This window comes from Thalia democratica, chromosome 8, assembly GCF_965202585.1.
Source record: "Thalia democratica chromosome 8, ktThaDemo2.hap1.1, whole genome shotgun sequence".
Lineage (NCBI taxonomy): Eukaryota > Metazoa > Chordata > Thaliacea > Salpida > Salpidae > Thalia > Thalia democratica.
In genome coordinates this window covers 42,684,131-42,828,309 of record NC_139172.1, presented here as the reverse complement: position 1 = coordinate 42,828,309, position 144,179 = coordinate 42,684,131, and the positions used below count along the sequence as shown (strand labels likewise).

At 25.5% G+C, this 144,179-nt stretch overlaps 3 protein-coding genes across 4 annotated transcripts in view; all 3 read right to left on the bottom strand.

Annotated features, from left to right (window-relative positions):
* Positions 1-15,762, bottom strand: part of LOC145841991 (G-protein coupled receptor-associated protein LMBRD2-like) — a 21,745-nt gene extending 5,983 nt beyond the window's left edge. Inside the window, exons 1-11 of one of the 2 annotated variants that reach the window (XM_082949321.1) lie at positions 15,564-15,762; positions 13,257-13,338; positions 12,550-12,636; positions 8,947-9,061; positions 7,999-8,054; positions 7,697-7,808; positions 7,194-7,404; positions 6,354-6,428; positions 5,734-5,870; positions 4,463-4,579; positions 2,275-2,363 (exon numbers count right to left, since the gene is read on the bottom strand). In XM_082949321.1, the coding sequence (XP_082805447.1) occupies positions 2,275-2,363; positions 4,463-4,579; positions 5,734-5,870; positions 6,354-6,428; positions 7,194-7,404; positions 7,697-7,808; positions 7,999-8,054; positions 8,947-9,061; positions 12,550-12,636; positions 13,257-13,338; positions 15,564-15,734 (1,252 nt within the window). In that variant the 5' untranslated portion in view covers positions 15,735-15,762. The remainder of the gene's footprint in view (positions 1-2,274; positions 2,364-4,462; positions 4,580-5,733; positions 5,871-6,353; positions 6,429-7,193; positions 7,405-7,696; positions 7,809-7,998; positions 8,055-8,946; positions 9,062-12,549; positions 12,637-13,256; positions 13,339-15,563) is intronic. The other variant, XM_082949322.1, reaches the window with a different exon arrangement.
* A 36,539-nt stretch (positions 15,763-52,301) lies between these two features.
* Positions 52,302-71,723, bottom strand: LOC145843247 (kelch-like protein 41a). Its single transcript, XM_082950711.1, has 4 exons — positions 71,701-71,723; positions 69,484-69,613; positions 69,166-69,328; positions 52,302-53,173 (listed from the first exon to the last, which is right to left on the bottom strand). Exons 1-4 carry the CDS (start codon positions 71,721-71,723, stop codon positions 52,302-52,304), a joined length of 1,188 nt encoding a protein of 395 aa, XP_082806837.1.
* Positions 71,724-84,854: 13,131 nt separating this feature from the next.
* Positions 84,855-104,067, bottom strand: LOC145842346 (G-protein coupled receptor-associated protein LMBRD2-like). Its single transcript, XM_082949772.1, has 16 exons — positions 103,897-104,067; positions 102,361-102,442; positions 99,813-99,927; positions 99,012-99,067; positions 98,457-98,568; positions 97,975-98,185; positions 95,821-95,895; positions 95,230-95,366; positions 93,945-94,061; positions 92,285-92,373; positions 89,065-89,246; positions 87,154-87,287; positions 86,646-86,757; positions 86,222-86,429; positions 85,304-85,429; positions 84,855-85,097 (listed from the first exon to the last, which is right to left on the bottom strand). The coding sequence occupies exons 1-16, from the start codon at positions 104,065-104,067 to the stop codon at positions 84,943-84,945; spliced, it is 2,082 nt and encodes a 693-aa protein (XP_082805898.1). The 3' UTR covers positions 84,855-84,942.
* Positions 104,068-144,179: the final 40,112 nt, after the last annotated feature.

The following is a 144,179-nucleotide window of genomic DNA, read 5'->3' as shown; positions in this document are numbered from 1 at the left end:
AATTCCTTTTTATTACGAATAGTTATTTATTCTATTGAACTAAAATTTATTTCCCCTTTAAAACAAGTTTAAAAAATGAGCAGTTAAATATGAGAGTTGAAATTTTATAAATATTTTTTTAACATGTTTTTAATTTGTTTTTGATTTAATACCTTGCTGAATAAATAATGTTTTCAATTAATAAACAATTTCATACTTATTTTTTATCACGTTACAATTATTTATCAAAATTATAAATTTTAATCTTTCTACTGTCAAACAACTAATTCAAATTAATCATACAAACTCTGCATTGCACATGCTAATTAAAAATACATTAGTCTGTGTTGTATAGTCTGGAAGTAGAATAATCCTTTTAACAAGTTGTCAGACTTATATACCGTATACTTTTTTTTTAGATTTACATTTTTTTTTTAAAACATGTAGTCACTTTTCATATTATCAAATTTGTTAGTACTCTCTTCTTTGGAAGATTTATAGTTTGAAAAATATTATACTTTTATAAACACATATAAAACATATACATAGTAACCTTAAAATAGTCTAGTTACTAAATAATGTAAAACTATAAGTTAAAACTAATTAGAACTTAAAAAGCCCAAAAACTCAAATAAATTAAAAACTTCTAAACAATTTTAAATCAAAAAAAATTATTTATTGATTTTACAATATTTTTTTTTTTCTTCATCATTTTTTAAAGTACATTGTTTAAGTTAATTTAAACTTTAAAACGTTTGTATTGTATAACTGAGATTTTCAGCACTCATACAGCTATATTAATTACTTATGTTTTTTCAGTTTACAGACAATAAGTAAATATTTTAAATTATAGCATTTACCGATAGTTTTTACTTTTTGTCTTTCGAAAATATTTCTTTTGTAGTGCTACCATTAAGAAAACTGTATTAAAACATATAAACAAAGTTAACCATATAAAAACATATTATACTATTTATTTTGATTCATAAAAAAACACTTAAAAGGTTTGGTAATGGAAAAAAACTACTTTTACAAAAAATTAGTACAAAAAAAAACATATTTTGATTGATTATAGTGAAGCATGTACCAATAACTTTATGTGACAAAGTAATAATGTTGAAAAACTAGTTGTGACTGCACGTAAAGTTTGGACAAGTTTTGTTTTGTATATATAAAACTTTTAAAGTGATGAAAACATTAGTTACAAATGACCAATTAGACTTTGTTTTTTTTTTACTTTTAGAAATTTAATCAACAAAAATGCTTTCTAACAACTTGATTATCATTTATTAATCATAGCTACAAAGTAGTGCGTTTAGCTGAGTTTAGGTTTTAACCACAAAAAATGTTTAATAAAATTACAAAATCTAAAATATTAATTTCTAATAAAATGCTCGACAAATTTTCAGATAAAAAGTTATAAAAAACACAAAAAAAAGTTGTATAGAATTTTTTTTTTGTTTAAATAATTTGTAAAAAAAAAATAATGTTATCTTGAATATGTTAACTATTAGACATACAGTAAGCGTACTTGAAAAAACTAAATATTTTGAACTTGCCCGAATGTGTTTAAATACAATTACTTATGTACGCCAGCCATTAAAAAATAATTTAAAGCTTCGAGCAACAAAAATATTTTCGCATGAATTATAAATGAGATTTTGTTTTGAGTCAAAAACATGCAAAAAATAAAATATTTGATTTGAAATTTTATCAAAACATTTTTCCTCTGGGTTGCTAAATCTTTAGGCAAATTTTCTCCAAGTTTTCAAACTTTCCTCCAGGTTTTTAAAAGCACATACTTTTGGGTTCATTTTAAGTTTAAAGTTAAGTGTACAAGAAACTGTGTTAAATATTATAAAAACATTGAAAAGATACTGTGAAGCTATTTTAAATTTTGATTAAAAAAAAAATTTAATGCCCAAAAAAATGTATCTAAATGATTTTTTTTGTGTCAAATCGAAATTTTACAACTTAACATCTTAAGCTTGTTAAAAATTCCAGGTTTTTTAGTTTTTTTTTTTAAATTCTCAAACTCCAGGATTTTACAGGTTTTTTGGCAACCCTACAAAGTACGTTGATTTAACATTTTATCAAATTGTTAAAGACCACCTACGTATGTTTTTAGTAGTTGAATTTGATCAACTATTTTAAAGGAATATGAAAATATATGACTATGACAAAAAGTTCTTTAAAACAAAAATAAAAACTTCTGTTTTAGTTATTGATTGAAACGAATCGTCTAAAATAAAATTTTTTTTATACCAAAACTAAAAGTATTAAAAAGCAACTAACTCATTTTGAGTGAAAAGAACTTTCTAATTATGAAAGGCTCTTTAATGTCGGAATTAGAAGCCAATAAGGATGAGTCTGCTTTCCACACTCTGCGGATATAAATATTTTTTAAACATTTTTTGGTATTTGAAACTTTTTTTGGTGATTTAAATTTAAAGCCATACAATTTATGGACTATACAAGTGATATAAAACATGAAAAAACACATACTTATTTTTCAACTGTGAAACTTTGTTTGATAATTTGAAAAACTATTTATTTTGATACTCAGTCAATATTTGTTATTAACTTAAGTTTGTTATATAACTCTATATCTTTACTTTTATGTTAACTTTAAGACATACAATTTAGTGAACTATAAAACTGTTAATTTTAAAAATATTTTGAATAGATAAAAACTGAAAACTTTATTGAACATCTAAAATTTTCCAAATTCTAAATTTTTTTTTGCGTATTAAATAAACTAGTTTTCACAATTAGTTTTAAACATGGTATTCAATACTTTTATTTTATTTCAATTCAGTAGTAACAATCAACACATAATATTTAATAAATATGATTTAAACTAATAATTTTATACATACTCTGCAATCTGTTGATCTATGAGTATAGAAGCCTGTAAATAGACAGTATTTTCAATCACTTTTTTAACATTACTTGTTATATAGCAAACTCTAAACCATTTGTTTACAATAAGTAATAAACTTCAATCTAAAGGTCTTTTGTTTTTGAACAATGTTTAAAATTTATGCTTGATAATTGTAATAGTTGTCTAACAGTATTGTAATAAATTAGTTGAATCTAATTCTGAAATTACTTTTTTTATTTTATAAACTTGTATGAATTACAACTTGTAAGGAATTTTCATGTTTGTTTTCTAGGTTATTAGTATAAAACTTAAAAATAATCCTTTTTTATGTTTACTACAATAAAACAGCAACTTAAACAACAATAAAGTTTTACTGGGACACAAATTAAAATTTTTACTCTAATTTTAAAAAATCAGACTTCAATGTATTTCAAAATAAAGTGTTACATTTAAAAAAGCCTATTTTTTTCAAAACAGTTTAAAATTTCCCTTGTACAAACAAACTTATCTACAATAATTAAATACTCTTTAAATTTTTTACGCTTTTAAATTCTCGAAAACCTATGAAAACAACTATTGTTGAATCTAAAGTCTCACAATTATACTATAAACAGGGTTGCCACTCGTTTTTTCAAAAATTTTTCCAGATTTTCCAAATTTCTACAAGGTTTTTAAAAGTACACATTTTTGGTTATATTTATAGTTTAGAGTAAAGTTAAAGGTAAGAAACTGTGTTAAATAGTATAAAAACATTGAAAAGATACTGTAAAGCTACTTTAAATATGTTTTTTAATAACAAAATTATTGAAAAAAACAATTTTTTTTTATTTATACTATAGATTTTTTAAGTCAAATCGAAATTTTAATACAATAATAAAAACATGTGAAAATTGTTAAAATTCCAGGTTTTTTTAGTGATTTTTGATCGAAATTCCAGGTTTTTCCAGGTTTTTTTCAAAGTTTCTCAAACTCCAGGTTTTTTTGCCTAAATTGTCAAATTCCAGGTTTTTCGGGTTTCCAGGTAAAGTGGCAACCCTGTATAAAATGTTCTTACTAAATAACAAAAATAGCTCTAGCAATTATCAAAAAGCTAAAAATTACTTCATAAAAATATTATAGCTTTTAAGTAAAATAGTTTTTGTAAATCAATTGTTATAAAATACCATCATCTAAAAAGTATTATTATTAATAACATTACAATTTATTTTATTAATAATATCATATTGTATATATGCTTGCAAAGTATAAAATTTCTCTTTTGATAAAATAAGAATACTTTTTGTGTTAAATTATAATCAATATATTAATAAGACATACGTTTATTGCTTGGATCAAGTATTATATCTTGCTTGATATAATATAACACTTTTGAGGTACAAAATAACTTAAAAGTTTAATAGTTAGGTTATTATTTAAACAGCTAATCAAAAAAAAAACAAACACACTTTTTTATAAACTATTATGTTTTATAAAAGTATGTAAATTTAATAGAATTAACAATACAAAATTTTAATCAAATCGCAACCAGCTTAAACAATTTACAAAACAAATAGTCAAAACTAAAGTTTAAACAAATACAAATAAATTTAATAAAAATACCGGTCAGCCTGGTTGTTAATGTTTCTCTGAATATTTTCGAGTTGCAAGCATTTGTCCATGCATATTTTATACTGTACAGTTGTTCTTCTTAGAGTGTCGCTTGATTGCAGCAATTGCCTGGATAAATAAATTAAATTATATTATCAACTATACTTAAAATTAAAACTAAACTGCTAGACCATCAATAGAAGAGTAAATTGAAAGAACTTAAAAAATCATATTTAAAAGTTTTACTTTATTTAAAAAATCACTTTAAAAATCTTGAAATTATAATTTTATTAAAAAAATCATAAGGCGAAAACATAATAAATAAATGAAATGAAACATCTGTAAACTAGATAGTTTTTTTTTCAAGTAAAATGCTTAAAAACTTTCTATACTTGTCAATTTATCATTCGTTGTTAAAAAACTCTTGAAACTAAAATTTTGATTAACAATAAAATTAATTGGTGTTTTGTAAAGAAGATTAAGAGTTAAAAATAAAACAAAAAAACAGTTAAAAATTTTCATTATCTAAATCAGGGTTTCCCAAGTGGGCTAAGTAAACATTACAAAAATTTGGGGGTCATGAGCAGCAAAAGGGCCAAAAGGGGCATGAGTAGTGAAAGGGCCACAAGGACATAATTTGAAACTTAACTAGATATTGTGGAGTTATTGATGAACAGCAAAAAAAATCATTAGTCGTTTTTAATGGTAGTTTTGAAACTTATAATAGATATTGTAGAAGAATATAAGGAAATTTAAGGGGCCATAAGCTGTAAAAGGGGGAGCCACAAGGCCATAATTTGAAACTTACACTAGATATTGTGGAGTTGATGATGAAGAGCAAAAAAAAGGTCTTTGGCGTTTTTATGGTAATTTTTTGAGAAATATTGTTAGAGAGGGCCATAGCTTTTTTATTTTCTATAAGGGGGGCCTTTTGAAAAAAAGGTTAAGAAACCCTGATCTAAATCAATGTATAATTAAATACAAAGAAATTTAAAAAGTTATTTGTTTATCAGATAAATATTCGATTATTAAGTCCTAAAAGCCAGTCTGAGATATAGGAAAAAAAAACTTCTGGTAAAATATTTATACCACATAGATTTTGTTATCATAAATAAAAACAAATGATTTTGAAGTATATAGAATTAGTTTCGAAATTTAAGAAAAAAATTTAGCTGAGCTTTGCAAATAAAAAAGCCTGAGTTGTCTTGAGTGCGTGGCAGCTTTAAAAATATTAATAAGTATCACTTAATAAAAAATACTAAGAAATAAAAAATCCTGCTCACTTGTGCAGTTTGACGAAACCGGCTTCTGAGGGCACCGACCTCTCTATGACGTCACTGTTCCTTCGCGATTGTGACGTAATGTTTGTTACGTCATCACTGTTGTTGTCAATCAGACTCTGCTGGAAATCGTCTGGACACTGGAAATTTATTTTATTTAAAAACTATTACATTTGGTGATATTTGAAAACTAAAATGGTAAAAAACAATTGGTGAATATTTAAAAAAAGAAAACAGTTGGTTGATATTTTCTATAAACTATTCATTCCATATCAATTATTTTTTTGTGATATACTTTTAACGGAAATTGCTTAATATTATACCAGTATTAGTGTTAACGTTGAAAATAATTAAATAAATTAGGGTATTGTTAATTTTTACCAAATGCAAGCTACAGAACATAAACAACGTTAATAGTATTTTTACTTTAATATTAAAAATATTTAAAAAAACTTAAAATATAATAAGCACATTAAAGATTTATTGATGCTTAGATAAGTCAGCATTATTTTTTACACTCTGTGGAAAATGACTCATAACTTTTAAAAATGTTTAATTAAATACAAAAGAATAACATGAAATTCTTTTTATATTATAGTTAAATCAAATAAACAAAGACTCACTTTACTGATAATAATGTTGATGAATTTTCTGTACGGGTGGGAATAATTTACACAACTCGAAATTTGTTTAATTTCCTGTAAAATTAATTCTTAATTTATTAAACATACAAATTCAAAAAATTTATTTAATAGTATGTTATTACAATTAAAAATAAAATTAATTGTATAAAATAGTATACTACTCAGATAATTTAAAAACTTTTAAAAACTAAAATTTAAATGTAATAAATTTAATTTAAGAAGTCCACCTTTAAATCAAAACTTTTGAGTTATTTTTTTAATATTTTAAATTGCACATAAAAAGTAAATGTTATAAGCCCAAAACTTTAAACTAAACTAAAATTAAAGTTGTGAAGTTTTTTAAGAAGTTTAAAAGTACATCTAAAGAATACATAATCAACTTAATTAATTAACTAAACACTGAGTTTTTTTAATTTAATTTCAATAGACTTGCATAATTATTTAACTATATTTTACTATAATCATACATATTTTACAACTGTATTTAATTATAATAAATATATAAGACCATAACTATTTAACTACTAATACAACTAATTTTTAACAAAAATCATCTATTTAGTAAAACATAAACAAATTTTTATAGAATTATAAAGTAACTTACATTAGCTTATTGAATTAAACTTAAAAAAATAAAAAGTATTTACAATAAGTAGTACTCAGATTTAATATTTTATATTTTTCAGTAGATTACTAATTATCAAATGACAGCTTGGGAAGTTTGAAGTAAAAAATAATGAATTTTATATTTACTAATATTACAAAACTACTAAACAATTAAAACAAACATCAATTAAAACATTAACTGAAAAAACAAACATCAAGTAAATCCTCGTAATTCTCAGTAGCTTCCTGCTTTTCTGTGGACAACTTGGAAAGTTTGAAGTAATTCCTGTTCGTTTCCATGGCAACGTGGGAACAGCGCCACCAATTTCTGGGAACCTCCACCAACCCGTAACCTAGCAACAGGATGAGTAGGAACAACCCCCATGTGTTGGAACATGTTATTATGAGGATTTTCAGTTGGGAGCTGTAAAATAAAATATTTCAGTGATAATTAATTTGATTTGGCATTATACTTTGTTACATTTTGATAGCACATTTTGATAGAAAATTTTTTAATTAGTAACTGTTTTAAACTATTGTGTTCTTGTTTTAATCAATTAATTTTATTATTTATTAAGCTGCCAAATCAAGCTAATAAACAGTTTATTTTTGGTACTGTGTAAAAACCACTTAATTTAAATTTTTTCAAGAACATAGAAAGAACGTGTTTTATCTGGACATTTACAAAATTAAATACTAATTATATCAGAACAAACATGTCAAAATGAATGTTGGGAGAAGCAATGATGTAGATTAGCAGACAGCAGAAAAGAACGAAGTAACTGGCATAATAAATTCCGTTTTCAACAACTGCCCGTTTCATTTTGCCTGTTGTAATTTTTGCCTTTTGTATTTCATATAAAGGTTTTATATAAGGTTATTTCTATATAAGCTTTTCGTCTGGAAACCTAAACTGCTAATAATCTAATTAATACTAAAAGTCTTAAATACAAGTATTTACTAATTACTTAAATATTTCTCTATTTTAAATAATTTATTACAAAACAATCAAACTGACCAGGAATGGTGAAGTCCCCAGCACAAACATAAGACTGTATGAAAGGTAACACCAACCTAAAATTAAAATAAAAATTAAAAAGATATATTATGTTTTATTACTAAGGTAATAATCTAAAAAAGACTGTATGAAAGGTAACACCAACCTAAAATTAAAATATAAATTAAAAAGATATATTATGTTTTTAGTACGAAGATAATAATTATGAAAAATTTACTAAAAAGACTGTATGAAAGATAACACCAACCTGTAGTTAAAATATTAATTTTTAAAAAAATACTTTTGTATTAAGAATGATTACTTTTTTAATTCAACAACTTAATTTTAAATTCTTTTACCTAAAAGTAATATAAATATCGAAAAACTGAGTACTTAAACAAAATCTATAATGTAATTATATTTCAATTGCTAACTAAGAGTTTTTTTATTGTCAAACTTATATCTTATATTGTCAATGAAAACGAAGCATTTTAAAAAAGTCTTGAAAACTATTTAAACTGATACTTTAAGAAAAACCATAATCAAATCATAAGAACACGTAACTACTAAGTTATGAAGTGTTTTTTCAACCATATCAATCTAAAAACTTTATGATTGACATGTATTCACATTTTGTAATTTACACCTAAGCTTAAACAAACCTTATACATATCACTCCTAGATGATTATACTAAAACTTATAACAAAAAAAACATACATACTAACAACATGTAACTCTGATTAATTGATGAACAGAAAAGTCCAATTCACATTTAGTAACTTACACTTAAACAAACTTTATACATATCACCTCTAGATGATTACATTAAAACTGGTAACAAAAAAATACATACTAACAACTCATTACAACATGCAACTCTTATCAAATAAGTGACAGAAAAGTTTTAATCGATTAAATGACACTCGATACAAATTCACATCAGTTTACATTGAAAGCATGCAACTGACCAAGTGAGAAACTGTGATGTCCAGTAGACCAGCATCCACATTGTCGGTAGCGTGTTTTCAGGAACGTAGCTCCACGGCTTCACACAACTCGACACGTAGTCAGCAGGTGTTGTTTCTGTTTGTATTGAAAAGATTCAAAAAAATCATCAAAAAAAAAATTAATATGATAGATTCTAGTATCTAATTAAGGTTTAAATTGTTTGCATGTGAAAAATTTCTAAAATTCCAAGGCTTCATACAACTCGACACGTAGTCAGCATGCGTCGTTTCTGTTTGTATTGAAAAGATACAAAAAATTCATCAAAAAGAAATTTATGTGATAGATTCTAATATCTAATTAAGCTTTTAATTGTTTGCATGTGAAAAATTTCTAAAATTCCAAGGCTTCACACAACTCGACACGTAGTCAGCATGCGTCGTTTCTGTTTGTATTGAAAAGGTACTGTAATGCTACTTTTAATGTGGTTTATAAAAAATTACATCAAAAAAGAATTCTAGATAGATTCTAGTATATAACAAATATTTTAATTTTTGCATGTAAAAACTGCCTAAATTTTCAGGTTTTTCCAGAATTCCAGGTTCGTTTCAGACAAGTTGAGACGTAGTCAGCAGGATTTTTTTCTGTTTGTAAATATAAACATTACTATGAATTTAGAACTAAAACAAAGTAACAGTACTGTAAACTTTTGAGAACATTACAACAAGATCTATACAAATGGTGGCCACCGGTTTTCGGAAATTCCTTCTAGGTTTTTAAAACTTCTTCTAAAGTTTTTTTTTTCTTTTCAAAGGCTTAAATCAAGGTTTTTTTTTCAGAAATTTTGAAACTTTTTCACTTTGGATATATATAAAAATCAAACTGCATTTAGTAGTCTAAACTGTACAAACATGATTACATAAAGAATCCATATTACTTTTTCATAACAAGGCTTAAATTTTTTGAAAAGGAAGAAACAATAATTGAAAGTGTTGGCATGTCAACTACTAGAAATAAATTACATAGACAAACTCTTGAAATTAAACAGCTTCAAAATTTAAGCTTTAATCATTGTTTTAGGTTTGACCGTTTTCATAAATCAAACTAATCAACAAAAATCTATAACTAGAAATAAACTTTTAAAAAGCAAAACTGTTGTGTTATAATAAGATAAACTGCAAATATTGTATAAACAACGTACAAGACAAGTAGTAGTCCAAAAATAAAACAAGCTACCCTAAACAGCTTATAGGTGTGTTTTTACTACTAATTATTATTTTTTACTTATCACAAGAATAAGTAGCTTATTAGATCAAATGTAAATTCACAACTTAGACTTCTCAGTACTAACAAATAAAACCCCTTAAAACATAAAAATTAAGCATCTTTGAACTCACTAATAAGAAACTTTTATGAAACATATGAAAGGCTATACAACATTTATTTCAAAATTTTTATTGGCTCTGATTATAAGCTTGAAATATCAGCAAGTTTTTATAGGACATAATTAATTTTGGGACAGCGTCTTTTTTAAAGTTTTTAATACAAACCTATGGACGGATCTTTTTTTCAAATTTCAGTTTAAAATGAAAATTAAAATTTAACTAAAGTTTTTTTTTTGAGACCTCATATTTCCAGGTAAAACCATTAGTAAAAAAAAATTAATAAACTTTTAAATAATTTTCAACAAAAAATTTTTTAATTTATGAAGACCAGGCTAAAAAAACTCAAAAATTATTTCTGAAAAAATGGTAGAGGAAATATGCTTTTAATAAAATAGTTCTTTCATTGCTTCAGTACAAACCTATATAACATTCAAACTTTGATCGTTACATCTCAAGAGTTATATTGTTTTTAAAGAGCAGCAACAAATAACTAATAGATTGTTTATTAACATTAAAACAAGTTAAGGAAAGTATTAGTCCCCTTCCCCTGTAGTTTTAAACACAAGTGATTATGTTAACAAAACTTTAAAAAAACTGATGAAAACTTACTTTTATAAAAAGTTGTTGTACTTATTTTGAAACTGTGTGTGAGATATAAAAAAAAACATTTTGCTAACATAAAAATAGTAAAAAATATTTTATATAGGACCAATATAGATTAAGATCCAGATTTTCATAATGTTATATTAACTATTTGAAGTTTTAAATGTACATGTTAAGTTTAAACAGGTAATGAAACTTGTTTAAAAATCCATCTTTCATTTATTATATTAAGGTTTTCAATTATTTTTCAAATTGAATAAGAATTTAAAATGTTTTTATAATAAACGAAAGTTCTTTGTATCTGTTGTTTTTTGTTTTTGTAAAATAATTGATAAATTTCAATCATATGATTAATAAACCTGTTTCATTACCTGTAGATTACAATTTTCAAAACTATATAATCTCGACTAAAAAAAAGGCAGAAGACATCTAAACAACTCATTTTAAGTTTATTTAAACAAAAATATTAAAAACTTTCTTTTCTTGTCCAGTATACAAAGTAGTCGTTAAAGTGTACAAAAATTGAATGTTATAAAATTAAAATTAAGATCATTATTTTTACTACGAAATTTTTAAATGTATTTTTTATGTGAACATTAAAACAACATGCAAATCCAACATCTAAAGTTTTTCAAACTTTGTGTGAAAATTATTTTATGTTTAAAAATATTACTTGAGAACTTGAAGTCTCTTACACATGCAAAATGCAATACCCTTAAAGTTTAAAAAATTTGTAATTGTTAAATCAAAAATTGAAATAAATTATTTCACACTGATGTTTTATAAATGATACTTAAATAGTTTACGTCTGTTATACATGCTCATACACCTAGAGTTTAGATTTTTTTGAGATAGTTTAAATCAGAAGTATTGAAAACTTTTTACAATTTTCACTTTTATTAACTAAAAATAAGCTTGATTTAAAAAATTTCAATGGTCTTTTCTTAAGTTTTATTTTTTTAAATTACTTATCATAACTTTTGTTTAGATAGACAACTGGTACCATGTTTTAAGTAGCAGAACATTTGCATAATAAACTTCTATTTTTGATTACAAAACTAGTTAAAAATAATTAAAAAGTGTACTTTACTCGTAAAACTAATTTAAAAAATTAGATACATTTAAGTTTTAATAGTGTAGTATAAATTTACAAACATAATTTTCTTGTACTTTCAAAACATTGAAAACAGATGTACTAGTATAAGTTTTAGATATAAATCTTTATACTTTTATTAAACTAAATTATTCATCTAGATCCAAATTACTCAACTATCCTCTTTTTCAAAACAGATTCATTGTACAATAACATCTAAAGTCTAAATTAACAGGAAATTTTAATAAATTTTCACACAAATATTTTTATAACAATAAACTATAACACTTTGAACAAACTTGCACAAACTTTCTGAAACAACTCAACAACAAAATAAAAATTTTATATGACAAAAGTGTAAAATCCACATGACATTAAAAACGGTATTCACTTGTTCAAAATTTATGATACAACATATTTTGATTTATTTTAACGAGCCAGTGTAAAACAACTCAAGCTAGTGTTTACAAAAGTGAAGTGACAAAATCATTCAAAAATTTCAAATTGTCATGACTACCGTGCATGCAAGCGTTATGACGTCATACCGTGTTGAAAGTTTGTTGTTGATGACAAAGTTGAAGGTACAATAGTAGAAGTTGCGTTTACAGTTGTTGCGCTTGTCACTGATTCTACTACAAAATGACGTTGTGTAAGGAAAAGAAGTTGAATAAAAATATAAAAGCATTTTCAACAGTTTCAACTGTTTATATTAGTAATGTATAATAATATGTTTGTTTCAGTTGAGCGGCCTTGATCTGAAGTACTTTTAAAATGATTGATTATGAACTGAATACATAAAAAAAGTATTGTGTACTCCGAATCGATTACTAAAATTATTAAGTTTGAACTAACAATTTGAGAGCATAAAAATAATACTTACAAAAGCATTAATATTTTATAAACATTAGTATCAATTTAGTTTCAAAAGAAAAACCATAAATAAATATGACAAAAACTTAACATTTTACAAAGTACAAACAACTATTCGCTAAAAACATTAAAACAACTATCAGGTTAACTAGTTCAATTAGTTCACTTGTTCAAAGAAGGTTAAATAAACTTTCTAGCACATTATTTTTTTAACTTAAAACTTTAAGTAGCAGTATTAAAAATAACAATAAGTCTTTTAAGCAATTGAAAACAATTAATTCAAAAAATAATTGTATAATAAAAAAACTAAAAAAATAATGCAAAAAAAAAACTTAAGGCAACTTCATACATATCTAGTAGACACACACACATATGTTCTTACCTCTCTTAAGGTCTGAGGAATTTGTGGAAGTGTTTGTCTGGTGATCTAGTTTCTCCTTCTCAATACACTCCCGATAGAAAGTCTGCAAAGTTCGTTATATTTTTAAAACACCTTTGAACGTAAGCTATACAGCACACACTGTATAAATGTGTACATTTCAATTGATATTAAACTACTTAGAAGGTTAGAAAGGTTTTTTCAATAAAGTTGTAACACTTTTATTCGTACACTTAAGATAACTGTTTACAATTGCAGATAGCTAAAGTTAAAAACACCATTGAGTGTATTATTAGAATGAACATAGATTTAATGGATTTAATCTAGTCTAAATTTGTTTATAAATTATACTATGAAAATTTTTGAAAAGATGGAGCATAACAAGTTATTTTTCTTTATTTCTTGTTAATTTATAAGATTATATCTTAACATAAAAAATTTTGATATGAAGTGTTATAATTTGTTGAAATATAATTCCTTAATTTTGCATTAATTAAAAAAAAAATTGTGTTATACATGTGTTGTTAAACAGTATGTATTACAACTTTTTTCTAAAAACTAAAAACTGTGTTTTTTCTGTAAAATACTACCTGAGAAATATTTTTTAAACCAATAGTTTTCTTTAAACTAAACCATGTTGTGAAGTTTTTTTTTAAATATTTAGAACTAGAACTTTTATATTTTTCATTAATAGCTACTTTGTATAAAACGACTAACATTTTTAAAAACTATAGTTATTTTAAAAAAATTTAAAACACTTTTAGTTAGCTGATTTTTTTAAAGCTTAGTAAGTGTTTTTCAAATTGAATTTTTACATTTTTAACAAATTGTTAAAAGATAAAATTCAAAAAAAAAAGTTTTCATACTAGAAGGATTTTAAAGAACTAAAATGTTAAAAGTATTTATTATAGTTACTAAATAGCAAACAAGAAAAGACATAAAACTTATAATTTTTTCATTTTTAATTTAAGTTTGTTACTTTTATAAAACACCTCTGAATGTAAACTATTCACTGTATAAATTTTGTAATTGAATCATTACCAAACAACTTAAAATGGCAGAAAATTATTTCAATACAGTTTTTTATAGTTTAACTAGCATACTTAAAATAACTATTAAAAATTATAGAAGCTGTAATTGAAAACACTTTTGAATGTATTCCTAAATTTCATACATTTCAATGTATTTACTATAGGCTAATTTTGTTTACAATGTTTAATAATTATAAAAGGACCAATCCTGAAAGAATAGATTGTTACAAATTGTTTTTATTTTTACTTTTACAACATTGATAATGTCAAATAAATGCTGAAAGCTTTGTGAGTAAATATTCTGGTTGGTATTTAGGGGAATAGGGGGGTCCGACATTTTTTTTTCACTAAAAATAACATATGATCTTATATGAAAGCTTGACGTACAATATACAAGCCAGTTTTTATAGAATTAAAAAATCTTTTTTAACTTTTGAAAAATTGTAATTTTTATAAAACTTTTTCGATACAAACGTATGGACCGCAAATTTTTCAGGGTCAATTTTCTCAGAAAATTTAAAAATCACTGAAAATTTATCTCCTCCTTCATTTTTTAAGCTAAAGACCTCAAATTTTCAGGAAACCTTCCTTTTATAGTTTAAAAGACTTTGAATGTTGGAATTTCAAAAATATTGAAAAATAAAAATTTTAGATAAAAAAAAAACAAAAAAACAGGTTGTTTTTTTTTTTAATAAAAATTTTATTTTTCAAAATTAAAAAATTCCTGCATTCAATCTTTTCAAAATTTAATAATACACTTTCTGTGAAAAATTGAAGAAGATTGGTTGAAAAATGAAGGAGGAGATAGATTTTTAGTGAAATATTCTTTTTTTGCATTTTTAGTTTGCGCCTTCCATAAGGAACCTATTGAGGTCACCAACTTTGATAATTTCTCATATCTCAAAAATTTTTTTAATTTTTTCAAGCGGTTAAAAATGACTGATAGCTCAGACAAAACTCTATAAAATAAAACCAACTTGTAAAAAACAAGTTGGACCTCCCCCCTATGCCCTTAATTTGACAGCTTATTTCTGAGCTTTTTAGCTTTACTGATTACTTTCTAATAAAATCTCTTGCTTAATCTCTAGAACTTTGGTTATAAGTATCAAAATTTGTTGAAATAATTTATTTATTGTTACTTTTATTATGAGCATTTATTTTTTAAAACAACTTGTGATACACTTTTCTTGATTAACAGCATTATAACGTTTATGTTTTAGGTAATATTTACTTTTTAATGTGTTTAATTAATTTCTAATATATTCTTAATCAAACTAACAGAAGAGACATCTAGTGGCAGGATGAACACAATGATCATGCTGAAGTACCAGGCTACAAGCGTTGCCACGGTGACCATTGCGTGCTGCTTCTTAATCTGACCGTAGGAGTGCAGCAACAACAATGCTGCCAAAAACACCACTAGAAGCTCCAACACCAGCGGTCCAAACATAATTTGTTTATTTGCTTATTTGTTACTAACTGATATTCTGTTTTAATTTAATAAAGCTTTTTTTTGCTACTTATGTATAGAAAAATGCACATTTGGCTAACAAAATACATTAACTCTATCAAGAGTTTCAACAGGAGCAGCCCAAACATATTTTTGTTTATACAAGCTATCAGTTTATGAGCTGATTTAAATAGATATTTTTTATTTATTTTAACTTTGAAATTTACTAATTTAAAAGAAAAAGTTCTTTTTGAGAAAATCACAGATTCCAACAAAATTGTTCAAAACATTTTATTTGATTGTATATTATTATTATTATGAATTTATGAGCTGTTTTGATTTTTAGATTCACTTATTCTTTTTATTAAACTCTAAAAAAAATTGATAAACAAGAAGCTTCACAAGTGGTACAAACATAATTTTGATTTAACTTATTTCCTTATATTATCAACTTGTTCACTATTTTGTATTATCAACTAATTTTTGTACTTAATTTAATTTTCTTATAATCTTTCAAAAAAGTTGCTGTGCAATTTTTTCTTATTTTAGCATTAAAATCTGCAACCTCTGGAAAAGAAAAGTACAAATTTGTTAATAAAAAAGTTAATTCTCTTACCACTATTATAACTTTATTGTTTAAAATAATACAACTACACTAAAGCTAAATATTAAAAAAATGATAAGTTTTAAACAAGTTTAGAATGGAAAAGAAAAGTACATTTTAATATAAGTTTAATTAATCTTATGATTTTTGTGCTCTGTAACATGAGAACAACTTTTGTAGCATTGATTTGTGTAAAAGTGTTGTAAAAAAAGTAATGATTTTAAAGAAGTATATAAAAAATTTTCTAGATTTTTACATAACAGATTTAAACCTTATCATTACATAAATAAGTACCAAATACGGCTTTCAAAAATGAAATTTTGGTTATGACTGACAAACTAAAAAGAACAAATGCAATTCCTAAAGTTATAAAAGTTTAAAATTTTTTTTTCATTGTATATTTTAAAATCAGTGTTACTCTAAGGTTTTATTTGTCAAAAGTTATGATTAACTTGCTAAGAAAAAACTTAATACATCTGTTGAACAAATGTATTTATTCATTTCAGATTATTTTGTTGATATAACACTGTCTATAATGGTATTACGTTAGCTGATTAAAGTCATAGAGCAGTGTTTCCCAAAGTGCACGATATTAGTAAGTTGGGGGCATTAATTTGTAAACGGGAAAAAGAGGGACAGTTTAGAAATTTTGAAACCTAAGCAATACATTCTTGAGTTGCAGATGAAGAGCAAAAAAAAAAGTTCTTAGGTGTTTTTACTAATATCTTGTAACTTGTGTTAGATATTTGATGAAGAGCAAAAAAAGGTCTAAGGAGTGTTTTAAATGTTAGCTTATGCTTTTTGAGTATTTTTGTTGGAGAGGTTAATAGCTTTTTTAATTACTTTATAGGAGGCAATTTGAAAAAAAGTTTTTAAAACCCTACCATAAAGGGTCCACTTTATTTTTAACAAGTCAACTTTATTTTTGCAGAATTTATATATATATATATTATAGTTTATATAGTTAAAGATATATATACATATATATATCTAAGGTATCAGATACTTTTTATTATTTTAAAATATTCAATGTAACTATTAGACATAAGGGATAAAATTCAGTCAGTTCATAAGGCTACTTATGGAAGACCAAAAATTTAATGGCAAAAAATATCTAACTAAAAATATTGTCTTCTAATTAAACTCAAAATCAATCTATTTTGAACTATTATATAAGTAAATTAACAATATTTGAATGTCACTTTTGGAAAAACATACTGTTTCCTTTTTTTTTAATGTTTGCTTTTAACTATTTTATAACTTAAACACTAGAAGGGTTTTTTAACACAAAAATTTTTCAAAAAAATTTGAGGTAGGTGGCTTAAAATTTAAAAACTAATAAAGTTTTAGCTACTTTATATTATATCTGAAATAATTTCTAAATTGCAATTCATGTTTTAAAAAGCTTACTTTCAAAAAACGCATTGAAAAAATATTTTTTCTTAATAATTGACTTGTATTATATATTCTAAGTTACATAAATAAAAAAATATTAATTTTGTTATAATTTTTTTCTAAAATCCCTGTTGAACTAGTAAAGAAAACTTATCAACTCCTAAATCAAATTACTCTACTTGAAAATACTTATTTTAATTTTATATCATTAAAACTATTTTCATGGACTATTCAAACTTTTCAGTTAGCTAAAAACATCAAAAGCATACTTTCTAAACTTTGTACAATTTTTATACAAAATACAAATTTTATTCTGTTTTTACTGGTTATTATGATCCCAGATATATATTCAAAACAAAACGAAATTATAGTCTTAGAGATGTTTTTTTTTTATTCTACATTATGTCTTTCAGTTTAAGTAGCCTAGATTTTGATGCCTGGATCCATTGTATTGACAAAAACTTGCAATATAATAAAAATACATACATTGAATTTTATAGTTTTTAAATCAGGGACTTAGAAGAAACTATCTTTAGTGACTTATTTAAAGGTTTTCACTGTGAAACCCTAAACAGTATTTAGGTTTTCAATTCTATTCTGATTAAAAAAAAGTTTTTTTTTTCAACCCAAGTTTTAGTACTTAGCTTATTTTTGAAGCTTTTTTTTTCTTTATTTAATGTCAACTACAGTATCTTAATTTGAAAAATTTTAACTGTTGTAGTAATTAAGTATCTTAAAAGCCCCAAAATATTCATGTGTAACATTCCTGTTGACAACATAAACGAAACTTGATCAACTTTATGTTGTCAACAGGAATGATACACATAAATATTCTATAGAAAAATTTGATTTTTTTTCTTTTATGTTTTTGAACTTTTTGCCATTGCTGTAGGAACAATTAGTAACTTACTTCTTTTAATAGTAATTAATACTAATAACAAAATAATGCTTAAAGATTGTATCTTTACTTAGAGTTGTAAACTTGATGATAATTGTAATTAGATACACAAAATGTTTCATTGTTTATAATTTATTTATAAAACTTATGATGCATTTGGAGTAATTTCCCTAAAATGTAAATAAAACAAAAGTATGTACACAATGGACTATTTAGTAAAAGTTTTTTGCAGTTTAAATAATTATAAGTCAGAGTTTATAAATAAATTTCAATACATATTTAAAGATCCATCAAAAGTGTTGTTTTAACATACAAGAAAAAAAACTAACTGTAAATATTAAGTAACAGGAGGACATATTTAAAATCAAAACAAAAATAAACTAGTTATTTAATAAAAAGTACATAAGAATGTTTTAAAACAGTTAAACTCAGTTCAAATGTTCAAATCAGTTTTATAAATAAACAGAATGTAAATGTAGTAAACATTTACAAAATTGTTTAGTTCTATGTAGTTTATTAGAAGTAAAGTTTAAACTTGTTTTAATTGTGTAGATTTATATGCTTAATACGTTTTAAAGAGTATTGTTGTGATTTAGCACGGGTATTTACATATATATTTTTTTGTTTTTTATAGAGTAAGATTTTCAATTGGAGAGCTCTACAGAGCGAATCTGTCATTATAAAGTCTCCTTAATAGTGTTTGTTTTCTTTACATTTGGGTATTTAAATTGAGAACTTATATTGTTTAAATTAAAATTAAAAGTAAACCATTACAATAAATTCAGAGTACCAAAAATTATAAACGCTTAGCTGCAAGAAAAAAAAAATTAAGGTAGCAAAACTAAATCTTATTACAATTTAAGAATGAAATAAATTAGTAATTTATAACATTGTTAAAGTTTAGTCTTTTTTTTAAGTTATATAGTCGAACTATAATTTTTTATAAAAGTTTGCTAAGTTTGACTTTTGACTTTATTTTCCAGCTCTAAATTAATTTACTTTTCCTTTATTGCTAAAATACAAAATAAAGCTCAAAGTCTTGATTCTATATATTCTATATTTTTATAATAAATTTTCTGTCTGCCTTTGTGTTTGTATTTTATTTTTTAATCTTTTTATGGATAAAAAACTGTTTAGTAACCAACAGTCAAGTTTTGCGAATCTACGCACAGCAAAAGTGTGTGGCTAAATGAAAGAACGTAATTAAACGAGAGATAGCAAGTATACCTACAATATTGGCTATTTTCTTAAGGTGCAATTGCTTAAATACAGGTCGGGGACTTTCCACTTTTTTTTTTGTTTACAAATAAGTTTTGACTCAAGTTGTACCACGTACATTCTGTGAAAAGTTTTAAAAGAGAAATTATTTATGTATACTAAGTTTTTTTTTTTCTAAATAGCTTCTTTCCCACCAAAGATTAAAAGATCATGTTTTGCAATGTCATGCAGTTAGTTGACAAACAAAGATTAGTTCATAATGATATTAAAATAAACTTGCATTTTTATTATAACTTTACATGCTACTAGAAACTGCCCATGTCAGATGGTAGTATTTAAAACTTAAATAGGAATTTTATAGTTTCATTTAACTGAATTAGAATTTTTTTCTACTTAAAAAGAAAAAAAAAACTATTATGAGTTATTTAGTTACGATGAAAAAATATAAATAGTTAAAGTTTATGAAGACAAATTTATATTAATTTACTAACAATTCACTAAACATTTTTTTATTTAACTACAAATTATTTGACATTTGCAAGTAAATTTATCAAGTTTCGTTTAAAGACAGTGTTTGGATAATGTTTGGTAAAAAATCCGTTTTGTATGAGTTTATTCAAAAAGTATGCCAATAAAGTTGGCAAATAACTTCAAAGTTATAAAAACCTTGCCAGAACACTACAGCGTCGTTTAACATAAACAATAACAAAATAAGTTTTATAATTTATATGGATTACTGTAAATTACTTTCTTAGAGTGGTTTTCAGGTTAAATATATCTATGAAGTAAACAATAAAACAATTAAGAGGTACTTTAAATTGAAAAAAGATTTTAATAAATGGCCAAGAGCATCGCACATCGCGCGCAAAGCGCGCTTTTGTGCTAGCCGAATAAGGCAGATAAATAATAAAATAAGTAAATTAAAATTATTAGTTAGAAATTTTTCAAATTTTTGATAATTTTGAAACACTTTCAAAAACTCTTAAGATTTTAGAAAACTTATGTTTAAACTATGAGTTAGAACAAGTTAGTCTGAAACAGATAATGTAAAAAGAAAAAATATATATATCTATTTACTTAACTATAAAACAAAAAGAACTACATAAGTAAGAAAATAGTTTGTAATAAGTAGCTAAAAGTATCGCACACCGCGCGCAGATCGCGCTTTTGTGCTAGCCAAATAAAGCAAATACTAATAAATAATAATTAATAATAAAGTAAATAAAATTATAACTAAAATATTACAAATATAAAAAAAATTTAATATTTTCTACTATTTTTTAAATACTCTTAAAAATACTTCAAGTTTTTAATAACTGCCGTTTAAACTAAGTATTAAAACAAAATTTCTCCACTAATTTTAACTTTAAACAAATCTAAATTTGTTAACCTAAATTCTGCTTAAAAACTAAAATAAAACTACCGTTTTAACTAAGCATTATGGATAATTGCTCTACTTGAAAGAAAAAATAATATTTTAACTTTAACAAATCTGAATTCGTTAAGCTAAATTCCTGGCTCAGAAAGCTCGCTTTCTTTTGGTTTTGCTTTGCAAAAAAGGCCCGCTTCGCGCTCGATCTTGCTTTAACTTCCAGACCTTGAAAGCTTCGCTTTCTTTTTACGTCCCAACCTCAGAAAGCTCCGCTTTATTTCGGTTTTGCTTCGCAAAATAAGCACAACAGAGCGCTTTGCGCGCGATTGTGCGATCTTCCTTTCAGCCTCTCTTCGAACTGCAGTTTTCGATTTAGTTATTCATCCCACCCACCCCAAAAAATTATATCCAATATATATTCTAAACTATTTTTTAAATTTCAGAAATTTCATGTTACGTCACTAACTCTTCCAGATGTTCATTTTAGTCGACATAAAATCGTTTAAAAATATGTATGAAAAATTTGCATAAAATTAGCATAACTTTTTTTTTTATTTCATGTTACGTCACTAACTCTTCCAGATGTTCGTTTTAGTCGACATAAAATCTTTTGTTAACCTAAATTCCTGTTCTAAAAACTACCGTTTTAACTATGCATTAAGGATAATCACTTTATTTGAAAGAAAAAACAATATTTTAACTTTAAAAATATGTATAAAAAATTTGCATAAAATGAGTATAACTTTTTTTTTGATTTGATTATCAAATTTAATATCTTTGGAACGTTACTTTAAAATTACTGTAATGATGTTAATTCTTGATAAATAAAAGTGTTATACGTTTAAGAAATAAATAAAATATTACACAACTGTAATAACTAATAAATAAAACAAAGAAAGTCAATGTGCTATAATAAAACATCACTTTTGTTTTTTTGAAGTATGATAAATCATTGCAATCTAGTATTGGTTTGAAAAAGAATAAATTTTATTTTTAGCTTAAGTTAGCAGCTTACTTAAAAATCTTAAAGTAAACATTAATGATTTTGTACAATAAACTAAAAAACGATAACGCTTTTAAATCAACTTTGGTTGAATTAAATTTCAAGTTATACTGTAAAAGCACTAATTGCTTTAAGTTAGTTCAGAAGCTTTTTAATGTGTTGAATAGATAAATTGATAGTTTTAAATGTTTCGGAATAAAACAATCGAATGGTCCTGGACAAGATGTTAAAAGGTATCCATGATGTGCGACTCGATAACCGAAAGGTTCTTTGTGGACCAGGTCCTAGAGCCAAATATTTTGAACGTCATTTTTTTTGTCTTTCAATAAACTATAAAGGTGTATAAATAAGTTGATTGTCTAATTAACATACTATCTTATGAGAATATTTTACAAATTGTTGCCAATACTTTACAAATAAGCAAAAGAATATTTTGAACAAAAAGAAGATATATACTGAGTAATACCTTGGTAGTTTTTTGTGTTGTTTAACTATAAGTGTTTTATCCGAGAAACATCAATAGCTATTTTAAGTTTTTTAACTTATTACGATTTTATTTAAACATAATGAAATTTAAAACCATCAAAAAACTTTAGTTTTTTAGTTTAGGAACTTAAAATTCTTTAAATTACCACAGTTTAATGTATAGAATCAAATAATAAAAGCCAATGTTTTTAAAAAAAACCATAGTAATAAACAACAAATGTATGTAGCAATTTTTGTAAAAACTAAGTTTCATAAACAAAAGTTATACGAGTTTTACCTTGTAAAAACAACATTTTAATATCAAAAATAAAAATTTAATCTAAAGTATATAGCATAATTATTAACTTATTAATACTTTATTAATAATATTTAGCTTTTTTAAAATAGAAATTAAATTTTTTGTCCACAAGTAAATGATTCGAATGATTATAGTTTTTTTAAAATAATTAGTTTTTTATTAGTTTCTATAAATAAGAGTTTCTATCAAATGCTTTAATTTTTATTGTTAACTTGCATGTAGTAAAGCTATAAATGACAAATATGTCCATTGAACATCAGTCAAAGGCCTAAATTTAACCTGTCACAAGTCTTTTCACATCTTACAGTTTTGTAGAAATTGAAATAAACAAAATGCACTTTAATTAAAATTAAAAAAAGTAAACTTACCCGGTAACATAATTGTAAATTACTTTCTTAGAGTGGTTTTCAGGTTAAATATATCTACGAAGTAAACAATAAAACAATTAAGAGGTACTTTAAATTGAAAAAAAAATTTAATAAATGGCCAAGAGCATCGCACACCGCGCGCAAAGCGCGCTTTTGTGCTAGCCGAATAAGGCAGATAAATAATAAAATAAGTAAATTAAAATTATTAGTTAGAAATTTTTCAAACTTTTGATAATTTTAAAATATTTTCAAAAACTCTTAAGATTTTAGAAAACTTATGTTTAAACTATGAGTTAGAACAAGTTAGTCTGAAACAGATAATGTAAAAAGAAAAAATATATATATCTATTCACTTAACTATAAAACAAAAAGAACTACATAAGTAAGAAAATAGTTTGTAATAAGTAGCTAAAAGTATCGCACACCGCGCGCAGAGCGCGCTTTTGTGCTAGCCAAATAAAGCAAATACTAATAAATAATAATTAATAATAAAGTAAATAAAATTGTAACTAAAATATTACAAATATAAAAAAAAATTATTTATTAGGATTCATATTATGTACCACAATAACTAGACTTAAGTTATAACTTTAAAGTTTTTCAATGCGGTACGGATTAGTTATTAACGTTGAAGTAATTATTTTTTTTTGTCATGAATAACATTAAACTGTCTCTAAAAGATAATCAAAGACATAAAAAATCATTACAAAGAGACATTAATTAATATCCTTAATTTACCTATCTGTATCACTTGTTATGTTTTAAATTCGATAAAAGGACTGTTAAGCGTTATAAAAATAATAAAATTGCTTAGTATTCGAAGAAATTTTTGAATTTTTAGAATTAAAATTTGTGATCAGAAAAAACTAAAATTAAAGCTATTAAATATATTCAGAAATTGGTTTGCAGATACTCAACAGAACGTAGTTTAAATGAAATAAAAATAAAATTTAGCTGACAAAAAATATTCAAAATTTTAAACTGAGTGATACATGGACTGTGTCGTAAACCCTTAGATACTTTTAATATTGTATAAAGATAACAAATAGAATGAAGTTAGAAATAAATTTCAAGAAATAAATAAGTTAGTAACGAAAAAGGAATATAAAAAATATAAGGTGAAAGTTTAATGTAAAAATAACAAACATAAAGACAAAACAATTGCAAACAGTATAAGCTTCTATTTTTGTCAGCTAGCCATTTTTTAAATTTTGGTACTGGTTCACTTTGTTCTTGTTGTCATTAGTTCAAACTCACGAAGAACAAGCAGTGAAACCACGATCTGAAATTGGAACATTTACACCTTCTTTGATTTCTAATTCATCAAGCTTAAGAACCTTCGTGGAACTCGTTTCTGTGTAACTATTACCATCTCTATCCCGACCTCTGAAGATGAAGACATTGTTGTTCACTTTGGAAGCAGCAAACTCACTCCTAGCATGTTTGAGTTTAACGTTTAATAATTCCACATTCGCGGCTGACAAATCAATTCTGTCAATAGTGTCTGTAATTCCAATATAACCAACAAGCACGTAGATAAACTTTTTGTGGGCAACTGCTTGGTGGTGACTTCTTGCAATATTTAACATCGGGCACGAAGTTTTCCATCCTTCGGTGGTTGCATACAACACTTCAATTCAAACATGTATCAAACGTTACGTTGTACCCGCAAATGCAAAAAAAAAAAATCAACTTTGAAGTTCCAATGTCTCTTATTGCTTTAGTTTTTGAGTTGAAAACAAAACAGTTGTTAGTTGGTTTATTTTTGTCATCTGAGCCACCAGCTATCAACAGTGAATCTCTTTTGTAGACACATACACCAAATGAACTGTGAGATATTGCAGGTAAAAACAAAGACCTCTTCAATGCACTTAACTTTTTCGTGACAGTGTTGTACTCTTCAAAGGTACTGTTTCTATAGCCTCCCACCAAGAAGACGGAGTTTCCAATAACTGCATTGCCATGGTGTTTTAACCTTGTCGAAAGATTTTGTAGTTTTGTCTACCATTGACTTCGAATGGAGAATGAGTAACATGATGTTGAGTTTCTATAACCTCCAAACAACAACACACTGTCTGTTTGCAATTAGTATAATTTTAATTTGTTTTCTTACGTAATCTGATATTGTTTGGAAATTAGATAAAAATACATGAAAATAAAATTATTTGTTTTAAAGTAAGAGTAGCACTAAAATTGTCTGTAACTTTTTTTTTTTTGAAAAAGATTTTGTTTATGAAAGAAGAGCCCAATAGGGTGAAAATTTGTTTTGTTATTAGTTTATGTCACTAGAAAGTCTCAATATCGGTTTTCCTCGTTAGTATTTAAGTTGGAAACTTTTATTGTTTAAATTAGACCTAAAATTAAATATAATAATGTTTTAAGAGATCATACGACAAGCATTTCAAATCTTTAGTGACAAATTAAAAAAAAAAAAGCTAAACCAAGTCTTACTATAATGTAAGAACGATAAATAATATTAATTTACAACAATACTAGTATTGTAGTTTAATTTTTAAGTTATTTAACATAACTTTAATTCATAACTGAGTTGGCTAAGTTTGACTTCAGACTTTATTTTCAAGCTATAAATTTATGTACATAACCTTTACTACTAAAAAATATTAAATAAAGAAGACATTATTAATTCTAGTAAGTTTAAAAAAGAAAGTTTTGTCTGCCATATATTTGTTTCTACTGTTGCAGATTTAATTTGTTTATTGACAAAAAACTGTTTTATTACCTACTTCGTTCATAACAAACTTATTGATTTACTTAAAACCCGATAAAGAATTTTTTAATTGCATCCAGTTTTTATAAAATGTGCTTAAATTGTGTTTTTGATATTTGATACACTTTTTTAATTTACTTTTACTACACAAAAATCAATAAGTTTTTTTTAGATTAACTTAAATTTATATATTTTTATTTTTAGGTTTATTTAACTTTAATTTTAGTCAATTTTATATTTAAAACACTCAACTAAAGTTTTCTTAATATTATTATTAAGCTTTAAATCTATGAAAATTTAAGCCAAATTAACTGTTAGCCTAGAAACAAACGTGATTATAATATTTTTCATTCAATATACAAAAACAGTATATAGTAATGAACAAGTGTATTTTGTGTAAAAAGTCCGTTTGTTACACGAAAACACCACTGTCAAAAAATAAATTATAAATCCTAATTTTTCAATACAAAATATCATCATCAGTATTGTTACAGATCAGAGTTGTCAAAGCGCTTATAATTGTTATACCATTTTAGCATTGAAGCGTATAACTTTTTGTTAGTTTTAAGTTAACGAGTTCAGCATTGCCTTTTCACAAATTTGTTGAAAACGTGTTAGCATCAGTTGGTTGGTTTTAAACGGAGCAGAAACACAGCAATGTGAGGTTATTTTCAGTTAGAAAGGACAAAGTTTGTCACAGTGAGGTTTTATACACAAAGCAGCCAGTAGTGTTAGTCTGTTACCGAATTCTGAGCTGCTCTGTTTGTAGTTCCTGTTTCACAGTGTGGGTGTTAACCAGGGGCATGTTTCAATTGGTTTTATGTATCCTGTGCGACTCCTGGAAAAAACTGGAATAAACATATTATAAAAGCAGCTGAATATTGTTTTCTTTTAACACAGTTTAATAAAGTTATATATTTAACAGTTTACTTTTTAATGTGTAAATCTATCATATATTTTTGCAAAAATGACGTATTTTTATAATATTTTATTATAAAAAATATATAAAATATATAAAATTTTATTTTGTTGAAAAAAAAGCATAGTTTAAAAAGTTTTTTTTGTAGAAAAAAGTACATTCGAGCACATTTAAAAACAAAATATATAAAATTAGCCAATCAAAAGTATTTTTTAAAACAGTTTTTGATTGATTTTATAACTCCAATGGTTTCCTTTTTAGTGAGGAAACCATTGACCAGTTATCGGGTTGTTTTATTTTTACAACATTAGAAGAACCGTAGTTTTATAACTTATTTATATTTCCTTAAATTGTAAAATAGTTGTGCACGTCTGCTACTAATTTTTCTTTAGTAAATATAATTTGTTTTATGAACTAAACTTGGTTTTTATTTAAATTTTTTCAACTATAAAAGTTTAACTAACTAATTTACTTACTTATCGTTAAGTGTTTTTCATTAATATAAAGAAGGTTTAAACAATAGTTTGATTAGTGCTTTGTTCTTAGTTACTTATGTAGAAAAAGTTTTCCTTGTACATATTATATTCACAATTTATTATTTTACATTGTCAATTACAACAGGACTAAAGTTATATATTTCATGTATTTTACTAAAAGTTAAAAAATTGAAATACTTATTAAAATTTTGCACTCTATTTTACTAATTCTTCAAATTCACACATTTTGATATGCATGAAAAAATGTTAGATAGTTATGTAGAAAAAGTTATGAAATCTGTTAAAAACCATTTTTAAAAGCTATCATATAAAATACTCAACTATTTAACAAAATAATTGTGATACCCTACCAAAATAGTTCTACACACGGACACTGGTATACACAAAAAAGCTAGTAGTGTAAATCTATTATTTAAATCAGAAAGTTCACTTAAAGATTACTGAAAAAATCTGAAAAAAAAAGCTGAATTATCTAAACTTTTATATCTTTTTTTTTATTTGTACCGTTAGCCCTAACCTACCGTACACAAACATATCAAAAATCAATCAAAAATTATATAAATAACTAAAATTAAAAAAGTATGAAAAAAAGATTCTTTTTTTTTACTTATTCAGCTTATTGTCAGCTCAGACTGACCGTTAAGTATACAAGCATTTTGAATATATTACTGACTTTTCGTTCGGGCAGAAGTATCAGTGAGTTATATTTCAATGTGGTTCGCTTCTAGTTATATTTGTTTGCAACTTACTGTACACTGTTAGTACTAAGCTGCATATCTAAATAATTTTCATTTTTTAACTAACTTGTTCAGTTACACTGTCTAACTTTTACTCGATGTTTTACTTTTGATTGTACCCGTGTCAATTTGTTGTGCTCTGTTTTACTCGTCTTGTTAAAATTAGTAGATTAATTTATTCAAAGTGATTTTGTATACCTATTTGAATGAGGTACACTTTACTCACTCATAACATATCATAGACAAAGTCGATAAGTCTAAAAGCAGGGATACTCCCAGGCCAAGACGGTCAGTCCAGACTTGGTAAAAGTCAGTTTTTTAGCGCTAAAAATATCCCCGTCAGTAAATAGTTAAAATATTAAACTAAATCCTACTGCCGGGGATTTTATAACGCTAGTCAACTTTTTACCAAGTCTGGGTCAGCCCGTCCGATGGCAGCCTACATTTATAAGTTTATGTAAACTTTCATTGTTTTTATTTAGCAATGAGATTTTTTTTGGTTATAATTTTGACAACTGCATAAAAAAACTGTTTAAGGTTTTAAGTACGGTACATATATGACAATAAACGTTATTTTAATTTATACTTTGACACTTCGCTTTTTGAACTAGTGGTAAAAAACAAGTGAAAATAGTTTCAGTATATTAAAATAATCAAACTGTTTAAACAGACCATTCACTGCAGGTAAATTGCAAGTGACTAAAAATGTGGCGTGCAAAGATTTTGGAAAGTTGAAATTTGGCCCGCGAACACCAACTACCTGCCGATCCATGTAATAACTAACCTGGTGATTCTACAACAACTTTCGCAAGACTGGCATCATGCAGGTAATATTAAACACTTGTGCTGAAATAATTTTCCTCATTATTAAAAAACTATAGCTGTTATGTTCATAGTGGTAATATTGTTGTGAATTTTTTTGATTTTATGTCAACCATTTCTTCTGCTCCTATTTTTTATTTGTTTCTGCTTTGACAATAAGCTTTGTTAAGTTTAAAACGATAAATAAAATGCCACAGAGTATGTAAGAATTAAATCAATTGTATTTATAAAGTACGTATAAAGTTTATAAAACTTTAAAGAAAGCTTTTATTGAATTTTATTATCTCTTGAAGTTGTATCCATACTAGGCGTTGTCATTTGATTCATTGAACAATTTAATTAAAGACAGTGTTTGGATAATGTTTGGTAAAAAATCATTTTGTATGAGTTTATTCAAAAAGTATGCCAATAAAGTTGGCAAATAACTTCAATGTTATAAAAATCTTGCCAGAACACAACAGCGTCGTTTAACATAAACAATAACAAAATAAGTTTTATAATTTATATGGATTACTGTAAATTACTTTCTTAGAGTGGTTTTCAGGTTAAATATATCTATGAAGTAAACAATAAAACAATTAAGAGGTACTTTAAATTGAAAAAAAAAATTAATAAATGGCCAAGAGCATCGCACACCGCGCGCTTTTGTGCTAGCCGAATAAGGCAGATAAATAATAAAATAAGTAAATTAAAATTATTAGTTAGAAATTTTTCAAATTTTTGATAATTTTGAAATACTTTCAAAAACTCTTAAGATTTTAGAAAACTTATGTTTAAACTATGGATTAGAACAAGTTAGTCTGAAACAGATAATGTAAAAAGAAAAAATATGTATATCTAATCACTTAACTATAAAACAAAAAGAACTACATAAGTAAGAAAATAGTTTGTAATAAGTAGCTAAAAGTATCGCACACCGCGCGCAGAGCGCGCTTTTGTGCTAGCCAAATAAAGCAAATACTAATAAATAAAAATTAATAATAAAGTAAATAAAATTATAACTAAAATATTACAAATATAAAAAAAATTTAATATTTTCTACTATTTTTCAAATACTCTTAAAAATACTTCAAGATTTTAATAACTGCCGTTTAAACTAAGTATTAAAACAAAATTACTCCACTAATTTTAACTTTAAACAAATCTAAATTTGTTAACCTAAATTCTGCTTAAAAACTAAAATAAAACTACCGTTTTAACTAAGCATTAAGGATAATTGCTCTACTTGAAAGAAAAAATAATATTTTAACTTTAAACAAATCTGAATTCGTTAAGCTAAATTCCTTGCTCAGAAAGCTCGCTTTCTTTTGGTTTTGCTTTGCAAAAAAGGCCCGCTTCGCGCTCGATCTTGCTTTAACTTCCAGACCTTGAAAGCTTCGCTTTCTTTTTACGTCCCAACCTCAGAAAGCTCCGCTTTCTTTCGGTTTTGCTTTGCAAAAATAAGCACAACAGCGCGCTTCGCGCGATCTTGCTTTTACTTCCATGCCTCCAAGGCTTCGCTTTCATTGTGCGTCCCAACCTCAGAAAGCTCCGCTTTCTTTCGGTTTTGCTTCGCAAAATAAGCGCAACAGCGCGCTTTGCGCGAGATTGTGCGATCTTGCTTTCAGCCTCTCTACGAACTGCGGTTTTCGATTTAGTTATCCATCCCACCCACCCCAAAAAATTATATCCAATATATATTCTAAACTATTTTTTAAATTTCAGAAATTTCATGTTACGTCACTAACTCTTCCAGATGTTCATTTTAGTCGACATAAAATCGTTTAAAAATATGTATGAAAAATTTGCATAAAATTAGCATAACTTTTTTTTTTATTTCATGTTACGTCACTAACTCTTCCAGATGTTCGTTTTAGTCGACATAAAATCTTTTGTTAACCTAAATTCCTGCTCTAAAAACTACCGTTTTAACTATGCATTAAGGATAATTGCTTTATTTGAAAGAAAAAATAATATTTTAACTTTAAAAATATGTATAAAAAAATTGCATAAAATGAGCATAACTTTTTTTTTGATTTGATTATCAAATTTAATATCTTTGAAACGTTACTTTAAAATTACTGTAATGATGTTAATTCTTGATAAATAAAAGTGTTATACGTTTAAGAAATAAATAAAATATTACACAACTGTAATAACTAATAAATAAAACAAAGAAAGTCAATGTGATATAATAAAGCATCACTTTTGTTTTTTTGAAGTTTGATAAATCATTGCAATCTAGTATTGGTTTGAAAAAGAATAAATTTTATTTTTAGCTTAAGTTAGCAGCTTACTTAAAAATCTTAAAGTAAACATTAATGATTTTGTACAATAAACTAAAAAACGATAACGCTTTTAAATCAACTTTGGTTGAATTAAATTTCAAGTTATACTTTAAAACCACTAATTGCTTTAAGTTAGTTCAGTAGCTGGAACAATAATATTTTACTATAGGTTTTACAATAGGAAATTAGATAAAAATACATGACAATAAAATTATTAGTTTTATAGTAAGAGTATCACTAAAATTGTCTGTAATTTTTCTCTTTGAATAAGATTTTATTTATGACAGAAGAGCCCAACAAGGTGAACATTTGTTTTGTTATTAGCTTATGTCACTAGAAAGTCTCAACATTGGTTTTCCTCGTTAGTATTTAAGTTGGAAACTTTTATTGTTTAAACTAGACCTAAAATTAAATAGAATAATGTTTTAAGATATCATACGACAAGGATTTCAAATCTTTAGTTACAAATTAAAAAAAAAAGCTAAACCAAGTCTTACTATAATGTAAGAATGATAAAGAATATTAATTTACAACAATACTAGTATTGTAGTTTAATTTTTAAGTTATTTAACACAACTTTAATTCATAATTAAGTTGGCTAAGTTTGAGTTCAGACTTTATTTTCAAGCTATAAATTTATGTACTTAATCTTTACTACTAAAAAATAATAAATAAAGAAGACATTATTAAATCTAGTAAGTTTTAAAAAAGAAAGTTTTGTCAGCCATATATTTATTTCTACTGTTGGAGATTTAATTTTTTTTTTGACAAAAAACTGTTTTATTACCTACTTCGTTCATAACAAACTTATTGATTTACTTAAAATTCGATAAAGAATTTTTTAATTGCATCCAGTTTTTATAAAGTATGCTTAATGTGTGTATTTATTATTTGATAAACTTTTTAAATTTACTTTTACTACTTGAAAATCAATAAGTTTTTTTTTAGATTAACTTAAATTTATTTATTTTAATTTTAGGTTTATTTAACTTTAATTTTAGTCAATTTCATATTTAAAACACTCAACTAAAGTTTACTTAATATTATAATTAAGGTTTAAATCTATGAAAATTTAAGCCAAATTAACTGTTAGCCTAGAAACAAACATGATTATAAAATGTTTCATTCAGTATACAAAAACAATATATTGTAATGAACAAGTGTATTTCGTGTAAAAAGTCCGTTTGTTACACGAAAACATCACTGTAAAAAAATAAATTATAAATCCTAATTTTCAATACAAAATATCATCATCAGTATTGTTACAGATCAGAGTTGTCAAAGCACTCATAGCTGTTATACCATTTTAGCATTGAAACGTATAATTTTTTGTTAGTTTAAAAATTAATAAATTCAGCATTGCCTTTTCACAAATTTGTTGCAGACGTGTTAGCATCAGTTGGTTGGTTTTAAACGGAGCAGAAACAGAGCAAAGTGAGGTTATTTTCATCTAGAAAGGACAAAGTTTTGCCACATTGAGGTTTTATACACAAATCAGCCAGTAGTGTTAGTCTGTTACCGAATTCTGAGCTGCTCCGTTTGTAGTTCCTGTTTCACAGTGTGGGTATTAACCAGGGGCATGTTTCAATTGGTTTTATGTTTCCTGTGCGACTCCTGGAAAAAACTGGAATAAACATATTATAAAAGCAGCTGAATATTGTTTTCTTTTAACACAGTCTACTAAAGTTATATATTTAACAGTTTACTTTTTAAAGAATAAATCTATCATACATTTTTGCAAAAATGACGTATTTTTATAATATTTTATTAAAATAAAAATAAAAAATATATATAATATTATATTTCGTTGAAAAAAAAGCGTAGTTTAAAAAGTTTTTTTTTTTGTAGAAAAAAGTACACTCGAGCACATTTAAAAACAAAATATATAAAACTAGCCAATCAAAAGTATTTTTTAAAACAGTTTTTGATTGATTTTATAACTCCAATGGTTTCCTTTTTAGTGAGGAAACCATTGACCAGTTACCGGGTTGTTTTTTTACAACATTAGAAGAACCGTAGTTTTATAACTTATTTATATTTTCTTAAATTGTAAAATAATTGTTCACGTCTGCTACTAATTTTTCTTTAGTAAATATAATTTGTTTTATGAACTAAACTTGGTTTTTATTTAAATTTTTTCAACTGGAAAAGTTTGACTAACTAATTTACTTACTTATCGTTAAGTGTTTTTTCATTACTATAAAGATCGATTAAACAATAGTTTGATTAGTGCTTTGTTCTTAGTTACTTATGTACAAAAAGTTTTCGTTGTACATATTATATTCACAACTTATTATTTTACATTGTCAATTACAACACTTTGCTATTACTAAAGTTTATATTTCATGTATTTTACTAAAAGTTAAAGAACTGAAATGCTTATTAAAACTTTGCACTCTATTTTACTAGTTTTTCAAATTCAAACATTTTGATATGCCTGAGAAAGTGTTAGATAGTTAATTAGAAAAAGTTATCAAATCTGTTAAAAGCCATTTTTAAAAGCTATCATATAAAATACTCAACTATTTAACAAAATAATTGTGATACCCTAGTAAAATAGTTCTACACACGGACACTGGTATACACAAAGAAGCTAGTAGTGTAAGTCTATTACTTGAATCAGAAAGTTCACTTAAAAACTACTGAAAAAGTCTGAAAAAAAAGCTGAATTATCAAAATTTTTATAGCTTTTTTTATTTGTACCCTTATCCCTAACCTACCGTACACAAACATAACAAATATCAATCAAAAAATATATAAATAACTAAAAAAGCATGAAAAAAAGCTTCTTTTTTTTTGCTTACTCAGCTTTTTGTCAGCTCAGACTGACCGTTAAGTATACAAGCCTTTTGAATATATTACTGACTTTTCGTTCGGGCAGAAGTATCAGTGAGTTATATTTCAATGTGGTTCGCTTCTAGTTATATTTGTTTGCAACTCACTGTACACTGTTAGTACTAAGCTGCATATCTAAATAATTTTCATTTTTTAACTTGTTCAGTTACACTGTCTAACTTTTACTCGATGTTTTACTTTTGATTGTACCCGTGTCAATTTGTTGTGCTCTGTTTTACTCGCCTCGTTAAAGTTAGTAGATTATTTTATTCAAAGTGATTTTGTATACCTATTTGAAATGAGGTATACTTTACTCACTCATAACATATTACAGACAAAGTCCATAAATCTCCAAGCAGGGAAACTCCCAGACCAAGGCGGTCAGTCCAGACTAGGTAAAAGTCAGTTTTTTAGCGCTAAAAATAAAGCGTCAGTAAATATTTAAAATATTAAATTTAATCCTACTGCCGGGGATTTTATGACGCTAATCTGCTTTTTACCAAGTCTGGGTCAGCCCGTCCGATGGCAGCCTACAATATAAAGGGGAATAACCCTTCGTTTCAACTTTATCATAAATAAAATACCTTTTTTTTGTTTGAATACTCACATTATTTCTATTGGTTATTTATTACCTGAACTAAAACAAGTTGTCATTATAAGAACAGTGGTTAAAAAAATCCTTAAAAGTTTAGTAAATGACATTATAAATGAAAACAACGTTAGAAACACGTTAGAAACACTTATATATTTATCCGCTAGTTGGGAGCAAATATCCGACTTACATTTTAAATCAATGATTTACAACTAAACAATTATAAATTAACAACTAGATATTAACAGTTAAATTGACGGTAAAAGATTTTTTAGTTAATTAGTCTAAAACCTCTAGAAGTTAAAAAGGTAATTAATATTCATAAAACTCAAATAATTTTTATAAAAAACAAACATTATTAAACCTAACACTTAACTACATACACTTAAACAATGTCCATTTACTATTGAAAGTACATAAGCATTATTTTAGTTTTAATTTTTAGTATAATATTGAAACATTAATTTATAGATTAATTTTCACAAAAATAACTTAAACTATAACTGGGGTGATTTCTACTTATGTTAAAGCTTTATTAATGCAAAAGTTAAAGTATTTTTTTACAAGTTAAATAGTATAATTTAGATGTTAGCTTTTAAGTTTAATTTTCTATTTAAAAAGTTTAAGAAACAATCAGGAACATGTTATGCACATCACTTATTGTTTTTTAATTTATTTTAATTAACTTCACTAATAACAAAATAAATGTTTAAGTACTAAAAAAAGTTGTTTTTTTTTTTAAAGTGTTGTTTTAATTTGATTTAAAAAATAAAATAGAGTAACTTCTATTTGAAAGATATCAACACTTGATTTCCAAATGTTCAAAAGAAAAAGTTAATAAATCTACCTTAGACTGTTAATAAATAAAAAAACAACTTTAAGTTATATTAAAAACACGTTTTGTTTATGCTCTAAAATTTTTAAAAATAAAACGAAAAACATGAAAGAATTTAAATTTTGAACACATAAAGTAAACAAAAACATACGAAAATTTTGACTAAATGAGTATACAAACAAAATATGAACAAATGAACTTTGCTGCATGAGCTTAAACTGTTACTTATTTTTTTTAATGATAGGCATAACGTTTTTTCATAAAGTTGAAAGTCTTTATTGTCATTAGTATCTAACTTACAAAGAACAAGCAGTGAACGCATGATTTGAAATTGGAAGTTCTACACCTTCTTTGTTAATAGTACTAAAAAACTCACAAACTAATTAGAAATAACATATATAAATTAAAACTAATTTATTTGTAAGAAACACAATTAGTAAAAACGACAAGTAATTAACAAAATTAAATTTTTCAAACAAAAAAACAATTAAAACAAATTTGATTATTTAAGTATATTAATAGTAACTCTTGAATATTTGTCAGAACCAAGCTGATTATTTAAATTTGAATGATTTTTTTTAAAGTAATTTGTTTGTTATCATCTTTATCTTCTATTAGTTTCGACTCAGAGTTGTTTATCTTTTGTATCTGGTCATCGATAAATCAGCCGGAAAAGAGTTTTTTATTAAAATTTCTTTAATTTTTTGCTACTCGTTATTTTGTAGATCTTCTGAGACGAGATTTTTCTACTCATATTTATTTTAGAAATTTGAGTAATTCAAAAATTTCTCAAGTAAGTAAACCTTACAACGGTCTGTATATAAGTGAGAAACTTTCTTATATCATTGAAAATAAAACATTTAAACTAGAAAATAAATATCTTTCTACTCTTACTTAATTCACAAACATAATAACAATTAAAGTTTATTGCAAACAAAATACAAAATAGAAGTACTTTTCTGGCACGCTCTTCAGTATTTTTTCGTGTCAAAACAAGCTGAAATAATGATTTACTGATAAAAACTAATAAAACTAAGTATTTAAGAAAACAAATTAAATTTAACACAATAGTAATAATTAATAAATTAAGGCAATCGTTTAATCAGAAATAATATAAATGTAACACAACTTTACTAATCAACTAATTTAAGTTCAACGAATTAAACAAAATGGTCGAATAAACAGATTTCTTTTGTTTACAGAGATCTGGCTTTAAGCTTAAAATGTATATAGCTTCTAAAGTTTTTAGGTGAAATTCATTACGAGCAACTGATATTATTTTGAAGTTATCCACTTTATAGTTTTCGATACACTTAGGATTAGTAATCAGGTGTTGGCCAATCGCTGAACTACTATTTAGTTTTTTCAAATCATCAAATTTCTTTTCCTCGTTACATGACTTTATCTTGTTTAAAAGGTACCCACCCTAAACACCAGCAATGTAATTTATAAATTTGTATGTTTATGTAAAAAAACATACGTGGTTAGAACGAGTAACAATTTGATTTCAAGAATTAACCAACACATACCAAAAAACCTTTTAAACAACATAAAGTCATGTAACGAGGAAAAGAAATTTGATGATTATAAAAAAACTAAATAGTAGTTCAGCGATTGGCCAACAACAAACAAAACTTCAACAATATTAGTATTGTAGTTTAATTTTTAAGTTATTTAACACAACTTTAATTCATAACTAAGTTGGCTAAGTTTGACTTCAGACTTTATTTTCAAGCTATAAATTTATGTACTTAACCTTTACTACTAAAAAATATTGAATAAAGAAGACATTATTAGTTCTATTATGTTTTATAAAGAAAGTTTTGTCAGCCATATATTTATTTCTACTGTTGGAGATTTAATTTTTTTATTGACAAAAACTGTTTTATTACCTACTTCGTTCATAACAAACTCATTGATTTACTTAAAATTCAATAAAGATTTTTTTAATTGCGTCCAGTTTTTATAAAGTATGCTTAATGGGTGTTTTTATTATTTGATAAACTTTTTAAATTTACTTTTACTACACAAAACTCAATAAGTTTTTTTTAGATTAACTCAAATTTGTTTATTTTTAATTTTAGTTTTATTTAATTTTAATTTTAGTCAATTTTATATTTAAAACACTCAACTAAAGTTTACTTAATATTATAATTAAGCTTTAAATCTATTAAAATTTAAGCCAAATTAACTGTTAGCCTAGAAACAAACGTGATTATAAAATTTTTCATTCAATATACAAAAACAATATATTGTAATGAACAAGTGTATTTCGTGTAAAAAGTCCGTTTGTTACACGAAAACACCACTGTCAAAAAATAAATTATAAATCCTAACTTTTCAATACAAAATATCATCATCAGTATTGTTACAGATCAGAGTTGTCAAAGCGCTCATAATTATTATACCATTTTAGCATTGAAGCGTATAGTTTTTTGTTAGTTTTAAGTTAACAAATTCAGCATTGCCTTTTCACAAATTTGTTGCAGACGTGTTAGCATCAGTTGGTTGGTTTTAAACGGAGCAGAAACAAAGCAATGTGAGGTTATTTTCATCTAGAAAGCACAAAGTTTGCCACAGTGAGGTTTTATACACAAATCAGCCAGTAGTGTTAGTCTGTTACCGAATTCTGAGCTTCTCCGTTTGTAGTTCCTGTTTCACAGTGTTGGTATTAACCAGGGGCATGTTTCAATTGGTTTTATGTTTCCTGTGCGACTCCTGGAAAAAACTGGAATAAACATATTATAAAAGCAGCTAAATATTGTTAACTTTTAACACAGTTTACTAAAGTTATATATTTAACAGTTTACTTTTTAATGAGTAAATCTATCATATATTTTCATATCATACTTAACCTTTACTACTAAGAAATATTAAATAAAGAAGACAATATTCTAGTAAGTTTTAAAAAAGAAAGTTTTGTCAGCCATATATTTATTTCTACTGTTGTAGATTTAATTTTTTTTATTGACAAAAAACTGTTTTATTACATACTTCGTTAATAACAAACTCATTGATTTACTTAAAATTCGATAAAGAATTTTTTAATTGCATCCAGTTTTCATAAAGTATGCTTAATGTGTGTATTTATTATTTGATAAAATTTTTAAATTTACTTTTACCACACAAAAATCAATAAGTTTTTTTTAAGATTAACTTAAATTTATTTATTTTAATTTTAGGTTTATTTAACTTTAATTTTAGTCAATTTCATATTTAAAACACTCAACTAAAGTTTACTTAATATTATAATTAAGCTTTAAATCTATGAAAATTTAAGCCAAATTAGCTGTTAGCCAAGAAACAAACGTGATTATAAAATGTTTCATACGATATACAAAAACAATATATTGTAATGAACAAGTGTATTTCGTGTAAAAAGTCCGTTTGTTACACGAAAACACCACTATCAAAAAATAAATTATAAATCCTATTTTTTCAATACAAAATATTATCATCAGTATTGTTACAGATCAGAGTTGTCAAAGCGCTCATAATTATTATACCATTTTAGCATTGAAGCGTATAACTTTTTGTTAGTTTTAAGTTAACGAGTTCAGCATTGCCTTTTCACAAATTTGTTGCAGACGTGTTAGCATCAGTTGGTTGGTTTTAAACGGAGCAGAAACAAAGCAATGTGAGGTTATTTTCATCTAGAAAGCACAAGTTTTGTCACTGTGAGGTTTTATACACAAAGCAGCCAGTAGTGTTAGTCTGTTACCGAATTCTGAGCTGCTCCGTTCGTAGTTCCTGTTTCACAGTGTGGGTATTAACCAGGGGCATGTTTCAATTGGTTTTATGTTTCCTGTGCGACACCTGGAAAAAACTGGAATAAACATATTATAAAACCAGCTGAATATTGTTTTCTTTTAACACAGTTTAATAAAGTTATATATTTAACAGTTTACTTTTTAATGAGTAAATCTATAATATATTTGTACAAAAATGACGTATTTTTATAACATTTTATTAAAAAAAAAATATAAAATATATAAAATTTTATTTCGTTGAAAAAAAGCGTAGTTTAAAAAGTTTTATTTTTGTAGAAAAAAGTACATTCGAGCACATTTAAAAACAAAATATATAAAACTAGCCAATCAAAAGTGTTTTTTAAAACAGTTTTTGATTGATTTTATAACTCCAATGGTTTCCTTTTTAGTAAGGAAACCATTGACCAGTTATCGGGTTGTTTTATTTTTACAACATTAGAAGAACCGTAGTTTTATAACTTATTTATACTTCCTTAAATTGTAAAATAATTGTGCACGTCTGCTAATAGTAAATATAGTTTGTTTTATGAACTAAACTTGAATTTTATTTAAATTTTTTCAACTGGAAAAGTTTGACTAACTAATTTACTTACCTATCGTTAAGTGTTTTTTCATTACTATAAAGAAGGATTAAACAATAGTTTGATTAGTGCTTTGTTCTTAGTTACTTATGTATAAAAGTTTTCGTTGTACATATTATATTCGCAACTTATTATTTTACATTGTCAATTACAACAGGACTAAAGTTTATATTTCATGTATTTTACTAAAAGTTAAGGAACTGAAATACTTATTAAAACTTTGCACTCTATTTTACTAATTCTTTAAAATCAAACATTTTGATATGCCTGAGAAAATGTTAGATAGTTATGTTGAAAACGTTATGAAATCTGTTAAAAACCATTTTTAAAAGCTATCATATAAAATACTCAACTATTTAACAAAATAATTGTGATACCCTACTAAAATAGTTCTACACACGGACATTGGTATACACAAAGAAGCTAATAGTGTAAGTCTATTATTTGAATCAGAAAGTTCACTTAAAGATTGCTGAAAAAATCTGAAAAAAAAAGCTGAATTATCAAAATATTTAAAGCTTTTTTTTTATTTGTACCCTTATCCCTAACCTACCGTACACAAACATATCAAAAATCAATCAAAAAAATATATAAATAACTAAAATAACATGAAAAAAGCTTCTTTTTTTTGCTTACTCAGCTTATTGTCAGCTCAGACTGACCGTCAAGCATACAAGCCTTTTGAATCTGTTACTGACTTTTCGTTCGGGCAGAAGTATCAGTAAGTTATATTTCAATGTGGTTCGCTTCTAGTTATATTTGTTTGCAACTTACTGTACACTGTTAGTACTAAGCTGCATATCTAAATAATTTTCATTTTTTAACTTGTTTAGTTACACTGTCTAACTTTTACTCGATGTTTTACTTTTCATTGTACCCGTGTCAATTTGTTGTGCTCTGTTTTACTCGTCTTAACAAAATTAGTAGATTAATTTATTCAAAGTGATTTTGTGTACCTATTTGAATGAGGTACACTTTACTCACTCATAACATACTACAAACAAAGTCGATAAGTCTAAAAGCAGGGAAACTTCCAGGCCAAGGCGGTCAGTCCAGACTTGGTAAAAGTCAGTTTTTTAGCGCTAAAAATATCCCCGTCAGTAAATAGTTAAAATATTAAACTAAATCCTACTGCCGGGGATTTTATAACGCTAGTCAACTTTTTACCAAGTCTGGGTCAGCCCGTCCGATGGCAGCCTACAATATATAGGGGAATAACCCTTTGTTTCAACTTTACCATAAATAAAATACTTTTTTTTTGTTTGAATACTCACATTATTTATATTGGTTATTTATTACCTGAACTAAAACAAGTTGTCATTATAAGAACGTTGGTTAAAAAAAATCCTTAAAAGTTTAGTAAATGACATTATAAATGTCATTAATTTAACCAACGTTAGAAACACTTATATATTTATCCGCTAGTTGAGAGCAAATATCCGACTTATATTTTAAATCAATGATTTACAACTAAACAAACAAAAATTAACAACTAGATATTAACAGTTAAATTGACGGTAAAAAATGCTTTAATTAATTAGTCTAAAACCTCTAGAAGTTAAAAAGGTAATTAATATTCTTAAAACTCAAACAAGTTTTTATAATAAACAAACACTATTAAACCTAACACTTAACTTCATACACTTAAACAATGTACATTTATTATTGAAAGTACATAAGCATAAGCAAATATTTTTAACTTAACTTGTTCAGTTACACTTTGCTTATTCTAGTTTTACTTGACATTTTGTTTTCAATTATACCCGTGTCAATTTGTTGTGCTCTGTTTTACTCGCCTTGTTAAAATTAGTAGATTAATTTGTTTAAAGTGTTTTTTTTTACTCCTATTTAGATAAAATATACTTTGCTCACTCATAACATAATATGTACAAAGTTTATAAGTCTCCAAGCAGGGAAACTCCCAGGCCAAGACGGTCAGTCCAGACTTGGTAAAAGTCAGATTTTTAGTGCTAAAAAATCTCGGCAGTGGGTAATTAATCAGGGTTTCCCAAACTTTTTTACAAATGGTCCCCTTTAGAGAAATAAAAAAAGCCATGGTTCCCTTCAACAAAATTACTCAAAAACTACCATAATACCATAAAACACCTAAAATCTTTTTTTCTATGCTCGTCATCAGCAACTCCAGAATATCTAGTGCATGTTGCAAATTATGACCTCATGCCCCCCCCCCTGTAACTCCCTTGCCGCTCATGGCCCCCAATGGGGCCACTTGGCCCACTTTAGAAAACCCTGATTTGTATCCTACTGCCGGGGATTTTATAACGCTAATCTGCTTTTTACCAAGTCTGGGTCAGCCCGTGTGATGGCGGACAACAGTATAAAGGGGAACAACCCTTCGTTTCAATTTCATTACAAAAATATTACTTTAATTTCTTATTTGAATGTTCATATTGTTTCATTTGGTTATATCTTACCGGAACTAAAACAAGTTGTCATCGTAAGAACAACTAGCTAAAACAATTCTTTAGAAGTTTAATATGTGAAATTATAAATGTGATTAATTTAACCAACGTTAGAAACACTTATTTATTTATCCGCTAGTTGGGAGCAAATATCCGACTCACATTTTAAATCAATGATTTACAACTAAACAAACATAAATTAACAACTAGATATTAACAGTTAAATTGACGATTAAATATGCTTTAATTAATTAGTCTAAAACCTCTAGAAGTTAAAAAGATAATTAATATTCATAAAACTCAAACAAGTTTTTATAATAAACAAACACCATTAAACCTAACACTTAACTACATTCACTTAAACAATGTACATTTATTATTGAAAGTACATAGGCATTATTTAAATTTTTAGTATAATATTAAAACATTAATTTATAGATTAGTTTTCACAAAAATAACTTGGATGATATCTACTTATGCTAAAGCTTTATTAATGCAAAAATTTAAGTATTTTTTTACAAATAAATAGTATATTTAGTTATTAGCTTTTAAGCTTAATTTTGTTAATGAATAATAAACAAGTTTGTTACTACTGAGCGGGAAAAGTATGAAAAAAAAACTTAAGATTTTACAAATGATACTTTATTATGACGTAACAATATATTGTTTGCATACTTATAAAACGTAAATTGAATACTTTTTCGAAGTAAAATGAAATTAAACGCTAAAATAGCTAAAGCAAATAAGTCGACTTCTCGACTAAAACCGACCGGATTAGCGAGGAAGCACTGTACTGGAATAACTCTGTACATACAATGTCAAATATCTTAGAATGTGCTATAAAATAAATAAAGTGTTTTATAGTTTTGTAACAAAAAAATTTTCAAAGTATAAACAATGTTTTTAGATAAAAAACACAAATTTATAAGTTTATGTAAACTTTCATTGTTTTTATTTAGCAATGAGATTTTTTTAGTTATAATTTTGACAACTGCATAAAAAAACTGTTTAAGGTTTAAGTACTGTACATATACGACAATAAACGTTATTTTAATTTATACTTTGACACTTCGCTTTTTGAACTAGTGGTAAAAAACAAGTGAAAATAGTTTCAGTATGTATATTAAAATAATCAAACTGTTTAAACAGACCATTCACTGCAGGTAATTTGCAAATGACTAAAAATGTGGAGTGCAAAGATTTTGGAAAGTTGAAATTTGGCCCGCGAACACCAACTACTTACCGATCGCTGTAATAACTAACCTGGCGATTCTACAACAACTTTCGCAGGACTGGCATCATGCAGGTAATATTAAACACTTGTGCTGAAATAATTTTCCTCATTATTAAAAAACTATAGCTGTTATGTTCATAGTGGTAATATTGTTGTGAATTTTTTTGATTTTATGTGAACCATTTCTTCTACTCCCTCCTCCTATTTTTTATTTGTTTCTGCTTTAACAATAAGCTTTGTTAAGTTTAAAACGATAAATAAAATGCCACAGAGTATGTAAAAATTAAATCAATTGTATTTATAAAGCAAGTATAAAGTTTATAAAAGTTTAGAGAAAGCTTTTATTGAATTTTATTATCTCTTGAAGTTGTATCCATACTAGGCGTTGTCATTTGATTCATTGAACAATTTAATTAAAGACAGTGTTTGGATAATGTTTGGTAAAAATTCGTTTTGTATGAGTTTATTCAAAAAGTATGCCAATAAAGTTGGCAAATAACTTCAAAGTTATAAAAACCTTGCCAGAACACAACAGCGTCGTTTAACATAAACAATAACAAAATAAGTTTTATAATTTATATGGATTACTGTAAATTACTTTCTTAGAGTGGTTTTCAGGTTAAATATATCTATGAAGTAAACAATAAAACAATTAAGAGGTACTTTAAATTGAAAAAAGATTTTAATAAATGGCCAAGAGCATCGCACACCGCGCGCAAAGCGCGCTTTTGTGCTAGCCGAATAAGGCAGATAAATAATAAAATAAGTAAATTAAAATTATTAGTTAGAAATTTTTCAAATTTTTGATAATTTTGAAATACTTTCAAAAACTCTTAAGATTTTAGAAAACTTATGTTTAAACTATGGATTAGAACAAGTTAGTCTGAAACAGATAATGTAAAAAGAAAAAAATATATATATCTAATCACTTAACTATAAAACAAAAAGAACTACATAAGTAAGAAAATAGTTTGTAATAAGTAGCTAAAAGTATCGCACACCGCGCGCAGAGCGCGCTTTTGTGCTAGCCTAATAAAGCAAATACTAATAAATAAAAATTAATAATAAAGTAAATAAAATTATAACTAAAATATTACAAATATAAAAAAATTTAATATTTTCTACTATTTTTCAAATACTCTTAAAAATACTTCAAGTTTTTAATAACTGCCGTTTAAACTAAGTATTAAAACAAAATTACTCCACTAATTTTAACTTTAAATAAATCTAAATTTGTTAACCTAAATTCTGCTTAAAAACTAAAATAAAACTACCGTTTTAACTAAGCATTAAGGATAATTGCTCTACTTGAAAGAAAAAATAATATTTTAACTTTAAACAAATCTGAATTCGTTAAGCTAAATTCCTGGCTCAGAAAGCTCGCTTTCTTTTGGTTTTGCTTTGCAAAAAGGGCCCGCTTCGCGCTCGATCTTGCTTTAACTTCCAGAGCTTGAAAGCTTCGCTTTCTTTTTACGTCCCAACCTCAGAGAGCTCCGCTGTCTTTCGGTTTTGCTTTGCAAAGATAAGCACAACAGCGCGCTTCGCGCGCGATTGTGCGATCTTGCTTTAACTTCCATGCCTCAAAAGCTTCGCTTTCATTGTACGTCCCAACCTCAGAAAGCTCCGCTTTCTTTCGGTTTTGCTTCGCAAGATGGGCACAACAGCGCGCTTTGCGCGCGATTGTGCGATCTTGCTTTCAGCCTCTCTTCGAACTGCGGTTTTCGATTTAGTTATCCATCCCACCCACCCCAAAAATTATATCCAATATATATTCTAAACTATTTTTTAAATTTCAGAAATTTCATGTTACGTCACTAACTCTTCCAGATGTTCATTTTAGTCGACATAAAATCGTTTAAAAATATGTATGAAAAATTTGCATAAAATTAGCATAACTTTTTTTTTTATTTCATGTTACGTCACTAACTCTTCCAGATGTTCGTTTTAGTCGACATAAAATCTTTTGTTAACCTAAATTCCTGCTCTAAAAACTACCGTTTTAACTATGCATTAAGGATAATTGCTTTATTTGAAAGAAAAAATAATATTTTAACTTTAAAAATATGTATAAAAAATTTGCATAAAATGAGCATAACTTTTTTTTTGATTTGATTATCAAATTTAATATCTTTGGAACGTTACTTTAAAATTACTGTAATGATGTTAATTCTTGATAAATAAAAGTGTTATACGTTTAAGAAATAAATAAAATATTACACAACTGTAATAACTAATAAATAAAACAAAGAAAGTCAATGTGCTATAATAAAACATCACTTTTGTTTTTTTGAAGTTTGATAAATCATTGCAATCTAGTACTGGTTTGAAAAAGAATAAATTTTATTTTTAGCTTAAGTTAGCAGCTTACTTAAAAATCTTAAAGTAAACATTAATGATTTTGTACAATAAACTAAAAAACGATAACGCTTTTAAATCAACTTTGGTTGAATTAAATTTCAAGTTATACTTTAAAAGTTCAAAATTTACCCAAAATTAAAAAGCAGTAAAAGTTGTTTAAAGCAAATTAAGTAAAACAAGCTACAATAGTTATACATATAAATTGTAACGCTTTTCTTATGAAATAATTTTAGAAAATAGTCAATTCTAGTTCTGTTGATCATCTCGAACATTTAAACATTATTATCAAAATCTCTTTAATCACAAGTTCAAAAATTATATGAATAAATTGTATATAGCTTGACTTTTATTTTTGACTTTGGTTGGTCTACTTGAATGCCCTTGTTCATGCACTTTTCATGACCAGTATATATATATTAAAGGGAGCATAACTACTTTTTATATTCTGTAGGTTGATATGAAAAATACTACCAATGAAAGTGGTTGGATAGAAACCTCAAATTAGCTTCTTTGTCCGAAATTAAAAAGTTCAATTCAAAAAACAGCAGACCCACATTAGATGCTTCAACTACCCAATAATATAATTCAAGAGGTTTGAAACTTGTTTTTTAGAATATGTTTTAATGCTAAAAGCATTTTTAAATGGTTAAGCTGAAATTTTAAACTCTGTAAAAATTTTTAAATTACCTTTATACATGTCTTGTAATTTACGATAACAGTATGTATTATTATGAACAAGTTGTTGTGTATCCTAGAGGTTTTGCAATCTTTATTAAGATTTAAGTGTAAAATCACAAACTTCAGAGCTAGGTATACTTGATATATTGAAATAGTTTGTTCTTAGTGTTTTATTTCATCTGAGTTTTTAGGAAATGAAAACTTTTTAGAGATGTTTTTTATTTATTAGTTTAGTACATATTTGTAGTTTTATCACTCACAGTTTTTTCTAAAAAGTTAAACTTAATATATTTTTAAACAAAGAACATGTTCCTCTATTGTTTTATCATTTTATTAGAATTATAGTTTTATCAATCACTGATTTGTGTAAAAGTCTTAACAATTAGATAAAGTATTGTTTTTTAACTTAAAATGTGCTTAAAATCTCCTGTTTAATTCTATTTTTTTGTTGTATTAAACTATAAGAGTGTGTTAATCTACTTTAAATTGAACAAAAAGATATATTTTTGCTGTTTTTGTTTTCTACATGTTAATAACAAATCAAACATATAACATTTTAACGAACATTTTTATATAATTTTATGTTGAAAAGGTAAAATTTTCAAAAGAAATTTCCTTCTTGTGTGAATTTTCTTTTAACTTTGATGCTACTTTAAGCTTTTTTAAAGAAGTAGGTGACTCTAAAAAAAAGTAACTGTTTAAAGCAATTTAGTTTTTGATTGCATTAAAAGTTTCTTTACTTTTTAAGTCAACTTAAATATCGACAAAAAGGTTATTATTTAGTGTTTTTTTATACTTATTTTTATTAAACTACATTTAAATAAGTTTATGTTTAAAAATTGATTTCAAAATGTTTTGTTTTAATTGATTTTAATATTTATGTAGAACAAACAAAATTACTCAAGCTTGCAATATAAAATGCATTTTAAAGCTTAGTTATTTAAAACTTATTTGAAAGTTGTATTGTAGTAAGTTATTTGAAACATGTAGTTTAATTTTTTTAATCTCAGAAGAAAAAAAACTTCTAAAACGGAATTCATATATACTATATGATCAAAAATGTTGTGTAGTAAATTTTAAATTAATTAGATTAAAGGAACATAGCTTATTGTTAATTATTGTATATAAGTAAGCTCATGTAATGTTTTAAAACATTTAATATTAAATTTGTTTTTTTTATAAATCTCTGTTTTTTGTTACATCATTGGTAATATATGAATGCTTTAAACTAATTATTTTTTTTACCTTGTACATTGGAGGTTAAGTGTGTAATCTTTCAATTAATGTTGTAGTTTTTGATATTCAATTTTATATGAGTGTAAAAAGTATTTTAAGCCATATCTTCCCATCGATTTTATTTATTTTTAAAATTATGGACAAAAGTTAGTTTTTTATTACACACTGAAAGTTTTTAATTCAATTTTTAAAACTATAATTTTAAGCTCTACATTTTGATTAAAATTTAACTATTATGAATACCAGTGTAGATACTATTCTTAATCAAATTTTTTTCATTTTCACTTAGCTAATGACTTAAAACTATTAGAACAAGAATGTAAATAGCATATATATTTTTTAAATAATTTTAATAAATAACAATGTAAGTAATTTTTAAAATAGCTTTAATCCATATGTTTTCTCATTTTTATGATGAACATAAAGGATTATAAGACCAGCTTTAAATTAAAAATAAAGCTTATATGTATCTTTCATTAATAAATAGATTTTACTGTTTTTAGGGTGTATTCACACTTTTAGTTTTGCTAAGTTACAAATAATAAACTGTTTCTTAACTTTTTCAGTTTGTATATTGGCATTTACTTTTTTTTGATTTTTATTTGTAAAAAAGCTTTAGTTTTTATTATTCTTTTTAAAGCGTTTTTTGTAAATTAACTTATACCATTTGAATTTTTTTTTGAAATCTAAAAAATAATCAATAAAAAATAACCGTTAATCGGAAATTCTATTTTCTATGATTCAGTTTTAATAAGTGCCAATAAAAGTATCTATTTTCTTTTTCAATAGCTTTAATCCTTATATTTTTCATTGTTATGATGAACAAAAAATATTATAAGACCAGCTTAAATTTAAATAAAAATTCTTCTATGTATACTGTTGTTGTTAAATATATTTTACTGTCTATAGGGTTAATTTACAATTTTTTTAAAAGTTAACCATTTAAAACTTTTACATAACTTTCACATGTTATAAAAATGTTAATTATGAAAAAGCCTTATTTTCTTTTTACTGAGAGCTTATAAATGTTAAAGGTAATGTAAAATAGTTTAGGTATTGATAAAAATGTAAACATTGAATGCAATATTTATTACAAATAAGGTAAGTTTTTAATAAAGAAACAAAAGTATTTAGGGAATTTTTTGTTTTTAAAAGCATAAGTATTTAGTTATATAAATTTAGTTTTAAAATATCGCTAAAACTGCAAACTAGCGAATGGTTTTTGTTGATTAGACCATTTAATGTTAATGTAGTTTTTGCATTGTATCATAATATTTTTTAATATATTTCGTTCAAGTATATTAAATAGAAGTTAATGAATTAAAAATAACTACATTTAAAAAAAGTTTTTAAGTTTAATTTACTTAGCAAAAAATAGAAAAAAACTATTAACACAATTTCTTAAAATGCAAACTTAAGCAGCAGTGCAAACTCATAACTTGCACATTTAACCGAATGTGCGAACTCACAAAATTCTCCATTTAGAAATAATTATTAGTTTTATAAACAAAAAATTATAATTTTTGAAAGTAGCTTTTCAATCACCTAAAAACAGTATAGGAAGTTGCTCTGCTCTGATGCAAAGGCTTTAGTTTTAGTATTTAGTCATGAAAAAGTTTACTTTCATAAACTTTAAATTTGTGAGAAAAGCACTATACTATAACTTTTTAATAGTAAGCTAAGCATTCATTGATATTCAAAGTAAGTCAAACTTAGCTCTTGTGAGATACCAAACGGTTAAAATATTTTGTATGTCAAGTTTTCATTGAAAATTATATAAGGGCAAAAATAGCTATAAAATTCTGGCAACTGTGGAGTCGTATATTTCAAAACATGATATCATTATCAGTGTTGTTACAGACTAGAGTTGTCAAAACTCTAATAGTTGTTTTAATATTTGAGCACTGAAGCGTACAAACTGTGTTTGTTTTAATGAAGAGTCTCACGCTCGACTAAATACAGCAATGCCTTTTCGAAAATTAGCTGCAGACATACTAGCAGCAGTTGTTAGTTGGTTTTAAGTTAAAAAATGAAGTTATTTTCAGCAAGAAAAGTTTGTTGTGATTCTGTTGTTTGGATTCTGAAATATGAGCTGCTCTGTTTGTAGCTCCTGTTTCACAGTGTAGGTATTAACCATGGGCGGTGTTTGACTAGGTTCCTGTGCGACCCCTAAAAACAATAAAATAAGCAAAAAGCGGTTAAGTATGGTTTTCTTTTAGCACACGTTACTAAAGTTATATATTTAACGGTTACTTTTTTAAGTGTGTCAAACATTTTGATAAGCCTGAGAAAATTTTAGACAGTTATGTAGTAAAATGTTTCAAAGTTTGTTATAATTCATTATCAATAGCTATCAAACAAAATACTCAATTATTTAAAAAGATAATTGTGATACCCAAGTAAAATAATTCTAGACACGGACACTGGTATACACAAAGAAGCTAGTAATGTAAGTCTATTCTTTAAATTAAAAAGTTCACTTATATGTCAGTAAGAGCTGAAAACGGCTGATAGAAAGCTCAGTAAGTATTTTTTTAAAGCTTTTTTTTATATCCCTATCCATAACCTGCTTTACCCAAACATATTAAAAAATAATCAAAAAGTAGATTTTAAATAACAATTAAAAATAACCTGAATAAAAACTTCTTTTTTTTTGCTTACTTAGCTTTTTGTCAGCTCAGACTGACCGTCAAGCATACAAGCTTTTTGAATATATTACTGACTTTTCGTTCGGGCAGAAGTTTCAGTGAGTTATATTTCAATGTGGTTCGCTTCTAGTTATAATTGTTTGCAACTTGCTGTACACTGTTAGTACTAAGCTGCATATCTAAATAATTTTCGTTTTTTAACTAACTTGTTCAGTTACACTGTCTAACTTTTACTTGATGTTTTACTTTTCATTGTACCCGTGTCAATTTGTTGCGCTCTGTTTTACTCAGCTTAACAAAATTAGTAGATTAATTTATTCAAAGTGATTTTGTATACCTATTTAAATGAGGTACACTTTACTCACTCATAACATATTACAGACAAAGTCGATAAGTCTAAAAGCAGGGTAACTTCCAAGCTAAGACGGTCAGTCCAGACTAGGTAAAAGTCAGTTTTTTAGCGCTAAAAATATCCCCGTCAGTAAATAGTTAAAATATTAAACTAAATCCTACTGCCGGGGATTTTATAACGCTAGTCAACTTTTTACCAAGTCTGGGTCAGCCCGTCCGATGGCAGCTTACAATATAAAGGGTAATAACCCTTCGTTTCAACTTTATCATAAATAAAATACCTATTTTTTTGTTTGAATTTCACATTATTTCTATTGGTTATTTATTACCTGAACTAAAACAAGTTGTCATTATAAGAACACTGGTTAAAAAAATCCTTAAAAGTTTAGTTAATGACATTATAAATGTCATTAATTTAACCAACCTTAGAAACACTTATATATTTATCCGCTAGTTGGGAGCAAATATCCGACTTACATTTTATATCAATGATTTACAACTAAACAAACATAAATTAACAACTAGATATTAACTGTTAAATTGACGGTAAAAAATGATTTAATTAATTAATTTAAAACCCTTTAGAAGTTTAAAAGGTAATTAATATACATAAAACTCAAATAAGTTTTTATAAAAAACAAACATTATTAAACCTAACACTTAACTACATACACTTAAACAATGTCCATTTATTATTGAAAGTACATAAGCATTGTTTTAATTTAAATTTTTAGTATAATATTAAAACATTAATTTATAGATTAGTTTTCAGAAAAATAACTTAAACTATAACTTGGATGATTTCTACTTATGTTAAAGCTTTATTAATGCAAAAATTTAAGTATTTTTTTAAAAGTTAAATAGTATAATTTAGTTATTAGCTTTTAAGATTAATTTTCTTTTTAAAAAATTTAAGAAACAATCAGGAACATTTTATCCACATCACTTATTGTTTTTTAATTTGTTTTAATTAACTTCACTAATAACAAAATAAATGTTTAAGTACTAAAAAAAGTTGTTTTTTTTTAAAGTGTTGTTTTAATCTGGTTCAAAAAATAAAATAGAGTAACTTCTTTTTAAAAGATATCAACACTTGATTTCCACATGATCAATAGAAAAAGTTAATAAATCTACCTTAAACAATTATTGAATAAAAAACAATTTTAAGTTTTATTAAAAACATGTTTTGTTTATACTCTAAAATTATTAATAATAAAACGAAAAACATGATAGAATATAAATTTTGAACACAAAAAAGTAAACAAAAACATACGAAATTTTGACTAAATGAGTATACAAACAATGCATAAACAAATAAATTTTGCTGCATAATTGTAAGCTGTTACTTATTTTTTTAATGACAGGCATAACGTTTTTCATAAAGTTGAAAGTCTTTATTGTCATTGTATCTAACTTACAAAGAACAAGCAGTGAAACAACGATCTGAAATTTGAAGTTTTACACCTTCTTTGATTTCTAATGTATCGAGGTTAAGAACCTCCGTGGTACTCGTTTCTGTCCATCTGTTACCATCTTTAACTTCACCTCCGAATATGAACACCTTGTTGTTCACTTTGGAAGCAGCAAATTGACTCATTGCTTGTTTGAGTTTGACGTTCAATATTTCCACCTTCCCGGCTGACACGTTGATTCTTTCGATAGTGTCTGTCCTACCTCCTTCAGTGTTACCACCAAGCACGTAGATAAACTGTTTGTGGGCAACAGCTTGGTGGTAACTTCTTGCAATGTTCAACTTGAATTTTGTATTTTTCCATTTCTCGGTGGTTGCATCGAACACTTCAATTGAATCCAACCATCCATCTGCTCGGTTCCACCCGCCAATACAGAAAATTTCACCTTTGAAGTTCACTAGAACGTTTCCACTTCTTTTGGTATTCAAACTTCCAACATCTCTTATTGCTTTAGTTTTTGTGTTGAACACAAAACAGTTGTTGGTTATTTCACGTTTGTCATCCTCGCCTCCAGCTATTAGAAGTGAAACTTCTTTGTATACGCTTATTCCAAATGATCTGCGAGATATTGCAGATGAAAGAAACGACTTTTTCATATTACTAACTCTTGTGAATTTTTTTGTGAGCTTGTTGTATTCTTCAATACAACTGTTACGTAAGCTTCCCACTAAGAAGACGGAATTGCCAATCACTGCACTGCCATGATACCATCTTTCACTCGGAAGTTTTTGTAGTTTCGTCCACTTCTGGGTTGAAATGGAGAATGAGTAACATGATGTTCGGTTGTTTGCACCTCCAAACAACATTACAGTATCTGTTTGTAAATATTATAATTTTAATTCGGTTTCATACGTTATCTGATGTTGTTTGAAAAATAGATAAAATTATTAAAAATATAAAGCTTTTGTGTATTGCTTCTGTACTAAAGTAATAAAAGTAAGAATAATAATGTATCACAATATGCTTTTATAAGCTTTTAAACTTTCGATAACTCAAATTAAAAGTATTAAGTATATTTTGTTTTATTGCGTAGAATATCTTTAAACTTATTATATAGTTAGTTTCAAAACTGTTTAATGTAGCTTTATTGATAAATTTTAATTAAATTAACACTTTAATGAACATAATAGAAAAACAAAACTTTAAAAAATCCCTGTTTTATTCTACATTTTTCTATAAAATAAAACGTTTAACTTAAATTTGTAGCTAACTAATTTAGTTTTAAGTTTTCACTTAAACTTATCTTTAAACATAGATTTAGGAATTAAGAATACACTTTTTATTATTATTAATTAATATGTTACCTTATTTACAAGTAATAGACAGAATAAACTATTTTTCAACTTAATTAATCATGTAAACTTAAAATTGATTTGAATAAATATACGTTTCTTATCAATGTAAAGTATACTTTACTGCAACTACAAACAAAACTAATACAAAATCTTCTTAAAACTTTATTTAAAATATATTTCAAACAAACTTGTAAAGACGTTAACTTTAATATGCGAAAAAATCATTTAATGTTTTATTCTTTTTAATTACTATTTCAACAATTGGTAGAATAGCAATTAATAAATAAAACTAAAACAATTAACGTCGAACGGACTTTAATGCCATAACAAACTATTAAAGGTAGAAAATCTTTAATTACAAACTATAAATAACCTATTAAACCTTGAAATATTAAACAAAAATACGTCTTTTTAGTTGATATACTGAATATATTTTGTGCACATGAAAACTGTTTATATGAAAAAAAGTGTAGTTTAGAAAAGTTTTAATAGAATTAAAACGGTCAATAAAACGGTAACAAAGATAATTAAACTAGTGAAACTAGTAAATTAGACTTAATAACTTATTTAAATATTATCTAGACTATTTAATGATATCATCAAAACTGGGTTTGCTTTTAAAGCCGTTGTAAATAAGAATGTTTTAAATTTTCAGTTCTTTTTTTGCGTTCAGTTTGTTACAAAGAAATACTTGACAATCTAACTGCAAAAAAAAACTAAGAAAAGACATAGTCTGGTTTACAAAAACTTTAATCCTTTACATGTTGCAAGTGTTTTTTATAAAAAATAAAGATAGTTTTTTTAATACTGTACGTACCTCGACCAGAAATTTTTAGACTTTGAAATACTTGTAAATAAAATAACTCATTATTTATCTAAGTTTATTAAGGAAGACTACCAAACTAGGTTCAAGTTCAATTTTAATCAAAAACGGATATTTTATTTGTAAATTATTTTATACTTACAATGCCTCACCTATTTTTTTTGTAGTTTTAAATAAGCTACTAGTAATTACGTTTAATATTAAACTATCTAAAATAATAAAACTAAGTTATAATAATAAGATTATACATAAATTTACAGAACCATAAATATTATGTGTTTTTAAATTTGAAACTTCTATTTATTTTAACTATTTTTCTACAACTTTGAAATAATTAAGATTTAAAGGGTTTGCTTTTAAAGCCGTCGTAAATTAGAATGTTTTAAATCTAGCAGTTTTTTTTACGTTCAGTTTGTTACAAATAATTACTTGACAATCTAAGTGCAAAAAAAAACTAAGAAAAGACACAGTCTGGTTTACAAAAACTTTAATCTTTTACATGTTACAGGTGTTCTTTCTAAGAAATAAAGGTTTCTACAACAACTTTCGCAGGACTGGCATCATGCAGGTAATATTAAACACTTGTACTGAAATTGAAATAATTTTCCTCATTATTAAAAAACTATAGCTGTTATGTTCATAGTGGTAATATTGTTGTGGATTTTTTTGATTTTATGTCAACCATTTCTTCTGATCCCTCCTCCTATTTTTTATTTGTTTCTGCTTTGACAATAAGCTTTGTTAAGTTTAAAACGATAAATAAAATGCCGCAGAGTATGTAAAAATTAAATCAATTGTATTTATAAAGTAAGTATAAAGTTTATAAAACTTTAGAGAAAGCTTTTATTGAATTTTATTATCTCTTGAAGTTGTATCCATACTAGGCGTTGTCATTTGATTCATTGAACAATTTAATTAAAGACAGTGTTTGGATAATGTTTGGTAAAAAATCGTTTTGTATGAGTTTATTCAAAAAGTATGCCAAAAAATTTGGCAAATAACTTCAAAGTTATAAAAACCTTGCCAGAACACAACAGCGTCGTTTAACATAAACAATAACAAAATAAGTTTTATAATTTATATGGATTACTGTAAATTACTTTCTTAGAGTGGTTTTCAGGTTAAATATATCTATGAAGTAAACAATAAAACAATTAAAAGATACTTTAAATTGAAAAAAAAATTTAATAAATGGCCAAGAGCATCGCACACCGCGCGCTTTTGTGCTAGCCGAATAAGGCAGATAAATAATAAAATAAGTAAATTAAAATTATTAGTTAGAAATTTTTCAAATTTTTGATAATTTTGAAATACTTTCAAAAACTCTTAAGATTTTAGAAAACTTATGTTTAAACTATGGATTAGAACAAGTTAGTCTGAAACAGATAATGTAAAAAGAAAAAATATATATATCTAATCACTTAACTATAAAACAAAAAGAACTACATAAGTAAGAAAATAGTTTGTAATAAGTAGCTAAAAGTATCGCACATCGCGCGCAGAGCGCGCTTTTGTGCTAGCCAAATAAAGCAAATACTAATAAATAAAAATTAATAATAAAGTAAATAAAATTATAACTAAAATATTACAAATATAAAAAAATTTAATATTTTCTACTATTTTTCAAATACTCTTAAAAATACTTCAAGTTTTCAATAACTGCCGTTTAAACTAAGTATTAAAACAAAATTACTCCACTAATTTTAACTTTAAACAAATCTAAATTTGTTAACCTAAATTCTGCTTAAAAACTAAAATAAAACTACCGTTTTAACTAAGCATTAAGGATAATTGCTCTACTTGAAAGAAAAAATAATATTTTAACTTTGGACAAATCTGAGTTCGTTAAGCTAAATTCCTGGCTCAGAAAGCTCGCTTTCTTTTGGTTTTGCTTTGCAAAAAAGGCCCGCTTCGCGCTCGATCTTGCTTTAACTTCCAGACCTTGAAAGCTTCGCTTTCTTTTTACGTCCCAACCTCAGAAAGCTCCGCTTTCTTTCGGTTTTGCTTTGCAAAAATAAGCACAACAGCGCGCGATTGTGCGATCTTGCTTTGACTTCCATGCCTCCAAAGCTTCGCTTTCATTGTACGTCCCAACCTCAGAAAGCTCCGCTTTCTTTCGGTTTTGCTTCGCAAAATAAGCACAACAGCGCGCTTTGCGCGCGATTGTGCGATCTTGCTTTCAGCCTCTCTTCGAACTGCGGTTTTCGATTTAGTTATCCATACCACCCACCCCAAAAAATTATATCCAATATATATTCTAAACTATTTTTTAAACTTCAGAAATTTCATGTTACGTCACTAACTCTTCCAGATGTTCATTTTAGTCGACATAAAATCGTTTAAAAATATGTATGAAAAATTTGCATAAAATTAGCATAACTTTTTTTTTTATTTCATGTTACGTCACTAACTCTTCCAGATGTTCGTTTTAGTCGACATAAAATCTTTTGTTAACCTAAATTCCTGCTCTAAAAACTACCGTTTTAACTATGCATTAAGGATAATTGCTTTATTTGAAAGAAAAAATAATATTTTAACTTTAAAAATATGTATAAAAAAATTGCATAAAATGAGCATAACTTTTTTTTTGATTTGATTATCAAATTTAATATCTTTGGAACGTTACTTTAAAATTACTGTAATGATGTTAATTCTTGATAAATAAAAGTGTTATACATTTAAGAAATAAATAAAATATTACACAACTGTAATAACTAATAAATAAAACAAAGAAAGTCAATGTGCTATAATAAAACATCACTTTTGTTTTTTTGAAGTTTGATAAATCATTGCAATCTAGTATTGGTTTGAAAAAGAATAAATTTTATTTTTAGCTTAAGTTAGCAGCTTACTTAAAAATCTTAAAGTAAACATTAATGATTTTGTACAATAAACTAAAAAACGATAACGCTTTTAAATCAACTTTGGTTGAATTAAATTTCAAGTTATACTTTAAAAGCACTAATTGCTTTAAGTTAGTTCAGTAGCTGGAACAATAATATTTTACTATAGGTTTTACAATAGGAAATTAGATAAAAATACATGACAATAAAATTATTAGTTTTATAGTAAGAGTAGCACTAAAATTGTCTGTAATTTTTCTCTTTGAATAAGATTTTATTTATGACAGAAGAGCCCAACAAGGTGAACATTTGTTTTGTTATTAGCTTATGTCACTAGAAAGTCTCAACATTGGTTTTCCTCGTTAGTATTTAAGTTGGAAACTTTTATTGTTTAAACTAGACCTAAAATTAAATAGAATAATGTTTTAAGAGATCATACGACAAGGATTTCAAATCTTTAGTTACAAATTAAAAAAAAAGCTAAACCAAGTCTTACTATAATGTAAGAATGATAAAGAATATTAATTTACAACAATACTAGTATTGTAGTTTAATTTTTAAGTTATTTAACACAACTTTAATTCATAATTAAGTTGGCTAAGTTTGACTTCTGACTTTATTTTCAAGCTATAAATTTATGTACATAACCTTTACTACTAGGAAATATTAAATAAAGAAGACATTATTAATTCTAGTATGTTTTATAAAGAAAGTTTTGTCAGCCATATATTTATTTCTACTGTTGTAGATTTAATTTTTTTATTGACAAAAAACTGTTTTATTACGTACTTCGTTCATAACAAACTTATTGATTTACTTAAAATTCGATAAAGAATTTTTTAATTGCATCCAGTTTTTATAAAGTATGCTTAATGTGTGTTTTTATTATTTGATAAACTTTTCAAATTTACTTTTACCACACAAAAATCAATATATTTTTTTTAGATTAACTCAAATTTGTTTATTTTTAATTTTAGGTTTATTTAACTTTAATTTTAGTCAATTTTATATTTAAAACACTCAACTAAAGTTTTCTTAATATTATAATTAAGCTTTAAATCTTTGAAAATTTAAGCCACATTAACTGTTTGCCTAGAAACAAACGTGATTATAAAATTTTTCATTCAATATACTAAAACAATATATTGTAATGAACAAGTGTATTTCGTGTAAAAAGTCCGTTTGTTACACGAAAACATCACTATAAAAATAGATTATAAATCCTAATTTTTCAATACAAAGTATCAGACTGACCGTCAAGCATACAAGCCTTTTGAATATATTACTGACTTTTCGTTCGGGCAGAAGTTTCAGTGAGTTATATTTCAATGTGGTTCGCTTCTAGTTATATTTGTTTGCAACTCACTGTACACTGTTAGTACTAAGCTGCATATCTAAATAATTTTTATTTTTTAACTAACTTGTTCAGTTACACTTTGCTCATCTAAGTTTTACTTGATGTTTTACTTTTCATTGTACCCGTGTCAATTTGTTGCGCTCTGTTTTACTCAGCTTAACAAAATTAGTAGATTAATTTATTCAAAGTGATTTTGTATACCTATTTGAAATGAGGTACACTTTACTCACTCATAACATATTACAGACAAAGTCGATAAGTCTAAAAGCAGGGAAACTTCCAGGCCAAGACGGTCAGTCCAGACTTGATAAAAGTCAGTTTTTTAGCGCTAAAAATATCCCCGTCAGTAAATAGTTAAAATATTAAACTAAATCCTACTGCCGGGGATATTATAATGCTAGTCAACTGTTTACCAAGTCTGGGTCAGCCCGTCCGATGGCAGCCTACAATATAAAGGGGAATAACCCTTCGTTTCAACTTTATCATAAATAAAATACCTTTTTTTTGTTTGAATACTCACATTATTTCTATTGGTTATTTATTACCTGAACTATAGCAAGTTGTCATTATAAGAACGCTGGTTAAAAAAAATCCTTAAAAGTTTAGTATGTGACATTATAAATGTCATTAATTTAACCAACGTTAGAAACACTTATATATTTATCCGCTAGTTGGGAGCAAACATCCGACTTACATTTTATATCAATGATTTACAACTAAACAAACATAAATTAACAACTAGATATTAACAGTTAAATTGACGGTAAAAAATGCTTTAATTGATTAGTCTAAAACCTCTAGAAGTTAAAAAGGTAATTAGTATTCATAAAACTCAAACAAGTTTTTATAATAAACAAACACTATTAAACCTAACACTTAACTACATACACTTAAATAATGTACACTTATTATTGAAAGTACATAAGCATTATTTAAATTTTTAGTATAATATTAAAACATTAATTTATAGATTAGTTTTCACAAAAATAACTTGGATGATATCTACTTATGTTAAAGCTTTATTAATGCAAAAATTAAAGTATTTTTTTACAAGTTAAATAGTATAATTTAGTTATTAGCTTTTAAGCTTAATTTTGTTAATGAATACTAAACAAGTTTGTTACAACTGAGCGGGAAAAGTATGAAAAAAAAACTTAAGATTTTACAAATGATACTTTATTATGACGTAACAATATATTGTTTGCATACTTATAGAACGTAAATTGAATACTTTTTCGGAGTAAAATGAAATTAAACGCTAAAATCGCTAAAGCAAATAAGTCGACTTCTCGACTAAAACCGACCGGATTAGCGAGGAAGCACTGTACTGGAATAACTCTGTACATACAATGTCAAATATCTTAGAATGAGCTATAAATAAATAAAGTGTTTTATAGTTTTGTAACAAAAAAATTTTCAAAGTATAAACAATGTTTTTAGAATAAAAACACAAATTTATAAGCTTATGTAAACTTTCATTGTTTTTATTTAGCAATGAGATTTTTTTTAGTTATAATTTTGACAACTGCATAAAAAAACTGTTTAAGGTTTTAAGTACTGTACATATATGACAATAAACGTTATTTTAATTTATAATTTGACACTTCGCTTTTTGAACTAGTGGTAAAAAACAAGTGAAAATAGTTTCAGTATGTATATTAAAATAATCAAACTGTTTAAACAGACCATTCACTGCAGGTAATTTGCAAGTGACTAAAAATGTGGCGTGCAAAGATTTTGGAAAGTTGAAATTTGGCCCGCGAACACCAACTACCCGCCGATCGCTGTAATAACTAACCTGGTGATTCTACAACAACTTTCGCAGGACTGGCATCATGCAGGTAATATTAAACACTTGTACTGAAATAATTTTCCTCATTATTAAAAAACTGTAGCTGTTATGTTCATAGTGTTAATATTGTTGTGAATTTTTTGATTTTATGTCAACCATTTCTTCTGATCCCTCCTCCTATTTTTTATTTGTTTCTGCTTTAACAATAAGCTTTGTTAGGTTTAAAACGATAAATAAAATGCCACAGAGTATGTAAAAATTAAATCAATTGTATTTATAAAGTAAGTATAAAGTTTATAAAAGTTTAGAGAAAGCTTTTATTGAATTTTATTATCTCTTGAAGTTGTATCCATACTAGGCGTTGTCATTTGATTCATTGAACAATTTAATTAAAGACAGTGTTTGGATAATGTTTGGTAAAAAATCGTTTTGTATGAGTTTATTCAAAAAGTATGCCAATAAAGTTGGCAAATAACTTCAAAGTTATAAAAACCTTGCCAGAACACAACAGCGTCGTTTAACATAAACAATAACAAAATAAGTTTTATAATTTATATGGATTACTGTAAATTACTTTCTTAGAGTGGTTTTCAGGTTAAATATTTTAGTTCAGGTAATAAATAACCAATAGAAATACTGTGAGTATTCAAACAAAAAAAAGGTATTTTATTTATGATAAAGTTGAAACGAAGGGTTATTACCCTTTACATTGCAGGCTGCCATCGGACGGGCTGACCCAGACTTGGTAAACAATTGACTAGCGTTATAAAATCCCCGGCAGTAGGATTTAGTTTAGAATTTTAACTTTTTACTGAGGGGGATATTTTTAGCGCTAAAAATCTGACTTTTACCTAGTCTGGACTGACAGTCTTGGCCTGGGAGTTTCCCTGCTTTTAGACTTATCGACTTTGTCTGTATTATGTTATGAGTGAGTAAAGTGTACCTCATTCAAATAGGTATACAAAATCACTTTGAATAAATTAATATACTAATTTTGTTAAGCAGAGTAAAACAGAGCACAACAAATTGACACGGGTACAATGAAAAGTAAAACATCGAGTAAACATCAAAACCAAAGTTGATTTAAAAGTGTTATCGTTTTTTAGTTTATTGTACAAAATCATTAATGTTTACTTTAAGATTTTTAAGTAAGCTGCTAACTTAAGCTAAAAATAAAATTTATTCTTTTTCAAACCAATACTAGATTGCAATGATTTATCAACTTCAAAAAAACAAAAGTGATGTTTTATTATAGCACATTGACTTTAATCAAAACATTAATTTATAGATTAGTTTTCACAAAAATAACTTGGATGATATCTACTTATGCTAAAGCTTTATTAATGCAAAAATTGAAGTATTTTTTTACAAGTTAAATTGTATAATTTAGTTGTTAGCTTTTAAGCTTAATTTTGTTAATGAATAATAAACAAGTTTGTTACAACTGAGCGGGAAAAGTATGAAAAAAAAACTTAAGATTTTACAAATGATACTTTATTATGACGTAACGATATATTGCTTGCATACTTATAAAACGTAAATTGAATACTTTTTCGAAGTAAAATGAAATTAAACGCTAAAATCGCTAAAGCAAATAAGTCGACTTCTCGACTAAAACCGACCGGATTAGCGAGGAAGCACTGTACTGGAATAACTCTGTACATACAATGTCAAATATCTTAGAATGTGCTATAAAATAAATAAAGTGTTTTATAGTTTTGTAACAAAAAGATTTTCAAAGTATAAACAATGTTTTTAGATAAAAAACACAAATTTATAAGTTTATGTAAACTTTCATTGTTTTTATTTAGCAATGAGATTTTTTTAGTTATAATTTTGACAACTGCATAAAAAAACTGTTCAAGGTTTTAAGTACTGTACATATATGACAATAAACGTTATTTTAATTTATACTTTGACACTTCGCTTTTTGAACTAGTGGTAAAAAACAAGTAAAAATAGTTTCAGTATATTAAAATAATCAAACTGTTTAAACAGACCACTCACTGCAGGTAATTTGCAAGTGACTAAAAACGTGGCGTGCAAAGATTTTGGAAAGTTGAAATTTGGCCCGCGAACACCAACTACCTGCCGATCGCTGTAATAACTAACCTGGTTATTCTACAACAACTTTCGCAGGACTGGCATCATGCAGGTAACATTAAACACTTGTGCTGAAATAATTTTCCTCATTATTAAAAAACTATAGCTGTTATGTTCATAGTGATAATATTGTTGTGAATTTTTTTGATTTTATGTCAACCATTTCTTCTGATCCCTCCTCCTATTTTTTATTTGTTTCTGCTTTAACAATAAGCTTTGTTAGGTTTAAAACGATAAATAAAATGCCACAGAGTATGTAAAAATTAAATCAATTGTATTTATAAAGTAAGTATAAAGTTTATCAAACTTTAAAGAAAGCTTTTATTGAATTTTATTATCTCTTGAAGTTGTATCCATACTAGGCGTTGTCATTTGATTCATTGAACAATTTAATTAAAGACAGTGTTTGGATAATGTTTGGTAAAAAATCGTTTTGTATGAGTTTATTCAAAAAGTATGCCAATAAAGTTGGCAAATAACTTCAAAGTTATAAAAACCTTGCCAGAACACAACAGCGTCGTTTAACATAAACAATAACAAAATAAGTTTTATAACTTATATGGATTACTGTAAATTACTTTCTTAGAGTGGTTTTCAGGTTAAATATATCTATGAAGTAAACAATAAAACAATTAAGAGGTACTTTAAGTTGAAAAAAAGATTTTAATAAATGGCCAAGAGCATCGCACACCGCGCGCAAAGCGCGCTTTTGTGCTAGCCGAATAAGGCAGATAAATAATAAAATAAGTAAATTAAAATTATTAGTTAGAAATTTTTCAAATTTTTGATAATTTTGAAATACTTTCAAAAACTCTTAAGATTTTAGAAAACTTATGTTTAAACTATGGATTAGAACAAGTTAGTCTGAAACAGATAATGTAAAAAGAAAAAATATATATATCTAATCACTTAACTATAAAAAAAAAAGAACTACATAAGTAAGAAAATAGTTTGTAATAAGTAGCTAAAAGTATCGCACACCGCGCGCAGAGCGCGCTTTTGTGCTAGCCAAATAAAGCAAATACTAATAAATAAAAATTAATAATAAAGTAAATAAAATTATAACTAAAATATTACAAGTATAAAAAAAATTTAATATTTTCTACTATTTTTCAAATACTCTTAAAAATACTTCAAGTTTTTAATAACTGCCGTTTAAACTAAGTATTAAAACAAAATTACTCCACTAATTTTAACTTTAAACAAATCTAAATTTGTTAACCTAAATTCTGCTTAAAAACTAAAATAAAACTACCGTTTTAACTAAGCATTAAGGATAATTGCTCTACTTGAAAGAAAAAATAATATTTTAACTTTAAACAAATCTGAATTCGTTAAGCTAAATTCCTGGCTCAGAAAGCTCGCTTTCTTTTGGTTTTGCTTTGCAAAAAAGGCCCGCTTCGCGCTCGATCTTGCTTTAACTTCCAGACCTTGAAAGCTTCGCTTTCTTTAACTACATAAAACAAAAAGAACTACATAAGTAAGAAAATAGTTTGTAATAAGTAGCTAAAAGTATCGCACACCGCGCGCAGAGCGCGCTTTTGTGCTAGCCAAATAAAGCAAATACTAATAAATAAAAATTAATAATAAAGTAAATAAAATTATAAATAAAATATTACAAGTATAAAAAAAATTTAATATTTTCTACTATTTTTCAAATACTCTTAAAAATACTTCAAGTTTTTAATAACTGCCGTTTAAACTAAGCATTAAAACAAAATTAATCCACTAATTTTAACTTTAAACAAATCTAAATTTGTTAACCTAAATTCTGCTTAAAAACTAAAATAAAACTACCGTTTTAACTAAGCATTAAGGATAATTGCTCTACTTGAAAGAAAAAATAATATTTTAACTTTAAACAAATCTGAATTCGTTAAGCTAAATTCCTGGCTCAGAGGGCTCGCTTTCTTTTGGTTTTGCTTTGCAAAAAAGGCCCGCTTTGCGCTCGATCTTGCTTTAACTTCCAGACCTTGAAAGCTTCGCTTTCTTTATACGTACCAACCTCAGAAAGCTCCGCTTTCTTTCGGTTTTGCTTTGCAAAAATAAGCACAACAGCGCGCTTCGCGCGCGATTGTGCGATCTTGCTTTAACTTCCATGCCTCCAAAGCTTCGCTTTCATTGTACGTCCCAACCTCAGAAAGCTCCGCTTTCTTTCGGTTTTGCTTCGCAAAATAAGCACAACAGCGCGCTTTGCGCGCGATTGTGCGATCTTGCTTTCAGCCTCTCTTCGAACTGCGGTTTTCAATTTAGTTATCCATCTCACCCACCCCAAAAAACTATATCCAATATATATTCTAAACTATTTTTTAAATTTCAGAAATTTCATGTTACGTCACTAACTCTTCCAGATGTTCATTTTAGTCGACATAAAATCGTTTAAAAATATGTATGAAAAATTTGCATAAAATTAGCATAACTTTTTTTTTTATTTCATGTTACGTCACTAACTCTTCAAGATGTTCGTTTTAGTCGACATAAAATCTTTTGTTAACCTAAATTCCTGCTCTAAAAACTACCGTTTTAACTATGCATTAAGGATAATTGCTTTATTTGAAAGAAAAAATAATATTTTAACTTTAAAAATATGTATAAAAAAATTGCATAAAATGAGCATAACTTTTTTTTTGATTTGATTATCAAATTTAATATCTTTGGAACGTTACTTTAAAATTACTGTAATGATGTTAATTCTTGATAAATAAAAGTGTTATACGTTTAAGAAATAAATAAAATATTACACAACTGTAATAACTAATAAATAAAACAAAGAAAGTCAATGTGCTATAATAAAACATCACTTTTGTTTTTTTGAAGTTTGATAAATCATTGCAATCTAGTATTGGTTTGAAAAAGAATAAATTTTATTTTTAGCTTAAGTTAGCAGCTTACTTAAAAATCTTAAAGTAAACATTAATGATTTTGTACAATAAACTAAAAAACGATAACGCTTTTAAATCAACTTTGGTTGAATTAAATTTCAAGTTATACTTTAAAAGCACTAATTGCTTTAAGTTAGTTCAGTAGCTGGAACAATAATATTTTACAATAGGTTTTACAATAGGAAATTAGATAAAAATACATGACAATAAAATTATTAGTTTTATAGTAAGAGTAGCACTAAAATTGTCTGTAATTTTTCTCTTTGAATAAGATTTTATTTATGACAGAAGAGCCCAACAAGGTGAACATTTGTTTTGTTATTAGCTTATGTCACTAGAAAGTCTCAACATTGGTTTTCCTCGTTAGTATTTAAGTTGGAAACTTTTATTGTTTAAACTAGACCTAAAATTAAATAGAATAATGTTTTAAGAGATCATACGACAAGGATTTCAAATCTTTAGTTACAAATTAAAAAAAAAAGCTAAACCAAGTCTTACTATAATGTAAGAATGATAAAGAATATTAATTTACAACAATACTAGTATTGTAGTTTAATTTTTAAGTTATTTAACACAACTTTAATTCATAATTAAGTTGGCTAAGTTTGAGTTCAGACTTTATTTTCAAGCTATAAATTTATGTACATAACCTTTACTACTAGGAAATATTAAATAAAGAAGACATTATTAATTCTAGTAAGTTTTATAAAGAAAGTTTTGTCAGCCATATATTTATTTCTACTGTTGGAGATTTAATTTTTTTTTTGACAAAAAACTGTTTTATTACCTACTTCGTTCATAACAAACTTATTGATTTACTTAAAATTCGATAAAGAATTTTTTAATTGCATCCAGTTTTTATAAAGTATGCTTAAATTGTGTTTTTATTATTTGATAAACTTTTTAAATTTACTTTTACTACTTGAAAATCAATAAGTATTTTTTAGATTAACTTAAATTTATTTATTTTAATTTTAGGTTTATTTAACTTTAATTTTAGTCAATTTCATATTTAAAACACTCAACTAAAGTTTACTTAATATTATAATTAAGGTTTAAATCTATGAAAATTTAAGCAAAATTAACTGTTAGCCTAGAAACAAACGTGATTATAAAATATTTCATTAAATATACAAAAACAATATATTGTAATGAACAAGTGAATTTCGTGTAAAAAGTCCGTTTGTTACACGAAAACATCACTATAAAAATAAATTATAAATCCTAATTTTTAAATACAAAATATCATCATCAGTATTGCTACAGATCAGAGTTGTCAAAGCGCTCATAGCTGTTATACCATTTTAGCATTGAAGCGTATAATTTTTTGTTAGTTTTAAGTAAACAAATTCAGCATTGCCTTTTCAAAAGTTTGTTGCAGACATACTAGCATCAGTTGGTTGGTTTTAAACGGAGCAGAAACACAGCAATGTGAGGTTTTTTTCAGTTAGAAAGGACAAAGTTTGCCACAGTGAGGTTTTATACACAAAGCAGCCAGTAGTGTTAGTCTGTTACCGAATTCTGAGCTGCTCTGTTTGTAGTTCCTGTTTCACAGTGTGGATATTAACCAGGGGCATGTTTCAATTGGTTTTATGTTTCCTGTGCGACTCCTGGAAAAAACTGGAATAAACACATTATAAAAGCAGCTGAATATTGTTTTCTTTTAACACAGTTTACTAAAGTTATATATTTAACAGTTTACTTTTTAATGAGTAAATCTATCATATATTTTTGCAAAAATGACGTATTTTTATAATATTTTATTATATAATAAAATATAAAATATATAAAATTTTATTTCGTTGAAAAAAAAGCGTAGTTTAAAAAGTTTTTTTTTTTGTAGACTTTATTAGATTGAAACAATAATAGCAAATTTGGTTTTAAAGTAAAACAATAAAGTACTTTTCTTAAGTACATTTCGTAGAAACTTACAATAAATTTAAAAAAGTAAGTTGTTTCTTTAAGTAGTTTATGTAGTTTTTATTTAATTTAGTTTGAAGCTAAGGATTTTTAATTACCCTTAATTTAATATTATTTAAGCTCAAATACTGCAAATCGAATAACGCATACTAAAGTTACTCTTTATTTAAATGTTGTAAACTTTAAAATATTTTTTTAAGTTATGTACGACTTTATTTTTTGTGGAATTTTCGTACAGTTTTTAATACGTGATAACATTTTACCACAATTAAAAAACTTTTTAGGTGGCTCTTAAACACAGATCAATTTATTTGCTTAAAGTGAAAAAAGTTTAGACTATTTTTAAATAAACAACAAACAACGAAAAGTTTAAAAAAAAATAAAAGCAAGTAACTTACTTATATAATTAAAGTTACTTTATACACTTGTTTAGTTCAATACTAACAAAAACTTTTTTTTTACTCTGACTAAAACTTCAAAACTACTTACTTTTTTAAACAAGTATATTTAATAACCTAAGACAGCTTATAAATATAATTTGGTCGAGAACTGTGAGGCTTAGTTTAATAAAATCATATGTACGCTTTAGGGGCGTAGCGTGGGGAGGGACACTGGCGCATGCGTGCCACCCAAAAATGAAAAGAAGTAAAAAAAGAATGTAATAACTATTTCTTTATTGTTTATTTTTTCTGCTTAATTTGTCTTTTTTCAACTATGTTTATCTAGTATTCGAAAAGTTAAACCAAATTTTAAATACCAGTTAGTGACAAGTTAGGGAAATTACCCAATATACTGATTCGGTGCGCAAGCAAAAGTGCGCACCGATTTTGATGAAAAACTTCATAAGGAAATTTTTTATAACTTTATTAACTCAAAAAGTACGCAACTAGTTAGTGCACCGCAGTAGTATAACCTTATGACAGATTTTTCTACAAAAAGTTTACAAAATACGTCAAGCTTAAAGAAAAATTAAACAGTTTTACAAGTTTTTTTAAAAGCTACAATAAATGTTAAATCTACTGCTAGTTTTCTGATCTTTGTTTTTGTAAACATACAAGAAAACGCGTGTCGGCCTATGAGAAATAAACTTTGTTTGTGATTTTATTTTGAACAAATACAATTAGATGAATTAAATTTAAAAAGTATACTTTTAACTGTTTTACAAAGTTGTAATAAATTGTAATAACAGTTATAAAATTGTTTTATTTTAAATTCTGTGCAATGAGGTGTTGTTATCACTGTTGTATTGTATGTTAAAGAGATTGATATTTTTTCGTAAATAAAACAGATACTTTCGTTTCATTGAATATAATCATTTTTAAAGATATAAAGTTTACTGTAAGTAGTAAAAACAAATTTTATTTAGTAAGTTTACATTTGTGCAAGTATAAGTAATTCTAATGAAATTTATACTTCTTTTTAATTGTTTAATATTGTAATATTTAAGTATTTTTTAAAACAGTTACTTCGAACTTGTTTTACTTAGAGAACTTTTTTCAATTATATTACTTATAAAAAGATCTTTTTATAGTTAATTACAAAAGTTTTAATTTAGGGGATTTTTTGAGAAAAAAAATTGCGCATCCCCTGACCAAAATACTACGCTACGCCACTGGTACGCACTTATCTAGCTAAAAACGATTTAAAAAGTTAAACAAAGTATGTGAAACATAGTTTTAAAATGTGTTTGAGACGATTGTATGATTTGATACCAACTTGTACCAGCTAAAAATCTCTTACTTTTGTAAAAAAAAAGGTATTAAATTAGTTTCTTAAACAAACATATCTAACTTGGTTTGAGAAGGTCATAAAGATGGGACTGGTTATTTTCCACCATAGCTTTCAATACAAGTCTCGACCAGCCCTCGTCCAAGTCTCCGTTCATCGCCTTCACAATGTAGTCCCGGTTGGCCGCAATCGTCGACTGGCCGTCATGCTTCTCGTACAACTGCGCCTGTTTAGTATTGTGACGTGATAAACAAAATACTGTGTTGTGACGTCATAGTTGTATGTCCGTTACATTGTGAGGTAACTGAAAGGTACAACTCGCAGCCAATAAAAAAGATGTTATAATAATCAAAACAAACTATTACATCATAACAAACGAACTTTGACGTCATCAGGCATTCCGACTGGGGCGTCGTGTTCGAAGAGGAAGAATTCCTCCTCGAACTGCGACTTCAGCTCCAATGATGACGTCATCTTAAAAAGCAACACTGCATCGTGTTGCTCGTCACTCCTGATTTTATAAAGTATTACATGATTGAAATATAATAATAATTTACAAATTCATTGATTCAAGAATTTATTTATAAGACTACGTTTCGCTCAACTAAAATAGTATCAATAAGATCCCCAGATATAACAAAACTGATTGACCAATATATATTGTTTGATTTAAGTTTGTATTTTTTTTGTTCTTTTGATTATCGAGTTATTTAATTTGCAAGGTTGATTAGAGTAGTATTTAATTGGATATTATTTAGCAATTTTGAATGATATGGTTTTAAAACATATTTTTTAATTAAAGTCGTCCTTGTATTTTGGTTGTTTTTATATACGATTTACAACAGGTTTTAAGTTTATATTGCTACATGGAAAATAAAAATAGCATAATAATATCTGTTATTGTTGAAACATTGATATAATTAATAATAAATAAAAACAAATTATACAGTAATCTTCCTTTATTCTACCAATATATGTTTCTGTGTGTTGATTCGTTGACACACAGAAACATATGTTGGTAGAATAAAGGAAGATTACTGTATAATTTGTTTTTATTTATATTCCAGTGAAGTTACTTTACTAAGATCTTTTGTTAGCAAACGATTAAAAATATATTTTGAAAAGTTAAAATTAATTATATCTATTTACTGAGATATCGCCTAATCGAAAACCAGGATCTTGTCGCAAACAAAATAAGTTTCGTGTCAAGTGCTGCTTTATAATCGCATCATTAGCGATCGTATTTTTCCAGTTTACTTACAGACGCTTATTTTTCCAGTTTACTTACAGACGCGTATTTTTGCAGTATACTTACAGACGCGTATTTTTCCAGTATACTTACAGACGCGTACTTTTACAGTTTACTTACAGACGCGTACTTTTCCAGTATACTTACAGACGCGTATTTTTCCAGTATACTTACAACAGACGCGTATTTTTCCAGTTTACTTACAGATGCGTGTTTTTCCAGTATACTTACAGATGCGTATTTTTCCAGTTTACTTACAGACGCGTATTTTTCCAGTTTACTTACAGACGCGTACTTTTACAGTATACTTACAGACGCGTATTTTTCCAGTTAACTTACAGACGCGTACTTTTCCAGTATACTTACAGACGCGTATTTTTCCAGTATACTTACAGATGCGTATTTTTCCAGTATACTTACAGATGCGTATTTTTCCAGTATACTTACAGACGCGTACTTTTACAGTTTACTTACAGATGCGTATTTTTCCAGTATACTTACAGATGCGTATTTTTCCAGTATACTTACAGACGCGTATTTTTCCAGTTTACTTACAACAGACGCGTATTTTTCCAGTTTACTTACAGATGCGTGTTTTTCCAGTATACTTACAGATGCGTATTTTTCCAGTTTACTTACAGACGCGTATTTTTCCAGTTTACTTACAGACGCGTACTTTTACAGTTTACTTACAGATGCGTATTTTTCCAGTTTACTTACAGACGCGTACTTTTCCAGTTTACTTACAGATGCGTATTTTTCCAGTTTACTTACAGACGCGTACTTTTCCAGTTTACTTACAGACGCGTACTTTTACAGTTAACTTACAGATGCGTATTTTTTCAGTTTACTTACAGACGCGTATTTTTCCAGTTTACTTACAGACGCGTATTTTTCCAGTTTACTTACAGACGCGTATTTTCCAGTTAACTTACAGACGCGTATTTTCCAGTTTACTTACAGACGCGTATTTTTCCAGTTTACTTACAGACGCGTATTTTTCCAGTTTACTTACAGATGCGTACTTTTCCAGTTTACTTACAGACGCGTATTTTTTCGCAAAAATGGCGCTACCATGCGGTTGCACAAACTCCAACAGTTTAAATTGAAAAATTATAACAAAGGCCAACGCTATAAGACTGTTATATATAGTAGAAAAAATATATTTAACTAATACCCACAAACGCCTTTTCTTGAATTTCAAGAATTTGAATCGTCGGAATTAAACTTAAAATGTTTACATTTCACACAAGCAAAATCACCGTTGATGTAATGACAGAGCAGCAAACTGCACTACGCCAAAAAACACACAACACATAAAAAGTGCTATTAAAAAATTTTCAACTAACATCGTAGACACCACAAAAGTCATTTAGAGTTAGACTTTTTAGAAAGTAAAAAGATAAATAGACTGCAAGCAGCAATAAATATCAACAAAACAATGTTACCGCTTAAGAGATAATTTACTAAAGGTAATTTTAAAAAGAACGCTTAATGTTTTTAAAGTTTTTGGTTCTAAATGCGAAACTGTTTTAATGTTTTAAAGCAAATATTTTGTATATTGAGTTTGGTTTAGCTCTTTGTCTTTTTTTTTTCAGGTATAAACTAAGTTAAATATAATTTTTTATATTTTTAATGATTTTCAAATGTTTTTAGTTATACACTGCATAAAATGGGTAGCTGTCAAATTTTCATGAGCGTTTAAAATTACGCGAGTGCACAGAAATGCACGAAGATAAAATGACACGAAGAGTCACTTTTGCACGGGTTAAATTTTATTATACTATTTTTTAAATTTTTAAATGAAATTTAATTTATTTTTATTAAATTTTTTTCTACTATCACTCTTACCCATAACCCTTACCATCGGTCGGTAGCTTTTTTTTTTAAACTTTTTATAAATTTTTTCTTTTATTTTTAATTTATTTTTTTGTCTATTTTTTTTTTATCTATTCTATTTATTTATTTATTTTTTACTATCACTGTTACCCCTGACCCATACCCTCGGTCGGTAACTTTATTTTTTTTAGTAATTTTTATTAGTTTTTTATTTATTTTTATTTTTGCTATCAGTTTTATTTTTTCTTTAAATTTTTTACTCTCGTGCAAAAATATGTAACTCGTGTAAATTTAGCTTCGTGTAATTTTGTGCACTCGTGCAATTTAGTCCCCTCGCGCAATTTTGTAACCTCGTGCAATTTTGTCTTCGTGCAATTTAGACCCGTTCCCGCATAAAATATGTCAATAGCTTAAGTTACAGTTTTAAACTTTTTTTTTGTAATTTTTAGGATTTTGGATATATAAAACAATATTTAAAAAAAATAATAACATTTTTTTTGTTAAACATAGTTGAAATTCATATTTAGTATATCTCTAAATATAAATTCATTTAAATTAATTTTAATTTTTCGTCATTATATGTCTAAAATTTTACTGCATGAAAATTTCTGTTCATGCAGTTAACATTTTACTTGCTTGCTTATGAAGGTTTAGAAAGTAGTTTTGACAAAAAATAAAAATTTAAAACTTAAAATGAAAAATTTGTTGATTTACTTAAGTTTAAATTTATGTATACAGTTAGTTTAAACACGAATTAAAATTAGCAATAAAATCCATGTTTTTTACGTATAATTTTTTTTAAATAAACTAGAATTAATAACTATATGTATTATAATAATGTGTAAAAGCTAACCAGGTTTCAGTTTCTTCAATGAATCGTATGGCAGACATTTTTGTTATATATTTGCAATTACTTAACTAAATAGTTAAATCTGAAAATAAAAATGTTTGGTTAGTTTATTATATTAACTGAACCGTTTTCTGCTGAAACATTTTTTAAAGTTATTACGTTTACAACAAAAAAAGTTAAAGTTGTATACCAACAAATGATTACGTAAAATGCCAAAAAAAAAAATAATGAAAAAATATTGTTAAAGTGTAATGAAATTAACTAAGTAAATAAATCTTTAAAAAAATATGATAAAAAAACATTACACATTTGCTAAAAGTTAATAACTAAACAGCGTTTTTTTGTAAATTCTATCAAATAAACTGTTGACTAGCTGTTGCAACTTTAAAAAGTGTAAATTTTCTTACAACTGTATCAATGAATCTGAAAGTAGAATAGTTAAGCTGCTTCGTTTAAAACAAATAAGTTGTAACAGAGAAGCTCGTTCAAACACGCTTCTTCGCAAATGACAGTCGCTCGTAATTAAGCAAACAAAACTTGCTGAGTTTCAGAGTACTGATTTAATCATTAACTTTTCGTGCCAAGTGAAAGTTTTTATGATATTTTCATAATTTTTTACGCCATAGTGTATTCTAGTAAACACGATGTAAAAAAATCTGATTATGTTTTCAATGATTTAATTTTCTTTTTTGTCTATAAAAGATGTTTTAATAAATACTCCTTTTACAAAATTTTATGCTTTTGTTTTTCAATTTTTAAATTTTTCTTTAAAATTATTAAATTTAAGCAACTGCTTAGCATTAGTCTTAAAAAACAAACTAAATTTGGTTGAATAAACTTCAGGATAAAAAGTTTAGGGTCGCAAAATCTATGATTTCGGAAGCAGAACGTCTACCTTTGTTGGTTTTCGCTTTAAAATTTCATCAAGCGATCGAAAATTTTTCATGGCAGCTTATTTTGCTTCTGTTCAGACTGTTATACTGCGCCGGCAAGTGTTGAAAGTTTGATTTGTTTAAAGTCACGTGGTTAAATGGGGATTTACCAAAGTAGAAAACGTTGGTCAAAGCGTGGAATATGATTTTCAAATGTTAATGAAAAACAAGAAGTGGTACTTAGACTTGTAATAAGTTTTATAACTATTTATTTACAAACAGTACAGTATATTGTTTATTAAGCAAATAAAAGAAAGACGCTCAAAATACTTGGTTTTAGAACCTGGTGAACAAAAATTCTTTCGTTTAGCGAGTCGTACACTACTTGGATACAGTTTAACGTCTTTTCAATAGACAGTTTACTGCGCGGCATAGTAAAATAAAGAAGTTTGTATTTTCTTAAGCTGTTTAAATTTTTAATGTTTTTTTTTCATTAGCTAAGTAAAAAAACAGCTTTAAATAATCAAACTCGATAATTCAGTCAATTTTTTTATAACTTTTAGACGTTTTTGCGCAGAGCTAAGCTAAAACAATAAATGTGAAACAATTGAAAATTAACTTAAGTTGAGTAGTTTTCATTCAATGATAAGATGAACATTTTTCATAGATTATTTTTTCTAACTCTGCTCTGCTGAGGTAAAAATTTGCTGCAAAAGTTTTCGTTCGCTAAAAACAGCATTTAAAAGCCAGTTTTATTTTTTCACCGCAGAGCAAACTTGCCGTAAACTGAGTTTTCGTTAGTTTAGAATTGTAAGTTCAGTAGTTTCCTACGGCTTATATACTTAAAGGTCAGTCTGAGCTGAAAAGCTGAAAAAAAGCTGAGTCAGCAAAAAAAAAAACGAGCATTTTTTCTTATTCTTAATTTTAGTTATTTAAACGTGATTTATTTTTAATACTTCTGGGTAAGGTTAGTTATGGATAGAATATTAATAAAAAAGATCAAAAAATGACCTTTAAAAAATGTGCTGACTCAGCTTTTTAGCTGAGTCTGCTTTAAGCACACTTTCCGTTTATACACTAAGTCTTTATGTGACTTATAATGATAAATTGTATAAAGTTTACAACTGTCTATTTGAGAAGTTATATGTATTTTAAACGGACATGCTTAAACAATAAACTTCATTTGACCACTAAATTTAGGCAAAAAGGACAGTTATGGTTCGCAGCAAAGTGATTCGAAGACCGAAGAAATAGGTATAAAGATTTTAGTTTATTTACTTTACACATGAATAAGATAAAATAAAAGTTTGTGACCATAGGTGCCAAATGTAGCTTAAACGCGGAAAATTTGTCTTAAAATAAGCTCTTTTTCACAATAGCTGTTAGCTTAGCATAAACCTCTTTTAATTCGAATTTTGATTATTGAAGCATAAGGGCCTAAAGGGAGTCACGTAAAGGGGAATCCCGTTATACAAAACATTTTGAAAAATAATTTATCAAAGTTCTCAAACTGTAGTAACAATGCATGCTTATAACTTACAAGTTGTAAGGCTTAAAATATAAAATTTAAATTGTGACAGTTTGAAACTTTATAAGAGGAACACTGCTCTTTAAATAAATTAAATTTGGAAATATTAAAAAAATACTCATGCTCAAAACTTTTATAAAAAAAAATCATCAGTATTAAAAAGCCATTTTTTAATATATTTTTCAATTTCTTTTAGTTATATATATGTTTCATTTATTAAGGTAAAAAATCAAATAATGTATATGAAAAGTTGTGATTTCTTTTATTTAACAATGTTTATATTGTTTAACGAAAATAAGGCGAGATAAGACGTCCAGAAAAATATTAAGCTTAGTAAGTTGTTTATGAAACCTTGCCAAATCCTTAATTATACTGAAAATACAAACTTTTAAACTTACAAAGTGTTGAATTTAATGTTAAGAAGCAAAATAGAGGGTGGGGTAAGTCTGATTATTATCTATCATAAAAAACTTAAATACCTTAGAAATAAAACAATAAGCTGTGATTAAAGTCTTAAAATACTTAAAGATTTTAATCAAACAGATTTCTTTTTAGTTTAGTTTTTTTATTCTATTTTATATATTTGTATGTTTTAATGAATTTTAAAATGACTTGAATAAATTCTTAATTTTTTGATTTCATTCAAGTAATATAATTTATAACCAAGAGATAACTGCATTCCAATTACTATTAATTCAAACATAAGTTTATCATTTTTTTCAAAAATAAAGTTTAAACTTGTTTTTTAAATTTTAGAAATGTCTTCTTTGACTTAATTTTTGTCCATTTTTGCTGGTCACTTTTTTGTCACATCGGCGTTTTTTCGAAAGACATTTAAAAGTGAATGGCTAGACTTGGTAAACAGCGCTGTGCTTAGTGTTAAAAATTTCCGGTCGGTAAATATATTAATTATGGATGAACAAAGAAGATAACTCAAGCGTACAATTATTTTTCTCTTTAGTTTCTTTTGTTTGCTAACAGCAGAGTTGCCAGAATTATTCAGCTATCGATATCCCTCCTATTAGTTTTGTAGGAAAATTGACGAATACAATTTTTAACCATTGAATGTCGCTCAAGAGCTAAGCTTGACTCTATTTTGACTATCAATAGATGATTTAGCTTGCAGTTAAAAAGTTGTAGTGCTGTCTCACATACTTTTAGTTTATGAAAGTAAACTTATTCATAAAAATACTAAAATACATTTTCAATCGAGCAGAACAAACTCGGATATTGTTTTATAGGTAATTAAAAAATTAATTGTAAAAATAAAATAGTTATTAAGGTACTTATGATTTCCAAATTCAAAAGTTTATCCACTGGGTTCGCATTACTTAACTAGCACTTTCGGTCAATTTTGCAAATTTTTAGTTTGCACTGACGGTTAAGTTTGCGTACTTAACCAAAAAAATTTTGCTGAAATGTAACGCTTTATAATTTAAAAATAACAAAACTTAGCTGAAAATAAATTTTAAAACATAACTATTTTAAATTTGATTGATCTGAATATGTAAAAAATTAAAGTAGGAAAGTAATGCAAACACTATGTAAAATTTTTAATTTATTAAACGTTCTATTCAACAAAAATCATTTGTTAGTTCACAATTATAGTTGTGTTTGTAAATTCAGTCTTAAAATAAAAGTATTAAACGCTTTTAATAAAAAATAGTAAACTATACGATTAAAAATGAATTTTTACTGAAAACTGACCGCGTTAAATATATGTAAATTTATTTAATAATTAGACTTTTACTAATTAAAAAACAGTTTACAGTAACTTTAACATGTATTTTGTAGTAAAAGTTTGTTTAAATATTAAAGTCAATAGTGAATAAAATCAAACTTTTTGCTATTATTAATAGATTAACTTATTTATTAAACATAGCTGTTAAAAATTGAACTAACATTTATATTTTTTACAAATTCATATTGACACTTAGCGTTAGTGTACTTGATGAAAATGTTATTTTACATTTTTATAATACAATATATAAACTAAAAGAATGTAATTTAATTTTATTAGGATATATTCCTGAAATAAGTAATTTTTTGTATAAACTTAAAGTAACAAATGATAATAGTTTAAATAATTACGGAGTAAACTATTTGGATGCATTTTGGGTACAGGGTACAAATAATGTTTAAATATGAAGCAAATCCACTTGTACAGAGTTTATATTTTAAAACCAATTTATGCATTTTTTTTATGTACTGAAACTATTTAAAGTTTCTTCATTAAAAAATTCTTTAACAATTTTAACGTAAACTAATTAAAACTAAAGCTTTATCACAGTAAACATATTAAAAAATATAAATAACAAAAAACAAATTAAAGTCCATACATTTATTGTCAAAATAAGAAGCAGTTTACTATTTGCATTCTAGCAAAACCTACAAAAAAAACACTTTATAAACAGTAAATCTACTTAGAAATTTAAGGTACTTAAAAGAACTATCTTTTAAGTTTCAAGCTAGTCTTAAAATCATATTTTTTATCATATATTGAAAAAAAAGATTAAAGCTATTATAATTAAAAACTTCCATTGGTACTTCTTATAACTACTTGTTATAAAAAAAAACTAAAACTCTTTAGTTATTTGTCTAGCAGGTGTTCTTGTAATTAATTTAGTTTTAAATTTGAAAAATTATTATTAAAAAAGATCAAACAATATCAGTTAACTACCAAAATTGCTTACAAAAACTTGTTTCTTAAAAAAAAATTCAAGTTTAATCTTTAGATCTGTAAATGTGTACAAAACACAAAAACTTATCAATATTTATATGTTAATTTCAAAACTTAAAAACTGTTTAAAATCTAGAAAAAAAAGAAAAATGTTATTATCAGCAAAATTTATTTAACATGTACCTAGAATTTTCTTTATATTTAAATCTGGTCTTATAATAATTTTTGAAGATAATGATAATTGAAAACATGTGGATTAAATCTATTAGAAGAGTTTTCTTCAACTGGTATTTCTTAATAATAACTTGTAAAAAGTAAAATTAAATAGTATTGAAGTATTCTATATAACTAATCTTTTGTAGTTTTTCAGGTAAAAGTTTGAATATTGTAAAAAAAATGGATCAAAAACGATCAGTAAGTCTATTGTTAAATTTATAAAAAACATTAAAAATGATTTTAGACTTTTTCTATCCTATTTTTCATAGAAGGTAATTTCCAATCGAAAAGGTTAAAGCAGTTGTAGTTTAGATGTAGTTTTGAAAACTTTAACTTTCTAAAATATTTCAAAATTAAAAACCAGTTAATACCTTTAACGATTAGTATCAACAAAAGTGATAAAATACAGTTGAAAGTGCAAGCTCAAAAAACTGAATATCAAAGATTAAAACATAATCTTCAACTAAAGTTACCAAGTTACAAAGTAATAATTAAACTTAATTACAAGCACTGTATAACTACTGAATTATATTATTCACATATTATCAATTGTCTAAAGAAAAATAGAGTTTTAATATAAACTAATTTGAATAAAAATATTTTAAACTATCACATAAGCTTGGTTTATACAATTGCTTTGTTTAAACATACATAAAAAACAAGTAAGTCAGAAAATTAACAAGAAAAATGAATTTTTACAAGCAAACAATGAATATTACAACTTAAAACGTAAAGGCGATCAAATTAGTTGACAAAAAAAAACAGGTTTTTAAATTGAACACTTCGTAGAAAAATAATTAATTTTTTTCAATTTTTTAATTAATTAAATAATTGTTCTTTATTCCAATAGAATGCTTTATTGTGTTAACGCATTTTATAAAAACTTAATACTGTTCTGAGATTTTTAATTAAGTTAGTATACTGTATAAGAAGTAAATTATAATTTATGTTTATAGATTTCAAAAAAAACGAACTAATCTAAATTTTATTTGTAAGTTGTTATGACTACTAATGGCTTTAAACCAAATTTTACAGATATTAATGGCAGTATTAAATACGATCAAGGGTTTGCAGAGAATGTCAAGTTTCTTTGTTTTCTCATTTTGCCTTACTTCAGCATGGCATATCTTTCTTATCACTACTTTTAGGGCATTAATTTTTATTATGTTTAACAGAAAGTTTCTTTTTCTATAATACAAAGTAAAATTTATAATGTAGTAAGTGTTCTATCGATGAAATTTTACTATAACTAAACCTGGCTCCTTTAAAATAAAACCACATAAAACTGCATAAATCAACCCTAGGGTTCCGCGACGCCTCTCAGGGGTTCCGCGACGCCTCTCAGGGGTTCCGCGAAGCCTTTCTAAATTTAAAAATTTGTGTAAAAATTATTTACATTTTATGTAAAACTAAAATAAGGGGTTCCGCAGAAAAGTTGAACTTTGGACAAGGGTTCCGCCACTAGAAAAAGGTTCAGAAGCACTGCCTTAAAGGAATAGGTCAACTTTTTTTTCTTTGTAATGTTACCTTTTTTATCTTAAGTTTTAATCTTTATGAAAACTTTGATCTTGGTGACAATACAGAATACTGGTGTTTAAACATTGTTTTAGATCAAAAACAAAGTTACAAAACAATCAGCAGTCTGAGTTATCTAGTGATCTATTATCTGAAGCTTACCTAAAACTCGAAAAAGTAAGATAAAGTTGTAAAAGAAAACTACTTACCTCCCCCTTCCCTATGGCCTTTATGAATTTTTAAAATAAAGATTAATTGAAATAGAAAAAAATTCTGTCCATACAACTGTACTTTTAATATTTTACAAAAATGACAGTATTTATAAGTTATATTCAATAAAATCAAAGCAATTGACCAGAGTTTTTTAACGAAATTAAGTATCAAAATTTACTCATTCCAATATTCTACTTATTTAAACTTTATTATGTAATTTAATATTATTAACTTCAGGATGGTCAAGAGGTAAAAGATTTTTTTTCATGTTATCTTGTCCTTTAATAATACAAAATTTAAATTCAGTAATTAAATATGTTTACTCGTATAAACTAAAAAAACTGTAAATGTCTCTATAGCATTGTAATTATATATTTAGCTAACAACAGTTTGTCGACAAAAATGGGATTTTTGTTTATAGTTATGGATAAATAATAAATATACACGAAAAAGGGTAAACTTTTAAGGGACTTATTTAACAAGCTACATTAAATTTAAAAAATAAAAAATAAAGATATTTTGATTAAACCTATTAAAGTAATATAAAATAAAAAACTAATCAGATCTTTGATATTTAAGTTATAGTTTGGCAAATCAAGTAGTGTAGTCAAAGGTGCTGCCGAAAATTAAATCTTGTTTACGACAAATCTTTAATTTAAAGTCAAAATTGATTTCTTTTATAAAAGTTAAGAGATAAAACGAGTAAATTTAGTTTAAATATTTTTTCTGTCTTGAACTTTTTTGACAAAAGATTAAAAATGCTTTAATGACCACTTTTTCAAAGGGGCTCTCTGTTAAAAACAAACCCCTATATATTCTGAATTTTACTTTGTTTAAAAGACAAAGAAACGTTATATTAAACATAGTAAAATTTACTGCTCTCACAGTAATAATAAGAAAGACATACTATGCTGAAGTGAGTATAAATAAGAAATTTAACTTTTTCTGCTAATAAAAGATCAAGTATTAAAAATGTAACTGAACTAAGCTGAATATAATTGATTTATTGAGTTAATGATTTTAGTGATTAAACAAACTTTGATTAAACGAAATGATTAAGAGAAATAAAATTTGATGTTTTCTTAAACTCTTTCCTTATAACAGCACTACAATGTATTTTGAATTTTTTAAGGCATGTTTCATTCTTTTTAAGTAACTTTTACTGCTTTTCAATTAGGTAACATTCACAACTTATAACAAAATAATATTAATTTTACTTGTAAAAGAAGTTACTTAGTTAAGTTATATTAAAAAAAAACCAAAAAAAAGTTTTAATTTAGCAGAAAATCCATATTATATAAAATCCAAATCATTGTATATTATATTATTACAGTTTTAACAAAGAACAATAATTATAAAAACAAGTAAAAAATAAGTAATTTTAAAATTTAAATCATACTACAAATAACTAGAAAACTTTAAAGAATTTTTGAAATGTTAATAATATTTCTAATTAAAACTGGCCATAAGACCCAAGTATCTTTTTATTCAGCAAAGATAGTCTAAAAATACAAATGCACAAAATCTAACAACACTAATAAGTTATTATGAAGAAATTAAATATAATAATTGTAACTAACTAAAAGAGCTGAGTAGCTCCTAAGACAATTAAAGTCCTACTTGTTTTACAATTTTGACAGGAGCTATCAAATGGGAACAATCTTTCAGCATCTGAACTAACTTTTTGCGGTTGGCTTCACTAAAACTCAGCGCTTCAGCTGATATGAGTTACTATTTAGTAAATAAAGTTTTTAAAATAGATTACGTTGATCTAGTACAAAAATATTTAATTATTTTACAAAAAATAACATCATCAAAAGTAGAAGGCTATAAAATTTATTCAAGTATAAAATATTAAAGCTATTTCAATTATTACTGATATTTCAATTAAAAAGTAAAAGTTAAGGCTATACAAAAAACTAATTATACAAGTTTTTTATTTTACAAATACCCAAGTTAAAGATGCAATAATTTATAAACAATAAATACATATCACATGGAAAATTAAATGTAACTTATATTATTAGTTTATTTTTAACTAATAAGCAAAAAAAAAAATATTTAGAAAAAAAGCAATCAACTCACATATACAAACTATTTTTTCAATTTTCAAATTAAAATTGACCAGCATACTTTTCAATGTCCTGTTCCTCTTCCAATAAATTTCAACTCTAAAAATGAGGATTTACTCGCATATCTTATTGCAGCTCCTGAGAAGAGTTATTTCAACTTATTTGTAACAAAACATTCTAACTCAAACAAAAACTATACCATTTCAAATTTTTAATAAACTTGGCATATAAAAAGTAGTTATACTTTTGTAATGCTTACCAAAATAGCTGATGTAACCAGTCTTATACGTTGCCTCATCAACAAATAAGAATTTTATAAGAATTTTAGTATCCACTGCTGTAAAGCTTTACTTTGTACTAAATGCTAAAATTATTTAAATTATGTTTTACTATTCGAGTTATGGTTTTTGCATGTATTTATATCAAAATTGTTATAAGCAATATGTTTGTTAAATAGTTTTTGAAAATAAGCAACTTCAAAACTTATTAATGTACACTACTTAAACATAACTTTTAAATAAATTTTGCTAATTATATTGAATGGGATTTATTGCATAAATGTATACAACAAAAATAAAGCAAGAAAAAAATAGAAGTACTATTAATTGAGTTATATCAAAATTGGTTATGTTAACTTATTTATCTAAACAAAAATAACAATTTTTTTGACTATCTGTTTACATAGAAACAAAAAATAGTAATTACAAACACTTCATATTGTATTCAATAATATACTTATCTTTAAGTTTAAAACAGATACCTTGATAAAATAAAATATTATGGTAATTTAATTATACATGAAAACGTAGAATTGTTATAGTTCAAAAAATATTTTATCAAAAAAATTTTCCTCTACTTGATACTTTCAGTTTCAATTATATTTTATTCAAACAGTAACGTAGTAATAATATATATAAACGTAATAAAAATTACAACATATTTTATAAACTGCACCGCTACAAATTGCACAAAAATTATGTAAAAAATAAGGAGTTTTCAATTAAGATATTTAAAAAATAAGAAAAATAACTAGTTTTAAATTAATTTAATAAAAAGCATATCCAAATAGTTAAGTGCTTTTATTCAAGAAAGACAAACTAGATTGTTTAAAAACAACATAAGCTAAACATAAGCTAAACAAGAAATTTTGTGTACAAAAGAAAAATAGAACAAAAACAAGAAATTATTAAATGGAGTTAAACCTTGATTATACTTTTTATAACAGCTTTAAATAAATAAAAAGTTTATATGCTTCCAAAAGTAAAAACTGATATAAAAACTAGAATAAGTTGTTAGAAATTAGTAAAACTAATGGCAATTGAACATTTCAAGTTATGAAATAAAACTTACATAAAAAAATTTGTACAAACTTAGCACTTCTACGTAAATAAATTATAAACATTTAAAAATAAATACGCAAGCTCTTTCATACGTATAAGTGATAAAATAAATTTATTAAATATTAAGATTATCAATTTAATAAAATAAAAAAGCAAACATTGTTGCGACAGTTTAATACAGACTTGAGGTATTTCAATTGCAGTGAATAATTGAAAAATAATAATTCAAATACCTAACAATAACAAAAACATTCTTTTTTTCAATAATTATATATTATGTTAAACAATAAAGTTTTTTTTTAAAGAAAACTATTTTGACAATATGTTTGTTGTTTAAACTACCAAGGTGTTTAAAGTTGTTTAGGTTTTTTACTTAATATATCAACTTATTTAAAATCTGTGATTTTTAAAATTACTATTCAACTTTTAGTGGCAATTTAGTCTAAATAATAAAAAAATAAATACAATTATAAATAATAAAATGCATTTAGCTTAGAAATGCATTAAGAGAGAAAAAAAGTATAACATAACACAATGTTTAAGTTACAATTATAAAAAATAATTACGTATTTGTTTTTTTTTAACTAAAACATCTATGCAAACTCTTTTTATTATAAAAAATATTAAACTAAGCTTCAAAAGCTACTAAAAATAATACAAAAAAAGTCCTAAATTTTAATTATAACTTTATCCAATAATAACAAATACTTTTTGTGTAGTAATTTATGCAACATTGGGTCAGTTTTGTTTAACTAAAAAAAGTTTTAACTTCTTAGTTAAATCCAATTACTTTTTAAATTTTTTTTAAAAACTACATTTGTCATTTTCAAAAATAAAAGCATACATCCATTCACTTCAATTCAATAAACTTTTGGTGTCATCATATTTCGAAATGTAGAAGTTAAGATCTTAAATCTTTGTAATTTTAAACAGACAAACACAACCATTTCAATGTTTAAATTAGCAACTGTAAAATTTTGTAAAACTTTTTTTAAATTTCAAACCACCTTGTGATAAGTTACAACGAAAGCCTTCATTCAAAAACTTTTTGTAAAAATTCATCTAATAAAAAATTTTGCAGTAACTTTTTTTTTAGTTCTACTAATTTGTTATATATCTAAGCTAAAACTGCAATAAAATATAAAGTTACTATAATATTACTAATAAATATTATTATTACTTAAACACAATACAAATACAAATCAGGAAACTTCAATTTAGAGCAGAAAATTACGGGAAACCAACCAAAACTACTTATAACTTAACAAATTTATAAATTATATTGAAACAATCAGACATCGTCGAACTAGTTATTATTATTAATAAATATTATTACTTTTAGTAGAAAAATTAGAAACACAAAAAATAAATTGGGAGCTTCAGCTGAGAACTAAAATTTTTTCGGAGAACAAACGAATAACTCAACAAATTATGACGTAACAATCAAACTGTTTGTGACGTAACAATCAGATATCGTCGAAAAGATTCCTCGGGTTGGTCGACGATGACGTGTTGTTGCTTATGACGTCATCATCGCTGCTGACGTACTGGTCGATCGTGATCGATTTGTATGACGTCACATTGGAGCTGGTCGTCGCGTCGTCGTTCTGGTAAGGCTGGTCTGTGACGTAACAATTGAATGGTGTTTTGAAAATAAAGTACGAAAGCAAGTAACAAAATACTTTAAATTTCTGGCAAAAAATTATTAGTAAAAAAGTACACTTATTCAACAACTTAGTGAACTAATAAACTATTAATATCCTAATGATTACTTGTACTTTTCATCAAAAATTAATTTAATAAGTATTTATTTATTTTAATTGATACCTTGTATGTGACTAGTGTGTTTTTTCATGTATCTACCTTTCCACTGATGATTTGAATTGTTTGTTAATTTGTCTAATTGTTTGCTTCTGTCTTCTTGCTTCAACCTTCTGTCCACCCTTCGTCTTTCTGTTAAGTTATTTTCATTTTAGTCTTCAAGTACAAGTAGTAACTGAAAGGAATATTTGAAAAATAAAATATCATATAAATTGTTTCATTTTGTTGGTGATGATGCAATAAATTCTTATTACAACTAGTAAAATAAATGACATTGTTTAAAAATATCTTAAAAAATACAATCATTACGTAAACAAATATTATTAAACTTTTAAAATTAAGATTATCGTTATAACGTAATTTAATTAGAATATTCAATAAAATCTAACGTGCAAAAAAAAAAATAATTTGAAAAAAAATTTAAATTAAAACATTTAGTAACTAATTGCTTCCCTTATTGATTAGTTAGGTCAACCATAATATATTTACAAGACTTTAGATATACTTACTATTTTTTGTTACTTAATATAATTATTATTTTACCTCCCATCATTTATAGGGTCAATTATAATAAATAAAAAAATATTATAACTACTGTTTTAACAAAAAAATAATTACTTTTCTTACCTCTTGCAACTAATTGCTTCCCGTCATTGATGAGATCGATCATGATAAATAAAACAATATTATAATTACGTTTTAACAAAATAATTATTATTTACCTCTTGCAACTAATTGCTTCCCGTCATTGATGAGATCGATCATGATAAATAAAAAAATACTATAACTGCTGTTTTAACAAAATAATTATTACTTTTCTTACCTCTTGCAACTAATTGCTTCCCGTCATTGATGAGATCGATCATGATAAATAGAAAAATATTATAACTACTGTTTTAACAAAATAATTATTACTTTTCTTACCTCTTGCAACTAATTGCTTCCCGTCATTGATGAGATCGATCATGATATCGTCGACTTCCGTGGATATGAGCTTCTGAAAGCCGATGAACTTGAGCATTCTGGAGCCCACTTCGAAGTAAGTGCACGCGCACAGCAACAACACCAGTGTGGGGAAGTAAATGTTGAAGCCCTCGCTTATGAACGGTATGAGCTCCAAGTGACCCATGATCTGATTTAAATTGAATAGTAATAGTAAAATAACATATAATCAAGCTTCTAACTTTTAACGGTAATGCTCTACTACAGCGCGTTGTATTTGTTTAAAAAAAAGTAACTAAACACTAAAAACTTGAGCTAATGCATTTTCTAATTTAGTTTCTTCAACAATTTAAAACTGCTAACTATTTCAATATAACAAGTTTTTGTTAGTACAAGATTTTCTTACTTGTGTATACGCAGTTTCAACTCTGATTTTATCAGTTATTTCAATTCCCGTGTCCAGATGAATTAATCCGAGAAAATTCAAGCATAAAGGCGGAGTTAGACGGCACAACATCCTATAAAAAAATTAAGTGGTTTTCAAGATGTTTTTGTAAAAAAAGGTTTTTATATTAACTTCACTAAAATACAATGTAAGCAAAAAATTTGAACCAGTCGCTATGTAAATTATTTTACATTTAGTTTTAAATGTATACTTTATTGACAACTATTTTATATAAAAAAAAAATTTCTAACTTTAATCAAAACTGAAGCACTATTTGGCATATGTAATTAAAATAATACTGAAATCTTTAAGAACAATTTGATATGAAACAATGAAAAAAGTAATAAAAAACAAAAATTTTAAAACCTAATGTTTTATAAAAAAATAAAAAAACGTTATACACCATTAATGAAAATGACTACAAAATAAATATAAAAATAGTTTATATAAAATAAACAATCAAACTAACATTCCGACGAATATGAGTGAGGACTCATTAGTTTGATGGTGGTTGGCAATGTAATAATAATTAAATATCTTCATTCTGAATACAGTGAAATACGCGCAGTAACATAAATAAAATATTACCACTATTGAAGCAAGCTGTTTGAAATATTTAATCAATGTTAACGCAATACTTTACTAGTTTAATAACTTTTGTATATTAATTATAACTTTTTGCAAAAAAATAATTAAATACTTTCGTTCTGAGTACAACATACACAACAGAATATTTACAAAACTACTTGCAATATTACAACAAAATCTGTTTATAAAGTAATAAACTTGAAACTTTACGTCACTTATAATATGCACTTAACACTAAAGTGATTATTTATATATATTAAGGCCATGGGGGGGTAGGCCATGTTTTTTACAAGTTGATCTTATTTTATAGAGTTTTTACTAAGCTTCAAGTTTCTTTTACCGTTTTTAAAAATTCGAATTAGTTTTTGAGATATGACCGGCCAAAGTCGGGCCGCATAACAGGTTCCTTATGGGGATGGAAAAACTAAAACGGCGAAAAAAGACTAATGCATTCAAAATCTATCTCCTCCTTCATTTTTTAAGCAATCTTCTTCAAACTTTCACAGTCTATTCTTTATACAATAACAAAAAAAAACTTTATTTGTGACTTTAAAAAATTTCAAGTAAAAATACTTATTTTTGAAAAAAAAAAAAAAAAATTTGATAAAAAATCACTTTTTTTATTTTATTTTTGTCATAAAATTTTTATTTTTCTAAATTATTAAAATTCACAAATAACGTTTTTTTCTCATAATGTAAGGAACATTTCCTGAAAATTTGAAGAAGATTGCTTGGAAAATGAAGGAGAAGATAGATTTTAAAGCCCGTTTTTAAAAACTCGAGAAAAACGGCTTTAAAGTTACCCTTTATAAAGACAACCCTTTATATAACCGGTCATAAAAAAAGTTACTTAATATTTTTAAAATCTAAAAAAAGCATATGAAAGATTATGAAATTTACTATAATATAAGTCTATATGTTATTTTTGGTCAAAAAATGGCTTCTACCTGGTCTTTTGGACCCCCCCCCTATGGCTTCTACCCCCCCTTTATTTATAGTATTTAAAAGTTAATTGATATTTTCAGATCATATTAATATTCTTTTTTTCATCGTTTTTTAACTGTATTATTTTCAAGTTATTATGTGATTATTTATGACCGCCATCATTTTTATACAGGCAGTTGTCGTTGTGATTAATATCAATGAGATTGAGTAATGTGTCACAAAAAACATTGTCTTAAATCAAACTATAAATAATTCAAAAACACAAACTTAATACACTAATAACTACAATTAAATAGTATCTTAAAATACGAATAAGTAAATCCTAATTTAGAAACAGTGATAATTCGGCTTGGCCAAACTAGCTCTAATTGCTCATGGTTAAACTAATAAATTTTAAAAAATAAGCTTAAAATTCAAAATAATAAACCTAAATGAAGAGTTTGCGATAGCTAGATTTATCTAGGTTAATGAAAATAGCTTATAACGAAACTAATATATTTAGAAACATACATACACATATTAAATAACAAACCTCAATATAGAAGTAGTGCTATTTAGATTTTTTCAGATTGATGAAAATAGTCATAATAGAATTAGTATGTTTTAAAATAAAAGCTAAAAATATAAAATAATAAACTTTATAATGAAATTTGAATACTAAAAAATATGATAAATATGTATTTAGTATTTAAAATATGTATTTAGAAAGTATACAAACATATATAAAACAGCTTCGAACCTCAATGTAGAAGTAGTGGTAATTAGATTTCGCCAGGTTAATGAAAATAGCTTATAAGGAAACTAAGATATTTAAAAGTATACAGACATAAATAAAACAAATTCGAACCTCAATGTAGAAGTAGTGGTAGTTAGATTTCGCCAAGTTGATGAAAATAGCGAACAGAGATAGTACTGGATGCTCGTTGAAGAAAGTGCACTCACTCCAAATTACTAACACCGTCAGTACCATCAGCATTATCGAGAATATTCTTCTGAACATGGGTTGGATTTCACAGTAGAACTTCCATTCTGATAAATATTATTATTTTACATTTATATGTAATATTACACATGTATATACACTACTTTAGATTATTGGCTAGATTTCACATTTTCATTCTGATACTGAGAAATTAGAAATCAAGTAGGACTTCTATCACTAATGTTTTTAGATATAAATTTTATATTAGAAACACTTTTTTCATAATTGGTTGAGTTTCCAAAGGTAATGCTTTAGTATAAATAAATTTTAGGCTAGTTATATCTAATTTAAGTGTAACTTTTACTGAGATACCCTTGAATCTTCATCATTTTTCAAACCATAAACTCTAAGTCTAATCACTCGAATTCTAAATTATTAACGCGATTTTTTAAATACTAAATCAGCGCATCTTTAAAAAAAATATTTTTGTTACAAGACAGCAACTTAAACACTTATTGAATTTTTTTTTAAATAAACCATTTAAATATTTACATAAACACTAAACAGCATACTAATACTGTTAAAAATCTTAAACTTTTTATTACAAATTCTGTTGCCCATTTATAAGATAAATTAAATTTAGATGTTTTTATTTAGTAAAGGTTTCAATACATTAGTTAAAAAGTTAAGCTTTAAATGTTTAATTTGGTTAGCTTGCTTTCAGGAAAATATTTACTGCAATTTAATGTACTTAACAAAGTTTAATCTATTCAGTTTTGATAAAACATAGCTGTTTTTTCTAATACTAATTTTACTTCTATGACTCATAACTTTTGAATGCTGAGTTTTCTGAAACATTTTAAAATTCATTTTTATTACCAATAATTATTTATTCTATTGAACTAAAATTCATTTCCCCTTTAAAACAAGTTTAAAAAATGAGCAGTTAAATATGAGAGTTGAAATTTTAAAAATATGTTTTAAATATGTTTTTAATTTGACACCTTGCTGAATAAATAATGTTTTCAATTAATAAACAATTTCATACTTATTTTTAATCACAATACAATTATTTATCAAAATTATAAATTTTAATCTTTCGTCTGTCAAACAACTGATTCAAATTGATCATACAAACTCTGCATTGCACATGCTAATTAAAATTACATTAGTCTGTGTTGTATTAGTCTGGAAGTAAAATAATCCTTTTAACAAGTTGTCAGACTTATCTATCGTATACAACTTTTTTTAATTTTCCAATTTTTTAAAAACATTTAGTCACTTATTACTAGATTTTTTTAATACTTTCTTGTTTGGAAGACTTATAGTTCGAAAAATATTATACTATTACTATAATAAATACATTTAAAACATACACATAGTAACCTCAAAGTAGTCTATTTACTAGATAATGTAAAACTATAAGTTAAAACTGATTTAAACTGAAAAGAAAGCCTAAAGACTCAAATAAATTAAAAACTTTTAAACAATTTTAAATCAAAAAAAAAACTATTGATTTTACAATTTTTTTTCTTCATCATTTTTAAAGTACATTGTTTAAGTTAATTTAAACTTTAAAACGTTAGTATTGTATAAGTGAGATTTTCAGCACTCATACAGCTATATTAATTACTTATGTTTTTTCAGTTTACAGACAATAAGTAAATATTTTAAATTATAGCATTTACCGATAGTTTTTACTTTTTGTCTTTCGAAAATATTTCTTTTGTAGCGCTACCATTAAGAAAACTGTATTAAAACATATAAACAAAGTTAACCATATAAAAACATATTATACTATTTGTTTTGATTTATAAAAAAACTTTTAAAAGGTTTGGTAATGGAAAAAAACTACTTTTACAAGAATTTAGTACCAAAAAATAAAAAAAATATTTTGATATATGGTAGTGAAGCATTGTACCAATAACTTTATGTGATAAAAGTAATAATGTTGAAAAACCAGTTATGACTGCACGCAAAGTTCGGACAAGTTTTGTTTTGTATAAATATAAAACTTTTAAAGTGCTGAAAATATTAATTACAAATGACCAATTAGACTTTGATTTTTAAAGATTTTAAGATATTTTATTGACAAAATAATTTCTAACAACTTTATCATTTATTAATCATAGCTACAAAGTAGTGCGTTTAGCTGAGTTTAGGTTTTAACCACAAAAAATTTTTAATAAAATTACAAAGTCTAAAATATTATTTTTCAATAAATGCTCGACAAGTTTTCAGATAAAAAGTTATAAAAAACACAAAAAAAGTTGTATAGAATTATTTTTTTTGTTTAAATAGTTTGTTAAAAAAAATAATGTTATCTTGAATATGTTAACTATAAGACATACAGTAAGAGTACTTGAAAAAACTACATATTTTTGAACTTGCCCGAATGTGTTTAAATACAATTACTTATGTACGCCAGCATTAAAAAAAAATTTAAACCTCCGAGCAAGAAAAATATTTTCGCATGAATTATAAATGAGATTTTGTTTTGAGTCAAAAACATGCAAAAGTATAAAATGTTTGATTTGACATTTTATCAAAAAACATTTCCTCAGGGTTGCTAAACCTTTAGGCAAATTTTATCCAAGTTTTCAAACTTTCCTCCAGGTTTTTAAAAGTACATACTTTTGGGTCGATTTTAAGTTTAAAGTTAAGTGTACAAGAAACTGTGTTAAATATTATAAAAACATTGAAAAGATACTGTGAAGCTATTTTAAATGTGTATTTTAATTTAAAAATTTAATGCCCAAAAAAATGTATCTAAATGATAGATTTTTTGTGTCAAATCGAAATTTTACAACTTAACATCTTAAGCTTGTTAAAAATTCCAGGTTTTTTAGTTTTTGTTTTTCAAAAATTCTCAAACTCCAGGATTTTCCAGGTTTCCAGGTTTTTTTGGCAACCCTACAAAGTACGTTGATTTAACATTTTATCAAATTATTAAAGGCCACCCACATATGTTTAGTAGTTGAATTTGATTGACTATAAAGGAATATGAAAATATATGACTATGGCAAAAAGTTCTTTAAAACAAAATTGAAAACTACTGTTTTAGTTATTGATTGAAACGAATCGTCTAAAACAAAAAGTTTTTATACCAAAACCAAAAGTATTAGAGTATTAAAAAACAACTAACTCATTTTGAGCGAAAAGAATTTTCTTATTATGAAAGGCTCTTTAATGTCGGAATTAGAAGCCAATAAGGATGAATCGGCTTTCCACACTCTGAAAAAACATACAATTATTTAATTACGACTTATTATTTAACTTTAAAACTTTATTTGTTGATTTAAAAAACTATTTAGCTCCATACCCAGTCAATATTTTTTGTTAGCTCTAATTTATTACATAATTCTATAACTTTATTTTCAATGCAAGTTTTAAGACGTACAATTAAATGAACTATAAAACTTTTACATTTAAAAATATTTTGAATAGATAAAAACTCAAAACTTTATTAATCATTTTTAATTTTCTTAATTTTTTTTTTTTTTTATTTAATGAATTAGTTTTCACACATGGTATTAAATACTTTTATTTTAACTCAGTAGTAACAATCAACACATAATATTCAATAAATTTGGTTTAAACTAATAATTTTATATATACTCAGCAATCTGTTGATCTATGAGCATAGAAGCCTGTAAATAGACAATATTTTCAATCACTTTTTTAACATTACTTGTTATATAGCTAACTCTAAACCATTTGTTTACAACAAGTAAAAAACTTCAACCTAAAGGTCTTTTGTTTTTAAACAACATTTAAAGTTTATGCTTGATAATTGTAATAGTTGTCTATTAATACTTTGATAAACTAGTTGAATGTAATTTTTAATTACTTTTTTGTATTTTGTAAACTTGTATGAATTACAAGTTGTAACGAATCTTCATGTTTATATTCTTAGTTAATCAGTATAAAACTTGAAAAGAATTTATTTTAATGTTTACTACAATAAAGTTTTACTGAAGTAAAAATTTAAATTTATACACTAATATAAAAAATTCTGAATTAAATGTATTTCAAAATAAAGTTTTACATTCATGAAAGCCTAATACTTTTAGAAGAGCTTAAATTTTCCTGTATAAACAAACTTATTTTTACTACAGTATTTAAATACTCTTTAAATTTGTTAGGCTTTTAAATTCTTTAAAAGCTATAAAATCAGCTATCGTTGAAGTTTAAAATCTAACAGTTAAACTAAAAAAATCCTTACTATTTGACAGAAACATCTCTAGCTATTGTCAAGTAACAATATACTTGTGGTAAAAAAATAGATAAAGAATTTTTTACTATTTAACAAAAATATTTCTAGCAAATGTCAAAAAGTTAAACAGATTAAAATATTTTTTTGATTTTTAATCTTATAAATTACCCTCATCTAAAAAACTTGTCTATATGCTTTCAAAATAAAAAAAAATCCTTTTGTTACAATAAGGAATAATTTCTGTGTAAAAATAGACAGTGTCAATTTATGAATAAAATATATATTTATTGCTTTAATCAAACATTTTATCATGCTTCACAAAATATAACAGCATAAAAATACAAACTAACTTAAATATTAATAATTAGGTTGTTATCTAAATTAAAACAAATTAAACAATAAAACAAATTAAAATACTAGACATATTTTTCGTAAACTGTTATATTTTGAAAAGGTATGCAAACTTGATACAATGAATAATAGGTAATTTTAATTCACTAACAACCAGCAAGTTACATGCAACTTTAAAAATACAAAAAGTTAAACTACTTAAAAAAATCTAATTACAAATAAATTTAATGAAAAATACCGGTCAGCCTGGTTGTTAATGTTTCTCTGAATATTTTCGAGTTGCAAGCATTTGTCCATGCATATTTTATATTGCACAGTTGTTCTTCTTAGAGTGTCGCTTGATTGCAGTAATTGCCTGGATGTATTAAAATAAAAATATATTATCAACCAAACTTAAAATTAAAACTAAACTGCTAGACCATCAATAGAAGAGTGGATTGAAAGAACTTAAAAAATCATATTTAAAAGTTTTACTTTATTTAAAAAATCACTTAAAAAATCTTGAAATTATAATTTTATTAAAAAATCATAAGGCGAATACAAAATAAATAAATTACAAGAAAAATCTGTCAACTAGATAGTATAATTTTTTTTCTTTTAAAGTAAAATGTTTAAAAACTTTTTATACTTGTCAATTTATCGTTCGTTGTTAAAAAACTCTTGAAACTAAAATTTTGATTTTTATCAACAAAATTAATTGGTGTTTTGTAAAGCATATAAAAAACTAAAATTTCAACAAAAAACAGTTAAAAAAAGTTCATTATCTAAATAATATGTTTCCCAAGTGGGCTAAGTAAACATTACAAAAATTTAGGGGGCCATGAGCAGCAAAAGGTCCAAAAGGGGCATGAGTAGTGAAGGAGCCACAAGGCCATAATTTGAAACTTACACTAGATATTTTGTAGTTGTTGATGAAGAGCAAAAAAATCTTAGTCGTTTTTAATGGTAGTTTTAAAACTTATAATAGATATTATAGAAGAATATCAGAAATTTAAGGGACCATAAGCTGTAAAAGGGGGAGCCACAAGGCCATAATTTGAAACTTACACTAGATATTTTAGAGTTGATGATGAAGAGCAAAAAAAGGTCTTTGGCGTTTTTATGGTAACTTTTTGAGAAATATTGTTAGAGGGGGCCATAGCTTTTTTAATTTCTATAAGGGGGCCTTTTGAAAAAAAGATTAGGAAACCCTGATCTAAATCAATGTATGAGTAAATACAAAGAAATAAAAGCAAGTTATTTATTTATCTATTTGTTTACCAAATAAATAATTGATCTTTAAAAGCAAGCCTGAGATATAGGAAAAAAAACTTCTGATAAGATGTTTATACCAGAAAAAGTTTGTTGTCATAAAGATAAACAAATGACTGTGAAATATTTAGAATTAATTTCAAAAATTAAGAAAAAAATTTAGCTGAGCTTTGCAAATAAAATAGCCTGAGTTATCTTGAGTGGTGACCAGCTTTAAAAGTATAAAATTGTAATAAAAAATACTTTCCTATGAAATAAAAAATCCTGCTCACTTATGCAGTTTGACGAAACCGGCTTCTGAGGGTACCGACCTCTCTATGACGTCACTGTTCCTTCTCGATTGTGACGTAATGTTTGTTACGTCATCGCTGTTGTTGTCAATCAGACTCTGCTGGAAATCGTCTGGACACTAAGAATTTTATTTTATTTAAAAATATATTTATTTCTATTTGGTGATATTTGAAAACTGTAATGGTAAAAATACAATTGGTGAATATTTAAAAGAAAAAAAGCAGTTGGTTGATATTAAAAAAAAGAAATAGTTGGTTGGTATTAAAAAAAAAGAAATAGTTAGTTGATATTTATTATATTAATTAAATAAATTAGGGTATTGTTAATTTTTACCAATTTCAAGCTACAGAACATAAAATAACTTTAATAATGTTTTTATTTAATATTAAAAATATTTAATAAACTTAAAATATAGTAAGCATATTAAAGATTTATTGATGCTATAATAAGTCAGCATTATTTTTTACACTCTGTGGAAAATAACTCATAACTTTTTAAAATGTTTAATTAAATACAAAAAATAACATTATTTTTTTTTATATTATAGTTAAATCAAATAAACAAAGATTCACTTTACTGATAATGATGTTGATGAATTTTCTGTACGGGTGGGAATAATTTACACAACTCGAAATTTGTTTGATCTCCTGTAAAATTAATTCTTAATTTATTAAACATACAAATTTTAAAAATGTATCTAATAGTATGTTATTACAAATAGAAATAAAATAAATTGTATAAAATAGTATACTATTCAAAAAATTTAAAAACTTTTAAAAACTAAAACTTAAATGTAATAAATTTAATTTAAGAAGTCCACCTTTTTTCAAAACTTTTGAGTTATTTTTTTAAAATTGTAAATTACACATAGAAAATAAATGTTATAAACCCAAAACTAAACTAAAATTGCTAAACTAAAGCTATGAAGTTTTTTAACAAGTTTTAAAGTACATCTAAAACAATACATTATTAACCAACTAAACACTGAGTTTTTTTAATTAAATTCTAATAGACTTACATAATTTTTTAACTATATTTTACTATAGTTTACATATATTACAACTATATTAATTATAATAAATATAAAAGACCATAACTTTTTAACTACTAATACTACTAAATTTTTAACAAAAATCATCTATTTAGTAAAACATAAACAATTTTTTATAGAATTATAAAGTTATTTACATTAGCTTATTTAACTAAATTTAAAAAATATATAAAATATTTACAATAAGTATTACTCATAACACTATAAGATCATCAATGAATAAAATATTGCAGTATAAGTTACAACTTCAAATCTTTGTAGAATGAGTGACTACACAACTTTTTATAGTTTATAGGTTATTGAAAACATAAATATCTAGTAATTACGTACTTAACTAGTCAACTGAACTTGATATTTAATCATCTAAACTTTTTTTCATTTGTAACAAATGACCTTCAATTACTGAACAAGTCTATTCAAATATTGGAAACTGTTACGGAAAAATACTTTGGTTTAGTTTTTAAAATAAAGCTTTACTTTTGAATAAAAATGGAAAACTAGTATCTTTTTAAATAACTATGAAACATTAAAAACATGATAAAAAAGTATTTATTAAGAAATCAACTTGCTGTCAAAAACTTCAATTTAATCATTAAATTTTTTTCAAGGGTTTTATAAAAAAATTTTATACAATTGTAAGATAGCAAAAGAACTGAAACATATAAAACTACTGACTGAAATATAAAAAAGTGTATTATTTTAATCTGCTTTTTGTGTTTGTTTAATCTCCTTTACATAAACTTTTTGCACCACAACAAGTCCATAGTTCTTGTTTTAGTGTAAAACACTCAATAATAATTTATAAACTTTGATAAAAAGATTTATTGATACATAAACATTTCACAATTGAAAAATTATCGTTATAACTTATTTTTTAGTACAGCCAAAAAAAAATTACAGATTTTCATTGTCATACGTTAAACCACTTAACTAAACTTGAACCATGTTTAAAAATAGGTGTTTTAGCAATTTTTTTGAATATTTAACTAAAAACCTAAAAAGACAGTCATAATTACTATTACACTTAACCTTAAACATTTTAGTGTAATTACTTAATTATTTTTGATAATCAACTTGATCAAACAAAAAGTAAGTCATAATAGTTCTCCAAAATTTATTACAATCAAAATATTTTTGTATAAACTGAAACAAAAGTATTACAATATCACAAATATTAAAACAAATCGACAGCAAGTAAATCCTCATAATTTTCAGTAGCATCCTGTTTCTCAGTTGACAGTTTGGAAAGTTTTAAAGCAAAAAATAATAACAATAAATGTAAATGAATTAGTAGTTATTTTTTAACGTTTGACAAGTTAAAAAAACAAGTAATAAACATTTCTTATCAATTAATCTAGGTAACAAACATCTAATAAATCCTCATAACTCTTAGTAGCCTCCTTTCTTTCAGTGGACAACTTGGAAAGATTGTAGTAAAAAGTTATAAATGTGATGTCAATTTAAATTAAATACAACTAAATAATAAGTTTTGATAACATTTAAAACAACACACAAAACATATTTAATTCTTTATAATTTTCAGTAGCTTTCTCCTTCTCAGTTGACAGCTTGGAAAGTTTGAAGTTAAAAATAATAAATTTTATACTTAGTAAATATACAAAACTACTAAACAATTAAACAAACATCAATTAAAACATCAACTGAAAAAACAAACATCAAGTAAATCCTCGTAATTCTCAGTAGCTTCCTGCTTTTCAGTGGACAACTTGGAAAGTTTGAAGTAGTTCCTGTTTGTTTCCATGGCAACGTGCGAACAGCGCCACCAATTTCTGGGAACCTCCACCAACCCGTAACCTAGCAACAGGATGAGTAGGAACAACCCCCATGTGTTGGAACATGTTATTATGAGGATTTTCAGTTGGGAGCTGTAAAATAAAATACTTCAGTGATAATTAATTTGATTTGACATTGTACATTTTGATAGCACATTTTTCAATTAGTATCTATTTTAAACTGTTATGTATTTGTTGTTATTAATTAATTTTATTATTTATTTAGCTGCCAAATCAAGCTAATAAAAAGATTATTTTTGGTACTGTGTAAAAACCTCTAAATTTAGATTTTTTTAAGAACATAAAAAGAACGTGTTTTATCTGGACAAATACAAAATTAAAAAATAATATAATTAAAGCAAACATGTCAAAGTGAATGTTGGGAGAAGCAATGATGTAGATGAGAAGACAGCAGAAAAGAACGAAGTAACTGGCGTAATAAATCCCGTTTTCAACAACTGCCCGTTTCATTTTGCCTGTTGTAATAATTTATATTTTGATAATATTATATAATGCTGTATAAGCTGCATAGCTACAAATTATCAAAAATTACGTTTTCAACAGCTGCCCTTTTCATTTTGCCATTAATTTACATACTAGTAATTAGAATGCATAACGCTACTGTTCTGGTTTTATCTAAAATGAGCAGCAAAACATAATCATTTTTTTCAACTGCCAGTTAAAATGACTTGCAACATATGAAATGCAGCAAACGTAGACTAGACTGAAGAAGTTTACATTGCACCAAAGCACTTAACATTAATTTTATTTCATTAATCTACTTCAAGTACAACAAAAGTATAAAACTGTTGTGAGAATATTTAATAAACTCTAACAAGCTGGCAAGTATTCAAAGTTTAAATACAAGTTACTTTTAATATCTAATGAAAATTATATATTATAAAAGAATCAAACTAACCAGGAATGGTGAAGTCTCCAGCACAAACATAAGACTGTATGAAAGGTAACACCAACCTAAAATTAAAATATAAATTAAAAAAATATGTTATGATTTATTACGAAGGTAATAATCTTAAAAAATTTACTAAAAAAGACTGTATGATAGGTAACACCAACCTGTAATTAAAATATTAAATTTGAAAAAATGTTACTTTTGTATTAAGAATGATTACTATTTTAATTCAACAACTTAATTTTAAATCCTTTTACCTAAAAATAATTTAAATATTGAAAAACTGAGTACTTAAACAAAATCTATAATGTAATTACACTTCAATTTCTAACTTAGGCGTTTTTTATTGTCAAACTTATATCGTCAATGAAAACGAAGCATTTTTAAAAAGTCTTGAAAACTATTTAAACTGATACTTTAAGAAAAATCATAATCAACTTATAAGAACATATAACTACTAAGTTATGAAGTGTTTTTTCAATCATACCAATCTAAAAACTTTGTAATTGACCTAAACTCACATTTAGTGATTTACACTTAAACACACCTTATACATATCACTCCTAGATGATTATATTTAAAAATTAAAACAAAAAAAAACATACATACTAACAACATGTAACTCTGATTAATTAATGAACAGAAAAGTCCAATTTAAATTTTGTAATTTACACTTAAACTTAGATAAACCTTATACATGTCTCTCCTAGATGATTATACTAAAACTGGTAACAAAAAAAAAATTAAAAACTTGCACTCGATACAAATTCGCAACACATCAGTTTACATTGAAAGCATGCAACTGACCAAGTGAGGAACTGTGATGTCCAGTAGACCAGTATCCACATTGTTGGCAGCGTGTTTTCAGGAACGTAGCTCCACGGCTTCACACAACTCGACACGTAGTCAGCAGGGGTTGTTTCTGTTTGTATTGAAAAAATACAAAAAAATTCATCATTAAAAAAAAAAATTAATATGATAGATTCTAGTATCTAATTAAGGTTTTAATTGTTTGCATGTGAAAAATTTCTAAAATTCCACGGCTTCACACAACTCGACACGTAGTCAGCAGGGGTTGTTTCTGTTTGTATTGAAAATATACAAAAAAAATAGTATAAAGCGTATAGAGTAGTTACATCGATTTAATTTTAGATATAACAGTAGTTTAATAAATACTTTTTTTAATTAACAACAATTACAACTTGATATTGAAATTGCAGCTTTTTCAGGTGAATAAACATGCTGTTTATGACGATGAACAGGGATAACCCAATCTTTTTTCAAAAGTCCCCCTTTATAGAAATCTAAGACTAAGGCCCCCTCTAACAACATTTCTTAAAAAATTACAATAAAAACGCTAAAAACCTTTTTATTCTCTTTATCATCAACTCCGGAATACCTAGTGTAAGTTTCAAGTTATGAATTATTTTTTTTTTAACGAAATGGGAGATGATAAAAAAACAAGCCCTTTTAGCAAAAAATTTTTTTTTTATTTATAAGATCCAATAAAGATTAGCATAAAAATTTTCAATTATGTTTGCACAAAATATTTGAGGTTTTAATTATACTGTACATGTTAAAGTTAAACATATAAAGTACTATAAATACTCTTTTGTTATTCAGTAAACAAAAAAATTGACAAATATCCTAAAATTAACACTTAACATACTTAAACTATTATTGCACTCGGAAATTTTTAGGTGGCAAGTTTTTTTTTTTGTGATAATTAAAACTACATGCAAATCAGACTTTTTTTCAAAGGTAGTATATAAAACGATTTTACATTAATGTTTGAAAACAATACTTGAAGTTTCTTATACATGCACAGCACATATTCTTCAAGCATATAAACTTTTGTGTAATTGTGTAAATGAGCAACATTAATATATCTTCTATTGTTTACTTTTGTAGACTGAAAAAAATTTTTTTTTTTAATTATAGTTGACGTTTATTAAGATTAAGGTTTATAGTAAAGCTTATTTATAAAACTTTTAATTAGATAGACAGTTTGTACTATACTTTAAGTAGCGAAAATGTCTATAGTAAATTTCGCTTTTTGATAATAAAACTTATTAAAAATATTTAAATAGGATATTTTATTTGTGTAACTGATAAAAAAATTAGTACAATCAAGCTTTAAACTATTTGGTATAAATAAGAAAACAGAATTTCTTGTATTTTCAAAACATTGACAATAGATGTACTAGTATAAGTTTTAGATATAAATCTTTATACTTTTATTAAACTAAATTATTCATCTAAATCCAAATTACTCAACTATCCTCTTTTTCAAAACAGATTCATTGTACAATAACATCTGAAGTCTAAATTAACAGAATAATTTAATAAATTTTCACACAAAAATTTTCAATAATAACAATAAACTATAACACTTTGAAAACAAACTTGCACAAGCTATTTGAAACAACTCAACAACAAAAGAAAAATTTTTATGACAAAAATGTAAAATCCACATGACATTAAAAACGGTATTCACTTGTTCAAAATTTTAAATATAACATTTTTTGATTTATTTTAACGAGCCAGTGTAAAACAACTCAAGCTAGTGTTTTCAAAAGTGAAGTGACAAAATCATTCAAAAATTTCAAATTGTCATGACTACCGTGCATGCAAGCGTTATGACGTCATACCGTGTTGAAAGTTTGTTGTTGATGACAAAGTTGAAGGTACAATAGTAGAAGTTGCGTTTACAGTTGTTGCGTTTGTCACTGATTCTACTACAAAATGACGTTGTGTAAGGAAAAGAAGTTGAATAAAAATATAAAAGCATTTTCAACAGTTTCAACTGTTTATATTAGTAATGTATAATAATTTGTTTGTTTCAGTTGAGCGGCCTTGATCTGAGGTACTTTTAAAATGATTGATTATTAACTGAATACTAAAAAAATATTGTGTATTCCGAACTGATAACTAAAATTATTAAGTTTGAACTAACAATTTGAGAGCATAAAAATAATACTTACAAAAGCATTAATATTTTATAAACATTAGTATTAATTTAGTTTCAAAAGAAAAACCATAAATGAATATGACAAAAACTTAACATTTTACAAAGTACAAACAACTTTTCACTTAAAACATTAAAATAACTATCAGGTTAACTAGTTCAATTAGTTCACTTGTTCAAAGAAGGTTAAATAAGTTTTATAGCACATTATTTTTTAACTTAAAACTTTAAGTAGCAGCATTGAAAATAACAAGAAGTCTTTTAAGCAATTGAAAACAACTAATTCAAAAAATTTTTATATAATAAAAAAACTTAAAAAATAATGCAAAAAAAAAACTTAAGGCAACTTAATACATATCTAGTAGACACACACACATATGTTCTTACCTCTCTTAAGGTCTGAGGAATTTGTGGAAGTGTTTGTCTGGTGGTCTATTTTCTCCTTCTCAATACACTCCCGATAGAAAGTCTGCAAAGTTTGTTATATTTTTAAAACACCTTTGAACGTAAATTATATAGTATACACAGTATAAATTTGTACATTTCGATTGATATCAAACAACTTAGAAGTTAGAAAGGTTTTTCAATAAAGTTGTAACACTTTTATTCGTATACTTAAGATAACTGTTTACAATTGCAGATAGCTAAAGTTAAAAACATCATTGAATAGATTATTAGAATGTACATAGATTCTAATGGATTTAATCTAGTCTAGTTTTTTTTATAAATCATACTATGAAAAACTCTGAAAAGATGGAGCACAACAAGTTATTTTTCTTTATTTCTTGTTTTTTTATGTTCTTAACATAAAACATTTTGGTATGAAGTGTTATAATTTGTTGAAATATAATTCCTTAATTTTGCATTAATTAAAAAAAAAATTATGTTATACATGTCTTGTTAAACAGTATGTATTACAACTTTTTTCTAAAAACTAAAAACTGGGTTTTTTCTGTAAAATACTACCTAAGAAATATTTTTTAAACCAATAGTTTTCTTTAAACTAAACCATGTTGTGAAAGTATTTTTTTCAATATTTAGAACTAGAACTTTTATATTTTTCATTAATAGCTACTTTGTATAAAACGACTAACATTTTTAAAAAATCTAAAACACTTTTAGTTTGCTGATTTTTTTAAAGCTGTGTAAGTATTTTCAAATTGAATTTTTACATTTATAATAAATTATTAAAAGATTAAATTCCAAAAAAAAAGTTTTCAGGTTTTTAAGGAACTAAAATGTTATTAGTATTTATTATAATTACTACATAGCAAACAAGAAAAGACATAAAACTTATACATTTTTCACTTTTAATTTAAGTTTGTTACTTTTATAAAACACCTTTGAATGTAAACTATTCACTGTATAAATTTTGTAATTGAATCATTATCAAACAACTTAAATGTCAGAAAATTATTTCAATACAGTTTTTTCTAGTTTAACTAGCGTACTTAAAATAACTATAGAAGCTGGAATTGAAAACACTTTTGAATGTATTCCTAGATTTCATACATTTCAATGTATTTACTATAGGCTAATTTTGTTTATAATATTTAATAGCTATAAAAGTACCAACCCTGAAAGAATAGATTGTTACAAATTATTCTTACTTTTACTACATTGATAATGTCAATTAAATGCTGAAAGCTTTGTCAGTAAATATTCTGGTTGGTATTTAATTTGACAGCTTATTTCTGAGTTATATAGCTTTAATGATTACTTTCTAATAAGATCTCTTGCTTAACCTCTATAACTTTGGTTACAAGTATTTATTTATTGTTATTTTTATTATGAGCATTTATTTTTTAAAACAACTTGTGATATACTTTTCTTGTTTAACAGCATTATAACGTTTATGTTTTAGGTAATATTTACTTTTTAATATGTTTGATTAATTTCTAACTTATTCCTAACAAAACTAACAGAAGAGACATCTAGTGGCAGGATGAACACAATTATCATGCTGAAGTACCAGGCGACCAGCGTTGCCACGGTGACCATCGCATGCTGCTTCCTAATCTGACCGTAGGAGTGCAGCAACAACAATGCTGCCAAAAACACCACTAGAAGCTCCAACACCAGCGGTCCAAACATAATTTGATTATTTGCTTATTTGTTACTAACTGATATTCTGTTTAAAATTAATAGAGATTTTTTTTTGCTGTTTATGTTTAGAAAAATGCATATTTGGCTAACAAAATATATTAACTCTATCAAGAGTTTCAACAGGATTAGCTCAAACATATTTTATTTATACAAGTAATCAGTTTATGAGCTGATTAAAATAGATATTCTTTATTTATTTTAACTTTGAAATTTACTAATTTAAAAGAAAAAGTTCTTTTTTAGAAAATCACAGATTCCAACAAAATTGTTCAAAACATTTTATTTGATTATATATTATTATTATGAATTTATGAGCTGTTTTAATTTTCAGATTCACGTTTTCTTTTTTATTAAACTCTAAAAAAAAATTGATTAAAAGAAGCTCCAACACAAGTGGTCCAAATATATTTTTCATTTAATTTATTTCCTTATATTATTAGCTTGTGCACTATTTTGTATTATCAACTAGTTTTTGTACTTGATTTAATTTTCTTGTAATCACTCAAAATAGAAACTGTGCAACTTTTTTTTATTTTAGCATTAAAATCTGCAACCTCTGGAAAAGAAAAGTACAAATTTGTTAATAAAAAAGTTGATTATTTTACCACTATTATAACTTTATTGTTTAAAATAATACAACTACACTAAAGCTAAATATTAAAAAAAATGATAAGTTTTAAACAAGTTTAGAATGGAAAAGAGAAGTATATTTTAAGAAAAGTTTAATTAATCTTATGATTTTTGTGCTCTGTAACATGAGAACAACTTTTGTAGCATTGATTTGTGTAAAAGTGTTGTAAAAAAAGTAATGATTTTAAAGAAGTATATATAAAATTTTCTAGATTTTTACATAACAGATTTAAACCTTATCATTACATAAATAAGTACCAAATACGGCTTTCAAAAATGAAATTTTGGTTATGACTGACAAACTAGAAAGAACAAATGCAATTCCTAAAGTTATAAAAGTTTAAAATTTCTTTTTCATTGTATATTTTAAAATCAGTGTTACTCTAAGGTTTTATTTGTCAAAAGTTATTACTAACTTGCTAAGAAAAAACTTAAATCATCTGTTGAACAAATGTTTTTATTTATTTCAGATTATTTTGTTGATATAACACTGTCTATAATGGTGTTAAGTTAGCTGATTAAAGTCATAGAGCAGTGTTTCCCAAAGTGGACGATATTAGTAAGTTGGGGGCATTAACTTGAAAAGAGGAAAAAGGGGACAGTTTAGAAATTTTGAAACCTACGCAATACATTCTTGAGTTGCAGATGAAGAGCAGAAAAAAAAAGGTTTTAGGTGTTTTTATTGATAACTTTGTAACTTGTATTAGATATTTGATGAAGAGCAAAAAAAGGTCTAAGTGAGTGTTTTAAATGTTAGCTTATGCTTTTTGAGCAGCACTTATTGGAGGGGGCAATATATTTTTGAATTCTTTAAAGAAGGCAATTTGAAAAAAAGTTTTTGAAACTCTACCATAAAGGGTCCACTTTATTTTTTTACAATTCGACTTAATTTTAAGAATTTATATATATAAACTTTAGTTTATATAGTTAAACATATATATATATATATCTAAGATATCGGATACGTTTTATTATTTTAAAATATTCAATGTAACTATTAGACATAAGGGATAAAAGTCAGTCAGTTCATAAGGCTACTTATGGAAGATCAAAAATTTAATGGTAAAAAAAATATCTAACTAAAAATATTATTGTCTTCTAATTAAACTCGAAATCAATCTATTTTGAACTATTATAGTAAGTAAATTAACAATATTTGAATGTCACTTTTGGAAAAAAATACTGTTTTCTTTTTTTTTTTTTGAATGTTTGCTTTTAACTATTTTATAACTTAAACACTAAAAGGGTTTTTTTAAAACAAGAAATTTTCTAAAAAATTTGAGGTAGGTGGCTTAAGATTTAAAAACTAATAGATTTGTAGCTACTTTTTATTATATCTGAAATAATTTCAGAATTGCAATTCATGTTTATAAAAATTACTCTCAAAAAAACGCACTGAAAAAATAATTTTTCTTAATGATTGACTTGTAGTATATATTCTAAGTTACATAACTAAAAAAGTATTAATTTTGTTATAATTTGTTCCTAAAATCCCTTTCGATCTGGTAATAAAAAATTATCAACTCTTAAATCAAATCACTCTACTTGAAAATACTTATTTTAATTTTATATCATTAAAACTATTTTCATGGACTATTCAAACTTTTCAGTTAGCTAAAAACATCAAAAGCATACTTTCTAAACTTTGTACAATTTTTATACAAAATACAAACTTTATTCTGTTTTTACTGGTTATTATGATCCCAGATATATATTTAAAACAAAATGAAATTAAAGTCTTTAAGATGTTTTTTTTTTTTATTCTACACTATGTCTTTCAGTTTAAGTAGCCTAGATTTTGATGCCTGGATCCATTGTATTGACAATAAACTTGCAATATAATGAAAATACATACATTAAATTTTATATTTTTTTAATCAGGGACTTAGAAAAAACTATCTTTAGTGACTTATTTAAAGGTTTTCACTGTGAAACCCTAAACAGTATTTAGGTTTTCAACTCTATTCTGATTTAAAAAAAAGTTTACTGTTTTCACTTTTTTTCAACCCAAGTTTTAGTAGTTAGCTTATTTTTGAAGCTTTTTTTTTCTTGATTTAATGTCAACTACAGTATTTTAATTTAAAAAATTTTAACTGTTGTAGTAATTAAGTATCTTAAAAGCACCAAAATATTCTATAGAAAAATTTGATTTTTTTCTTTTATGTTTTTGAACTTTTTGCCATTGCTGTAGGAACAATTAGTAATTTACTTCTTTTAATAGTAATTAATACTAATAACAAAATAATGCTTAAAGATTGTATCTTTACTTAGAGTTGTAAACTTGATGATATTTGTAATTAGATACACAAAATGTTTCATTGTTTATAATTTATTTATAAAACTTATGATGCATTTGGAGTAATTTCCCTAAAATGTAAATAAAACAAAAGTATGTACACAATGGACTATTTAGTAAAAGTTTTTTACAGTTTAAATAATTTTAAGTCAGAGTTTAAAAATAAGTTTCAATACATATTTAAAAATCAATCAAAAGTGTTGTTTTATAATACAAGAAAAAAGGCTAACTGTAAATATTAAGTAACAGGAGGACAAATTTAAAATCAAAACAAAAATAAACTGATTATTTAATAAAAGTACATAAAGAATGTTATCAAACAGTTAAACTCAGTTCAAATGTTCAAATCAGTTTTATAAATAAACAGAATGTAATTGAGGTAAACATTTACAAAATTGTTTAGTTCTATGTAGTTTATTAGAAGTAAAGTTTAAACTTGTTTTAATTGTATAGATTTATATGCTTAGTACGTTATAAAGAGTTTTATTGTGATTTACCACAGGTATTTACATATATATTTTTTGGTTTTTTAAAGAATAAGATTTATAACTGGAGAGCTCTACAGAGCGAAAAATTGTTTTATTATTAGAATAATTCAAAAAGTTCTATAGCTTGCAAACGTCATTTTTTATGACACTTATGTACTTTGAATCTTTTTTGTGTTTTTTGTTATAAATTAAGTACATAGTTTCAACTATTTAAGTCAACCTTTACTCTAAATTTGCAAAAAAAAGTATACAATCTCTTTTGGTAAGTTAAACAGATCAGATTTCTCTGGTTTATACCAAAAATAAAATAACAATTTTGAGTCGATCATTATCATTAAATTTGTGATTGCGCTCTGAACTACAACGGCATCGATCAAATCTATAATACAATTCCAGGGTTTCCACGCGAAATTTTGTAAATTCAGCCTGACTTTTATCTTCCTCTAAGGTAAGTATTTTAAGTGGGAACTTCCGATTAGATGCATTCTGAGCACACGTATCTTAATGAGTACGGACTTCAAGTACACATATTTTGACAAGTACGCATTTTAGTACGCACTTCTTATTCAGTACACATTTTTAAATCAAAAAAATATTCTGTTAGGCTTCGTTTTTTATGTAGACTAATCATTCATAGTTACAAACTTTCTATTGAGTAGCTGCTGTGTTCAGAATGTGTATTTCAGGGTAAGATACCTGTAATACCTTATATTGCTTACTATAAAATCTTTTTAGCTAAAAATCATTAAATAAAAATCTACTCTTAATTGTAAACTTTAGTAACTCAAAAACAATACTAGCTTCATTGAATATCTGTTTTATTAAAAACTACCTAGTACAATTTAATATAAAAGTTTTTATTTAAAAACCAATTATAAAATAACCTACTATGATAAGTTTACAGATTTAATTAATTTTTAAAATAATGAATAAAAAGCAGACTCTATTTCTGATATATAAAATATTTCCTCTTACCATTAAATATAAAACCTTTCGCTTTGAAAAATTATAACAAAGAAATCTACTCATATTTATTTTAGAAATTAAAGTAATTCTAAAAATTTTTTAAGTAATTAAACTTTACAATGGTCTGTATATGAGTGAGAAACTTTCTCATATCATTGAAAATAAAACATTTAAACTAGAAAATAAATATATTTCTACTCTTACTTAATTCACAAACATAATAACAATTATAATAAAGTAAACCATACTTTTTTTTTTTTATAAAATGCTATAACCGCTCATAGAGTGGTTACGTTGGGTAAAGGACTTATTAAGGATTTGGGAAAGGTTAGACGTCACAATACTGTTACTGCACTGCTAATAAATGAGTAGTTGTGTAGATACTACTTAATCTGATACCGGGTATTTATGTTGTAAGTTCAATAACAAATTGTATATCATACAAAGGTCTTCTTAAAGTAAGTATGCTAAATAACTTGTTAAGTATTAGAAACTCTTGATTAGAGAAACTAGTTTTAATTTAGACAAAGTGTCTACGTTAAGTTGAGTTTGAACAAGTAAAAAGCACAACAAATGTTTATTACTACTTTTTAACTACAAAAAATACATATAACGACACTATCAAGCTTTCAACAGCGATTGGATATTTCGGGGAAAAACCGTTAATAAAACCACTTGGTAGGTTAAACTTGAAGATAACTTCCGCCAGATTTAGGATGGTAACTGCTTATGTCGGGCGAAAGATTAACTGTCCGACTTAGAAAGCTTTCTAATTGAGCTCTTAACTCGATTATTAAATAAAACAATAGCGAACAGGTAGGTCTTTTTATGGGTACTATTTTATGGGCACTATTTCATTGGCAGAATTGCTGCAATCAATTCTGCCCATAATTTGATGTGATGTCATGAAAATTATGGGTAGTATTAAGATGTTGCTGCAATTAAGTGAAAAATAAAATACTGTCTAGGTCTTATATAAATGATATGGATAGTTTTTGTAGTTTTAAATTTATAAAGAAACAAGTAAAATATAACTTGAATACACATAAACCAATAGTTTCATTTATTTTTAAATTTATTTAAATTAAATTTTGTAAACTAACAGAAGTAGTGGCTAAACTTATTAAAAGACTATGGATATAGTTTTTTTATGTAATATTTAATAAAGAAAAAAAACTTGAAAACAAAATTTTTTATAATAACAGAATTAATGGTTTGTCATACTATAAGTATATTTGATATTTTTTTTTTATTTAAGATTTTATAAATAATATAAAAAATAAACTTGAAGACACATAAACCAATTGTTTGAATTATAGTTGTATTTATGTAATTTATATTTAGTAAACTTATAGAAGTAGTGGTTTGGCTTTAAGTGTACTATTTTATAGGCAGTATTTTATGTGTAGATTTGCTTCAATCAAATATGCCCATAATTTGATGTGACTTCATTCAAATTATGGTTAGTATTTAGATGTTGCTGAAATTTAATGAAAAATAAAATACTATCTAGGCCTTATATAAATATTATGGATAGTTTTTTTTGTAGTTTTAAATTTATAAACAAACAAATAAATAAGCAAATCTACACATAAAATACTGCCAATAAAATAGTACACATAATGCCAAACCACTACTTCTATAAGTTTACTAAAAATAAATTACATAAAAACATCTATTAATCAAACAATTGGTAGTGTGTAATCAAGTTTTTTTTCTTTATTAAATATTACATAAAAAACTATTCATAATATTTTAATAAGTCCAGCCACTACTTCTGTTAGTTTACAAAATATAATTTTAATAAATGTAAAAATAAATTAAACTATTAATTATGTCAACAAGTTATATTTTATTTGTTTGTTTATAAATTTAAAACTACAAAAAAACTATCCATAATATTTATATAAGGCCTAGACAGTATTTTATTTTTCATTTCATTGCAGCAACTTAATTACAGCAACATCTAAATACTTACCATAATTTGAATAAAATCACATCAAATTATGGGCATAATTGATTGAAGCAATTCTACACATAAAATACTGCCCATATAATAGTACACATAAGGCCAAACCATTTCTTCTATAAGTTTACTAAATATAAATTAAATATATACAACTATAAATCAAACAGTTGGTTTATGTGTGTTCAAGTTAAATTTTTTATTTTGTTTACAAAATCTTTTTTAAAAAAGTATCAAAAAAACTTATAATATGCAAAGCCATTACTTCTGTTATATAATCGAACTATAATTTTTTATTAAAGTTTGCTAAGTTTGACTTTCGACTTTATTTTCCAGCTCTAAATTAATTCACTTTTCCTCTTTTGCTAAAATACAAAATAAAGCTCAAAGTCTTGATTCTAGTATGTTTTATAAAAAAATTTCTGTCTGCCTTTGTGTTTTTATTTTATTTTTAAATCTTTTTATGAATAGAAACTATTTAGTAACCAACAGTCAAGTTTCGCGAATCTACGCACAGCAAAAGTGTGTGGCTAAATGAAAGAACGTAATTAAACGAGAGATAGCAAATATACCTACAATTTTGGCTATTTTCTTATGGGCAGCAGCTTGGTGGTGGCTTCTTGCAATATTTATCATCGGGCACGTAGTTGTCCATCCTTCGGTGATTGCATCGAACACTTCAATTAAAACATATATCAAACGTTATTTTGTACCCGCCAATGCAAAAAAAAAAATCAACTTTGAAGTTCCAATGTCTCTTATTGCTTTAGTTTTTGAGTTGGAAACAAAACAGTTGTTAGTTGGTTTGTATTTTTCATCTAAGCCACCAGCTATCAGCAGTGAATCTCTTTTGTAGACACATACACCAAATGAACTGTGAGATATTGCAGATAAAAACAAAGACCTCTTCAATGCACTTAACTTTTTCGTGACAGTGTTGTACTCTTCAAAGGTACTGTTTCTATAGCCTCCCACCAAGAAGACGGAATTTCCAATAACTGCATTGACATGATGTTTTAACCTTGTCGGAAGATTTTGCAATTTTGTCCACCATTGACTTTAAATGGAGAATGAGTAACATGATGTAGGGTTTCTATAACCTCCAAACAACAATACAGTATCTGTTGGGAATTAATATATTTTTAGTATGTTTTCATACGTAATCTGATATTGTTTGAAAATTAGATAAAAATACATGAAAATAAAACTATTTGTTTTATAGTAAGAGTAGCACTAAAATTGTCTATATTTTTTCTCTTTGAATAAGATTTTGTTTATGACAGAAGAGCCCAACAAGGTGAAAATTTGTTTTGTTATTAGCTTATGTCACTAGAAAGTCTCAATATTGGTTTTCCTCGTTAGTATTTAAGTTGGAAACTTTTATTGTTTAAACTAGACCTAAAATTAAATATAACAATGTTTTAAGAGATCATACGACAAGGATTTCAAATCTTTAGTTACAAATTAAAAAAAAATAGCTAAACCAATTCTTACTATAATGTAAGAACGATAAAGAATATTAATTTACAACAATACTAGTATTGTAGTTTAATTTTTAAGTTATTTAACACAACTTTAATTCATAATTAAGTTGGCTAAGTTTGACTTCAGACTTTATTTTCAAGCTATAAATTTATGTACTTAACCTTTACTACTAAGAAATATTAAATAAAGAAAAAAATATTAATTTTAGTATGTTTTATAAAGAAAGTTTTGTCAGCCATATATTTATTTCTACTGTTGTAGATTTAATTTTTTTATTGACAAAAAAACTGTTTTACTACCTACTTCGTTCATAACAAACTTATTGATTCACTTAAAATTCGATAAAGAATTTTTTAATTGCATCCAGTTTTTATAAAGTATGCTTAATGTGTATTCATTATTTGATAAACTTTTTAAAATTTACTTTTACCACACAAAAATCAATAAGTTTTTTTTTTAGATTAACTCAAATTTGTTTATTTTTAATTTTAGGTTTATTTAACTTTAATTTTAGTCAATTTTTATTTGAAACACTTAACTAAAGTTTACTTAATATTATAATTAAGCTTTAAATCTATGAAAATTTAAGCCAAATTAACTGTTAGCCTAGAAACAAACGTGATTATAAAATGTTTATAATGTTTATTATTATAAAAAATATAAAATATTAAACATTTTAATTTCGTTGAAAAAGAAGCGTAGTTTAAAAAGTTTTTTTTTTGTAGAAAAAAGTACATTCCAGCACATTTAAAACCAAAATATATAAAATTAGCCAATCAAAAGTATTTTTTTAAACAGTTTTTGATTGATTAACAAGTGTTTTTTTTTTACACTTGTTTACTTGTTATGTTTCCTGTGCGACTCCTGGACAAAACTGGAATAAACATATTATAAAAGCAGCTGAATATTGTTTTCTTTTAATACAGTTTAATAAAGTTATATATTTAACAGTTTACTTTTTAATGAGTAAATTTATTTTATATATTTTTGCAAAAATGACGTATTTTTATAATATTTTATTTAAAAAAAAAAATAAAATATATAAAATTTTATTTCGTTGAAAAAAAGCGTAGTTTAAAAAGTTTTTTTTTTTGTAGAAAAAAGTACATTCGAGCACATTTAAAAACAAAATATATAAAATTAGCCAATCAAAAGTATTTTTTAAAACAGTTTTTGATTGATTTTATAACTCCAATGGTTTCCTTTTTAGTGAGGAAACCATTGACCAGTTATCGGGTTGTTTTATTTTTACAACATTAGAATAACCTTATTTTTATAACTTATTTATACTTCCTTAAAATTGTAAAATAATTGTGCACGTCTGCTACTAGTTTTTCTTTAGTAAATATAATTTGTTTTATGAACTAAACTTGGTTTTTATTTAAATTTTTTCAATTGGAAAAGTTTGACTAACTAATTTACTTACTTATCGTTAAGTGTTTTTTCATTATTATAAGGAAGGATTAAACAATAGTTTGTTTAGTGCTTTGTTCTTAGTTACTTATGTATAAAAGTTTTCGTTGTACATATTATATTCTTAACTTATTATTTTACATTGTCAATTACAACAGGACTAAAGTTTATATTTCATGTATTTTACTAAAAGTTAAAGAACTGAAATACTCATTAAAACTTTGCACTCTATTTTACTAATTCTTAAAATTCAAACATTTTGATATGCCTGAGAAAATGTTAGATAGTTATGTAGAAAAAGTTATGAAATCTGTTAAAAACCATTTTTAAAAGCTATTATATAAAATACTTAAATATTTAACAAAATAATTGTGATACCCTACTAAAATAGTTCTACACACGGAAACTGGTATACACAAAGAAGCTAGTAGTGTAAGTCTATTATTTGATCAGAAAGTTCACTTAAAGATTACTGAAAAAATTTTAAAAAAAGCTCAATTATAAAAACTTTTATAGTTTTTTTTTTATTTGTACCCTTATCACTAACCTACCGTACACAAACATATCAAAAATCAATCAAAAAAATATACAAATAACTAAAATTAAAAAAGTATGAAAAAAAGCTTCTTCTTTTTTTTGCTTACTCAGCTTTTTGTCAGCTCAGACTGACCGTTAAGTATACAAGCTTTTTGAATCTGTTACTGACTTTTCGTTCGGGCAGAAGTATCAGTGAGTTATATTTCAATGTGGTTCGCTTCTAGTTATATTTGTTTGCAACTCACTGTACACTGTTAGTACTAAGCTGCATATCTAAATAATTTTCATTTCTTAACTAACTTGTTCAGTTACACTGTCTAACTTTTACTCGATGTTTTACTTTTCATTGTACCCGTGTCAATTTGTTGTGCTCTGTTTTACTCGCATCGTTAAAATTAGTAGATTAATTTATTCAAAGTGATTTTGTATACCTATTTGAATGAGGTACACTTTACTCACTCATAACATATTATAGACAAAGTCGATAAGTCTCCAAGCAGGGAAACTCCCAGGCCAAGACGGTCAGTCCAGACTAGGTAAAAGTCAGTTTTTTAGCGCTAAAAATATCCCCGTCAATAAATAGTTAAAACATTAAACTAAATCTTACTGCCGGGGATTTTATAACGCTAGTCAACTTTTTACCAAGTCTGGGTCAGCCCGTCCGATGGCAGCCTACAATGTAAAGGGGAATAAACCTTCGTTTCAACTTTATTATAAATAAAATACCTTTTTTTTGTTTGAATACTCAAAGAATTTCTATTGGTTATTTATTACCTGAACTAAAACAAGTTGTCATTATAAGAACACTGGTTAAAAAAATCCTTAAAAGTTTAGTAAATGAACTAAAAAACTACTAAAACTCAAACAAGTTTTTATAATAAACAAACACTATTAAACCTAACACTTAACTACATACACTTAAACAATGTCCATTTATTATTAAAAGTACATAAGCATTATTTAAATTTTTAGTATAATATTAAAACATTAATTTATAGATTAGTATTCACAAAAATTATTTAAACTATAACTTGGATGATATCTACTTATGCTAAAGCTTTATTAATGCAAAAATTAAAGTATTTTTTTACAAGTTAAATAGTATAATTTAGTTATTAGCTTTTAAGCTTAATTTTGGTAATGAATAATAAACAAGTTTGTTACAACTGAGCGGGAAAAGTATGAAAAAAAAACTTAAGATTTTACAAATGATACTTTATTATGACGTAACAATATATTGCTTGCATACTTATAAAACGTAAATTGAATACTTTTTCGAAGTAAAATGAAATTAAACGCTAAAATCGCTAAAGCAAATAAGTCGACTTCTCGACTAAAACCGACCGGATTAGCGAGGAAGCACTGTACTGGAATAACTCTGTACATACAATGTCAAATATCTTAGAATGTGCTATAAAATAAATAAAGTGTTTTATAGTTTTGTAACAAAAAAATTTTCAAAGTATAAACAATGTTTTTAAATAAAAAACACAAATTTATAAGTTCATGTAAACTTTCATTGTTTTTATTTAGCAATGAGATTTTTTTTAGTTATAATTTTGACAACTGCATAAAAAAACTGTTTAAGGTTTTAAGTACTGTACATATATGACAATAAACGTTATTTTAATTCATACTTTGACACTTCGCTTTTTGAACTAGTGGTAAAAAACAAGTGAAAATAGTTTCAGTATGTATATTAAAATAATCAAACTGTTTAAACAGACCATTCACTGCAGGTAATTTGCAAGTGACTAAAAATGTGGCGTGCAAAGATTTTGGAAAGTTGAAATTTGGCCCGCGAACACCAACTACCTGCCGATCCCTGTAATAACTAACCTGGTGATTCTACAACAACTTTCGCAGGACTGGCATCATGCAGTTAATATTAAACACTTGTGCTGAAATAATTTTCCTCATTATTAAAAAACTATAGCTGTTTTGTTCATAGTGGTAATATTGTTGTGATTTTTTTTGATTTTATGTCAACCATTTCTTCTGATCCCTCCTCCTATTTTTTATTTGTTTCTGCTTTGACAATAAGCTTTGTTAAGTTTAAAACGATAAATAAAATGCCACAGAGTATGTAAAAATTAAATCAATTGTATTTATAAAGTAAGTATAAAGTTTATAAAACTTTAAAGAAAGCTTTTATTGAATTTTATTATCTCTTGAAGTTGTATCCATACTAGGCGTTGTCATTTGATTCATTGAACAATTTAATTAAAGACAGTGTTTGGATAATGTTTGGTAAAAAATCGTTTTGTATGAGTTTATTCAAAAAGTATGCCAATAAAGTTGGCCAATAACTTCAAAGTTATAAAAACCTTGCCTGAACACAACAGCGTCGTTTAACATAAACAATAACAAAATAAGTTTTATAATTTATATGGATTACTGTAAATTACTTTCTTAGAGTGGTTTTCAGGTTAAATATATCTATGAAGTAAACAATAAAACAATTAAGAGGTACTTCAAATTGAAAAAAAGATTTTAATAAATGGCCAAGAGCATCGCACACCGCGCGCAAAGCGCGCTTTTGTGCTAGCCGAATAAGGCAGATAAATAATAAAATAAGTAAATTAAAATTATTAGTTAGAAATTTTTCAAATTTTTGATAATTTTGAAATACTTTCAAAAACTCTTAAGATTTTAGAAAACTTATGTTTAAACTATGGATTAGAACAAGTTAGTCTGAAACAGATAATGTAAAAAGAAAAAAAAAATATATCTAATCACTTAACTATAAAACAAAAAGAACTACATAAGTAAGAAAATAGTTTGTAATAAGTAGCTAAAAGTATCGCACACCGCGCGCAGAGCGCGCTTTTGTGCTAGCCAAATAAAGCAAATACTAATAAATAAAAATTAATAATAAAGTAAATAAAATTATAACTAAAATATTAAAAATATAAAAAAAATTTAATATTTTCTACTATTTTTCAAATACTCTTAAAAATACTTCAAGTTTTTAATAACTGCCGTTTAAACTAAGTATTAAAACAAAATTACTCCACTAATTTTAACTTTAAACAAATCTAAATTTGTTAACCTAAATTCTGCTTAAAAACTAAAATAAAACTACCGTTTTAACTAAGCATTAAGAATAATTGCTCTACTTGAAAGAAAAAATAATATTTTAACTTTAAACAAATCTGAATTCGTTAAGCTAAATTCCTGGCTCAGAAAGCTCGCTTTCTTTTGGTTTTGCTTTGCAAAAAAGGCCCGCTTCGCGCTCGATCTTGCTTTAACTTCCAGACCTTGAAAGCTTCGCTTTCTTTTTACGTCCCAACCTCAGAAAGCTCCGCTTTCTTTCGGTTTTGCTTTGCAAAAATAAGCAAAACAGCGCGCTTCGCGCGCGATCTTGCTTTAACTTCCATGCCTCCAAAGCTTCGTTTTCATTGTACGTCCCAACCTCAGAAAGCTCCGCTTTCTTTCGGTTTTGCTTCGCAAAATAAGCACAACAGCGCGCTTTGCGCGCGATTGTGCGATCTTGCTTTCAGCCTCTCTTCGAACGGCGGTTTTCGATTTAGTTATCCATCCCACCCACCCCAAAAAATTATATCCAATATATATTCTAAACAATTTTTTAAATTTCAGAAATTTCATGTTACGTCACTAACTCTTCCAGATGTTCATTTTAGTCGACATAAAATCGTTTAAAAATATGTATGAAAAATTTGCATAAAATTAGCATAACTTTTTTTTTTATTTCATGTTACGTCACTAACTCTTCCAGATGTTCGTTTTAGTCGACATAAAATCTTTTGTTAACCTAAATTCCTGCTCTAAAAACTACCGTTTTAACTATGCATTAAGGATAATTGCTTTATTTGAAAGAAAAAATAATATTTTAACTTTAAAAATATGTATAAAAAAATTGCATAAAATGAGCATAACTTTTTTTTTGATTTGATTATCAAATTTAATATCTTTGGAACGTTACTTTAAAATTACTGTAATGATGTTAATTTTTGATAAATAAAAGTGTTATACGTTTAAGAAATAAATAAAATATTACACAACTGTAATAACTAATAAATAAAACAAATAAAGTCAATGTGCTATAATAAAACATCACTTTTGTTTTTTTGAAGTTTGATAAATCATTGCAATCTAGTATTGGTTTGAAAAAGAATAAATTTTATTTTAGCTTAAGTTAGCAGCTTACTTAAAAATCTTAAAGTAAACATTAATGATTTTGTACAATAAACTAAAAAACGATAACGCTTTTAAATCAACTTTGGTTGAATTAAATTTCAAGTTATACTTTAAAAGCACTAATTGCTTAAGTTAGTTCAGTAGCTGGAACAATAATATTTTACTATAGGTTTTACAATAGGAAATTAGATAAAAATACATGACAATTAAATTATTAGTTTTATAGTAAGAGTAGCACTAAAATTGTCTGTAATTTTTCTCTTTGAATAAGATTTTATTTATGACAGAAGAGCCCAACAAGGTGAACATTTGTTTTGTTATTAGCTTATGTCACTAGAAAGTCTCAACATTGGTTTTCCTCGTTAGTATTTAAGTTGGAAACTTTTATTGTTTAAACTAGACCTAAAATTAAATAGAATAATGTTTTAAGAGATCATACGACAAGGATTTCAAATCTTTAGTTACAAATTAAAAAAAAAAAGCTAAACCAAGTCTTACTATAATGTAAGAATGATAAAGAATATTAATTTACAACAATACTAGTATTGTAGTTTAATTTTTAAGTTATTTAACACAACTTTAATTCATAATTAAGTTGGCTAAGTTTGACTTCAGACTTTATTTTCAAGCTATAAATTTATGTACTTAACCTTTACTACTAAAAAATATTAAATAAAGAAAACATTAACAATTCTAGTATGTTTTATAAAGAAAGTTTTGTCAGCCATATATTTATTTCTACTGTTGTAGATTTAATTTTTTTATTGACAAAAAACTGTTTTATTACGTACTTCGTTAATAACAAACTTATTGATCTACTTAAAATTCGATAAAGAATTTTTTAATTGCATCCAGTTTTTATTAAGTATGCTTTATGTGTGTTTTTATTATTTGATAAACTTTTTACTTTTACCACACAAAAATCAATAAGTTTTTTTTTAGATTAACTAAAATTTATTTTTTTTAATTTTAGGTTTATTTAACTTTAATTTTAGTCAACTTCATATTTAAAACACTCAACTAAAGTTTACTTAATATTATAATTAAGCTTTAAATCTATGAAAATTTAAGCAAAATTAACTGTTAGCCTAGAAACAAACGTGATATAAAATTTTTCATTCAATATACAAAAACAATATATTGTAATGAACAAGTGAATTTCTTAAGTGAATTTTCTGTAAGAAAACTTATACATTTTTCACTTTTAATTTAAGTTTGTTACTTTTATAAAACACCTTTGAATGTAAACTATTCACTGTATAAATTTTGTAATTGAATCATTATCAAACAACTTAAATGTCAGAAAATTATTTCAATACAGTTTTTTCTAGTTTAACTAGCGTACTTAAAATAACTATAGAAGCTGGAATTGAAAACACTTTTGAATGTATTCCTAGATTTCATACATTTCAATGTATTTACTATAGGCTAATTTTGTTTATAATATTTAATAGCTATAAAAGTACCAACCCTGAAAGAATAGATTGTTACAAATTATTCTTACTTTTACTACATTGATAATGTCAATTAAATGCTGAAAGCTTTGTCAGTAAATATTCTGGTTGGTATTTAATTTGACAGCTTATTTCTGAGTTATATAGCTTTAATGATTACTTTCTAATAAGATCTCTTGCTTAACCTCTATAACTTTGGTTACAAGTATTTATTTATTGTTATTTTTATTATGAGCATTTATTTTTTAAAACAACTTGTGATATACTTTTCTTGTTTAACAGCATTATAACGTTTATGTTTTAGGTAATATTTACTTTTTAATATGTTTGATTAATTTCTAACTTATTCCTAACAAAACTAACAGAAGAGACATCTAGTGGCAGGATGAACACAATTATCATGCTGAAGTACCAGGCGACCAGCGTTGCCACGGTGACCATCGCATGCTGCTTCCTAATCTGACCGTAGGAGTGCAGCAACAACAATGCTGCCAAAAACACCACTAGAAGCTCCAACACCAGCGGTCCAAACATAATTTGATTATTTGCTTATTTGTTACTAACTGATATTCTGTTTAAAATTAATAGAGATTTTTTTTTGCTGTTTATGTTTAGAAAAATGCATATTTGGCTAACAAAATATATTAACTCTATCAAGAGTTTCAACAGGATTAGCTCAAACATATTTTATTTATACAAGTAATCAGTTTATGAGCTGATTAAAATAGATATTCTTTATTTATTTTAACTTTGAAATTTACTAATTTAAAAGAAAAAGTTCTTTTTTAGAAAATCACAGATTCCAACAAAATTGTTCAAAACATTTTATTTGATTATATATTATTATTATGAATTTATGAGCTGTTTTAATTTTCAGATTCACGTTTTCTTTTTTATTAAACTCTAAAAAAAAATTGATTAAAAGAAGCTCCAACACAAGTGGTCCAAATATATTTTTCATTTAATTTATTTCCTTATATTATTAGCTTGTGCACTATTTTGTATTATCAACTAGTTTTTGTACTTGATTTAATTTTCTTGTAATCACTCAAAATAGAAACTGTGCAACTTTTTTTTATTTTAGCATTAAAATCTGCAACCTCTGGAAAAGAAAAGTACAAATTTGTTAATAAAAAAGTTGATTATTTTACCACTATTATAACTTTATTGTTTAAAATAATACAACTACACTAAAGCTAAATATTAAAAAAAATGATAAGTTTTAAACAAGTTTAGAATGGAAAAGAGAAGTATATTTTAAGAAAAGTTTAATTAATCTTATGATTTTTGTGCTCTGTAACATGAGAACAACTTTTGTAGCATTGATTTGTGTAAAAGTGTTGTAAAAAAAGTAATGATTTTAAAGAAGTATATATAAAATTTTCTAGATTTTTACATAACAGATTTAAACCTTATCATTACATAAATAAGTACCAAATACGGCTTTCAAAAATGAAATTTTGGTTATGACTGACAAACTAGAAAGAACAAATGCAATTCCTAAAGTTATAAAAGTTTAAAATTTCTTTTTCATTGTATATTTTAAAATCAGTGTTACTCTAAGGTTTTATTTGTCAAAAGTTATTACTAACTTGCTAAGAAAAAACTTAAATCATCTGTTGAACAAATGTTTTTATTTATTTCAGATTATTTTGTTGATATAACACTGTCTATAATGGTGTTAAGTTAGCTGATTAAAGTCATAGAGCAGTGTTTCCCAAAGTGGACGATATTAGTAAGTTGGGGGCATTAACTTGAAAAGAGGAAAAAGGGGACAGTTTAGAAATTTTGAAACCTACGCAATACATTCTTGAGTTGCAGATGAAGAGCAGAAAAAAAAAGGTTTTAGGTGTTTTTATTGATAACTTTGTAACTTGTATTAGATATTTGATGAAGAGCAAAAAAAGGTCTAAGTGAGTGTTTTAAATGTTAGCTTATGCTTTTTGAGCAGCACTTATTGGAGGGGGCAATATATTTTTGAATTCTTTAAAGAAGGCAATTTGAAAAAAAGTTTTTGAAACTCTACCATAAAGGGTCCACTTTATTTTTTTACAATTCGACTTAATTTTAAGAATTTATATATATAAACTTTAGTTTATATAGTTAAACATATATATATATATATCTAAGATATCGGATACGTTTTATTATTTTAAAATATTCAATGTAACTATTAGACATAAGGGATAAAAGTCAGTCAGTTCATAAGGCTACTTATGGAAGATCAAAAATTTAATGGTAAAAAAAATATCTAACTAAAAATATTATTGTCTTCTAATTAAACTCGAAATCAATCTATTTTGAACTATTATAATAAGTAAATTAACAATATTTGAATGTCACTTTTGGAAAAAAATACTGTTTTCTTTTTTTTTTTTTTGAATGTTTGCTTTTAACTATTTTATAACTTAAACACTAAAAGGGTTTTTTTAAAACAAGAAATTTTCTAAAAAATTTGAGGTAGGTGGCTTAAGATTTAAAAACTAATAGATTTGTAGCTACTTTTTATTATATCTGAAATAATTTCAGAATTGCAATTCATGTTTAAAAAAATTACTCTCAAAAAAACGCACTGAAAAAATAATTTTTCTTAATGATTGACTTGTAGTATATATTCTAAGTTACATAACTAAAAAAGTATTAATTTTGTTATAATTTGTTCCTAAAATCCCTTTCGATCTGGTAATAAAAAATTATCAACTCTTAAATCAAATCACTCTACTTGAAAATACTTATTTTAATTTTATATCATTAAAACTATTTTCATGGACTATTCAAACTTTTCAGTTAGCTAAAAACATCAAAAGCATACTTTCTAAACTTTGTACAATTTTTATACAAAATACAAACTTTATTCTGTTTTTACTGGTTATTATGATCCCAGATATATATTTAAAACAAAATGAAATTAAAGTCTTTAAGATGTTTTTTTTTTTTATTCTACACTATGTCTTTCAGTTTAAGTAGCCTAGATTTTGATGCCTGGATCCATTGTATTGACAATAAACTTGCAATATAATGAAAATACATACATTAAATTTTATATTTTTTTAATCAGGGACTTAGAAAAAACTATCTTTAGTGACTTATTTAAAGGTTTTCACTGTGAAACCCTAAACAGTATTTAGGTTTTCAACTCTATTCTGATTTAAAAAAAAGTTTACTGTTTTCACTTTTTTTCAACCCAAGTTTTAGTAGTTAGCTTATTTTTGAAGCTTTTTTTTTCTTGATTTAATGTCAACTACAGTATTTTAATTTAAAAAATTTTAACTGTTGTAGTAATTAAGTATCTTAAAAGCACCAAAATATTCTATAGAAAAATTTGATTTTTTTCTTTTATGTTTTTGAACTTTTTGCCATTGCTGTAGGAACAATTAGTAATTTACTTCTTTTAATAGTAATTAATACTAATAACAAAATAATGCTTAAAGATTGTATCTTTACTTAGAGTTGTAAACTTGATGATATTTGTAATTAGATACACAAAATGTTTCATTGTTTATAATTTATTTATAAAACTTATGATGCATTTGGAGTAATTTCCCTAAAATGTAAATAAAACAAAAGTATGTACACAATGGACTATTTAGTAAAAGTTTTTTACAGTTTAAATAATTTTAAGTCAGAGTTTAAAAATAAGTTTCAATACATATTTAAAAATCAATCAAAAGTGTTGTTTTATAATACAAGAAAAAAGGCTAACTGTAAATATTAAGTAACAGGAGGACAAATTTAAAATCAAAACAAAAATAAACTGATTATTTAATAAAAGTACATAAAGAATGTTATCAAACAGTTAAACTCAGTTCAAATGTTCAAATCAGTTTTATAAATAAACAGAATGTAATTGAGGTAAACATTTACAAAATTGTTTAGTTCTATGTAGTTTATTAGAAGTAAAGTTTAAACTTGTTTTAATTGTATAGATTTATATGCTTAGTACGTTATAAAGAGTTTTATTGTGATTTACCACAGGTATTTACATATATATTTTTTGGTTTTTTAAAGAATAAGATTTATAACTGGAGAGCTCTACAGAGCGAAAAATTGTTTTATTATTAGAATAATTCAAAAAGTTCTATAGCTTGCAAACGTCATTTTTTATGACACTTATGTACTTTGAATCTTTTTTGTGTTTTTTGTTATAAATTAAGTACATAGTTTCAACTATTTAAGTCAACCTTTACTCTAAATTTGCAAAAAAAAGTATACAATCTCTTTTGGTAAGTTAAACAGATCAGATTTCTCTGGTTTATACCAAAAATAAAATAACAATTTTGAGTCGATCATTATCATTAAATTTGTGATTGCGCTCTGAACTACAACGGCATCGATCAAATCTATAATACAATTCCAGGGTTTCCACGCGAAATTTTGTAAATTCAGCCTGACTTTTATCTTCCTCTAAGGTAAGTATTTTAAGTGGGAACTTCCGATTAGATGCATTCTGAGCACACGTATCTTAATGAGTACGGACTTCAAGTACACATATTTTGACAAGTACGCATTTTAGTACGCACTTCTTATTCAGTACACATTTTTAAATCAAAAAAATATTCTGTTAGGCTTCGTTTTTTATGTAGACTAATCATTCATAGTTACAAACTTTCTATTGAGTAGCTGCTGTGTTCAGAATGTGTATTTCAGGGTAAGATACCTGTAATACCTTATATTGCTTACTATAAAATCTTTTTAGCTAAAAATCATTAAATAAAAATCTACTCTTAATTGTAAACTTTAGTAACTCAAAAACAATACTAGCTTCATTGAATATCTGTTTTATTAAAAACTACCTAGTACAATTTAATATAAAAGTTTTTATTTAAAAACCAATTATAAAATAACCTACTATGATAAGTTTACAGATTTAATTAATTTTTAAAATAATGAATAAAAAGCAGACTCTATTTCTGATATATAAAATATTTCCTCTTACCATTAAATATAAAACCTTTCGCTTTGAAAAATTATAACAAAGAAATCTACTCATATTTATTTTAGAAATTAAAGTAATTCTAAAAATTTTTTAAGTAATTAAACTTTACAATGGTCTGTATATGAGTGAGAAACTTTCTCATATCATTGAAAATAAAACATTTAAACTAGAAAATAAATATATTTCTACTCTTACTTAATTCACATACATAATAACAATTATAATAAAGTAAACCATACTTTTTTTTTTTTATAAAATGCTATAACCGCTCATAGAGTGGTTACGTTGGGTAAAGGACTTATTAAGGATTTGGGAAAGGTTAGACGTCACAATACTGTTACTGCACTGCTAATAAATGAGTAGTTGTGTAGATACTACTTAATCTGATACCGGGTATTTATGTTGTAAGTTCAATAACAAATTGTATATCATACAAAGGTCTTCTTAAAGTAAGTATGCTAAATAACTTGTTAAGTATTAGAAACTCTTGATTAGAGAAACTAGTTTTAATTTAGACAAAGTGTCTACGTTAAGTTGAGTTTGAACAAGTAAAAAGCACAACAAATGTTTATTACTACTTTTTAACTACAAAAAATACATATAACGACACTATCAAGCTTTCAACAGCGATTGGATATTTCGGGGAAAAACCGTTAATAAAACCACTTGGTAGGTTAAACTTGAAGATAACTTCCGCCAGATTTAGGATGGTAACTGCTTATGTCGGGCGAAAGATTAACTGTCCGACTTAGAAAGCTTTCTAATTGAGCTCTTAACTCGATTATTAAATAAAACAATAGCGAACAGGTAGGTCTTTTTATGGGTACTATTTTATGGGCACTATTTCATTGGCAGAATTGCTGCAATCAATTCTGCCCATAATTTGATGTGATGTCATGAAAATTATGGGTAGTATTAAGATGTTGCTGCAATTAAGTGAAAAATAAAATACTGTCTAGGTCTTATATAAATGATATGGATAGTTTTTGTAGTTTTAAATTTATAAAGAAACAAGTAAAATATAACTTGAATACACATAAACCAATAGTTTCATTTATTTTTAAATTTATTTAAATTAAATTTTGTAAACTAACAGAAGTAGTGGCTAAACTTATTAAAAGACTATGGATATAGTTTTTTTATGTAATATTTAATAAAGAAAAAAAACTTGAAAACAAAATTTTTTATAATAACAGAATTAATGGTTTGTCATACTATAAGTATATTTGATATTTTTTTTTTATTTAAGATTTTATAAATAATATAAAAAATAAACTTGAAGACACATAAACCAATTGTTTGAATTATAGTTGTATTTATGTAATTTATATTTAGTAAACTTATAGAAGTAGTGGTTTGGCTTTAAGTGTACTATTTTATAGGCAGTATTTTATGTGTAGATTTGCTTCAATCAAATATGCCCATAATTTGATGTGACTTCATTCAAATTATGGTTAGTATTTAGATGTTGCTGAAATTTAATGAAAAATAAAATACTATCTAGGCCTTATATAAATATTATGGATAGTTTTTTTTGTAGTTTTAAATTTATAAACAAACAAATAAATAAGCAAATCTACACATAAAATACTGCCAATAAAATAGTACACATAATGCCAAACCACTACTTCTATAAGTTTACTAAAAATAAATTACATAAAAACATCTATTAATCAAACAATTGGTAGTGTGTAATCAAGTTTTTTTTCTTTATTAAATATTACATAAAAAACTATTCATAATATTTTAATAAGTCCAGCCACTACTTCTGTTAGTTTACAAAATATAATTTTAATAAATGTAAAAATAAATTAAACTATTAATTATGTCAACAAGTTATATTTTATTTGTTTGTTTATAAATTTAAAACTACAAAAAAACTATCCATAATATTTATATAAGGCCTAGACAGTATTTTATTTTTCATTTCATTGCAGCAACTTAATTACAGCAACATCTAAATACTTACCATAATTTGAATAAAATCACATCAAATTATGGGCATAATTGATTGAAGCAATTCTACACATAAAATACTGCCCATATAATAGTACACATAAGGCCAAACCATTTCTTCTATAAGTTTACTAAGTATAAATTAAATATATACAACTATAAATCAAACAGTTGGTTTATGTGTGTTCAAGTTAAATTTTTTATTTTGTTTACAAAATCTTTTTTAAAAAAGTATCAAAAAAACTTATAATATGCAAAGCCATTACTTCTGTTATATAATCGAACTATAATTTTTTATTAAAGTTTGCTAAGTTTGACTTTCGACTTTATTTTCCAGCTCTAAATTAATTCACTTTTCCTCTTTTGCTAAAATACAAAATAAAGCTCAAAGTCTTGATTCTAGTATGTTTTATAAAAAAATTTCTGTCTGCCTTTGTGTTTTTATTTTATTTTTAAATCTTTTTATGAATAGAAACTATTTAGTAACCAACAGTCAAGTTTCGCGAATCTACGCACAGCAAAAGTGTGTGGCTAAATGAAAGAACGTAATTAAACGAGAGATAGCAAATATACCTACAATTTTGGCTATTTTCTTATGGGCAGCAGCTTGGTGGTGGCTTCTTGCAATATTTATCATCGGGCACGTAGTTGTCCATCCTTCGGTGATTGCATCGAACACTTCAATTAAAACATATATCAAACGTTATTTTGTACCCGCCAATGCAAAAAAAAAAATCAACTTTGAAGTTCCAATGTCTCTTATTGCTTTAGTTTTTGAGTTGGAAACAAAACAGTTGTTAGTTGGTTTGTATTTTTCATCTAAGCCACCAGCTATCAGCAGTGAATCTCTTTTGTAGACACATACACCAAATGAACTGTGAGATATTGCAGATAAAAACAAAGACCTCTTCAATGCACTTAACTTTTTCGTGACAGTGTTGTACTCTTCAAAGGTACTGTTTCTATAGCCTCCCACCAAGAAGACGGAATTTCCAATAACTGCATTGACATGATGTTTTAACCTTGTCGGAAGATTTTGCAATTTTGTCCACCATTGACTTTAAATGGAGAATGAGTAACATGATGTAGGGTTTCTATAACCTCCAAACAACAATACAGTATCTGTTGGGAATTAATATATTTTTAGTATGTTTTCATACGTAATCTGATATTGTTTGAAAATTAGATAAAAATACATGAAAATAAAACTATTTGTTTTATAGTAAGAGTAGCACTAAAATTGTCTATATTTTTTCTCTTTGAATAAGATTTTGTTTATGACAGAAGAGCCCAACAAGGTGAAAATTTGTTTTGTTATTAGCTTATGTCACTAGAAAGTCTCAATATTGGTTTTCCTCGTTAGTATTTAAGTTGGAAACTTTTATTGTTTAAACTAGACCTAAAATTAAATATAACAATGTTTTAAGAGATCATACGACAAGGATTTCAAATCTTTAGTTACAAATTAAAAAAAAATAGCTAAACCAATTCTTACTATAATGTAAGAACGATAAAGAATATTAATTTACAACAATACTAGTATTGTAGTTTAATTTTTAAGTTATTTAACACAACTTTAATTCATAATTAAGTTGGCTAAGTTTGACTTCAGACTTTATTTTCAAGCTATAAATTTATGTACTTAACCTTTACTACTAAGAAATATTAAATAAAGAAAAAAATATTAATTTTAGTATGTTTTATAAAGAAAGTTTTGTCAGCCATATATTTATTTCTACTGTTGTAGATTTAATTTTTTTATTGACAAAAAAACTGTTTTACTACCTACTTCGTTCATAACAAACTTATTGATTCACTTAAAATTCGATAAAGAATTTTTTAATTGCATCCAGTTTTTATAAAGTATGCTTAATGTGTATTCATTATTTGATAAACTTTTTAAAATTTACTTTTACCACACAAAAATCAATAAGTTTTTTTTTTAGATTAACTCAAATTTGTTTATTTTTAATTTTAGGTTTATTTAACTTTAATTTTAGTCAATTTTTATTTGAAACACTTAACTAAAGTTTACTTAATATTATAATTAAGCTTTAAATCTATGAAAATTTAAGCCAAATTAACTGTTAGCCTAGAAACAAACGTGATTATAAAATGTTTATAATGTTTATTATTATAAAAAATATAAAATATTAAACATTTTAATTTCGTTGAAAAAGAAGCGTAGTTTAAAAAGTTTTTTTTTTGTAGAAAAAAGTACATTCCAGCACATTTAAAACCAAAATATATAAAATTAGCCAATCAAAAGTATTTTTTTAAACAGTTTTTGATTGATTAACAAGTGTTTTTTTTTTACACTTGTTTACTTGTTATGTTTCCTGTGCGACTCCTGGACAAAACTGGAATAAACATATTATAAAAGCAGCTGAATATTGTTTTCTTTTAATACAGTTTAATAAAGTTATATATTTAACAGTTTACTTTTTAATGAGTAAATTTATTTTATATATTTTTGCAAAAATGACGTATTTTTATAATATTTTATTTAAAAAAAAAAATAAAATATATAAAATTTTATTTCGTTGAAAAAAAAGCGTAGTTTAAAAAGTTTTTTTTTTTGTAGAAAAAAGTACATTCGAGCACATTTAAAAACAAAATATATAAAATTAGCCAATCAAAAGTATTTTTTAAAACAGTTTTTGATTGATTTTATAACTCCAATGGTTTCCTTTTTAGTGAGGAAACCATTGACCAGTTATCGGGTTGTTTTATTTTTACAACATTAGAATAACCTTATTTTTATAACTTATTTATACTTCCTTAAAATTGTAAAATAATTGTGCACGTCTGCTACTAGTTTTTCTTTAGTAAATATAATTTGTTTTATGAACTAAACTTGGTTTTTATTTAAATTTTTTCAATTGGAAAAGTTTGACTAACTAATTTACTTACTTATCGTTAAGTGTTTTTTCATTATTATAAGGAAGGATTAAACAATAGTTTGTTTAGTGCTTTGTTCTTAGTTACTTATGTATAAAAGTTTTCGTTGTACATATTATATTCTTAACTTATTATTTTACATTGTCAATTACAACAGGACTAAAGTTTATATTTCATGTATTTTACTAAAAGTTAAAGAACTGAAATACTCATTAAAACTTTGCACTCTATTTTACTAATTCTTAAAATTCAAACATTTTGATATGCCTGAGAAAATGTTAGATAGTTATGTAGAAAAAGTTATGAAATCTGTTAAAAACCATTTTTAAAAGCTATTATATAAAATACTTAAATATTTAACAAAATAATTGTGATACCCTACTAAAATAGTTCTACACACGGAAACTGGTATACACAAAGAAGCTAGTAGTGTAAGTCTATTATTTGATCAGAAAGTTCACTTAAAGATTACTGAAAAAATTTTAAAAAAAGCTCAATTATAAAAACTTTTATAGTTTTTTTTTTATTTGTACCCTTATCACTAACCTACCGTACACAAACATATCAAAAATCAATCAAAAAAATATACAAATAACTAAAATTAAAAAAGTATGAAAAAAAGCTTCTTCTTTTTTTTGCTTACTCAGCTTTTTGTCAGCTCAGACTGACCGTTAAGTATACAAGCTTTTTGAATCTGTTACTGACTTTTCGTTCGGGCAGAAGTATCAGTGAGTTATATTTCAATGTGGTTCGCTTCTAGTTATATTTGTTTGCAACTCACTGTACACTGTTAGTACTAAGCTGCATATCTAAATAATTTTCATTTCTTAACTAACTTGTTCAGTTACACTGTCTAACTTTTACTCGATGTTTTACTTTTCATTGTACCCGTGTCAATTTGTTGTGCTCTGTTTTACTCGCATCGTTAAAATTAGTAGATTAATTTATTCAAAGTGATTTTGTATACCTATTTGAATGAGGTACACTTTACTCACTCATAACATATTATAGACAAAGTCGATAAGTCTCCAAGCAGGGAAACTCCCAGGCCAAGACGGTCAGTCCAGACTAGGTAAAAGTCAGTTTTTTAGCGCTAAAAATATCCCCGTCAATAAATAGTTAAAACATTAAACTAAATCTTACTGCCGGGGATTTTATAACGCTAGTCAACTTTTTACCAAGTCTGGGTCAGCCCGTCCGATGGCAGCCTACAATGTAAAGGGGAATAAACCTTCGTTTCAACTTTATTATAAATAAAATACCTTTTTTTTGTTTGAATACTCAAAGAATTTCTATTGGTTATTTATTACCTGAACTAAAACAAGTTGTCATTATAAGAACACTGGTTAAAAAAATCCTTAAAAGTTTAGTAAATGAACTAAAAAACTACTAAAACTCAAACAAGTTTTTATAATAAACAAACACTATTAAACCTAACACTTAACTACATACACTTAAACAATGTCCATTTATTATTAAAAGTACATAAGCATTATTTAAATTTTTAGTATAATATTAAAACATTAATTTATAGATTAGTATTCACAAAAATTATTTAAACTATAACTTGGATGATATCTACTTATGCTAAAGCTTTATTAATGCAAAAATTAAAGTATTTTTTTACAAGTTAAATAGTATAATTTAGTTATTAGCTTTTAAGCTTAATTTTGGTAATGAATAATAAACAAGTTTCTTACAACTGAGCGGGAAAAGTATGAAAAAAAAACTTAAGATTTTACAAATGATACTTTATTATGACGTAACAATATATTGCTTGCATACTTATAAAACGTAAATTGAATACTTTTTCGAAGTAAAATGAAATTAAACGCTAAAATCGCTAAAGCAAATAAGTCGACTTCTCGACTAAAACCGACCGGATTAGCGAGGAAGCACTGTACTGGAATAACTCTGTACATACAATGTCAAATATCTTAGAATGTGCTATAAAATAAATAAAGTGTTTTATAGTTTTGTAACAAAAAAATTTTCAAAGTATAAACAATGTTTTTAAATAAAAAACACAAATTTATAAGTTCATGTAAACTTTCATTGTTTTTATTTAGCAATGAGATTTTTTTTAGTTATAATTTTGACAACTGCATAAAAAAACTGTTTAAGGTTTTAAGTACTGTACATATATGACAATAAACGTTATTTTAATTCATACTTTGACACTTCGCTTTTTGAACTAGTGGTAAAAAACAAGTGAAAATAGTTTCAGTATGTATATTAAAATAATCAAACTGTTTAAACAGACCATTCACTGCAGGTAATTTGCAAGTGACTAAAAATGTGGCGTGCAAAGATTTTGGAAAGTTGAAATTTGGCCCGCGAACACCAACTACCTGCCGATCCCTGTAATAACTAACCTGGTGATTCTACAACAACTTTCGCAGGACTGGCATCATGCAGGTAATATTAAACACTTGTGCTGAAATAATTTTCCTCATTATTAAAAAACTATAGCTGTTTTGTTCATAGTGGTAATATTGTTGTGATTTTTTTTGATTTTATGTCAACCATTTCTTCTGATCCCTCCTCCTATTTTTTATTTGTTTCTGCTTTGACAATAAGCTTTGTTAAGTTTAAAACGATAAATAAAATGCCACAGAGTATGTAAAAATTAAATCAATTGTATTTATAAAGTAAGTATAAAGTTTATAAAACTTTAAAGAAAGCTTTTATTGAATTTTATTATCTCTTGAAGTTGTATCCATACTAGGCGTTGTCATTTGATTCATTGAACAATTTAATTAAAGACAGTGTTTGGATAATGTTTGGTAAAAAATCGTTTTGTATGAGTTTATTCAAAAAGTATGCCAATAAAGTTGGCAAATAACTTCAAAGTTATAAAAACCTTGCCTGAACACAACAGCGTCGTTTAACATAAACAATAACAAAATAAGTTTTATAATTTATATGGATTACTGTAAATTACTTTCTTAGAGTGGTTTTCAGGTTAAATATATCTATGAAGTAAACAATAAAACAATTAAGAGGTACTTCAAATTGAAAAAAAGATTTTAATAAATGGCCAAGAGCATCGCACACCGCGCGCAAAGCGCGCTTTTGTGCTAGCCGAATAAGGCAGATAAATAATAAAATAAGTAAATTAAAATTATTAGTTAGAAATTTTTCAAATTTTTGATAATTTTGAAATACTTTCAAAAACTCTTAAGATTTTAGAAAACTTATGTTTAAACTATGGATTAGAACAAGTTAGTCTGAAACAGATAATGTAAAAAGAAAAAAAAAATATATCTAATCACTTAACTATAAAACAAAAAGAACTACATAAGTAAGAAAATAGTTTGTAATAAGTAGCTAAAAGTATCGCACACCGCGCGCAGAGCGCGCTTTTGTGCTAGCCAAATAAAGCAAATACTAATAAATAAAAATTAATAATAAAGTAAATAAAATTATAACTAAAATGTTAAAAATATAAAAAAAATTTAATATTTTCTACTATTTTTCAAATACTCTTAAAAATACTTCAAGTTTTTAATAACTGCCGTTTAAACTAAGTATTAAAACAAAATTACTCCACTAATTTTAACTTTAAACAAATCTAAATTTGTTAACCTAAATTCTGCTTAAAAACTAAAATAAAACTACCGTTTTAACTAAGCATTAAGAATAATTGCTCTACTTGAAAGAAAAAATAATATTTTAACTTTAAACAAATCTGAATTCGTTAAGCTAAATTCCTGGCTCAGAAAGCTCGCTTTCTTTTGGTTTTGCTTTGCAAAAAAGGCCCGCTTCGCGCTCGATCTTGCTTTAACTTCCAGACCTTGAAAGCTTCGCTTTCTTTTTACGTCCCAACCTCAGAAAGCTCCGCTTTCTTTCGGTTTTGCTTTGCAAAAATAAGCAAAACAGCGCGCTTCGCGCGCGATCTTGCTTTAACTTCCATGCCTCCAAAGCTTCGTTTTCATTGTACGTCCCAACCTCAGAAAGCTCCGCTTTCTTTCGGTTTTGCTTCGCAAAATAAGCACAACAGCGCGCTTTGCGCGCGATTGTGCGATCTTGCTTTCAGCCTCTCTTCGAACGGCGGTTTTCGATTTAGTTATCCATCCCACCCACCCCAAAAAATTATATCCAATATATATTCTAAACAATTTTTTAAATTTCAGAAATTTCATGTTACGTCACTAACTCTTCCAGATGTTCATTTTAGTCGACATAAAATCGTTTAAAAATATGTATGAAAAATTTGCATAAAATTAGCATAACTTTTTTTTTTATTTCATGTTACGTCACTAACTCTTCCAGATGTTCGTTTTAGTCGACATAAAATCTTTTGTTAACCTAAATTCCTGCTCTAAAAACTACCGTTTTAACTATGCATTAAGGATAATTGCTTTATTTGAAAGAAAAAATAATATTTTAACTTTAAAAATATGTATAAAAAAATTGCATAAAATGAGCATAACTTTTTTTTTGATTTGATTATCAAATTTAATATCTTTGGAACGTTACTTTAAAATTACTGTAATGATGTTAATTTTCGATAAATAAAAGTGTTATACGTTTAAGAAATAAATAAAATATTACACAACTGTAATAACTAATAAATAAAACAAAGAAAGTCAATGTGCTATAATAAAACATCACTTTTGTTTTTTTGAAGTTTGATAAATCATTGCAATCTAGTATTGGTTTGAAAAAGAATAAATTTTATTTTAGCTTAAGTTAGCAGCTTACTTAAAAATCTTAAAGTAAACATTAATGATTTTGTACAATAAACTAAAAAACGATAACGCTTTTAAATCAACTTTGGTTGAATTAAATTTCAAGTTATACTTTAAAAGCACTAATTGCTTAAGTTAGTTCAGTAGCTGGAACAATAATATTTTACTATAGGTTTTACAATAGGAAATTAGATAAAAATACATGACAATTAAATTATTAGTTTTATAGTAAGAGTAGCACTAAAATTGTCTGTAATTTTTCTCTTTGAATAAGATTTTATTTATGACAGAAGAGCCCAACAAGGTGAACATTTGTTTTGTTATTAGCTTATGTCACTAGAAAGTCTCAACATTGGTTTTCCTCGTTAGTATTTAAGTTGGAAACTTTTATTGTTTAAACTAGACCTAAAATTAAATAGAATAATGTTTTAAGAGATCATACGACAAGGATTTCAAATCTTTAGTTACAAATTAAAAAAAAAAAGCTAAACCAAGTCTTACTATAATGTAAGAATGATAAAGAATATTAATTTACAACAATACTAGTATTGTAGTTTAATTTTTAAGTTATTTAACACAACTTTAATTCATAATTAAGTTGGCTAAGTTTGACTTCAGACTTTATTTTCAAGCTATAAATTTATGTACTTAACCTTTACTACTAAAAAATATTAAATAAAGAAAACATTAACAATTCTAGTATGTTTTATAAAGAAAGTTTTGTCAGCCATATATTTATTTCTACTGTTGTAGATTTAATTTTTTTATTGACAAAAAACTGTTTTATTACGTACTTCGTTAATAACAAACTTATTGATCTACTTAAAATTCGATAAAGAATTTTTTAATTGCATCCAGTTTTTATTAAGTATGCTTTATGTGTGTTTTTATTATTTGATAAACTTTTTACTTTTACCACACAAAAATCAATAAGTTTTTTTTTAGATTAACTAAAATTTATTTTTTTTAATTTTAGGTTTATTTAACTTTAATTTTAGTCAACTTCATATTTAAAACACTCAACTAAAGTTTACTTAATATTATAATTAAGCTTTAAATCTATGAAAATTTAAGCAAAATTAACTGTTAGCCTAGAAACAAACGTGATATAAAATTTTTCATTCAATATACAAAAACAATATATTGTAATGAACAAGTGAATTTCGTGTAAAAAGTCCGTTTGTTACACGAAAACATCACTATCAAAAAATAAATTATAAATCCTAATTTTTCAATACAAAATATCATCATCAGTATTGTTACAGATCAGAGTTGTCAAAGCGCTCATAGCTGTTATATTATTTGAGCATTGAAGCGAATAAATTTTTGTTAGTTTAGAATAACAACTTCAGCATTGCCTTTTCACAAATTTGTTGCTGACGTGTTAGCATCAGTTGGTTTGTTTTAAACGGAGCAGAAACACAGCAATGTGAGGTTATATTCAGTTAGAAAGCACTAATTTTGCCACAGTGAGGTTTTATACACAAATCAGCCAGTAGTGTTAGTCTGTTACCGAATTCTGAGCTGCTCCGTTTGTAGTTCCTGTTTCACAGTGTGGGTATTAACCAGGGGCATGTTTCAATTGGTTTTATGTTTCCTGTGCGACTCCTGGAAAAAACTGGAATAAACATATTATAAAACCAGCTGAATATTGTTTTCTTTTAACAACACAGTTTAATAAAGTTATATATTTAACAGTTTACTTTTTAATGAGTAAATTTATTTTTACATAATTTTGCAAAAATAACGTATTTTTATAATATTTTATTATAAAAAAAAATAAAAAGTATATAAAATTTTATTTCGTTGAAAAAAAAGCGTAGTTTAAAAAGTTTTTTTTTGTAGAAAAAAGTACATTCGAGCACATTTCAAAACAAAATGTATAAAGTTAGCCAATCAAAAGTATATTTTAAAACAGTTTTTGATTGATTTTATAACTCCAATGGTTTCCTTTTTAGTTAGGAAACCATTGACCAGTTATCGGATTGTTTTATTTTTACAACATTAGAAGAACTGTAGTTTTATAACTTATTTCTACTTCCTTAAATTGTAAAATAATTGTGCACGTCTGCTACTAGTTTTTCTTTAGTAAATATAATTTGTTTTATAAACTAAACTTGGTTTTTATTTAAATTTTTTCAACTATAAAAGTTTGACTAACTAATTTACTTACTTATCGTTAAGTTTTTTTTTCGTTACTATAAAGAAGGATTAAACAATAGTTTGATTAGTGCTTTGTTCTTAGTTACTTATGTACCAAAAGTTTTCGTTGTACATATTATATTCACAACTTATTATTTTACATTGTCAATAACAACAGGACTAAAGTTTATATTTCATGTATTTTACTAAAAGTTAAAGAACTGAAATACTTATTAAAACTTTGCACTTTATTTTACTAATTCTTCAAATTCAAACATTTTGATATGCCTTAGAAAATGTTAGAAAGTTATGTAGAAAAAGTTATGAAATCTGTTAAAAACCATTTTTAAAAGCTATCCTATAAAGTACTCAACTATTTAACAAAATAATTGTGATACCCTAGTAAAATAGTTCTACACACGGACACTGGTATACACAAAGAAGCTAGTAGTGTAAGTCCATTATTTAAATCAAAAAGTTCACTTAAAGATTACTGAAAAAATCTGAAAAAAAAGCTGAATTATCAAAATATTTATAGCTTTTTTGTTATTTGTACCCTTAGCCCTAGCCTACCGTACTCAAACATTTCAAAAATCAATCAAAAAAATATATAAATAACTAAAATTTAAAAAGCATGAAAAAAAGATTCTTTTTTTTTACTTACTCAGCTTATTGTCAGCTCAGACTGACCGTCAAGCATACAAGCTTTTGAATATATTACTGACTTTTCGTTCGGGCAGAAGTTTCAGTGAGTTATATTTCAATGTGGTTCGCTTCTAGTTATATTTGTTTGCAACTCACTGTACACTGTTAGTACTAAGCTACATATCTAAATAATTTTCATTTTTTAACTAACTTGTTCAGTTACACTTTCTAACTTTTACTTGATGTTTTACTTTTCATTGTACTCGTGTCAATTTGTTGTGCTCTGTTTTACTCAGCTTTACAAAATTAGTAGATTAATTTATTCAAAGTGATTTTGTATACCTATTTGAATGAGGTACACTTTACTCACTCATAACATATTACAGACAAAGTCGATAAGTCTAAAAGCAGGGAAACTCCCAGGCCAAGGCTGTCAGTCCAGACTAGGTAAAATTCAGTTTTTTAGCGCTAAAAATATCCCCGTCAGTAAATAGTTAAGATATTAAACTAAATCCTACTGCCGGGGATTTTATAACGCTATCGACTGTTTACCAAGTCTGGGTCAGCCCGTCCGATGGCAGCCTACAATATAAAGGGGAATAACCTTTCGTTTCAACTTTATCATAAATAAAATACCTTTTTTTGTTTGAATACTCACATTATTTCTATTGGTTATTTATTACCTGAACTAAAACAAGTTGTCATTATAAGAACGCTGGTTAAAAAAGAATCCTTAAAAGTTTAGTATGTGAAATTATAAATGTCATTAATTTAACCAACATTAGAAACACTTATTTATTTATCCGCTAGTTGGCAGCAAATATCCGACTTACATTTTATATCAATGATTTACAACTAAACAGACATAGGTTACTAACGAGATACTAACTGTTAAATTGACGGTAAAAAATGCTTTAATTAATTAGTTTAAAACCTCTAGAAGTTAAAAAGGTAATAAATATTCATAAAACTCAAATAAGTTTTTATAACAAACAAACACTATTAAACCTAACACTTAACTACATACACTTAAACAATGTCCATTTATTATTGAAAGTACATAAGCATTATTTAAATTTTTAGTATAATATTAAAACATTAATTTATAGATAAGTTTTCACAAAAATAACTTAAACTATAATTTGGATGATATCTACTTATGCTACAGCTTTATTAATGCAAAAATTAAAGTATTTTTTTACAAGTTAAATAGTATAATTTAGTTATTAGCTTTTAAGCTTAATCTTCTATTTAAAAAATTTAAGAAACAATCAGGAACATGTTATCCACATCACTTATTGTTTTTTAATGTATTTTAATTAACATCACTAATAACAAAATAATTGTTTAAGTACTAAAAAAAGTTGTTTTTTTTTAAAGTGTTGTTTTAATCTGGTTCAAAAAATAAAATAGAGTAACTTCTTTTGAAAGATGTCAACACTTGATATCCACATGTTCAACAGAAAAAGTTAATAAATCTACCTTAGACTCTTATCAAATAAAAAACAATTTTAAGTTTTATTAAAAACATGTTTTGTTTATACTCTAAAATTTTTAATAATAAAACGAAAAACATGATAGAATATAAATTTTGAAGACAAAAAAGTAAACAAAAACATATGAAATGTTGACTTAATGAGTATACAAACAATACATGAACAAATAAACTTTGCTGTATAGTTATAAGCTGTTACTTTTTTTTATAGTTATAGGCATAAAGCTTTTTTACAATGTTGAAAATCTTTAGTGTCATTGTATCTAACTTACAAAGAACAAGCTGTGAACGCATAATCTGAAATTGGAACTTTTACTCCTTCTTTGATTTCTAATGTATCCAGGTTAAGAACCTCCGTGGTACTCGTTGTTCCATCTTTAACAATACCCCCGAAGATGAATACTCTGTTGTTCATTTTTGATGCAGCAAAATGACTCCGCGCATGTTTGAGTTTGACGCATAATAATTCCACCTTCCCGGCTGACACGTTGATTCTTTCGATAGTGTCTGTCCTACCTTCTTTAGTTCTACCACCAAGCACGTAGATAAACTGCTTGTGGGCAACCGCTTGGTGGTCTTTTCTTGCAATATTCAACTTGAATTTTGTATCTTTCCATTTCTCGGTGGTTGCATCGAACATTTCAATTGAATTCAAATATCCGTCTGCTCGGTTCAACCCGCCAATGCAGAAAATTTCACCTTTGAAGTTCACTAGAACGTTTCCTCTTCTTTTGGTATTCAAACTTCCAACGTCTCTTATTGCTTTAGTTTTTGTGTTGAACACAAAACAGTTGTTAGTCGTTTCATTATTGCATTCATCGCCACTAGCTATCAATAGTGAGTCTCCTTTGTGGACGCTTATTCCAAATGAGTCGCGAGATATTGCAGATGAAAGAAAAGACTTTTTCATATTACTAACTCTTGTGAATTTTTTTGTGAGCTTGTTGTATTCTTCTATGGTGCTGTTACGTAAGCCTCCCACCAAGAAGACGGAATTGCCAATAACTGCACTGCCATGCCAATATCTTTCACTCGGAAGATCTTGTAGTTTCGTCCACTTCTTGGTTGAAATGGAGAATGCGTAACATGATCTTCGGTTATAATGACCTCCAAACAACAATACAGTATCTGTTTGTAAGTACTATAATTTTAATTCGTTTTCATACGTTATCTGATGTTGTTTGGAAAATAGATAAATGTATAAAAAAAAAAAGCTTTTGTTTACTGCTTCTGTAATAAAGTAATAACAGCAAGAATAACAATTTTTCACTTTAGGTTTTTATAAGCTTTCAAACTTTCAATAATAAAATTAAAAGTTTAAAATATAATTTGTTTTGTTACGTAGAAAATTCTTTAAAAATTATTGTACATAGTTTCAAAATTGATTTATTTTTTTTAATTAATGAATTTTAATTACCTTTACACCTTTCTGAACAAAACAAAAACATAATTTACAAAAATACATGTTTTATTCAACATTTTTCTATAAATTAAACTAATAAGTTTATATTTTTAGCTAACTAAATATAGTTTTATTTAATACTTTTATTTTAAGTAATTCAAACATACTTTAGAACTTAGAATACTCTTTTTTGTTATTAGTTATTTGTTCTCAAGTAAAAGTATAATATGTTGTTTTTAAATGTAATTGAACATATAAGCTTGAACTAAACCTAAACAAATAGTTGTTTTGTTTTAATATTAGTTATACTTAACTGCTACTACAAACACAACTAATATAAAATCTTTTCTAATATTTATTCAAAACATATTTTAGATAAACTTGTATTGACCTTAATTAAAGTATGAAAAAAAAGTTTTATGTATGTTTTATACTTTTAAACTATAATTTAAACAATTGGTACAACAGCAATGTATATAAAAATAGGTTGAACTATTTCTGATACAATAAAAACTATTAAAGATAGAAATGTTTCTAGTTACAAATTAAAGTTTGTTATAAAACCTTAAAAAAACTAGGAGGTTATTTTCAATGATTTATGTAAATAATATTTTAAATGTTTCAATAATATCATTAAAACTGGGTTTGCTTTTTAGCCGTCGTAAATTAGAATGTTTTAAATCTAGCAGTTTTTTTACGTTCAGTTTAGATAAGATAAATACATCTAAGATACTTAAAAGTCAACAAAAGTTTATTTACAAATATAAAATAGTCACACGACACACTAACAAAACAACCGTTGAACACAAGTAACAAGAAGTATCTTAAACTAAAGAAAACAAAGCAATTCAGACTTAAACTTAAACATATTGTAATACAACATTTCGAGCTTTACCAAACACCTGATACTGCTACTGCTACTGCAAGTAAAATTCCGTTTTATAAGCACTGAAATAAATGTAACTCCTTTAAATAAACAATATTGTTTATTGTTTTAGAAAATTGTTTTAAGAGTTATAAAAATTGTTTTGGAAAAGCTTGTTTTGAAAATAATGAAAAATGTTTTGGAAAAGCTTTTATTGTTACAAAAAATTCCATATTTATTCACAAGCTTTAGATACTAAAATGAAATGTTAGTTTCATTACATTGTAACAAAAAAAATTTCAAAGTATAAACAGTGTTTTGAGATAAAAAACACAAATTTATAAGTTTATGTAAACTTTCATTGTTTTTATTTAGCAATGAGATTTTTTTAGTTATAATTTTGACAACTGCATAAAAAAACTGTATAAGGTTTTAAGTACTGTACATATACGACAATAAACGTTATTTTAATTCATACTTTGACACTTCGCTTTTTGAATAAGTGGTAAAAAACAAGTGAAAATAGTTTCAGTACGTATATTAAAATAATCAAACTGTTTAAACAGACCATTCACTGCAGGTAATTTGTAAGTGACTAAAAATGTGGCGTGCAAAGATTTTGGAAAGTTGAAATTTGGCCCGCGAACACCAACTACCCGCCGATCGCTGTAATAACTAACCTGGTGATTCTACAACAACTTTCGCACGACTGGCATCATGCAGGTAATATTAAACACTTGTACTGAAATAATTTTCCTCATTATTAAAAAACTATAGCTGTTATGTTCATAATATTGTTGTGAATTTTTTTGATTTTATGTCAACCATTTCTTCTGCTCCTATTTTTTATTTGTTTCTGCTTTAACAATAAGCTTTGTTAGGTTTAAAACGATAAATAAAATGCCACAGAGTATGTAAAAGTTAAATCAGTTGTATTTATAAAGTAAGTATAAAGTTTATAAAACTTTAGAGAAAGCTTTTATTATAGAATTAAATGTATTTTTTAAAACAGTTTTTGATTGATTTTATAATTCCAATCGTTTCCTTTTTAGTGAGGAAACCATTGAGCAGTTATCGGGTTGTTTTATTTTTACAACATTAGAAGAACCGTATTTTTATAACTTATTTATACTTTCTTAAATTGTAAAATAATTGTGCACGTCTGCTACTAGTTTTTCTTTAGTAAATATAATTTGTTTTATAAACTAAACTTGGTTTTTATTTAAATTTTTTCAATTGGAAAAATTTTACTAACTAATTTACTTACTTATCGTTAAGTGTTTTTTCGTTATTATAAAGAAGGATTAAACAATAGTTTGATTAGTGCTTTGTTCTTAGTTAGTAGTTAGTTCTTAGTTAAAAGTTTTCGTTGTACATATTACATTCCCAACTAATTATTATACATAGTCAATTACAACAGGACTAAAGTTTATATTTCATGTAATTTACTAAAAGTTAAGGAACTGAAATACTTATTAAAACTTTGCACTCTATTTTACTAATTCTTCAAATTCAAATATTTTGATATCCCTGAGAAAATGTTATATAGTTATGTAGAAAAAGTTATGAAATCTGTTAAAAACCATTTTTAAAAGCTATCATATAAAATACTCAACTATTTAACAAAATAATTGTGATACCCTAGTAAAATAGTTCTACACACGGACACTGGTATACACAAAGAAGCTAGTAGTGTAAGTCTATTACTTGAATCAGAAAGTTCACTTAAAAATTACTGAAAAAGTCTGAAAAAAAAAGCTGAATTATCAAAATTTTTATAGCTTTTTTTTATTTGTACCCTTATCCCTAACCTACCGTACACAAACATATCAAAAATCAATCAAAAAAATATATAAATAGCATGAAAAAAAGCTTTCTTTTTTTTTGCTTTCTCAGCTTTTTGTCAGCTCAGACTGACCGTCAAGCATACAAGTCTTTGAATCTGTTACTGACTTTTCGTTTAGGTACAAATTTCAGTAAGTTATATTTCTACATGTTTCGTTTCTATCAATACTTGATTGCTACTTATTGTACACCCTTGGTACTCAGCTTTTAATCCAAATATTTTTAACTTAACTTGTTCAGTTACACTCTGCTTATTCCAGTTTTACTTGACATTTTGTTTTCAATTATACTCGTGTCAATTTGTTGTGTTCTGTTTTACTCGCCTTGTTAAAATTAGTAGATTAATTTATTCAAAGTGATTTTTTTACTCCTATTTAGATAAAATATACTTTGCTCACTCATAACATCTTACAGACAAGGTTTATATGTTTCCAAGCAGGGAAACTCCCAGGCCAAGACGGTCAGTCCAGACTTGATAAAAGTCAGATTTTTAGTGCTAAAAAATCTCGGCAGTGGGTAATTAATCAGGGTTTCCCAAACTTTTTTACAAATGGTCCCTTTAAAGAAATTAAAAAAGCCATGGCTCCCTTCAACAAAATAACTCAAAAACTACCATAATACCATAAAACACCTAAAATCTTTTTTTCTATGCTCGTCATCAGCAACTCCAGAATATCTAGTGCAAGTTGCAAATTATGACCTCATGCCCCCCCCCCTGTAACTCCCTTGCCGCTTATCGCCCCCAATGGGGCCACTTGGCCCACTTTAGGAAACCTGATTTGTATCCTACTGCCGGGGATTTTGTAACGCTAATCTGCTTTTTACCAAGTCTGGGTCAGCCCGTGTGATGGCGGACAACAGTATAAAGGGGAACAACCCTTCGTTTAAATTTCATTACAAAAATATTACCTTAATTTTTTTTATTTGAATGTTCGTATTGTTTCATTTGGTTATTTCTTACCGGAACTAAAACAAGTCGTCATCGTAAGAACGACTAGCTAAAACAATTCTTTAGAAGTTTAATATGTGAAATTATAAATGTGATTAATTTAACCATTGGTAGAAACACTTATTTATTTATCCGCTAGTTGGGAGCAAATATCCGACTAAGATTTAATATCAATGATTTACAACTAAACAAGCATAAATCAAAAACTTGATATCAGCTGTTAAATTGATGTTAAAAAGTACATTTTAATTAATTTAATAAAAACCACTAGAAGGTATTTCATATCCATAAAATTCAAAAAAGTTTGTATAACAAACAAACACTATTAAACCTAACACTTAATTATATACACTTAAACTATGTCCATTTAGTATTAAAAACGCATGAGAATTATTTTAATTTTGATTTTAAAAGTAACATTTAAACGTTATTTTTTAAATCAATTGTCACAAAATTAACTTAAACTACAACTTAAATTCTAACTATGCTAAAGCTTTATTAATGCAAATATTTAAATATTTTTTCATGATTAAAGTAGTAAAATTTTGTTATTAGCTTTTAAGCCTAATTTTTTACTAAAAGTAATTAAGAAACAATCATGAATATGTTATGCACATCACTTATTATATTTAGTTTTTAAAAATAACTTCAATATTTAAAAAATAAAAGTTTAAGTAGTAAAGAAAGCTTTTGTTTTTTAAAGTGTGTTATAATCTGATTTACAGTTATGTAATAAGTTCTATTTGAAAGATATCAACACTTTATTTCCACATGTTCAACAGAAAAAGTTAATAAATCTACCTTAGACTGTTATTAAATAAAAAATAATTTAATTTTTTTATTAAAAACACGTTTTGTTTATATTGTAGAATTT

What these genes read in the sequence shown, in the direction of transcription:
- LOC145843247 (XM_082950711.1), bottom strand. Translation starts at nt 71,723, where the DNA reads ATGACTTTTGTGGTGTCTACGAT. An exon ending in ACTTTTGTGGTGTCTACGAT is followed by an intron (nt 69,614 to 71,700) that starts GTTAGTTGAAAA and finishes TTATAAAATCAG; the next exon opens with GAGTGACGAGCAACACGATG. An exon ending in GAATGCCTGATGACGTCAAA is followed by an intron (nt 69,329 to 69,483) that starts GTTCGTTTGTTA and finishes AATACTAAACAG; the next exon opens with GCGCAGTTGTACGAGAAGCA.
- LOC145842346 (XM_082949772.1), bottom strand. Translation starts at nt 104,067, where the DNA reads ATGTTTGGACCGCTGGTGTTGGAGCTTCTAGTGGTGTTTTTGGCAGCA. An exon ending in TCACTCATATTCGTCGGAAT is followed by an intron (nt 86,758 to 87,153) that starts GTTAGTTTGATT and finishes ATTTTTTTATAG; the next exon opens with GATGTTGTGCCGTCTAACTC. An exon ending in GAAGCAATTAGTTGCAAGAG is followed by an intron (nt 85,430 to 86,221) that starts GTAAGAAAAGTA and finishes ATAACTTAACAG; the next exon opens with AAAGACGAAGGGTGGACAGA.